We start from the raw sequence: 110,379 nt of genomic DNA, 5'->3' as shown, positions 1-110,379 counted from the left end.
ACAGTGAACCAAGATCGCACCACTGCACTCCAGCCTGGGAGACTTTCTCAAAAAACAAACAGAAAAATGCACTAAGTACAATAGTAGTGGCCAGGCAAAGTGGCTCACTCCTGGAGTCTCAACACTTTGAAAGGAGGTGAGAATACTATGCAGCCATAAAAAAGGATGAGTTCGTGTCCTTTGTAGGGACATGGATGCAGCTGGAAGCCATCATTCTCAGCAAACTATCGCAGGAACAGAAAACCAAACACTGCGTGTTCTCACTCATAGGTGGGAATTGAATAATGAGATCACCTGGACACGGGAAGGGGAACATCACACACCAGGGCCTATTGTGGGGAGGGGGGAGGGGAAGAGATGGCATTGGGAGTTATACCTGATGTAAATGATGAGTTGATGGGTGCTGACGAGTTGATGGGTGCAGCACACGAACATGGCACATGTATACATATGTAACAAACCTGCACGTTGTGCACATGCACCCTAGAACTTGAAGTATAATAAAAAAAAAGTAGCTGAAAGGATTACTTGAGCCCAGGAGTTCGAGACCTGCCTGGACAAGATAGCAAGCCCCACTCTCTATGAAAAACTTAAAAATTAAAAAATGCAGTGAGCCAAGATCATGCCACTGCATTCTAGCCTGGGCAACAGAGCAAAACTCCATATAAAAAAAAAAAAAAAGGGTGGGGGGTGGGAGGGAAGGAAGGAAGGAATTAGCAAACAAATTCCAACCCATGATATGAAAACAGTAAGGCCGGGCGCGGTGGCTCAAGCCTGTAATCCCAGCACTTTGGGAGGCCGAGACGGGCGGATCACGAGGTCAGGAGATCAAGACCATCCTGGGTAACACAGTGAAACCCTGTCTCTACTAAAAATACAAAAACTTAGCCGGGCGAGGTGGCAGGCGCCCGTAGTCCCAGCTACTCGGGAGGCTGAGGCAGGAGAATGGCGTGAACCCGGGAGGCGGAGCTTGCAGTGAGCTGAGATCCGGCCACTGCACTCCAGCCTGGGTGACAGAGCGAGACTCCGTCTCAAAAAAAAAAAAAAAAAAAAGAAAACAGTAAACCCAGTGGCATTTACTCCAGGAATGTAAGGTTGGCTCTGGCTCATTTGTATCTTTGTATCTGTGCATTCACCATTATAGATGATGCCTGGAGTTTGCTCACAGGGATGCTCAAGACCCTTTCAGACATTTTTTTTCCTAAACTTATTTATTTATTATGAATGACAGAGTCTCGCTCTCTTACCCAGGCTGGAGTGCAGTGGCATGATCTCGACTCACTGCAACCTCCAGTTCCTGGGTTTAAGCGATTCTCCTGCCTCAGCCTCCCAAGTAGCTGGGAATACAGGTGTGCACCACCACACACAGCTAATTTTTGTATTTTTAGTAGATTCAGGGTTTCGCCATGTTGGCCAGGCTGTTCTCAAACTCCTGAGACCACCTGATTCAGCCTGATTCAGCCTCCCAAAGTGCTGGGATTACAGGAATGAGCCACAGCACCCGGCCAGGGATACATTTTAAAAACCTAGTTGACTGGCCGGGCGCGGTGGCTCAAGCCTGTAATCCCAGCACTTTGGGAGGCCGAGATGGGCGGATCGCGAGATCAGGAGATCGAGACCATCCTGGCTAACACGGTGAAACCCCGTCTCTACTAAGAAATACAAAAAATAGCTGGGTGAGGTGGCAGCGCCTGTAGTCCCAGCTACTCGGGAGGCTGAGGCCGGAGAATGGCGTGAACCCGGGAGGCGGAGCTTGCAGTGAGCTCAGATCCGGCCACTGCACTCCAGCCTGGGCTACAGAGTGAGACTCCGTCTCAAAAAAAAAAAAACAAAAAAAAAAAACCTAGTTGACAGCCTAAACTTAGGCTGTTCTATGCCCAGTGGGTCCCTTACCTGGGAAACTTGTTTATACTGACAGATGACTTAGCTGCTCTTTTTTTTTTTTTTCTTTGTATGGAGTCTCCCTCTCTCACCCAGACTGGAGTACAGTGGCACGATCTTGGCTCACTGCAACCTCCACCTCCTGGGTTCAAGCAATTCTCCTGCCTCTGCCTCCCCAAGTTCCTGGGACTACAGGCACGCACCACCACTCCCAGCTAATATTTGTGTATTTTTAGTAGAGATGAGGTTTCATCAACAGGCCAGGCTGGTCTCAAACTCTTGACCTCAGGTGATCTGCCTGCCTTGGCCTCCCAAAATGCTGGGATTACAGGCAGAGCCACCATGCCCAGCGACCCAGCTGCCTTTGTCTAATCTGTTCGGTTTATGCCTGCCTTATCATTGCTCTGGCACTGGAAACGTGACCTTGTGTTCCCACCAGCTCCCCGGGGAAATCTCAGCCAGGGGCAGCCCCTGGTTCATCAGATGGTAGGCGCAAATTCAAAACACCACCACAGTAGGACATAATTTCAAAGATTTATTGCTTACAGGTCCTGAGAAAGGAGGGCAAAATGAGTTGGAAGGACAGTCCTCCATCCGTGGGTCACTCAAGGCAGAGATGAGAGGCAGAGAGGAGAGAGGATGTGGCAGCTAGCTGTATACATAAGGGAGTAGGGCGTAGGTCACTTTAAATTTAGGAGCAAATCCCTGGATAGTCAGTTTAAAGGAAGCAGGAGGAAAACAGTATCCTGGGCAGGAAAGATGTTTCTAGATTCTTATCTTTAGCCACAGGCTTGAGCTGATTGGGTGTGGTGTTCTTTTTTGGTTTTTTGTTTTTTTTTTCAGAGATAGTGTCTTGCCATGTCACCCAGACTGGAGTGCAGTGGTGCAATCATATTATAATACCCAACCTTGTAATAACATGAATAGACTCTCCCTTAGATACTTCACCTTGTTTTAATATGAGTAGACTCTCCCTTAGCTGAGAAAACCGGAGGGACTCCATTTGGCTTCTTTATTTACAAGACATCAAGGGCTCCTCACCCACCCTCTTCCTCAAAGACTTAACTTGTGCAAGCTGACTCTCAACATATGAAAGGGTGGAATTAACTGATAAGGTACCAAGGCAAGCAATGTCCGCAGTTCCCAGGAATTCGCTTGAGAGATAGCACCGTAAAGCCCCCGCGTTTGTGTCCAGCGGATAACACCCAGAGACCCCACGCCTGTCACCTTGTGAAGAATTTAAAGGCCCTGCACCTGGAACTGTTTGTTTTCCTGTAACCATTTGTCTCTTTAACTTTTTGGTCCGTTATACTTCTGTAAGACTGCTGCAGCTAGAATCCCCCTCCCCTCTCTAAACCAAAGTATAAAAGAATGTCTAGCCCCTTCTTTGGGGCCGAGAGAATTTCGTGCGTTAGCCATCTCTCGATCACCGGTTAATAAAGGACTCCTGAATTTGTCTCAAAGTGTGGCGTTTTCTCTGTAACTTACTCGGTCACAATATTTGGAGGCCGCAGCGAGATATTTGCCACTGGGTGAGGGCCAGGCTCGCTCCGGGCTACCCTGGATGGATGGACGGCTTATGGCGGGGGCGCCACCTGGAAAGTTCCAGGTCCCCATAGGCGACCGTCTTCCGGAGGAGAACAGATCGAATACCGGTGTGTGCCCACAAAATTCAACTTCTGAGTCCTCAGCTTTTGGTCCCGGGAAGGTAAGTCAGATCTGACTTTGGTTTGGTGAGAGGGAAGTGGTCCTGACAAGGGTGTCTGTCTCTTTGACTCTGCCCACATTCCAGGACGCTGGAGGACAGAGCCTTGGTTTCTGGCAGGCCGGCCTCTCCGTTAAGACTAGTCTGTCACTCTCTCCCCCTCTTTTTTTCTTTCTGTCTGCCTCCCATTTTTTTCTCTATCTCTTCTCTTTCTCTTGTTCAGGTCTCCCGGAGACCTCTGTTTAGAACGGGAATAAGAAAAATTGTTGGGCCGGGCGCGGTGGCTCAAGCCTGTAATCCCAGCACTTTGGGAGGCCGAGACGGGTGGATCACGAGGTCAGGAGATCGAGACCATCCTGGCTAACACGGTGAAACCCCGTCTCTACTAAAAAATACAAAAAAAATCTAGCCGGGCGAGGTGGCGGGCGCCTGTAGTCCCAGCTACTCGGGAGGCTGAGGCAGGAGAATGGTGTAAACCCGGGAGGCGGAGCTTGCAGTGAGCTGAGATCCAGCCACTGCACTCCAGCCTGGGAGACAGAGCGAAACTCCGCCTCAAAAAAAAAAAAAAAAAAAAAAAAAGAAAAATTGTTGTAAACTCTGTGTGACTGTGTGCATGAATGGAGAGTTCAAGGGCTTGTGCTTGAATCTCCGGTTTGTAGCTCCACGGTGAAAGCTATGGAGTTCGAGTGGGCCCTCGCCTGCAGTTCAGTGGAGACCTCATAAGGCTTAAGGCAGCATCGGGCATAGCTTGATCTGAGCCGGGGGTTTATACCGGCCTGTCAATGCTAAGAGGAGCCTAAGTCCCCTTAGGGGGAGCAGCCAGGCGGGCATCTGACTGATCCCATCGTGTCTGCCCACCCCCAACTCTGAAAAAGTTGCCATAATTGTTTATACACCCTAGAGTCTATTGCTTGTTTTTTTGGGGGTTTTGTTTTTGTTTTTGTTTTTGTTTTTTTTGAGATGGAGTCTTGCTCTGTTGCCCAGGCTGGAGTGCAGTGGCCGGATCTCAGCTCACTGCAAGCTCCGCCTCCCGGGTTTACGCCATTCTCCTGCCTCAGCCTCCCGAGTAGCTGGGATTACAGGCGCCCGCCACCTCGCCCGGCTAGTTTTTTGTATTTTTTAGTAGAGACGGGGTTTCACCGTGTTAGCCAGGATGGTCTCGATCTCCTGACCTCGTGATCCGCCCGTCTCGGCCTCCCAAAGTGCTGGGATTATAGGCTTGAGCCACCGCGCCCGGCCTTTTTTTTTTTTTTTTTTTTTTTTTGTCTATTGTCCAGTTTGGCGTTTATTGTCCTGTTAGTGTTTGCCAAAGTTTCGTATGTCAGGTAGTGGACACTGCCTAAGGCGTCTGGGCAAGGACTTCTTGAAGGTCCTCAGTGCTGATTTTCTATCACAGGAAGTTAAATTTATCATCAGTTTTTTGGGATGGCCATCCCAGTCCTGCGTTTTCTGTCAGAAACAAATCAGGTGTTGTTATGGGAATGAGTGTGGGAAACTTTCACCCGTTTAGGATTCCTGGCACCATAAAAGTTGCTGGCATTTAGATTGTCAAACCCCAGGTCCAAGTGACTGGACCACCTACCTCCACATTAGACCAGTGGTGGATTCAAAATAGCCACCCTGCAGACCTCGTTGCTCACCTCTTCTGTCATCCTGTAACTTTTCCCATGCCCTTAAATAGGGCACCGTGCAGAGAAACCTATGCCCGTACTGCTTTACTCCGTCTGGACTCTTACTCTATTCCTCTGTGGCTACTCTCCTACCTTAGGAAAGATCCAAGTGACCCCTTTCCTGCTCATCCCCACCCTTTACCCCGTACGTCTCGTTTTCCTGTGTCGCAGCAAGTACAGCATCTCCAAGACTTGGCTCTGCGCTCCCTCCTCAAACTCTTAAAACAAAAGGCTGAGTTTGAACTATTTGCCTTTGAGTGGTAGAGACACCAAAGATATTTAGGCTATAAGTCAAAAGGCAGAGGGAAATCACATAGGTCCCACTGGCCTCGGACCTGCCTCTTCGTCCTCTCCCTAAACCTCAAAGCTTAAAATGACAGAACTCATGTGGCAGGAAGCACTGGCTATAGCTGTTTTCCTGCTTCTTTTGGCCATACTATTTCTGTTCTTCCAGTACTACAGCCCCCCAGGTCATGAATTTCTCTGTCCGTGCTGGGTTTAATATCTCTGCTCAAACCTTGTTCAACTGCCTCTAGAATGTGAAACTCTTCTTCCCGGCCTTACAAAGATCGGAGCCCCCTCCAATGTATGTTACAAAATTTCCCTCTAGGCTTCTTAGAGGATTATGGGGTCTGCCTTAAAACAGGAAAACTCTGAACACTCTGCGAAGTAGAATAGCCAACGTTTAGAGCCCGGTGGCCCCCAGAAGGGTCACTGAACCTCGCAATTGTTCAGGCTGTGTGGCGGGTTGTTGCTGGAACTCCCGGTCACCCCAATCAGTTTCCGTACATTGATCAGTGGCCGAGTTGGTCAGGAGCCCTCCTCCCTGGCTCCGCTCATGCGCCATTCATAATTCTACCTCCAAGGTCCTTTTGAGCCAGACCTCACTTGTGCCTGGACCCTCAGCCGGCTCTACTCCTCCTGTACTGCCTCCTTCTGAAGAAGAGGAGAGTCTCCCTCACCCAGTTCCACTGCCTTATCCCTCCTGCTCCCTTAGAATCTTCTCTTGTCTTCTCGACTACGTCCCCTGTGGGCTCTCCGCCTACTGCGTCTGAGGCAGGAGGAGGTAGCCCCCTCCAGCACTGAGAGGCACAGTTCCCTCCGGGTGATGAGCGCTCAGCCCCATTCTTGGTTTATGTCCCCTTTTCTACTTCTGACCCGTATAACTGGAAAGCTCATAATCCCCCCTTTTCTGAAAAGCCCCAGGTCTTGACCTCACTGATGGAGTCTGTGCTCCGGACCCATCGGCCCACCTGGGATGACTGTCAACAGCTCCTTTTAACCCTTTTCACCTCTGAAGAGAGGGAATGTCTCCGAAGGGAGGCCAGAAAGCATTTACTCACATCAGCCGATAGGCTGGAAGAGCAAGCCAGAGACCTTGAGGAGGTATTTCCCTCTACCCGGCCTAATTGGGACCCAAACTCCTCGGGTAGGAAGAGAGTTTTAAACGATTTTCCACCAGTATCTCCTTGCAAGTATCAAGGGAGCCGCTCGGAAACCCATACACTTAGGTCTAAGACGACTGAAGTTGTCCAGGGACCTGATGAGTCACCGAGAGCGTTTTTAGAACGCCTCCAGGAGGCCTATCGGACTCACACCCCTTTTGACCCTGCAGCTCCCGAAAATAGCCATGCTCTTAATTTGGCATTTGTGGCTCAGGCAGCCCTTGATATTAAAAGAAAGCTACAAACACTGGAAAGATTTGCTAGGATGAATATCAGTCAACTTTTAGAAATAGCCCAAAAAGTTTTTGACAATCGAGAGTTTGAGAAGCAAAAACAGGCAGCTCAGGCAACTGAAAAGGCCACTGATAAACATCCAAAAGACAAGGGAAAATCTTAGTGGCAGCCATCTAGGATGCCAAGAAGGGAAGACCCCCATCACAGAGGAATGGCCAGGGAACCCTGGGTCCCCACTAAAAAGGCAAGAAAGGTGAACGGGCTCCCCTGGAGAAAAACCAATGTGCTTATTGCAGACTGGGCACTGGAAAAAGGAATGCCCATTACAGCCAGAGGAAAAATCAGCAAAGAAAAAAGTCCTCACCCTCCCTGCAACAGAGGAGTCTGATGACTGACGGGACCAGGGCTCCCTCTCTCTTGGCCCCTGGAAGTCCATGGTGACCACTACAGCGGGGAGCCAGCCCGTACGCTTCCTAGTAGATACCGGGGCAGAGCACTCGGTACTGCAGACACCCTTAGGCAGTGTCTCTAATAAAAGAGTGACTGTACAAGGGGCTACTGGAACTATTCAGGAATATCCTGTCACACACTCATGAGAAGTGAGTTTGGGCTCACCTTACACTGGGAAGCACAGCGCCCCCCACTGCTCAACTTCTGCTAACTACCCCTCTGTCGGAGGAACATTTTTTAGTTTCACCATCACAACCACTGGAGAATAACACTAATCCTCTCCTATTGGACTTACAGACACTCTTTCCCTGAGTTTAGGCTGCGTCAAACCCCCCAGGACTGGCTAAGCACCATCTGCCAGTGGTTGTAGAACTCCTGGCCACTGCCTTGCCAGTCCAGGTAAAGCAATATCCTATGAATCAGTGGGCTAGGCAGGGATCGATCCCCATATTCAGTGACTGTTACCAGCTGGCATACTCACACCATGTCAGTCCACCTGGAATACTCCATTTTTGCCGATCCAGAAACCCGGAACAAATGATTACAAATGATTACTGGCTGGTACAGGACTTAAGGGAGGTTAACAAGTGAACAGTTACCATCCATCCAACTGTCCCTAACCCTTATACTCTACTCAGCCTGCTCCCACCAGAACATACAGTACACACTGTCCTTGACCTAAAGGATGCCTTCTTTGCTATTCCTCTGGCCCCCAAGAGCCAACCAATCTTTGGTTTTGAATGGACAGATCCTGGCTTGGGAGATACCACCCAACTGACCTGGACTTGTTTGCCTCAAGGGTTTAAAAATTCCCCCACCCTCTTTTGGGAAGCCCTTCAGCAGGGTCCTATACCATTCCAAGCCAGTCACCCTGTCACCCTAACCACACACTTCTTCACTAAAAGGATGATTTTTTTTTTTTTTTTTTTGAGATGGAGTCTCGCTCTGTCGCCCAGGCTGGAGTGCAGTGGCCGGATCTGGGTTCACTGCAAGCTCCGCCTCCCGGGTCCACGCCATTCTCCTGCCTCAGCCTCCCGAGTAGCTGGGACTACAGGCGCCCGCCACCTCGCCCGGCTAGTTTTTTTGTATTTTTTTTGTAGAGACGGGGCTTCACCATGTTCGCCAGGATAGTCTCGATCTCCTGACCTTGTGATCCGCCCATCTCGGCCTCCCAAAGTGCTGGGATTACAGGCTTGAGCCAACGTGCCTGGCCATGGATGATTTTTTTTTTTTTTTTTGAGACGGAGTCTCGCTCTGCCACCCAGGCTGGAGTGCAGTGGTCGGATCTCAGCTCACTGCAAGCTCCGCCTCCGGGTTCACGCCATTCTCCTGCCTCGGCCTCCCAAGTAGCTGGGACTACAGGCGCCTGCCACCACGCCTGGCTAATTTTTTTTTTTTTTGTATTTTAGTAGAGACGGGGTTTCACTGTGTTAGCCAGGATGGTCTCGATCTCCTGACCTCGTGATCCGCCCATCTCGGCCTCCCAAAGTGCTGGGATTACAGGCTTGAGCCACCGCGCCCGGCCATGGATGATCTTTTATTAGCTACTGAAACTACTGACAACTGCTTGCAACATACTAGGGACCTACTTTACCTCCTTCAGGAGCTCGGGTATCGGGTCTCCGCCAAGAAGGCCCAGCTTTGTCTTCCCAGAGTGTCCTACCTAGGGTACGAGGTAAACCAAGGAAAAAGGGCACTCACCAGTGCCCGGAAGGAAGCCATCCTGTGAATCCCGACTCCCGCCACCAAGAGACAGGTACGTGAGTTCCTGGGGGCCATGGGATACTGTCGCCTGTGGGTATCGGGGTTTGCGGAGATTGCCAAGCCCCTGTATACTGCTACAGGAAGGAGTGGCCTGCTAATTTAGGCTGACACAGAGCAACAGGCTTTCCAAAACCTGAAAAAGGCATTAGCTGAAGCCCCTGCTCTAGTCCTCCCAAATATGTCAAAGCCATTCCACCTTTTTGCCCATGAAAACCAGGGAGTTGCTAAAGGGATACACTCATTCAGACCTTGGGGCCATGGCGATGCCCAGTGGCCTATTTGACCAAGAGACTAGACCCTGTGGGCTCCGGGTGCCCCAGGTGCCTGCCAGCAGTAGCAGCCACAGCAAGCCTAGTTCAGGAGGCTGATAAACTGGCTTTAGGTCAAAACCTAACCCTTACAGCTCCTCATGCCATACAGACTTTGCTGCGAAGTGCTTCTGGCATATGGATGTCAAATGCTCCCATTTACAGTATCAGAGTTTATTATTGGATCAGCCTCGTTTAACTTTCTCTCCCACAAGGTGTTTAAATCCAGCACCTTTACTCCCAGACCCAGACTTCACCACACCTGTCCATGACTGCCAGGAACTGTTAGAGACCACCGAAACTGCCGACCTGATCTCCAAGATGTGCCTTTAAAGGAAGCGGATGCCACCGTGTTTACAGACGGTAGCAGCTTCCTTGAGCAGGGAGTTTGAAAGCCTGGTGCGGCCATCACTGTGGAGATGGATATTCTGTGGGCCCAAGCTCTACCAGCTGGCACCCCAGCTCAGAGAGCTGAGTTGGTTGCCCTCACACAGGCTCTCCGATGGGGCGAGGACACACGTACTAACATTTACACTGACAGTAGGTATGCCTTCGCTACTGTGCATGTACACGGAGCCATCTATCAAGAGCGTGGGCTACTCACCTCAGCAGGAAAGACTACCAAAAACAAAGAAATTCTAGCCCTGCTTGAAGCCAGATGGCTCCCTCTGCAGGTGGTTGTAATTCACTGCAAAGGACACGTTGCCCGTGGTAACCAGAGGGCCGACTCTGTAGCCCAGGAGGCAGTATGGCTTCCAGTCGCGCCTCTAACCTTACTGCTTGCGATGTCCTTTCCACAGCCAGACTTGCCAGATCATCCAGTATACTCAGCAGAGGAAGTAAAACTGGCTTCGGATCTCCAGGTCAGTAAAAATCAGGAAGGTTGGTGGATTCTTCCTGACTCCTGAGCTCTCAGGGAAACCTTAATTGGTTGCCTACACTCTACCACCCATTTAGGAGGAGTAAAACGGGCCCAGCTCCTAAGGGGCCATTTCAAGATCCCCCACCTTCAGAGCTTAGTGAACCAAGTAGCTCTCCGGTGTACGGCTTGTGCTCAGGTAAACGCCAAGCAAGGTCCTAAATCCAGCTCAAGCCACCGCCTCCGAGGAGAAAGGTGGGAAATTGACTTTACAGAAATAAAACCACACTGGGCTAGGTACAAATACTTTCTGGTACTAGTAGACACTTTTTCTGGATAGACTGAGGCATTTACCACCAAAAATGAGACTGCCACCATGGTAGTTAAGTTTTTACTCAATGAAATCATCCCTTGACATAGGCTGCCTGCTGCCATAGGGTCTGATAATGGACCAGCCTTCACATCATCCATAGCTCAGTCAGTCAGTAAGGCATTAAACATTCAATGGAAGCTCCATTGTGCCTATCGACCCCAGGGCTCTAGGCAGGTAGAACGCATGAACCGCACCCTAAAAAGTACTCTTACAAAATTGATCTTAGAGACCAGTGAGAACTGGGTAAGACTCCTTTCTTCAGCCCTTCTTTTTTTTTTTTTTTTTTTTTTGAGACGGAGTCTCACGCTGTTGCCCAGGCTGGAGTGCAGTGGCGCGATCTCGGCTCACTGCAAGCTCCGCCTCCCGGGTTCCCGCCATTCTCCTGCCTCAGCCTCCTGAGTAGCTGGGACTACAGGCGCCCGCCACCGCGCCCGGCTAATTTTTTGTATTTTTAGTAGAGACGGGGTTTCACTGTGGTCTCGATCTCCTGACCTTGTGATCCGCCCGCCTCGGCCTCCCAAAGTGCTGGGATTACAGGCTTGAGCCACCGCGCCCGGCCATTTTTTTTTTTTTTTTTTTTGTGACGGAGTCTCGCGCTGTAGCCCAGGCTGGAGTGCAGTGGCCAGATCTCAGCTCACTGCAAGCTCCGCCTCCCGGGTTTGCGCCATTCTCCTGCCTCAGCCTCCCGAGTAGCTGGGACTACAGGCGCCCGCCACCTCGCCCGGCTATTTTTTTATATTTTTTAGTAGAGACGGGGTTTCACCGGGTTAGCCAGGATGGTCTCAATCTCCTGACCTCGTGATCCGCCTGTCTTGGCCTCCCAAAGTGCTGGGATTACAGGCTTGAGCCACCGCGCCTGACTCTTCAGCCCTTCTTAGAGTAAGATGCACTCCTTACCGGGCTAGGTTTTCACCTTTTGAAATCATGTAAGGGATGGCGCCGCCTACCTTGTCTAAGCTAAGGGATACCCAGTTAGCAGAAATATCACAAGTTAATTTATTACAGTACCTGCAGTCTCTCCAACGAGTAATAGATATCATCCAGCCACGTATCCGGGGAGCTCATCCCAATCCAGTTCCTGACTAGAAAGGGCCCTGCCACTTGTTCCAGCTAGGTGACCTGGTGTTTGTTAAAAAGTTCCAGAAAGAAGGACTCACTCCTGCTTGGAAAGGACCTCATACTGTCATCCTCACCACACCGACGGCTCTGAAGGTGGACGGCATTCCTGCTTAGATTCATCACTCCCGCATCAAAAGGCCAACAAAGCCCAGCAGGAAACATAGGTCCCCAAGCCTGGGCCAGGCCCCTTAAAACTGCACCTAAGTCAAGTGAAGCCATTAGATTAATCTTTTTATTTACCTCTCTTGTTTGTTTCCACCTGTTATGCGCTTGATGCCTTCCTATTTCTTTCTCCTCACTTCTTTCATGACAGGACGTGTGCTTGCAAGCACTACTTGGAAGACAGGAACCTCCAAGGAAGTCTCTTTTGCACTCAATTTGTGTGCTTGTTCCCAGAACCTGCCCATACCCAAGAGGGACAACGCAATCTGTCGGTCACGGGAGCAGGGAACATCGACCTTGCTGCAGGATTTAGACACTCCGGGAGCCAGACTGTATGTGGGAGCTCCAAAGGTGAAGAAAAAGGACTCCAAAATGTTGACTTTTACTATGTCCTGGAAATCACCCTGACTCTAGCTGTCGAGATACTTACCAGTTTTTCTGCCCTGACTGGCCATGTGTAACTCTAGCCACTTACTCTGGGGGATCAACGTGATCTTCGACTCTTTCCATAGCTCGTGCTTCCCGTCCTAGACTGTGTACTGGAAAAAAATGTAATCCTCTTACTATAACCGTCATAACCCTAATTTAGCTCAATGGTATTATGGCATGTCATGAGGATTAAGGCTTTATATCCCAGGATTTGATGTTGGAACTATATTCATCATCCAGAAGAAAATCTTGGTCTCATGGAGCCCTCCTAAGCCAATTAGGCCTTTAACTGATCTAGGCGACCCTTTGTTGCAAAAACACCCAGACAAGCTCGATTTAACTGTTCTACCGCCATTCCTAGTTCCTAAACCCCAGCTACAACGACAACATCTCCAACCCAGCCTGATGTCCATTCTAGGCGGGGTACATCACCTCCTTAATCTCGCCCAGCCTAAACTAGCTCAAGATTGTTGATTGTTGGCTATGTTTAAAGGCCAAGCCCCCTTATTATGTGGGATTAGGAGTAGAAGCCATGCTTAAAAGTGACCCTCTTTCTTGTTGTGCACGACCTCGTATCCTCACACTAGGAGATGTGTCTGGGAATGCTTCTTGTCTAATTAGCATCCGATATAACTTACCTGCTTCTCCCTTTCAGGCTACTTGTAATCAGTCCCTACTTACTTCCTTAAGCACCTCAGTCTCCTACCAGGCACCTAACAATACCTGTCTAGCCTGCACTTCAGGTCTCACTCACTGCATCAATAGGACTGAACCAGGACCTCTCCTGTGCCTGTTAGTTCACGTGCTTCCCCAGGTATACGTGTACAGTAGGCCAGAAGGACAACTTCTCATCGCTTCCCCTGAATTACATCCCAAATTTCGCTGAGCCACCCCACTCCTTGCACCCCTCCTGGCCGGCCTTAACGTAGCCAGATCAGCCATCCTTTCTGAGCAGCGACCCACAGGTAGAAGAAGCCTGTGGATACTCTCTTGCTGTTTGCTACCTCCCCCACTGGTAACCTGTCAAAGCACATCCCAAATAAAGCTTGTGTGCTACTGCCGCCTTGTGGTCACATCTTTTTCCTCACTCAGCCAAGAAATCACTTGAACACCCTAAATGTGTGTATGGTTTTATTCTTTACATTTAGATCCCTAGTCTGTTTGGAGTTTATTCTTGTATATGCTGTGAAGTATGGATTTAATTTCATCTTTTCTCAGATGGCTAACAAGCTATCTTAGACCTTTCATTACAAATGGCATTTTTTGCCCGATTTATCTGAAATGCCACTTTTTTTTTTTTTTCAGACGGAGTTTCACTCTTGTTGCCCTGGCTGGAGTGCAATGGCAAGCTCTCCGCTCACCACAACCTCTGCCTCCTGGGTTCAAGCTATTCTCCTGCCTCAGCCTCCCAAGTACCTGGGATTATAGGCATGTGCCACCATGCCCGGATAATTTTGTATGTTTAGTAGAGATGGGGTTTCTCCATGTTGGTCAGGCTGGTCTCTAGCTCATGACCTCAGGTGATCCACCTGCTTCTGCCTCCAAACGTGCTGGAATTGTAGGTGTCAGCCAACACACCCGGCCTTTTTTTTTTTTTTTTTTTTTGAGATGGAGTCTCGCTCTGTCGCCCAGCTGGAGTGCAGTGGTGCAATCTAGGCTCACTGCAACCTCTGCCTCCCAGGTTTGAGTGATTCTCTTGCCTCAGCCTCTCGAGTAGCTGGGCTTACAGGCGCACACCACAACGCTTGGCTAAATTTTTTTTTTTTAGACGGATACTCACTCTATCGTCAGGCTGGAGTGCAGGGGAGCAATCTCCTGCAACCTCCCCCTCCCGGGCTCAAGCGATTCTCTTGCCTCAGCCTCCTGAGTAACTGGGATTACAAGTGCCCACCACCATGCCCAGCTAATTTTTGTATTTTTAGTAGAGACGAGGTTTCACCAAGTTGGCCAGGATGGTCTTGATGTCTTGACCGTGATCCACCTGCCTCGGCCTCCTAAAGTGCTGGGATTACAGGTGTGAGCCACCACGCCCGGCCACGCTTGGCTAAATTTTTTTGTATTTTATTTTATTTTTTATTTTATTTTTTTTTTTTTGAGACAGAGTCTCGCTCTGTCGCCCAGGCTGGAGTGCAGTGGCCGGATCTCAGCTCACTGCAAGCTCCGCCTCCCGGGTTAACGCCATTCTCCTGCCTCAGCCTCCCAAGTAGCTGGGACTACAGGCGCCCGCCACCTCGCCCGGCTAGTTTTTTGTATTTTTTTTTTTTAGTAGAGACGGGGTTTCACCATGTTAGCCAGGATAGTCTCGATCTCCTGACCTTGTGATCCGCCCGTCTCGGCCTCCCAAAGTGCTGGGATTACAGGCTTGAGCCACGGCGCCCGGCCAATTTTTTTGTATTTTAAATAGAGATGGCGTTTCACCATGTTGGGCAGGGCTGGATTTGAACTCCTGACCTCAAGTGATCCTCCTGCCCTGGTCTCCCAAACTGCTAGGATTACAAGCATGAGCCACCGCGCCTGGCAAAATACATTTATGAACCAAATTTCTACATGTTCTTGGGTCTGTTTTTAGATATTTTATTAGTCTGTTTCTGCTTCATGTGCTAGTACCACATAGTTTTAATTATAGAGGCTTCATAGTATGTTTTAATTAATTAATTAATTTTTTAGATGGAGTCTCACTCTGTCAGCCAGGCTGGAGTTCAGTGGCACAATCTTGGCTCACTGCAACCTTCGTCTCCCAGGCTCAAGCAACTCTTCTGCCTCAGCCTCCCAAGTAGCTGGGATTACAAGCATGTGCCACCACGTCTGGCTAATTTTTGTACTTCTAGTAGAGATGGGGTTTCACCATATTAGCCAGGCTGGTCTTGAACTCTTGACCTCAGGTAATTTGCCCACCTTGGCCTCCCAAATTGCTGGGATTACAGGCGTGAGCCACCATGGCCGGCCTTTATTTTTATTTTAAAATAATTTAATTATTTGCCTTGCATGAAAACTGTCAATAGTATGTTTTATCTGCTGCTCATCATTGCTTTTGTTTTTGTTTTCTTGGTTATTATTAGATGTTTGTTCCTCCACATAAAATTTAGTATCAATGTACTTAACTCCAGAAAAAACTTTTCATATTTTTATTGGGATTTTTTTTTTTTTTTTTTTTTTTTTTTTTGAGACGGAGTCTCGCTCTGTCGCCCAGGCTGGAGTGCAGTGGCCGGATCTCAGCTCACTGCAAGCTCCGCCTCCCGGGTCCACGCCATTCTCCTGCCTCAGCCTCCCGAGTAGCTGGGACTACAGGCGCCTGCCACCTCGCCCGGCTAGTTTTTTTTTTTTTTTTGTATTTTTTAGTAGAGACGGGGTTTCACCAGGTTAGCCAGGATGGTCTCGATCTCCTGACCTCGTGATCCGCCCGTCTCGGCCTCCCAAAGTGCTGGGATTACAGGCTTGAGCCACCGCGCCCGGCTTTTATTGGGATTATGTTACATTTCTGAATAATCTTGGGGAGAATGTCTGGTATCAGTGCTATTTTACAGCGTGGGAAATGTGATCCTGGCCCATGTGGTAAGATCAGAAAAATAATAGAAACACATATTTTTGGCCAGGGCAGTGGCTCACACCTGTAATCCTAGCACTTTGGGAGGATGAGGCGGGTGGATCACAAGGTCAGGAGTTTGAGACCAGGCTGGCCAATATGGTAAAACCATGTCTCTATTAAAAATGCAAAAATTAGCTGGGCGTGGTGGCGCGTGCCTGTAGTCCCAGCTACTCAGGAGGCTGAGGCAGAATAATGGCTTGAACCCAGGAGGCAGAGTTTGCAGTGAGCAAAGATCGCACCACTGCACTCTAGTCTGGGCGACAGAGCGAAACTATGTCTCCAAAAAAAAAAAAAAAGAAATAACATTTTAAAATTTTATTTTATGTATATATAGAGAGAGATGGGGTTTTGCTGTGTAGCCCAGGCTTGTCTTAAACTCCTGGCCTTAAACCATCCTCCCACCTTGGCCTCCCAAAGTCCTAGGATTACAGGCATGAGCCACCATGCCCAGCCAGAAATACATATTTGATGAAGATAAAAAAAAATCAGGAGTTATAGAAAATATTATTATATTGAAAACGTGGTTGGGCGTGGTGGCTTATGCCTATAATCCCAGCACTTTGGGAGGCTGAGGTGGTCAGATATTTTAGGTCAGGAGTTTGAGATCAGCCTGGCCAACGTGATGAAATTGTTCTCTACTAAAAATACAAAAATTAGCTGGGCATGGTGACAGGCACCTGTGATCCCAGCTACTGCAGAGGCTGAGGCAGGAGAATCGCTTGAATCTGGGAGGCGGAGGTTGCAGTGAGCTGAGATCAGGCCACTGCACTCCATCCTGGCCAGATCCAGTGAGATCTGTCGCAAGCAAGCAAGCAGCAAGAAACAAAACACAATGCAATCAGCAGGTTTTAAAAAATAAAGAATGAAGAAATAAAGGCCTACAGAAAGCCTGACTGAATGGAAGAGATAGACCATGCCATTCACTGACAGGTTTATCAATATGGAAGAATCATGGAAAGGCTCTAGGAACATGAGGAGAGACATACAAACAAGCTTTATATTTATATCTAAAAACTAAAGTAGAGGTTCCTCTTCAAAGACATTCCTTCCCATTTAATTAGAAATAAATAGTAACTTCTCTTAGAAGCAAAATTTATTCAAAGACCTGTGCTAACATTCTCAAATATCTGCTAGCCGTTATAAAGATATCAATGTACTTTACGTTCTTAGTTCCCACAATTTAGTCTAAATATTTGCCCTGGCATGCTTATACTGATCCAAACAAGCATTAGGTCATAGCCTGTTCCTTTTCCTTATTTGAAGGTGTTTTGACCCTTCTCAGCATTCCACAAGTTACTTCCTCCTTCCTTTGTTCTCGTCTACCTTTGCCTCTTTTAAAAAGTGACAAGTTGCTAGGCAATCAGGACAAATATAGAATGTGAGGTCCCGTTCCAGCCAACGGAAACCGAATACAGCAGTAGGGTGGAAGCATCAGGTTATAAACGACCCTGTCTCCTTTGTTTGGTGTACTCTCGTGGCAAAACTGCTGGTGAGTGTACCCTTTCTGTAGGAACTAAAAACGTCCTTGCTGAGTAAATTAAATTAATGTTCAAGTGCTATTTCTTCATGGCACCGAGGAACAAGCATTTCAAACATATATATATATGTATACACACACACCATATATATGTATGCACATATACATACATAAATAGAGACAGGGTCTTGCTACTTTGCCCAGGCTGGTCTCAAACTCTTGGACTTGTAGAAAATGAAATAGCGGTTCCTCTTCAAAGGGACTTTCCTCCCAGTCTGAAAATAAATAGTAATCCCTCTTAGAAGCCAAATTTTCTGAAAGATCTGTGGTAATATTCTTAAATTCTACCAGCTGTAATAAAGAAATCAATATACTCTGTGTTCTTAGCTCCCACATCTTAGCCTAGATATTTGCCCGGGCATGCCTGAACTGGTCCGAGCAAGCATTAGGTCATGGCCTATTCCTTTATTTAGAAGTGTTTTTGCCTCTTTCAACAGTCCACAAGTTATTTCCTCTCTTCCTTTGTTCTCCTCTGCCTTTGCCTCTTGTGGGAAGTTCTAAGTAGCTAGCCAATCCAGTCATGTATAGAAGGTGAGGTCCTGTTCTGGCCAATGGAAGATGGACACAGCAGTAGAGTGGACACGTCAAGTTTAAATAACCCTGTCTCTTTTGTTAGTGTGTGCTCTGGTGGCAAAACTGCTAGCCAGTGGCACCCATTCTGCAGAAAGTAAACTAGCCTTGCTGAGATCCTTTGTCTCAGTGTTGATTTTGCCAAACTAAGCACCAGTTCCCAGCAGACTCAAGCTGTGTACCTGCCTTAGTCTCCCAAAGTGCAGGAATTACAGGCGTGAGCCACTGCGCTCTCCCGAGAAAAGCTTTAGAGGAGCATCCCCTGGGATGCGTCCAATCCCTCATCCCCGCCCTTCCAGCCGGACCAGCCGCCTGCACAGCCTGCTAGGCCCGGTCCCACCTCTAAACCGCCCCCGAGTACGGGCCCCATCCCTCGCCCACAGTTCCGTCCGGAGGCCCGGTTTTAACCTCAATGTTTTCTCTGGATCTATTTCTGCATCCTCCTCCCTGTGCTAACCCCAGGCCTTCTCCGCACCCACCCGGGAGGAAACCAGAATTTCTGTGTTTGAAACTCGAGCCCACGAGCCCCGCCCGGCCAGAGGCTCGAAGCGGAAGTGACGTCAGCGCACCCCCGCCATCTTTTCCGGCGCTGGCTCCTCTCGGTCAGTGGGGTTTCGCCTTTATGGTGGCGGAGTCAGCCGCGGCTGTGGTGAGTTCCGCCTGCTTGGCGGTTCCGTAGATAGCAGGGGGCGGCAAAGGAATGATTGCGCGCCGTCGCGCAGGAGCCTCCCGCATCCAGTTCACTTCGCTCGCTTCTCCAGGGACTATCGGTCCTCCCTGCGCAGCCAGTTCCGAGAAGGCTGCACACTCAGCTCACTGCAACCTCTGCAACCTCTGCCTCCTGGGTCAAGCAGTTCTCCTGCCTCAGCCTTCCGAGTACCTGGGATTACAGGCAAGTGCCACCACGCCCGGCTACCTTTTGTATCTTTAGTAGAGACGGTTTTGCCATGTTGGCCAGGCTGGTCTTGAACTCCTGACCTTAGGTGATCTGTCTGCCACGGTCCCCCAAAGTGCTGGGATTATAGGTGTGAGCCACCGCACCCGGCCAACTTTTGAAAATTTTAAATTCTGTTCTTCAGTTATCTTAGGTACATAGTGAAGTTAATAACACACATGGCTGGTGACTACTGAATTGTTCTGTGCAGGTCTGAACTGTCTTCTGGTCATATTGAGGGGTAACAGCATCCACAGGAGATTAGGCTCTAGGGACAAATATCAGACCAATTACTAGGGTTGTTTGAATGTAGGTTTTTTCAGTATTAAATAGAGGTAATGGGCCAGGCATGGTGGCTCATGCTTATTATCCCAGCACTTTGGGAAGCCAAGTCAGGAGGATTGTTTGAGCCCAGGAGTTTGAGACCAGCCTGGGCAACCTGGTGAAACCCTGTCTCTACTAAAAATACAAAATAGCCGGACCCAGTGGTGTGCACCTGTAGTCCCAGCTACTTGGGGGGCTGAAGTAGAAGAATCACTTAAGGCCAGGAGTTCGAGACCAGCCTGGCCAACATGGCGAAACCCCATCTCTACTAAAAACGCAAAAATTAGCCAGGCATCCTGGTGCATACCTGTAATCCCAACTACTCAGGAGGCTGAGGCTTGATAATCGCTTGAACCTGGGAGGCAGAGGTTGCAGTAAGTCGAGATGGCGCCACTGCACTCCAGCCTGGGCAACAGAGTGAGACTTTGTCTCAAAATAATAATAATAATAATAATAATAAGGAGTGACGATGCCTACCTGTGGTCCCAGCTATTCAGGAGGCTGAGGTGGGAGGATCACTTGAGCCCCAGAGGTTTAGGCTACAGAGAGTCGTGTTGGTGCCATTGCACTTCAACCTGGGCAACAGAGTAAGACCCTGTTTCAATAGAGAGAGAGAGAGAGAGAGAGAGAGAGAGAGAGAGAGGATAGATGTAATGATAGCTATTGGGAAGGATGGTTGTAATTAAGTTAGCATGTATATATAAAGCTACTAGAGCTACTTCTGGCATATCAGTCCTCAGTAAATGTCAGTTACTGTCATTAATACTTTTGTTATTGAGTGACGATACTGAGTGAGCAATTTTTGGTGGCCTTCACATCTGTCACCTGCAGAGGCAAAGTTCAGGCATAATGTTTGATGACTGATGTTTCATGCTTGTTGTTTGATGATTGATATGAACAGGACCGCAAATAACCCTGTACAAAGAGAAATGGAGATTGCCTCTATCCACCTAGATTCATAAGCTGCCCTGAGGTGATCTTGGCATCAAGGAAGGGATGCACATCGCACTATCAGCTTCAGAGAATGGCAACCATTGATTTGTCCCATGGTAAGTCCTTGTTGATGCTCTTTTTCAGAGATTCTGCTTTAGGTCACCCTGCACACCACAAGAGTCCAGTGAGCTGGGCCTGAGCAGGCATGCAGCTGATTCTTTTAGGAGGAATTGAAGTGAACCACAACAGAATGCTGTTTGTTTGTTTGTTTGTTTGTTTTTGAGACAGAATCTTGTTCCGTCACCCAGGCTGGAGTGCAGTGGTGCAATCTTAGCTCACTGCAACCTCCGCCTCCCGGGTTCAAGTGATTGTCTTGCCTCAGCCTCCCAAGTAGCTGGGACCACAAGCACATACCTCCAGGCCTGGCTAATTTTTGTTTGTTTGTTTTTGTTTTTGAGACGGATTCTCACTCTGTCTCCCAGGCTGGAGTGCAGTACTGTGATCTCGACTCATTGCAACCTCTGCCTCCTGGGTTCAAGCAATTATCTGCCTCAGCCTCCCATAATTTTTGTATTTTTAGTAGAGACGGGGTATCATCATATGGGCCAGTCTGGTGTCAAATTCCTGACCTCAAGTTATTTGCCCGCCTTGGCCTCCCAGAATGTTGGGATTACAGCCATGAGCCACTGTGCCCAGCCAGGATGCTGTTTTAGAATTCAGCCCTGGTTTGTGTGCCTTAGGAAATGCTACATAAGCTTCATGAGTATTACTACTATGGGCAGATAGAGAGTCACATTTTTCAGGGTGTAAGTTTCCTTGTAAAATGAAACTATTACCCTTTACCCAACAGGCAGCTCGGCCCACATCTGCTTTTCTGGGTCTAGCTGACACAGGACTACTATGGCATTTCATGGCAGTGTTGTGTGTGTACAGTTTTCTCGAGTGTGCAGGAGCATATGGGAATTTCAAGCTAGGATGGAGTGACTTCTAGGCATGAGAATGTGGTTAGGATGGGCAGCTCTGGCTTCTCATTGCCTTCTTACTTTTCCACTAGGGTTTTTTTCCAGGGAACCAGTCTGCCCTTTTGAAGAAAAGACAAAGGCAGAAAGGATGGTGGAGGACTACCTGGCAAATTCTTATCAGGTAAACAGACAATGTACTGTTATACAAAATGACATACTTACATCCAATAGGTAGACACATTTCCTTCTAGACAGACTCATCTCCAGAGTTTTCTTAGAGCAAATGAAGCCTTACTCAAGGACTGAGTCCCCAGATGAATTTCCGCAGGGAATGAAGTCTCCTATATGTAAAGTGTTAAGTTGAAAGTCATCTCAATATCTCAGTAATTACTAATTAAGCTTGACTTTCTTGGTGCTAACTGCATGTTTCTTATATTGCTGGGTTCTGTGACAGATGATAAGAGAGAGGAAAGTGTCCTTTTATCAAATAATTTATTTACTCATCAGCATTTATCAGTTATCTGCAGTGTGCTCAGGAGTGTGCTACATAGAGACCAATGGGACAGGAAGAGCTCCTAACCTGGTTGTGCTGAGATAAAGTGTAAGCAGTTTGCAGTGGCTCATGCCTGTAATTCCAGCTACTCTAAAGGCTGGGGTGGGAGGAACACTTCAGCCCAGGAGATTGAAGCTGCAGTAAGCAGCAGTTGTGCCTGGGTGACACAGTGGGACCCTGTCTTTATATATAAATAAATAAACAGATTGAATAGATAGATAGATAGATAGATGCTAGATAGATAAAAATTCATGTTTAGGAAGGAAGTACTGTTCTAATAAAAATAAAATTTAAAATTTAAAAACGCAAATATTAAAAAGTTAAAAATAAATAGATCAGGAAAAAAAGATTAAAAAAAAAATTTTAAAGTGCTGTTTAAGGCATATGCCTGTTGGAGGTCACCTTTGAGTGTTTAGACACAAGAGCTCCTGAGACATTAAACCCTGGAGTAGATCATGGGAGACCTGAGAACCACGTATAAGTGAGTTTAAGGTTCCCCTTCCTCATTCTCCAGTGAGCATTGGTGGAAGTGTTCATTGGCTCAAACCAGCATGTGTATGATAACATAGGATTCAGTGACGTTTGATGATGTGGCTGTGGACTTCACCCCGGAGGAGTGGGCTTTACTGGACACAACTGAGAAATATCTTTACAGAGATGTGATGCTGGAGAACTACATGAACCTGGCCTCCGTGGGTAAGAGTAACATCACTTTGCTTGGTATGGTGGCCTGCACCTATAGTCCCAGATACTTGGGAGGCTGAGGTGGGAGAATCGTTGGAGCCTGGGAGTTTGATACTAGCATGGGCAGCATTGTGAGACCTTGTCTCTTAAAAAAAAAATTCTAGGCCGGACGCAGTGGCTCACGCCTGTAATCCCAACACTTTGGGAGGCTGAGGTGGGCGGATCAAGAGGTCAGGAGATGGAGACCATCCTGGCTAACACTGTGAAACCCCATCTCTACTAAAAAAAAAAAAAAAAAAAAATTAGGTGGGCGTAGTGGCAGGTGCCTGTAGTCCCAGCTACTCAGGAAGCTGAGGCAGGAGAATGGCATGAATCCAGGAGGCAGAGCTTGCAGTGAGCCGAGATCACGCCACTGCACTCCAGCCTGGGCGACAGAGCGAGACTCCATCTCAAAAAAAAAAAAAAAAATCCTAAAAATGAAGACTAGGCCAGTGATGGTGGCTTACGCCTATAATCCCAGCACTTCGGGAGGCCAAGGCGGGCAGATCACATGTGGCCAGGAATTTGAGACCAGCCTGGCCAACATAGTGAAACCCCATCTCTACTAAAAATACAAAAATTAGGCAGACTTGTTGGCGGGCACCTGTAATCTCAGCTACTTGGGAGGCTGAGACAGGAGAATTGCTTGAACCAGGAGGCAGAAGTTGCAGTAAGCCGAGATTTCACCACTGCACTCCAGCCGGAGTGACACAGTGATACTTTGTCTAAAAAAATTAATTAATTAAAAATAAACACTAGCATCATTTCTTGTAGCCTGTTACAGAGCAGATGTATGTTACATGTTTGCTTGTCAATTCTGAATACAGTGGGGAATAACAGAGACAGTCCCAAGTAACAGTCCCTGCTGTAGTATGGGGGTTTTTTTGTTGTTGTTTATTTATTTATTTATTTTAAATTTAATTTTATTTATTTATTTTTAGTATGTTTTAATTTACGGTGGTAATCCTGGAAACATCATCAACAGCATCAGCTTTGTGCTGTAAGAAATACACATCTTCCGGCCGGGCGCGGTGGCTCAAGCCTGTAATCCCAGCACTTTGGGAGGCCGAGACGGGTGGATCACGAGGTCAGGAGATCGAGACCATCCTGGCTGACACAGTGAAACCCCGTCTCTACTAAAAAATACAAAAAAACTAGCCGGGCGAGGTGGCGGGCGCCTGTAGTCCCAGCTACTCGGGAGGCTGAAGCAGGAGAATGGCGTGAACCCGGGAGGCGGAGCTTGCAGTGAGCCAAGATCACACCACTGCACTCCAGCCTGGGCGGCAGAGCGAGACTCTGTCTCAAAAAAAAAAAAAAGAAATATACATCTTCCTTCCTATTCTTTTTTTTTTTTTTTGAGACGAAGTCTCGCTCTTGTGCCCCAGGCTGGAGTGCAATGGCACGATCTCAGCTCACTGCAACCTCCAACTCACAAGTTCAAGCGATTCTCCTGCCTCAGCCTCCTGAGTAGCTGGGATTACAGGTGACTACCACCATGCCCGGCTAATTTTTGTATTTTTAGTAGAGACGGGGTTTCACCATGTTGGCCAGGCTGGTCTCGAACTCCTGACCTCCGGTGATCCACCCACCTTGGCCTCCCAAAGTGCTGGAATTACATGCGTGAGCCACGGCATCCAGCCTTCTTCCCCTATTTGATTTAGTAAATGGGAAACTCCAGGGTTGGGGCCCAGTCATCTGTGTTTTCAGAATCAATGAAGATGAATCATATACTATCATGTTTGAGATCCAGTGGCAGAGTTGTTTACCCATGAGAGCAAGCATCTTTTTGTTATACTTACTTTATTTCTGCTTTTTTTTTTTTTTTTTGAGACAGAATCTCACTCCGTCGCCCAGGCTGGAGTGTAATGGTGCCACTTTGGCTCACTGCAACGTCAGCCTCCCAAGTAGCTGGGATGAGACACACATGCTACCATGCCCAGTTAATTTTTTTAATTTTTATTTTTTGTATTTTTAGTAGAGATGGGGTTTTGCCATGTTGGCCAGCCCAGTCTTGAATTCCTGACCTCAGGTGATCCACCCGCCTCGGCCTCCCAGAATGCTGGGATTACAGGTGTGAGCCACTGCACCCGGCCTACTTACTTTATTTATTTATTTTAAATTTTTTTGGTGACAGGGTCTTGCTCTGTCACCCAGGCTGGAGTGCAGTGGTGCAATCTCTGCTCACTGCAACCTCCGCCCTCCCAGGTTCAAGCAATTCTCCTGCCTCAGCCTCCTGAGTAGCTGGGATTACAGGCAAGTGCCACTGTGCCCAGCTAATTTTTGTATTTTTAGTAGAGAAGGGGTTTTACCATGTTGGCCAGGCTGGTCTTAAACTCCTGACCTCGGGCTGGGCACGGTGGCTCAAGCCTGTAATCCCAGCACTTTGGGAGGCCGAGATGGGTGGATCACGAGGTCAGGAGATCGAGACCATCCTGGCTAACACGGTGAAACCCCGTCTCTACTAAGAAATACAAAAAATAGCCGGGTGAGGTGGCAGCGCCTGTAGTCCCGGCTACTCGGGAGGCTGAGGCCGGAGAATGGCGTGAACCCGGGAGGCGGAGCTTGCAGTGAGCTGAAATCCGGCCACTGGGCTACAGAGCGAGACTCCGTCTCAAAAAAAAAAAAAAAAAAAAAACTCCTGACCTCAAGTGATCCACCCACCTCAGCCTCCCAAAGTGTTAGGATTGGGTGGTGGTGGCACACACCTGTAGTCCCAGCTAGTCAAGAGGCTGAGGCAGGAGAATCGCTTCAAAATGGCAGACAGAGAGGTTGCATTGAGCCAACATTGTGCCACTGCACTCCAGCATGGGTGACAGAATGAGACTCCCTCTCAAAAAAAAAAAAAAAAGAGATTTTTAAAGATGCACTTTGCCTCAGAAGATTTAAGCTATTTTTCTCAGAGTTTTGGATATCTTTGACTTTTATTTTCCGTCTTGTCAAACATTCCTATGATCTAATTAAACTACCTGTTCTGTGTCTTTATTAACTTTATCATTTTGATATATGCTCTTTATCTAGATCTTTCGTACTTTCCTTTCCTGAAGATCTTCTTCTCTTCCTGTTTTCCATCAGTTTTAATTTTCTTTTCTTTTCTGAAGTCTCCCTGTGTTGCCCAGGCTGGAGTGCAATGGCACGATCTCGGCTCACTGCAACCTCTGCCTCCCAGGTTCAAGCGATTCTCCTGCCTCAGCCTCATGAGTAGCTGGGATTACAGGCATGCACCACCATGTGCGGCTAATTTTGTATTTTTAGTAGAGATGGGGTTTCTCCATGTTGGTCAGGCTGGTCTTGAACTCCTGATCTCAAGTTATCCACCTGCCTCAGCCTCCCAAAATGCTGGGATTACAGGTGTGAGCCACCACCATTCCTGGCAGTTTTAATTTTCACAGAAGTAGTTTGTAATAAACTATCTAAACACATCAGTTGTGTAATAAACCCCACATCATTATAGCCTAATTTTTGACATACCAAAATCCTCAAGATTCTCTGGCTTTTATTTTAGTGCTGTGTTTAATTTGAAAACAAGTAAAAATGACTCATGTTAAACTAACATTTCTTCTCTAAAGGCTTACATTTCTTTTTCTGCTTAACTTCAGAATGGGAAATACAACCTAGAATCAAACGGTCATCATTTCAGCAGGGTTTTTTGAAGAATCAAATATTCAGTGGGATACAAATGGTAAGATTCATGAGGGATATTTCTTAATTTCCTCTCTTAGAAAAGATGGAGAATTCCATTCTAGAATATCAGCACAGTCAGAGGTGTGGCTTACATCTGTAATCCCAGCTACTTGGGAGGCTTAAGTGGGAGGATCATTTGAGCCCAAGAGTTCAAGGCCAGCCTAGGCAGTACAGCAAGATCCCATCTCTGATTTTAAAGAGAGGGTGAATGTGGTGGCTCACAGCTGTAATCCCAACATTTTGGGAGATTGAGGTGGGTGGATCACTTGAGGTCAGGAGTTTGAGACCAGGCTGGCCAACATGGTGATACTCCGTCTCTACTGAAAATACAAAATTAGCTGAGTGTGGTGGTGGGCACCTGTCGTACCAGTTACTTAGGAGGCTGAGGCAGGAGAATGGCATGAACACAGAGGGAGAGGTTGCAATGAACTGAGATTGCACCACTGCATTCCAGCCTGGGCGACTGAGTGAGACTGTCTCAGAAATAAAGAAAGAAAAACTAAGTCTGTAGTCCCATCACTTTGGGAGGCCTAGGCAGGTGGATCACTTGAGGTTGGCACTTCGAGACCAGCCTGGCCAACGTAGTGAAACTCTTATCTCTACTAAAAATACAAAGGTAGCCAGACATGGTAGCAGACACCGATAATCCCAGTTACCTGGGAGGCTGCGGCAGAATTGCTTAAACCCAGGAGGTGGAGTTTGCAGTGAAAAAGAAACAGCACAAATGAGAGATACTTGAGAGAAGTAGAGAAGTAGCCTGCACCGTTGAGGGAGCAGGGTCTCTGGAGAGAGTCTGAATGTGGTGAATTTTGTGATGTTCCACACCTGTATAACTTGTCACTTCAAAATACCCACAAGTACACATTCCCACATACGTAACTAGACATTGAGGATTTAAACAGTTTCATGAAAATCTACACTATTTGGTTGGGTGCAATGGCTGACACCTATAATCCCAGCACTTTGGGAAGCTGAGGCAGGTGAATCGCTTGAGCCTAGGAGTTCAAGACTAGCCTGGACAACAGAGACCCTGTCTCTACAAGGAATAAAAAATTAGCCGGGTGTGTTGGCATGCACCTGTAATCCAAGCTCCTCGGGGGACTGAGGTAGAATGATGGTTTCAGCCTGGGAGATTAAGGCCGCAGTGAGCTGTGATTGTGCCATGGTACCCAGCCTGGGTGACAGAGTAAGATCTTGTCTCAAACCACCCCCCACAATAAAAAAAGAACTACAGTTTTTTTTGTTTGTTTGTTTTTTAACAATTAGAGCCAGTGGCATAGAATTCTAGCCAAAGTTCCCATCATTCAATCTGGAAGAAATCAGGAAGTCAGGAAATAAAAACAAGGAAGAAAAATTGTAAAAATTACAATTATCAAAGTAGACAGACATGGTAACTCATGGCTATAATCCCAGCACCTTGGGAGGCTGAGGCAGGGGGGGTTTGTGAAGAGTTTGAGATCAGCCTAGGCTACATAGCAGGACCCTGTCTTTATACTGATAAATTGAGGCTGGGTGCGGTGGCTCATGCCTGTAATCCCAGCAATTTGGGAGGTCGAGGCGGGCAGATCACGAGGTCAGGAGTTCAAGACCAGCCTGGCCAACGTGGTGAAACCCGGTCTCTACTAAAAATACCAAAACTAGCTGGGTGTGGCTACACGTGCCTGTAATCCCAGCTACTCACGAGGCTGAGGCACGACAATCACTTGAGCCCAGGAGGTGGAGGTTACAGTGAGCCGAAATCTCGCCACTTGCACTCCAGCCAAAGCGAGACTCCATCTCAAAAATAAATAAACTGAGGTGGGGCATGGTGGCCACGCCTGTAATCTCAGCACTTTGGGAGGCCGAGGCAGGCAGATCACCTGAGCTCAGGAGTTTGAGACCAGCCTGGGTAACTTGGCAAAACCCTGTCTCTACAAAACAGAAAAATTAGCCAGGTGCAGTGGTGGGCACCTGTATTCCTAGCTACTTGGGAGGCTGAGACAGGAGAATCACTTGAGCATGGGAGGTGGAGGTTGCAGTTTGCTGAGAGTGTGCCACTGCACTCCGGACTGGGAGATAGAACAAGACTTTCTCTCAAAAAAAAAAAAAAGTAAATAAACATTAAGAAGTAAAATAATAATTGTCATTAAAATAATGTTTCTGTGTTCAGATGGGTGAAATCTCTTTATATGTCTGAAAATGTTTTAAAACCTTTATCCCGTCATCAACAGACAAGAGGCTACAGTGGATGGAAACTCTGTGACTGTAAGAATTGTGGAGAGGTCTTCAGTGAACAGTTTTGCCTTAAGACACACATGAGAGCTCACAATGGAGGGAACACTTCTGAGGGTAATTGTTACGGAAAAGACGTCCTCAGTGTGCACAAGGAAGCCTCTATTGGACAGGAACTTTCCAAATTTAATCCATGTGGAAAAGTCTTCACTCTAACTCCAGGCCTTGCTGTACATCTTGAAGTTCTCAATGCAAGACAACCATACAAATGTAAGGAATGTGGAAAAGGCTTTAAGTATTTTGCGAGCCTTGATAATCACATGGGAATCCACACTGATGAGAAACTCTGTGAATTTCAGGAATGTGAGAGAGCCATCACACCTTCCTCACATCTAAAGCAATGTGTAGCAGTTCATACTGGAAAGAAATCCAAAAAGACTAAGAAATATGGGAAATCCTTCACTAATTTTTCTCAACTTTATGCACATGTGAAAACTCATAAAGGAGAGAAGTCCTTTGAATGCAAAGAATGTGGAAGATCCTTTAGAAATTCCTCATGCCTTAATGATCACATTCAAATTCACACTGGAATAAAACCACACAAGTGTACATACTGTGGGAAAGCCTTCACTAGATCAACTCAACTTACTGAACATGTAAGAACTCACACTGGAATAAAACCCTATGAATGTAAGGAATGTGGCCAAGCCTTCGCTCAGTACTCGGGCCTTTCTATACACATACGAAGTCACAGTGGAAAGAAACCCTATCAGTGTAAGGAATGTGGGAAAGCCTTCACTACATCCACAAGCCTTATTCAACATATAAGAATTCACACAGGAGAGAAGCCTTATGAATGTGTTGAATGTGGGAAGACCTTCATTACTTCTTCCCGTCGTAGTAAACATTTGAAAACTCACAGTGGAGAAAAGCCCTTTGTATGCAAGATATGTGGGAAAGCATTTCTGTATTCCTCACGCCTTAATGTTCACCTGCGAACTCATACCGGAGAGAAACCCTTCGTATGTAAAGAATGTGGGAAAGCATTTGCTGTTTCCTCACGCCTAAGTAGACATGAAAGAATTCACACTGGGGAGAAACCCCATGAATGTAAGAGTATGAGTGTTACTATTTAGCCCATCAGTTGCCATCTTTAATTATTGGCAATGACACCAAAGATTATCAGATTTGTCCTAAATGCCTTGCGGAGGTTGTAATGGCTCATGGATTGGCTTTGGATGCCATCCTGAAGGTCTGAAATTAAACCTACAGGTTCTGAATACAGCTTCATGGTTGCCTAAGTCTGGGCATCTGTGAAGAAGGGTCATGGATGGTGAGGTCGGTACTGAAGCCTGCCTCACCTTGGTGACTAGATTCCTAAGATCATAGCGTTGACAAGTTCTGTATGAGATACATCATGCAGATTGATCCCAGCCCCTGTTGATTAGTGGCTGCCAGTGTGGCACATTTATGTCAAAATTTACCAGAAACCAAGATGATGTAGGACCCCAGAGGTGGGTTGTTAAGAGATGCTCCTCCAAGGGTCTCTTCTATTTCCCAGATCCTGCAGAGCATGGCAGGAATGAAACCATCCTTAACTGCCAGTGCACTTTCACAGCTGATTATTTCTGTGTCCCCTTGTAAAATCTAAGAAGTGTGACAGCCTTGCCTGTTCTACCTTGTATGTCTATTTTAGGTGGCACAATGTAGGTGGCAGTGGCTCTTCTAGTATAATCCAGTCTCTCTCCTCACTCCTCTTTTTTTTTTTTTTTTTTTTGAGATGGAGTCTCGCTCTGCCGCCCAGGCTGGAGTGCAGTGGCCGGATCTCAGCTCACTGCAAGCTCCGCCTCCCGGGTTCACGCCATTCTCCTGCCTCAGCCTCCCGAGTAGTTGGGACTACAGGCGCCCGCCACCGTGCCCGGCTAGTTTTTTGTATTTTTTAGTAGAGACGGGGTTTCACCGTGTTAGCCAGGATGGTCTCGATCTCCTGACCTCGTGATCCGCCCGTCTCGGCCTCCCAAAGTGCTGGGATTACAGGCTTGAGCCACCGCGCCCGGCCCTCACTCCTCTTAAGATGGCTGATATAGTCCATGAATCCCACTCATGATCTCTTTATCAAATGATTGTTCAGCCACACTTTCAGGATTCTCTTCAGCACAAGTTTTCTAATTTTTGCAGTATGGATAGGTTGAGAATTTTCCAAATCTCCAGGTTCTGGATCCTTTTTCCTTAACAGTTGCTTCTGCAATTCAAGTCTCCTCTTTGGATTTCCCTGTAAGCAGTCAGGAAGAATGAAGCTTCCAGTGTCTTTTAACACTTTAATTACAGATGTTGGTGATAAATACCTAATTTTATCTCTCTCAAGCTCTACCTTGCACAAAATGCTAGAATACAGTTCTGCCAAGTTCTTCACCGCTTCATATCAAGGGTTGTCTGATTTCCCAATAGCATGTTCCTCATTCCCCAATGACACCTCACCAGAATCACCCTTGCCAACCTTATTTCCAGCTTGCACATCACAATTTTTTCCAGGCACTACTCATTTGTCACTTTTTTTTTTTTTTTTTTTTGAGACGGAGTCTCGCTCTGTGCCCCAGGCTGGAGTGCAGTGGTGCGATCTCAGCTCACTGCAAGCTCCGCCCCCTGGGTTCATGCCATTCTCCTGCCTCAGCCTCTGGAGTAGCTGGGACTACAGGCACCTGCCACCACACCCGGCTAATTTTCTTGTATTTTTAGTAGAGACGGGGTTTCACCGTGTTAGCCAGGATGGTCTCCATCTCCTGACCTTGTGATCCGCCCGCCTCGGCCTCCCTCAGTGCTGGGATTACAGGCTTGAGCCACCGCGCCCGGCCTTATTTGTCACTTTCAAAGCTGCTTCACATTTTTAGTTTTGTTGTTTCTTTGTTTTTAATCTGCCTTAATGAGCTCAGGCCACCATAACAAAATACCACAGACCAAATGGCTTGCAAATTCATTTAATTGTAAATAAATCAGGTTAAAAACATTATATTCTGCCGGGCGCGGTGGCTCAAGCCTGTAATCCCAGCACTTTGGGAGGCTGAGACGGTGGATCACGAGGTCAGGAGGTCGAGACCATCCTGGCTAACACGGTGAAACCCCATCTCTACTAAAAAATACAAAAAAAAAACTAGCTGGGCGAGGTGGCAGGAGTCTGTAGTCCCAGCTACTCGGGAGGCTGAGGCAGGAGAATGGCGTAAACCCAGGAGGCGGAGCTTGCAGTGAGCTGAGATCTGGCCACAGCACTCCAGCCTGGGTGACAGAGCAAGACTCCATCTGAAAAAAAAAAAAAAAAAAAAAAAAAGCATTATATTCTCACATTTCTCAAGGCTGGAAGTCAGAGATCAGAGTGCCAGCATGGTCAGCTTCTGGTGAGAGCTCCCTTCCTGGTATGTAAATGCCCACTTCCTCATGTCTTCACAGGACGGAAACCAGCAAATAGGTCTCTCTCTTTCTCCTCTCTCCCCACCATCTCTCTCTCTCCCCCTCCCTCCCCCCCACCCATCTCTTAACATCATTTCGTGATACTTCCTAAAGACTCTATTTTCACATACAGTCACATTGGGATTTGAAGCTTCAACATACGAATTTTCGGGGTTATCATTCAGTCCAAAGTACTTGGTATGATTCTTTTCCGTTTCCACATAGACAATCACATAATCTGTAAATAACGACTCTTGGCCGGGCGCGGTGGCTCAAGCCTGTAATCCCAGCACTTTGGGAGGCCGAGACGGGCGGATCACGAGGTCAGGAGATCGAGACCATCCTGGCTAACCCGGTGAAACCCCGTCTCTACTAAAAAATACAAAAAACTAGCCGGGCGAGGTGGCGGGCGCCTGTAGTCCCAGCTACTCGGGAGGCTGAGGCCGGAGAATGGCGTGAACCCGGGAGGCGGAGCTTGCAGTGAGCTGAGATCCGGCCACTGCACTCTAGCCTGGGCTACAGAGCGAGACTCCGTCTCAAAAAAAAAAAAATTAAAAAAAAAAAAACACGACTCTTATTTTTCCACTTTAGTCATTAGGTTATACATATATATATTTTTCCTTGCTTTACTGGACTCATTTCAACCTCCAGCACAACACCAACTAAAAGTAGTAATACCAGCATAATTGTGTGCAGTTCTGCTGAGATATGTGCTCTATTTTATTGGCTTGGCTGTAGGTTTTTATCCTATTTTTTGAAGAGGCTCTTACAGGAAAAGTTTCTTTTTATATCCAGTTTTTACATGATGAATGATTTCCCAATATTTCATAATTTGTGACGCTGAATTCCTCTTGAATTTATTAACTGCTTCCTGTGCATCCTCTATGATGATCATGTTTATTTACTAATACTCAAGTACCTAGAACTGTACCTGGTCCATGATGGTACGTAATAAATACTTCAATGAAATGATGTGGTGATGCATGCCTGTAGTTCTAGCTACTTGGGAGGATGGCCTGAACCCAGGGGTTCTAGACCAGCTTAGGCAACATAGCAAGACCACATCTCAAAAAAAAAAAAAAAAAAAAAAAAAGCAAACAAAACAAAAAAACTTGAACAAGTGAATGCATGGAAGGACTTGTTTCTAAAATAAATGCGGTCAGGTTGGGTGTGGTGGCTCATACCTGTAATCCCAGCACTTAGGGAGGCAGGGATGGGTGGATCACTTGAGGTCAGGAGTTGGAGACCAGCCTGGCCAACATGGTGAAACCCCATCTCTACTAAAAATACAGAAATTAGCTGGGTGTGGTTGTGTGTACCTGTAATTCCAGCTACTCGCGAGGCTGAAGCAGGAGAATCGCTTGAACCTGGGAGGTGGAGGTTGCATTGAGTGTAGATTGCACCACTACACTCCAGCCTTGTTGACAGAGTGAGACTCCATCAAAAGTAAAATAAATGTGGCTTTTTTTTTTTTTTTTTTTTTTGAGACGGAGTCTCGCTCTGTAGCCCGGGCTGGAGTGCAGTGGCCGGATCTCAGCTCACTGCAAGCTCCACCTCCCAGGTTTACGCCATTCTCCTGCCTCAGCCTCCTGAGTAGCTGGGACTACAGGCGCCCGCCACCTCGCCTGGCTAGTTTTTTGTATTTTTTAGTAGAGACGGGGTTTCACGGTGTTCGCCAGGATGGTCTCGATCTCCTGACCTCGTGATCCACCCGTCTCGGCCTCCCAAAGTGCTGGGCTTTTGTATTTATTTCTAGTTTCTAGTATTTATTTCTAGTGTTACATCAACCTTGCATTCCTGGATAAGCTCAACTGAGACATAATGGATCATTTTAAAAGACTTTGATTTTTTTTTTTGTATTTTTTAGTAGAGACGGCGTTTCACCGTGTTAGCCAGGATGGTCTCGATCTCCTGACCTCGTGATCCGCCCGTCTCGGCCTCCCAAAGTGCTGGGATTACAGGCGTGAGCCACCACGCCCGGCTTTTGTTTTATTTTGTTTTGAGACGGAGTCTGGCTCTGTGCCCAGGCTGGAGTGCAGTGGCGTGATCTCAGCTCGCCGCAACCTCCACCTCCCAGGTTCAAGTGATTCTCCTGCCTCAGCCTCTGAGGAGCTGGAACTACAGGCACGCACCACCACACCCAACTAATTTTTGTATTTTTGGTAGAGGCAGGGTTTCACCATTTTGGCCAGGATGGTTTCGATCTCTTGACCTCGTGATCTGCCCTCCTCCGTCTCCCAAAGTGCTGGGATTACGGGTGTGAGCCACCATGCCCGGCCCTGAATGATATTTATATGTAGATTATGACTGTCATGTACTGTACTGGGGCATGTTCCTACTTTTTCTAAATTCTTAATTTATCTCTATGCTATAAGATTCTAGACTGGGAATAGTGGCTCAGGCCTGTAATCCCAGCACTTTGGAAAGCTTAGGCAAAAAGATCACTTGCGCCCAGGAGTTCAAGACTACCCTGGGCAACATGTTGAGATCATATCTCTATTTAAAAATACTACAGGCTGGGCACACCGGCTCACGCCTGTAATCCCAGCACTTTGGGAGTTGGAGTGGGCTGATCAAGAGGTCAGGGGTTCGAGACCAGCCTGGCCAACATGGTGAAACCGCATCTCTACTAAGAATACAAAAATTAGCCAGGCATGGTGGCACGCACCTGTAATACAGCTACTTGGGAGGCTGAGGAAGAAGAATTGCCTGAGCCCAAGAGGCGGAGGTTGCAGTGAGTTGAGATTGTGCCATTACACTCCAGCTCCGGGCGACACAGCAAGGTTCCATCTCAGAAAAAAAACTACAAAATATTTTTAAAAATAATAAAAGTGGCCGGGCGCGGTGGCTCAAGCCTGTAATCCCAGCACTTTGGGAGGCCGAGACAGGCGGATCACGAGGTCAGGAGATCAAGACCATCCTGGCTAACACGGTGAAACCCCGTCTCTACTAAAAAATACAAAAAAACTAGCTGGGCGACGTGGCTGGCGCCTGTAGTCCCAGCTACTCGGGAGGCTGAGGCAGGAGAATGGCGTAAACCCAGGAGGCGGAGCTTGCAGTGAGCTGAGATCCGGCCACTGCACTCTAGCCTGGGCGGCAGAGCGAGACTCCGTCTCAAAAATAATAATAATAATAATAATAATAATAATAATAATAATAAAAGTTACTTATTCTGGCTGATCATGGTGCTCACACACATATTCCCAGCACTTTGGGAGGCTGAGTCAGGAGGATTGCTTGAGGCCAGGAGTTCAAGCAGCCTGGGCAACACAGTGAGACCCCCATCTCTACAATAAAAGAGTAATCAGGCCAGGTGTGGTGGCTCACGCCTGTAATCCCAGCACTTTTGGAGGCTGAGGCGGGTGGATCACCTGAGGTCAGGAGTTTGAGACTAGCCTGGCCAACATGGTGAAACCCCATCTCTACTAAAAATACAAAAAATTAACTGGGCATGGTGGCTGGTGCCTGGCCCAGCTACTCCAGAGGCTGAGACAGGAAAATTGCTTGAACCCAGGAGGTGAAGGTTGCAGTGAGCCGAGGTCGTGCCACTGTGCTCCAGCCTGGGCAACAGAGCAATACTGCATCTCAAAAAACAAACAAACAAAAAGGCCTGGCGCAGTGGCTCATGCCTGTAATCCCACTTTGGGAGGCGGAGGCGGGCAGATCACGAGGTCAAGTTGAGACCATCCTGGCCAACATGGTGAAACTCCGTCTCTACTAAAAAATACAAAAATCAGCTAGGCCTGGTGGCGCACACCTGTAATCCCAGCTACTCGGGAGGCTGAGGCTGGAGAATCACTTGAACATGGAAGGCAGAGGTTGAGGTGAGCCAATATTGTGCCACTGCACTCCAGCCTGGGCAACAGATCAAGACTCTGTCTCAAAAAAAAAAAAAAAAAAAACAAAATTACCAAATTACCCAGTCTCTGATATTTCTTCATAGTAACATGAAAATGGACTAAATAAGTCAGAGGTTAGAGTTTCGAGACCTACGAGGCATTTATTTCAGTGATTCTTAAAAGCGCCCTTCAACAGAACCCCCACTTGTCTCAGATTTCTTCCACTGGCTCCTGGACCTGGTTGGATGGACTGACAGAAGGGTGTTCCTGAAGCCCCCAGAATGACTCTCCCCACCTGAAAGTAGGGACTCAGCGCTATCCAGAGTTGCAGAGGGCCAGGGAATTGACTGGTGTCTGGCGAGGCTGCCATCGATCCCCCACTGCATTCTCTAGTCCATCAGAGCAGAGGGTTGCATCTGTCCTCCACTCAGGCTGCAGTTTTACCCTTGAGAACAGGAGAATGTTCCCCTTTGGGGGAGGATGTGTCTGAAAGGGTCTTGAGCATCGTTGTGGGCAAACTCCAGACATCATCCGTAATGGTGAATGCACTAATACAAAGATACAAATCAGCCAGAGCCAACCTTACATTCCTGCAGTAAATGCCACTGGGTTTACTACTTTCTTATCATGGGGTTGGAATTTATTTGCTAATTTATTTCCCTCCCTCCCTCCTTTCCTCCCTCCCTCCTTTCCTTCCTTCCTTCCTTCCTTTCTTCTCTTTCTCTCTCTCTATCTCTCTCTCTCTCCCCTCCACTCCCCTCCCCTCCCCTCCCCTCTCCTCCTGCTCTATCACCTAGGCTGGGTGCAGTGCTGCAGACACAGCTCACTGTAGCCCTGACCTCCTGGGCTCAAGCAATCTTCCCACCTCAGCCTCCTGAGTAGCTGGGAGTACAGGGATGCTCTACCACACCCAGCTAATTTTTAATTTTTTTGTAGAGGTGGTCACTTGCTATGTTGGCCAGGCTGCTCTCAAACTCCTGGGCTCAAGCAATCCTGCCTCACCCTCTCAAAGTGCTAAGATTCCAGGCGTGAGCCACTTCACCGAGCCACTATTATACTTAGTGCATTTGTTTTGTTGTTGTTGTTGTTTATTTATTTATTTTTTTTGGTGTTTGGTTTTTTTTGTTTTTGTTTTTGTTTTTGTTTTTGTTTTGAGATGGAGTCTCGCTCTGTTGCCAGGCTGGAATACAGTGGTGCGGTCTTGGCTCACTGCAACCTCTGCATCCCGGGTTCAAGCGATTCTCCTGCCTCAGCCTCCTGAGTAGCTGGGACTACAGGCGCTTGACACCACTCCCAACTAATTTTTGTATTTTTGGTAGAGACAGTGTTTCATCATGTTGGCCAGGATGGTCTCAATCTCTTGACCTCATGATCAGCCTGCCTCAGCCTCTCAAAGTGCTGGGATTACAGGCGTGAGCCACCATGCCCAGCCTACTTAGTGCGTTTGTAGCAATATTCACTACTGATAAGATTATGCAGTTTTTAATGATTGTACTGTTTTTATCAGTGATAAAAACAAGATATACATATTTCTTGTACTGGCATCATTAAAAGCTTTAGCAAGATTTGCTTCATTTTTAATACTCTGAAAGGATTTATGGAGAATTAGTACCAACTGGATCTTGAAAATTTCATGTAATATAAAAATGTCTGGCTGGGCATGGTGGCTCATGCTTGTAATCTCAGCACTTTGGGAGGCCGAGAAGAGAGGATCACTCTAGCTCAGGAGTTTGAGAACAGCCTGGGCAATGGAGTGAGATACCATCTCTACTAAAAAAAAAAAAAAACAGGCCGGGCGCGGTGGCTCAAGCCTGTAATCCCAGCACTTTGGGAGGCCGAGACGGGCGGATCACGAGGTCAGGAGATCGAGACCATCCTGGCTAACACGGTGAAACCCCGTCTCTACTAAAAAAAAAAAATACAAAAAACTAGCCGGGCGAGGTGGCGGACGCCTGTAGTCCCAGCTACTTGGGAAGCTGAGGCAGGAGAATGGCATAAACCCGGGAGACGGAGCTTGCAGAGAGCTGAGATCTGGCCATGCACTCCAGCCTGGGCGACAGAGCGAGACTCCATCTCAAAAAAAAAAAAAAAAACGAGTTTAGCTGCTGTGTTCCTTCCATCCCAACTACTTAGTACACTGAGGCAGGGGGTTTACTTGAGGCCAGGCATTCAAGGCAATAGTGTACAACTATTACATACCACTTTTTTTTTTTTTTTTTTTTTTTAGTTGATCTCACTCTGTCATCCAGGCTGGAGTGCAGTGACATGATCTTGGCTCACTGGACCCTTCATCTCCCCAGTTCAAGTGATTCTCCTGCCTCAGCCTCCCGAGTAGCTGGGATTACAGGCATGTGCCATCTTGCCCAGCTAATTTATTTCATTTTATTTATTTAACTTTTTTTTTTCTTTTTTTTTTTGATACAGAATCTCACTCTGTCATCCATGCTGGAGTGCAATGGTGCGATCTTGGCTCACTGCAACCTCCTCCTCCTGAGTTCAAGCAATTCTCCTGCCTCAGCCTCCTGAGTAGCTCGGATAACAGGCGTGTGCCACCAAGTCCAGATAATATTTGTATTTTTAGTAGAGACAGGGTTTCACCATGTTGGTCAGGCTGGTCTCAAATTCCTGACCTCGTGATCCCCCCACCTCGGCCCCCAAACTGCTGGGAGTATTGCAAGTGTGAACCACTGCACCCGGCCTTCGACCAGCTAATTTTTTTTTTTTTTTTTTTTTTTTGAGATGGAGTCTGGCTCTGTCGCCCAGGCTGGAGTGCAGTGGCCGGATCTCAGCTCACTGCAAGCTCCGCCTCCCGGGTTCACGCCATTCTCCTGCCTCAGCCTCCTGAGTAGCTGGGACTACAGGCGCCCGCCACCTCGCCCAGCTAGTTTTTTGTATTTTTTAGTAGAGACGGGGTTTCACCATGTTAGCCAGGATGGTCTCGATCTCCTGACCTAGCGATCTGCCCGTCTCGGCCTCAGGATTACAGGCGTGAGCCACCGTGCCTGGCCCAACCAGCTAATTTTTGTATTTTTAGTAGAGATGGGGTATTGCCATGTTGACCAAGCAGGTCTCAAACTCTTTACTTCAGGTAATCTGCCCGCCTTGGCCTCCCAAAATGCTAGGATTACAGGCATGAGCTACTGAGCCCCACCTTACATATCAATTCTAAAAAGAGTTATAATTCTAATACTTTGAGTTTTTTTTTCTTCCTTTTTTTGGGGGGACAGGGTCTCACCCTGTCACCCATGCTGGAGTGCGGTGACACAATCATGGCTCACTACAGCCTTGAACTCGTGAGCTTGGGTGATCCTCCCTGCTCAGGCTCCCCGGTAGTTGGAACTGCAGGCATGCACGACCACACCGGGTAATTTTTGGTACTTTTTGTAGAGGCAGAGTTTCAGCCTGTTGCCTAAGCATCATAGCAAGACCCTGTCCCCACTAAAAATTTTTAAAACCTGTCCAGACATGGTGGTGCGCACCTGTAGTCCCAGCTACTTGAGATGCTGAGGCAGAAGGATTGCTTGAGCCCAGGAGTTCAAGTCTACAATGAGCTATGATTGAATCACTGACGCCAGGCTGGGCAACAGAGCAAGACCCTGCCTCAAAAAAAAAAAAAAAAAAAGGTGTTACATGTCAATTTTATGTGCTTTTTATCACAGTAAAAGGAAATAATAAAACAGAAGTTACTGGCCGGGCACAGTGGCTCATGCCTGTAATCCCAGCACTTTGGGAGGCCTAGATGGGTGGATCACTTGAGGCCAGGAATTCGAGATCAGCCTGGCCAATATGGCGAAAACCTTGTCACTACTAAAAATACAAAAGTTAGCTGGGGCTGGTGGCATGCACCTATAATCTCAGCTACTCGGCCGACTGAGGCATGAGAATTACTTGAACCCGGGAGGTGGAGGCTTCGGTGAGCAGAGATTGTGCCACTGCACTCCAGCCTGGCCAATAGAGCAAAACTCTGTCTCAAAACAAAACAACAAAAAAAGCCCAGAAGTTACTTGGGTCAGTTCTTGTTTGTTTTTTCCTTTCCATTGTGATCTGTCTTGAGCCCCTACCTATATTAAGGATCCAGTAGCAGAGTGACTAGCAATGCTGCCCTAACAAGAAATGAAGGGGAGCCAGATGTGGGTGTTTACAGGGAGCCTTTCTTTCAAGTGATATATTTTGTTTTATTTGTTTGTTTATTTTTATTTTTATTTATTTATTTATTTATTTGAGATGGAGTCTTGCTCTGTCGCCCAGATCGGAGTGCGGTGGCACGATCTCCGCTCACTGCAACCTCCTTCTCCCGGGTTCAAGCGATTCTTCTGCCTCAGCCTTCCGAGCAACTGGGATTATAAGCACGTGCCAACGCCCAGCTCATTTTTGTATATTTAGTAGAGACAAAGTTTCACCATGTTGATCAGGCTGCTCTCGATCTCCTGACCTCGTGATCCGCCTGCCTCAGCTTCCCAAAGTGCTGGGATTACAGGCGTGAGTCACCGCGCCCGGCCTTCTATTTATTTTATTTTATTTTATTTTGGAGACAGAGTCTCGCTCTGTTGCCCAGGTTGGAGTGCAGTGGCACAATATCGGCTCACTGCAACCTCCGCCTCCAGGGTTTAAACAATTCTCCTGCCTCAGCCTCCCAAGTAGCTGGGATTACAGGCACACCCACTACACCTGGCTAATTTTTTTTTTTTTTTTTGGTATTTTAGTAGAGACAGGGTTTTACCGTATTGCCCAGGCTGGTCTTGAACTTCTGAGCTCAGGCAGTCCGCCTGCCTTGGCCTCCCAAAGTGCTAGGATTACAGGTCTAAGCCACTGCACTCGGCATTATTTCTATTCTATTCTATTCTATTTTTGAGATGGGAGTCTGGCTCTGTCACCCTGGCTGGAGTGTAATGGCTCGATCTCGGCTGACTGCAACCTCCACCTCCTGGGTTCAAGTGATTCTCCTGCCTCAGCCTCCCGAGTAGCTGGGACCTCAGGCATGCACCACCACACTCGGCTAATTTTGTATTTTTAGTAGAGACAGGGTTTCGTCATGTTGGTCAGGCTGGTCTCAAACTCCTGACCTCAGGTGATCTGCCTGCCTCAGCCTCCCAAAGTGCTGGGATTTCAGGTGTGAGTTACCACCCCTGGCCTAAGGGATACATTTTTTTAAGTTAATTAAGTTATTTATTGATGAATGACAGAGTCTCCCTCTGTCATCCAGGCTGGAGTGCAGTGGCATGATCTCAGCTCACTGCAACCTGCAACTCCAGAGCTCAAGCGATTCTCCTGCCTTAGCCTCTCGAGTAGCTTGGATTACATGCATCCGCTACCATGCTGGGCTAATTTTTGTATTTTTAGTAGAGATGGGGTGTTGCCGTGTTGGCCAGGCTGGTCTGGAACTCCTTAGCTCAAGTGATCTGCCTGCTTTGGCCTCCCAAAGTGCTGGGATTACAGGTGTGAGCTGTTGCGCCCGGTCAGGGATACATTTTAAAGCCCTGGTTGACAGCCTAAACCTGGGCTATTCTATAACCAGGAGGTCCTTCACCTGGGAAACTTGTTTATACTGATAGATGACCTAGGCTGCCCCCCCCTTTTTTTTTTTTTAAGATGGAATCTCCCTGTGTCACCCAGGCTGGAGTGCAGTGGGGCAATCTTGGCTTACTGCAACCTCCACCTCCTGGGTTCAAGCAATTCTCCTGCCTCAGCCTCCCCGAATGGCTGGGATTACAGGCACATGCCACCAAGCCCAGCTAATATTTTTGGTATTTTTAGTAGAGACAAGGTTTTACTATGTTGCCAGGCTGGTCTCGAACTCTTGACCTCAGGTGATCCGCTCACCTCGGCCTCCCAAAATGCTGGGATTCCAGGAGTGAGTCACTGTGCCCAGCAACATAACCGCTCTTGTCTGACCTGTGTTCAGTTTATGCCTGCCTGATCATCACTCTGACACTGGAAACCTGACCTTGTGTTCCCACCAGCTCCCTGGGGAAATCTCAACCAGGGGCAGCCCCTGGTTCTTCAGATGATAGGTGCAAATTCAAAACACCACTACAATAGGACATAATTTCTTTTTTTTTTTTTTGAGATGGAGTCTCGCTCTGTCGCCCAGGCTGGAGTGCAGTGGCGCGATCTCGGCTCACTGCAAGCTCCGCCTCCCGGGTTCCCGCCATTCTCCTGCCTCAGCCTCCTGAGTAGCGGGGACTACAGGCGCCCGCCACCGCGCCCGGCTAATTTTTTGTATTTTTAGTAGAGACGGGGTTTCACTGTGGTCTCGATCTCCTGACCTTGTGATCCGCCCGCCTCGGCCTCCCAAAGTGCTGGGATTACAGGCTTGAGCCACCGCGCCCGGCCAATAGGACATAATTTCAAAGATTTATTGCTTACACGTCCTGGGAAGGGAGGGCAAAATGAGTTGGGAGGACAGTCCTCCATCCATGGGTCACACTAGGCAGGGATGAGAGGCAGAAAAGGAGGGAGGGTGTGGCAGCTAGCTGTATACATAAAGGAATAGTGCGTAGGTCACTTTAAATTTAGGAGCAAATCCCTGGATAGTCAGTTTAAAGGAAGCAGGAGGAAAACAGTCTCCTGGGCAGGAAAGATGTTTCTAGATTCTTTCTACATTCTTATCTCTAGCCACAGGCTTGAGCTGATTGGGTGTGGTGTTCTATTTCTTTTTGAGATGGAGTCTCCCTCAGTCACCCAGTCTGGAGTGCGGTGGCACGATCTTGTATCACCGCAACCTCTGCCTCTTGGGTTTGAGCGATTCTCCCGTCTCAGCCTCCTGAGTAGCTGGGAATACAGGCACTCACCACCATACCCAGCTCATTTTTGTTTTTTAGTAGAGATGGGGTTTCACCATATTGGCTAGGCTGGTGTCGAACTCCTGACCTCGTGATCCACCCGCCTCAGCCTCCCAAAGTGCTGGGATTTAAAGGCCCGAGCCACCTTGCCCGGCCTTTTTGTTGATTTATAAAAATATTGAATATGTAAAGAAATAAAGGGCCAAGCACACTGGCTCATGCCTGTAATCCCAACAATGTAGGAGGCCAAGGCTGGGCGCTGTGGCTCATGTCTGTAATCTGAGCACTTTGGGAGACCTCAGCAGGTGGATCGCAAGGTCAGGAGATCAAGAGCATTCTGGCCAACATGGTGAAACCCCGTCTCTACTGAAAATACAAAAATTCACTGGGTGTGGTGGCTGGCACCTGTAGTCCCAGCTACTCGGGCGGCTGAGGCATGAGAATCACTTGAAGCCAGGAGGCGGAGGTTGCAGTGAGCCAAGATCGATCCACTGCACTCCAGCCTGGCAACGGAGGGAGACTCCGTCTCAAAAAAAAAAAAAAAAAAAAAAAAGTGAGAGGCCAACGACGGAGAATTGCTTTAGAGTTGTTGAATATGAATTCGAAATTTCTCTTCAAAGAGTTACTATGTCAGTATGCTCAATTCTTTGCCTTCTACTTTTAAACTTAACTTCCTCGCAAAGCAACCTTTTCCACCCTGACTCATTCTCCACCTTGAGTCATTACCTACTCCACCCTGACTCATTCTACTCATTCAGATTACCTACTCCACCCTGACTTGTTCATTCTTATTCATTTCATAACCATTTTTTTCCCGCCAAACCACTCACCCCATCAATCTCTTTAAATTAGTCAATCGGAATTAGTTTAGCCTGTGCGGTCTAACCCTAGCCAATAGGGGAAGGACACAGCAGTAGGGACCACTTGCATCAGGAATAAGAACCTCTTTCCTTCCCTTGTGCAGGGGTGCACCCACCATTGTTCCATCTGTGAGAGCACACCCTTCTATAGAAGTACCTTACCTTGCTGAGAATTAAAAAGAAAATTTTATATTCGAGTGCTATTTCTTTTGCAGCACCGAAACTTTATATGTAACAATTTGGGGGCTTGTCTGGGATTACATTCCCCTCTGGGGGTGGTCTCTGTTTCTCTCTCGTGAGGAAGCGCGCACCCCGCCCTTTGTGGCGGCCTCAAGTGGGAAAAATCAGAACCCACCCAGTGCGAGGAATAACTCGAGCTCTCAGCAACGCAGAAAAAAACACACAAAAAAACTGGCCAGCAACCTAGCTTAAAGGATCCTCACATACTGTGGCAATGACTCTGTGCACAGACCAAGGAAGGAAAAGCCGCAGGAGCCGGTAAAGTATTTCCTTGGTAGTCCGGACCAAGGTAAGAAAGCCGCAGGGGCCGGGGTGGGGTGGGGGCGGTGAAGTACTTCTTGGTTGGGGTGACTAAGAGGTTAAAAAGAGGCAAGATGGCTGGGCGCGGTGGCTCAAGCCTGTAATCCCAGCACTTTGGGAGGCCGAGATGGGCGGATCACGAGGTCAGGAGATCGAGACCATCCTGGCTAACACGGTGAAACCCTGTCTCTACTAAAAAATACAAAAAAATTAGCCAGGGGAGAGGTGGCGGGCGCCTGTAGTCCCAGCTACTCGGGAGGCTGAGGCAGGAGAATGGCATAAACCCGGGAGGCGGAGCTTGCAGTGGGCTGAGAGTCAGCCACTGCACTCCAGCCTGGGCGACAGAGCGAGACTCCGTCTCAAAAAAAAAAAAAAAAAAAAAAAAAAGAGGCGAGACATCCCCATTGGTGGGGGGATTGAAGCTCACACAAACCTCCAGTAGTAGAAAAGGTGAGAAATTTCCAGAGGGGAAATTGAACCTCACCCCAAAAGGCAAGAAATTTCCAGTGAAAATTGAGCCTCACCCCAAAAGGTGAGAAATTTCCAGTAAGGGAAATTGAACCTTGAACCTTACCCCAAACCCATCAAGATGGGAAATACCCCAAGCAAGACAGGGAACAAGGGGGATAAAGATGGTAACAAAGATATTCCCCCGATAGCACCCTAGGTCTTATGCTGAAACACTGGAAGGATAATGAAAGGACTAAACATAGGAAAAAGCAACACATGATAAAATATTGCTGTTGTGTTTGGATTCAGGGACCCATCCTCAATCCCTCAATCTTCTGGCCACAGTTTGAATCGAATGAGGATGTAATGTGTCAGCTTCTAATCCGATATGTTAATAATAAAAGTCCAGTGTCTCAAGAAGAATTCGGCTATGCCCTTTGTTGGAGGCAAGGATCTGCCCTCCTTTTTCCCTTAAATAGGGAAGAACCCAATCTGGCACTTCAGAATGACAAGTCAGAGGAGCCAGCTCTCATGCCTAAAGACTCCAGCACATGGGATCCCCTAGACTATCTTCCCCCATTCAGTGTCCCCAGTCTTTCCCCTTAGACAGCCACTGTCACCTCAGACCCCGTTCCAGATTCCCTCTCTGCTCACGTTATTCCTCCTCCTTATAACCCTGACTCGGGAATTACCATCCCATCAGCCTGTTCCCCACCCCAACCTAAATACCCCTCTCTAAAAGGACTCCAGCATGAGGTAGAACAATGTAAAAAAGATATTCAGAATTTCCCACTTCCTTCCATACCTAAGAGGTCAGCCCCGACCCTCTTCCCTTTGAAAGAGATACCACAAGGAGTGGGGGCCGTTGGCTTTGTAAATGCTCCCGTAACCAGTTGAGAAGTCCAGAATTTTAAAAAGGAGCTTAAACCGCTACTAGATAAACCGCTACTAGATGACCCTTTGGTGGCAGACCAAATTGACCAATTCTTAGGAACTCAACTGAGTTGAGTTAATGTCCATCTTGGGCATCCTCTTTTGAGTTGAGTTAACTCAATACACTTGGGTTGAGTTAATGTCCATCTTGGGCATCCTCTTTTCAGGGGAAGAAAGGAGTATGATTTGTAGGGCTGCTATGGTAGTTAGGGAACGTGAGCACCCTCCCGGTAAAAATGTTCCTACTGTGGAGCAGAAATTCCTCACCCGAGACCCCCGGTGGGACAATAACAACGCAGATCACCGGGAAAATATGCAGGACCTAAGGGAGATGATAATAAAAGGAATGCAGGAATCAACACCCCAAACCCGAAATCTTTCTAAAGCTCTTGATACACAACAGGAAAAGGATGAAGGGCCTATGAGATTCCTAGACAGACTGAGGGAGCAAATGAGGCAATATGCAGGCCTCAATTTGGATGATCCCCTTGGGCAAAGAATGTTGAAACTCCAATTTGTCACTACAAGTTGGCCAGACAACTTTTCAAAAAAGTTACAAAAAGAGACAATTAGGAAGACTGTCCTCTAAGTGAGCTTCTTAGGGAAGCTCAGAAAGTATACGTGAAACGGGACGAAGGAAAATAGAAACAAAAGACAAAACTCATGTTTTCCACCTTCCAACAGATGGCTCCAAACCCAGTTACTTCTAGACAGAGTTTCCAGGGAGACAGAAAGTATAAAGGGTCTGAACCCTCGTTTAAAGGACCCCAGCCTCCATCTAGAGAGGACCAAGGTCCTCATCTACCAGGCCCCCTAATGAGTATGGGGGAGGAGGGTTAAAGAATCCCAGAACTAAGAGGGAAGAAGGACAAGATAGGTGCTATAGATGTGGAAGAACAGGCCACTTCAAGAGAGGATGTCCTAGGCCGGGCGCGGTGGCTCAAGCCTGTAATCCCAGCACTTTGGGAGGCCGAGACGGGCGGATCACTAGGTCAGGAGATCGAGACCATCCTGGCTAACAGGGTGAAACTCCGTCTCTACTAAAAAATACAAAAAGCTAGCCGGGCGACGTGGCAGGCGCCTGTAGTCCCAGCTACTCGGGAGGCTGAGGCAGGAGAATGGCGTAAACCCGGGAGGCGGAGCTTGCAGTGAGCTGAGATCCGGCCACTGCACTCCAGCCCGGGGACAGAGTGAGACTCCGTCTCAAAAAAAAAAAAAAAAAAAAAAAAAAAAAAGAGGATGTCCTGAACTAAGAAAGGAGAAAGAAGCCCTTCCACTCATTACTCTCAAGGAAGAATAGGGGGGTCAGGGGCCCTGTCTCTTTTGTCTTGAGTCCCAGCAGGAGCCCTTGATACATTTGGAGGTGGGACCTAAACATGAGCTTACCGCCTTTTTAGTCGATTCAAGGGCTGCTCGATCCTCTGTTTCCCCCCGTCTCATGTTGTCTCCTCCTCAGAGGAACTTTTAGTCTCCAGGGTAAAAGGGGAAGGATTTAGAGCAAAAATTTTACAAAGCACAGAAGATACCAGGATCGCTCAGCTTATATTCAGTTCTTGTTAATCCCTGAAGCAGGAACTAATTTACTGGGGAGGGATTTAATGTTCAAGTTGGCCATAGGTCTACAAGTCAGCCGAAGAGGATTCCTCACCTCATTAAATCTACTCACCACTGCAGATGAAAATTATATGAATCCTAATGTCTGGTCCAAAGAAGAAAACTGAGGGAAACTCCAGGTCCTTCCAATCCACATCAAGCTAAAAACCCCAGGAGAAGTAGTAAGAAGGAAGCAATACCCTATTCCCCTAGAAGGTAGGATAAGGTTGAAACCTCTAATCAAAGGCCTTATTAAGGATGGGCTTCTCCAGCCCTGTATTTCCCCTTGTAACACCCCCGTACTGCCAGTCAAGAAATCAGATGTCGGCCGGGCGCGGTGGCTCACGCCTGTAATCCCAGCACTTTGGGAGGCTGAGGCGGGTGGATCACGAGGTCAGGAGATCGAGACCATCCTGGCTAACACGGTGAAACCCCATCTCTACCGAAAATACAAAAAATTAGCTGGGCGCGGTGGCAGGCGCCTGTAGTCCCAGGTACTCGGGAGGCTGAGGCAGGAGAATGGCGTGAACCCGGGAGGCAGAGCTTGCAGTGAGCCGAGATCGCACCACTGCACTCCAGCCTGGGCGACAGAGCAAGACTCTGTCTCAAAAAAAAAAAAAAAAAAAAAAAAAAAATCAGATGTCATATCGGCTAGTACAGGACCTTAGAGCTATCAACCAAATAGTCCAGACTACCCACCCCGTTGTCCCCAAACCTTACACCATTCATGATTATATGAAGATTTCATACAATCATCAATTGTTTACTGTAATAGATTTGAAGGATGCTTTTTCGGCGTGTCCCCTGGCTGGAGATAGCTGAGATATGTTTGCTTTTGAATGGGAAGATCCCCACTCAGGGCGGAAACAACAATATCGATGGACAGTCTTGCCCCAAGGGTTCACAGACTCCCCTAATCTTTTTGATCAAATTTTAGAACAAGCATAGAAAAAGTTGTCATCCCAGAACAAATATGCCTTCTTCAGTACATTGACCACATCCTTGTATCTGGTGAAGATATATTGAAGGTAACTGACTTCTCTACACATATTCTTTTTTTTTTTTTTTTTTTTTGAGACGGAGTCTCAGTCTGTCGCCCAGGCTGGAGTGCAGTGGCCGGATCTCAGCTCACTGCAAGCTCCGCCTCCCAGGTTGACGCCATTCTCCTGCCTCAGCCTCCTGAGTAGCTGGGACTATAGGCGCCCGCCACCTCGCCCGGCTAGTTTTTTGTATTTTTTAGTAGAGACGGGGTTTCACTGGGTTATCCAGGATGGTCTCGATCTCCTGACCTCGTGATCCGCCGGTCTCGGCCTCCCAAAGTGCTGGGATTACAGGCTTGAGCCACCGCACCCGGCCATCTACACATATTCTTAATCATCTGTAGTTTGAGGGACTACGAGTCTCAAAAAGAAGACTTCAGTGTGCAGAGCCCGAAGTTAAATATTTAGGCCACTTAATAAGTGCAGGCAAGCGAGGAATAGGGCCTGAACGAATTGAGGGAATCATGTGCCTACCCTTGCCTCAAACTAAACAAGGACTCAGGAAATGTTTAGGGTTAGTCGGATACTGCCGCTTATGGATTGACTCGTATGCACTGCACAATAAACTGTTATATGAGAAACTTGCTCAGGAGAAGCCTAACTGTCTCCTGTGGACATCTGAGGAAGTTGATCAAGTCGAGAAGCTGAAGGAAAGGCTCATAACTGCCCCTGTTTTAGCCTTACCCTCCCTAGAAAAGCCATTCCGCCTTTTTGTTAATGTGGACAGAGGGATAGCTCTAGGAGTGCTGACTCAAGAACATGCAGACCGCCAGCAGCCTGTATGTAGCCTTCCTATCAAAGGTCTCAGACCCAGTCACTTGTGGACGGCCTCGATGCATCCAGTCCATCGTGGCTACAGCAATACTAGTCAAGGAACACAGAAAGTTAACCTTTGGAAGAAAACTGACAGTAAGCACGCCTCACCAAGTTAGAACTATCTTAACCACAGAGCAGGGAGATGGCTTACTGACTCAAGAATCTTAAAGTGGCCGGGCGCGGTGGCTCAAGCCTGTAATCCCAGCACTTTGGGAGGCCGAGATGGGCGGATCACAAGGTCAGGAGATCGAGACCATCCTGGCTAACATGGTGAAACCCTGTCTCTACTAAAAATACAAAAAACTAGCCGGGCGAGGTGGCGGGCGCCTGTAGTCCCAGCTACTCGGGAGGCTGAGGCAGGAGAATGGCGTCAACCCGGGAAGCGGAGCTTGCAGTGAGCTGAGATCCAGCCGCTGCACTCCAGCCTGGGCGACAGAGCGAGACTCCGTCTCAAAAAAAAAAAAAAAAAAAAAAAAAGAATCTTAAAGTATGAGGCCATTCTGTTGGAAAAGGATGATTTATGGCCGGGTGTGGTGGCTCATGCCTGTAATCGCAGCACTTTGGGAGGCCGAGGCGGGTGGATCACAAGGTCAATAGATCAAGACCATCCTGGCCAACATGGTGAAACCCCATCTCTACTAAAAATACAAAAATTAGCTGGGCGTGGTGGCACACACCTATAGTCCCAGGTACTTGGGAGGCTGAAGGAGAAGGATCGCTTGAACCTAGGAGTTGGAGGTTGCAGTGAGACGAGATGGCACCACTGCACTCCAGCCTGGTGACAGAGCGAGACTCCAAAAAAAAAAAAAAAAGGATGATTTAACATTGACCACTGATAATTCACTCAACCCAGCAGGTTTCCTAACAGGGAATTGAAATCTAAGGAGGAAACACACAAGTTTAGATTTAATTGATTACCATACAAAGGTTCAACCAGATCTAGGAGAAACCCCCTTCTGGACTGTACAGCACTTATTCATAGGTGGTTCCTCCTGTGTGCTTGAGGGAAAAAGACACAATGGGTATTCAGTGATTGATGGAGAAACTCTCATAGAAATAGAGTCAGAAAAATTGCCCAACAGTTGGTCTGCTCAAACGTGTGAGCTGTTTGCACTCAGCCAAGCCTTAAAGTCCTTACAGGACCAGGAGGGAACCATCTCTACCGATTCTAAGTACACTTTGAAGTGGCTCATACATTTGGAAAAATTTGAACTGAACAAGGTCTCATTAATAGTAAAGGTCAAGACCTTGTTCACAAGGAGTTGATCACCCAAGTATTGAATCATATTAAGTTGCAGGAAGAAATAGCTATTGTCTATGTTCCCGGACACCAGAAAAGCCTCTTTTGAAAGTCGAGGAAATAACCTAGCAGATCAGGTGGCCGAGCAGGCTGCTGTGTCTTCTGAAATGCATTATTTTTCACTTAACTCCCTACCTCCCTCCTCCTACCATAATCCCCATTTTCTCTTCCACCATAAAAGAGAAACTAATAAAAATAGACGCTAAAGAGAATTCAGAAGGAAAGTGGATGCAATTAGACCAGAGAGAAATGTTGTCTAAACCCCTTACGAGGGAAATCTTATCCCAACTACATCAGGGGACCCATTGGGGGCCCCAGGCTACGTGTGACGCAGTTTATGGTTGTATGGGAATTTGTACCCTGGCCAGTTTGCAGATAGTTGCTTAGTATGTAAGAAAACTGATAAACAAACTATAAAAAGATTACCTCTCGGGGGAAGGAGTCCGGGCTTAAGGTCATCCCAAAGTATCCAAGTTGATTACACAGAAATGCCTCCAATAAATAGGTCATCCAAAATATTTACTAGTGATAGTAGACCACCTCACTCACTGGGTCGAAGCTGTCCCCTTTTCAAATGCAACAGCTAGTAATGTAGTTAAGGCCCTAATTGAAAATATAGCACCCAGGTTTGGACTAATAGAAAATATTGACTCAGACAATGGAACTCATTTCACTGCACACATTATTAAAAAGCTATCCCAAATATTAGACATGAAATGGGAACACCATACTCACTGGCACCCACCCTCATCAGGGAGAGTAGAAAGAATGAATCAGACTCTAAAGAACCACTTAACCAAATTAGTCTTAGAGACTCGATTGCCATGGACCAAGTGTCTTCCTATCGCCCTGCTGATAATTCGAACTGCACCACGGAAAGACGTTGGCCTTTCTCCTTATGAGATGCTTTACGGGTTACCTTATTTGCACTCCACTGCTGATTTTCCTACCTTTGAAACAAAAGATCAATTCCTTAAAAATTATATACTTGGTCTATCTTCTATTTTTCTCTTCTCTTAAAACTAAAGTTCTATTAGCACAGGCGCTGCCCTTGGAGTTCCTGGTGTAACATCAGCCTGGGGATCACATCCTCACCAAGAGCTGGAAAGAGGAGAAGCTTGAGCCAGCCTGGGAATGTCGTTATTCGGTGCTCCTCACTACTGGAACCTCAGTCCGGACAGCAGAGAGAGGATGGACTCATCACACTGGAGTCAAGAAAGCGCTGCCGCCTCCAGAGTGGTGGGCCGTAGTCCCAGGGGAAAACCCCACCAAACTAAAGCTAAGAAGAATTTAATTCTCCTTCATCTATTCTATTACTCTTTCTTCTTTCCTCGCTCTGCTGCTGACCATCTAGTTATTAACATAACCAAGTCAATTTCACCTCAAACTGTTGCGTTTAATGCTTGCCTTGTTATACCCTGTGGGGATTTGTCAAGTCAAAGACAGCTCTCTAATTCAGAAAAGTACCTCTGTCCATCCTGGCTCTCCTCAGACTGGGCATTAGTGAATTAGGACCATTTAATCCGGGGAGATTTCGATAAACACCCCAGTGGCAACCAGGAGTCTTGCCACCCCACCCCCCTATGTGGAGCTTTTATGCCGTAGTTGGTCCAACGTTCTGTGGACCACCAAAGAGCAAGGATGGACTGCCCCAACCAGTTTGTGTAATTTCCTAAAACCGTACATTCATTTTACTAAAGGGACAGTGCCTCACCCCCCCGGCCCCACTGTCAGCTAAACCAGTGCAACCATATACAGGTTATTATTTCGAGCCACCAAAGTTCTCCCCCTTTTCTAAGCCAGTTCCCTTCTCTAAGTCAGTTTTATGGTATAGGGGCTGAAGTTTCAAGGTCAGACCCTATTGGATTCTTTGAAATGCGTTTATTTGATCCCCCCCCACCTGCACCCGCCTCTAAGCTGTTTTCCAAAACCTCTCACAATGGAACCATTGTTCCTCCTTCATCTAACAAGGCCAAGATAGTGATGGTAGAAGTTAAAGACTTAAACTTTGGCAATCGAGACAGGATATCAAGATGTAAATGCCTGGTTGGAAGGGATCAAATATTCCATCCGCATGTTAAACAAAAGCAATTGTTATGCTGGTGCGCACGGCAGGCCAGAGGCCCAGACTGTCCCCTTTCCACTAGGGTGGTCCTCCAATAGACCGGGCATGGGCTGCATGGTAGCTCTTTCCAGGATTCTACAGCCTAGGGTAACAAGTCGTGCCAAGCTCTCTCTCTGCTATATCCCGAAGGTCACCACCATGCGGGTCAGCCCCCGAGGGCCATCCAGCTTCCATCTCCCAACGTTAAGTTCACTTCGTGTCTCTTATGACAGGGAGGAAACTTAGTGTTCCTTGGCGACCTGAAGGGGTACAGTGAGCTTAAGAACTTTCAAGAGCTTATCAATCAGTCAGCCCTTGTTCATCCCCGAGTGGATGTGTGGTGGTATTGTGGTGGACCTTTACTGGACAGTCTGCCCAATAACTGGAGTGGCACTTGTGCTTTAGTCCAATTGGTTATCCCTTTCACCCTGGCATTTCATCAACCAGAGGAAGGAAAGATAAGACATCGTAAAGTAAGAGAGGCCCCTTATAGGTCTTTGGTCTTTTTTTTTTTTTTTTTTTTTGAGACGGAGTCTCGCTCTGTTGCCCAGGCTGGAGTGCAGTGGCGCAATCTCCACTCACTGCAAGCTTCACCTCCCGGGTTTACTGCCATTCTCCTGCCTCAGCCTCCCGAGTAGCTGGGACTACTACAGCCTCCCAAGTAGCTGGTGTCCACCACCACGCCTAGCTAATTTTTTGTATTTTTAGTAGAGACAGGGTTTCAGCATGTTAGCCAGGATGGTCTCGATCTCCTGACCTCATGATCAGCCCACCTTGGCCTCCCAAAGTGCTGGGATTACAGGCCTGAGCCACTGCGCCCGGCCCCTTACAGGTCTTTCGATTCTTGGGGCTATTTAGATGCAACTGGAGTCCCACGGGGAATATCAGATCAATTAAAACCAGAAATCAAATAGCTGCAGGATTTGAGTCAATATTTTGGTAGGTGACAGTTAATAAAAATGTAGATTGGATTAAAAAGAAAATTAGCTGGGCGAGGTGGTGGGCGCCTGTAGTCCCAGCTACTCAGGAGGCTGAGGCAGGAGAAGGGCATGAACCAAGGAGGCAGAGCTTGCAGTGAGCCAAGATGGAGCCACTGGACTCCGGCCTGGGTGACAGAGCGAGACTCCGTCTCAAAAAATAAATAAATAAGGCCGGGCGCGGTGGCTCAAGGCTGTAATCCCAGCACTTTGGGAGGCTGAGACGGGCAGATCACGAGGTCAAGAGATCGAGACCATCCTGGCTAACACGGTGAAACCCCATCTCTACCGAAAATACAAAAAATTAGCTGGGCGCGGTGGCGGGCGCCTGTAGTCCCAGCTACTTGGGAGGCTGAGGCAGGAGAATGGCGTAAACCCGGGAGGCAGAGCTTGCAGTGAGCTGAGATCCGGCCACTGCCCTCCAGCCTGGGCGACAGAGCGAGACTTCGTCTCAAAAAAAAAATAAATAAAAATAAAAATAAAGCAAATAAATAAATAAATAAAAAATAAAAGTGTAGATTGGATAAACTACATCTATTACAACCAACAGTGATTTATTAACTACACTGGAGATGCTGTTAAAGGAATAGCTGAGCAATTGGGGGCTACTAGCCAGATGGTTTGGGAAAATAGGATAGCCTTAGACATGATATTAGCAGAAAGAGGAGGAGTTTGCCTCATGATTAAAACTAAATATTGCGGCCAGGCACAGTGGCTGAAGCCTGTAATTCCAGCACTTTGGGAGGCTGAGGCGGGCAGATCACGAGGTCAGGAGATCAAGACCATCCTGGCTAACACGGTGAAACCCCGTCTCTACTAAAAATACAAATAAAATAAAATAAAATAAAAATTAGCCGGGGGTGGTGGCGGGCGCCTGCAGTCCCAGCTACTCGGGAGGCTGAGGCAGGAGAATGGCGTGAACCGGGAGGCAGAGCTTGCAGTGAGCCGAGATCGCGCCAGTGCACTCCAGCCTGGGCGACAGAGCAAGACTCCATCTCAAAAACAAACAAACAAACGAAAACTCAAAGTTGCACCTTCATCCCAAACGACACCGCCCCTAATGAAGTATAACAAAGGCATTGCAAGGTCTGACTGCTCTATCCAATGAGTTGGCCAGCATCTCAGGGGTAAATGACCCTTTTACAGAATATGGTTCTGTAAATGGAAAAATGGTTCTGTAAATGGAAAGGAATAATAGCCTAAATTCTTACCTCCCTCATAGCTGTAATGGGGGTACTTATTTTTGTCAAGTGAGGTGTCACACCATGCATCCGTACGTTGGTGCAGAGGTTCATAGAAACAGCACTTACTAAAACTTCCTTTAACTATCCTCCACCTTATCCAGAGAAGCTTCTTCTTTCGGAAAATCAAGCAGAACAACTAAGTCAAGACATGTTAAATAAATTTGAAGAGAAAGTCGTTAAAAAAAAAAAAAAAAAAAAGCAAGAGGAGGAAGTTGTTGAATATAAATTCAAAATTTCTCTTCAAAGAATTAATATGTCAGTAAACATCATGAAAATCTCAAGGGGATTCCTTGAGGCTAGGACTTCAAGACCAGCCTGGGCATATGGTGAGATCTGGTCTTTGCAAAAAAAATTTTTTTAATTCAGCCAAGGATGGTGGTGGCATGCACCTGTAATCCCTGCTACCTGGGAGGCTGAGGTGGGAGGATTACCTGAGCCCAGTAAGTTGAGGGCCGCAGTAAGCCATGATCACATCACTGCATTCCAGCCTAGACAACAGAGTGAGACCCTGTCTCAAAAACAAAAACAAACAAACAAAAACGATTAAACAGAATTACTATGTGATCCAGATATTTCACTTTGGCATATATATCCAAAACTGTTGAGAGTCATTTCAAGTGTGCCTGCTTTGTAGTCTCTGAAATTATGTCCAATATCTGATAGCCATAGATAAGATAATTTCAGGGCTATGAAAACCCCATACCCCTGCTGTCCTTCAGAGCTTTTTTTTTTTTTTTTTTTTGGATACAGGGTCTTGCTCTGTCACCCAGGCTGGAGTGCAGTGACACAATCTCGGCTCACTGCAGCCTCCACCTCCTGGGTTCAAGTGATTCTCCTGCCTCACCCTCCCAAGCAGCTGGGATTATAGGCACCTGCCACCATACCCAAGTAATTTTTGTATTTTTAGTAGAGACGGAGTTTCACCATGTTGGCCAGACTTATCCTTCAGAGCTTTTTAACTGGAAGATATGCTGCCAGTCTGGTGAGTATCGTCATTTAGTCATTATAAGCCCCCTCTTTGATTCCCCTTCTCCTCTGGGAGTCTCTCTTCCTTTCCATCCTTTCTAAGGAGCGACCCACAGGTAGAAGAAGCCTGTGGATACTCTCTTGCTGTTTGCTACCTCCCCCACTGGTAACCTGTCAAAGCACATCCCAAATAAAGCTTGTGTGCTACTGCCGCCTTGTGGTCACATCTTTTTCCTCACTCAGCCAAGAAATCACTTGAACACCCTAAATGCATGTATGGTTTTATTCTTTACATTTAGATCCCTAGTCCATTTGGAGTTTATTCTTGTATATGCTGTGAAGTATGGATTTAATTTCATCTTTTCTCAGATAGCTAAGCAGCTATCTTAGACCTTTCATTACAAATGGCATTTTTTGTCCCATTTATCTGAAATGCCATTTTTTTTTTTTTTTTCAGATGGAATTTCGCTCTTATTGCCCTGGCTGGAGTGCAATGGCACGATCTCCACTCACCGCAGTCTCCGCCTCCTGGGTTCAAGCTATTCTCCTGCCTCAGCCTCCCGAGTACCTGGGATTATAGGCATGTGCCACCATGTCTGGCTAATTTTGTATTTTTAGTAGAGACAGGGCTTCTCCATGTTGGTCAGGCTGGTCTCTAGCTTGTGACCTCAGGTGATCCACCCACCTCTGCCTCCAAAAGTGCTGGAATTACAGGTGTCAGCCAACACACTCGGCCTTTTTTTTTTTTTTTTGAGATGGAGTCTCGCTCTGTTGCCCAGGCTCTAGTGCAATGGCGCAATCTAGGCTCACTGCAACCTCTGCCTCCCAGGTTTGAGCAATTCTCTTGCCTCAGCCTCTGGAGTACCTGGGCTTACAGGCGCCCACCACAATGCTTGGCTAAATTTTTTTTTTTTTTTTTGAGATGGATTCTTGCTGTATCGCCAGGCTGGAGTGCAGGGGAGCGATCTCCTGCAACCTCTGCCTCCCGGGTTCAAGCGATTCTCCTACCTCAGCCTCCTGAGTAGCTGGATTACAGGCGCCCGCCACCACACCCCGCTAATTTTTGTATTTTTAGTAGAGACGGGGTTTCACCAAGTTGGCCAGGATGGTCTCAATCTCTTTACCTTGTGATCCGCCTGCCTCGGCCTGGGATTACAGACATGAGCCCCCATGCCCGGCCACGCTTGGCTAAATTTTTTTTGTATTTTAAATAGAGACAGGGTTTCACCATGTTGGGCAGGCTGGGTTTGAACTCCTGACCTCAAGTGATCCTCCTGCCTTGGTCTCCCAAATTGCTAGGTTTACAGGCATGAGCCACTGCACTTGGCAAAATACATTTATGAACCAAATTTCTACGTGTTCTTGGGTCTACTTTTAGATATTAGTTTGTTTCTGCTTCATGTGCTAGTACCACATAGTTTTAATTATAGAGGCTTTATAGTATGTCTTATTTTAATATAATTTAATTATTTGCCTTGTGTGAAAACTGTCAATAGCATGTTTTTTTTTTTTTTCTTTTTTTTTTTTTTTTTTTTTTGAGACGGAGTCTCGCTCTGTCGCCCAGGCTGGAGTGCAGTGGCCAGATCTCAGCTCACTGCAAGCTCCGCCTCCCGGGTTCCCGCCATTCTCCTGCCTCAGCCTCCCGAGTAGCTGGGACCACAGGCGCCGCCACCTCGCCCGGCTAATTTTTTGTGTTTTTAGTAGAGACGGGGTTTCGCCGTGTTAGCCAGGATGGTCTCGATCTCCTGACCTTGTGATCCGCCCGTCTCGGCCTCCCAAAGTGCTGGGATTACAGGCTTGAGCCACCGCGCCCGGCCAATAGCATGTTTTAACGTCTGCTGCTCATCATTGCTTTTGTTTTTCTTTTCTTGGTTATTATCAGATGTTTGTTCTTCCACATAAACTTTAGTATCAATGTACCTAACTCCAGAAAACTTTTAATGTTTTTATTGGGATTACATTTCTGAATAAACCTGGGGAGAATGTCTGGTGTCAATGCTATTTTATAATGTAGGAAATGTGGTCCTGGCCCATGTGGTAAGGTCAGAAAAATAATAGAAATACTTGTTTTTGGCCAGGCGTGGTGGCTCACACCTGTAATCCCAGCACTTTGGGAGGCCAAGGCAGGCGGATCACTAGCTCAGGAGATCAAGATCATCCTGGCTAACATGGGGAAGCCCCGTCTCTACTAAATATACAAAAAATTAGCTGGGTGTGGTGGTGGGCACCTGTAATCCCAGCTACTCGGGAGACTGAGGCAGAAGAATTGCTTGAACTTGGGAGGCGGAGCTTGCAGTGAGCCCAGGTCGCGCCACTGTACTCCAGCCTGGGTGACAGAGTGAGACTCCATCTCAAATAAATACATAAATAAAGAATGAAGAAATAAAGGCCTATAGAAAGCATGACTGAATAGAAGAGGTAGACCATGCCATGGACTGGCAGGTTTATCAATATGGAAGAATTGTGGAAAGGCTCTAGGAACATGAGGAGATATATACAAAAAAGCTATACACACACACACACACACACACACACATATTTTTTAATAGAGAATGGTGTAGGGTCCAGTCCCACAGGGTTGGTGGGTTTTTCTCCCCGTGTGCGGAGACTAGAGATTGTAGAAACAAAGACACAAGACAAAGAGATAAAAGAAAAGACAGCTGGGCCCGGGGGACCTCTACCACCAAGAGGCGGAGACCAGTAGTGGCCCCGAATGCCAGGCTGTGCTGATATTTATTGGATACAAGACAAAGGGGCAGGGTAAGGGGTGTGAGCCATCTCCAATGATAGGTAAGGTCACGTGGGTCATATGTCCACTGGACAGGGGGCCTTCCCTGCCTGGCAGCCGAGGCAGAGAGAGAGGGAGTGAGAGAGACAGCTTACACCATTATTTCTGCATATCAGACTTTTAGTACCTTCATCAATTTTGCTACTATTATCTAAAAGGCAGAGCCAGGTGTACAGGATGGAACATGAAAGCGGACTAGGAGAGTGACCACTGAAGCACAGCATCACAGGGAGACAGGCCTCCGGATAACTGTGGGTGGGCCTGACTGATGTTAGACCCTCCACAAGAGGTGGAGGAGTAGAGTCTTCTCGAAATTCCCCAGGGGAAAGGGAGACCTCCTTTCCTGGTCTGCTAAGTAGCGGGTGTTTTCCTTGACACTAACGCTACCGCTAGACCACGGTCTGCTTGGCAACGGGCATCTTCCCAGATGCTGGCGTTACCACTAGACCAAGGAGCCCTCTGGTGGCCCTGCCCGGGCATGACAGAGGGCTCACACTCCTGTCTTTTGGTCACTTCTCACTATGTCCCCTCAGCCCCTATCTCTGTATGGCCTGGTTTCTCCTAGGTTATGATTATAGAGCGAGGATTATAATAATTTTGGAATAAAGAGTAATTGCTACAAACTAATGATTAATTATATTCGTATATAATCATATCTATGATCTATATCTAGTATAACTATTCTTATTTTATATATTTTATTATACCGGAACAGCTCATGCCTTGGTCTCTTGCCTTAGCACCTGGGTGGCTTGCCATCCATAGAAAGGATGTTGCTATTTTGCCCACGCTGGTCTTGAACTCTTGGACTCAAGCTATGCACGTGCGTTAGTCTCCCAAAGTGTTGGAATTACAGGTATTAGCCACTGCGGGCAACAGGGAAAAGCTCTGCAGGAGCATCCCCTGGGGTGCGTCCCATCCCCCATCCCCGCCCTTCCAGTGAGTCTGGCCACCTGAACGGATGGCTAGGCCTGGTCCCACCTCTAAATCGCCCCCGAGTATGGGCCCCACCCCTCGCCCACAGTTCCTTCCAGAGGCCCCGTTCTAACCTCACCTTTTGCTCTGGATCTGTTTCTGCATCCCACTCCCTGAGCCAGCCCCGGGCCTATCCGCACCCACCCGGGAGGAAACTAGAATTTCTATGTTGGGCTGGGTCCTACGTGGCTGAAACTCGAACCCAGGAGCCCCGCCCGGGCCCAGGCTCCGAGCGGAAGTGACGTCAGCGCGCCATCGCCATCTTTTCCGGCGCTGGCTCCGCATGGTCAGTGCCATTTCGCCTTTATCGTGGTGGAGTCCACCGTGGCTGTGGTGAGTTCTGCCTGCTTGGGGATCCCTGAGATAGTAGCGGGGGTGGCAAAGGAACGATTGGGCGCGGTCGCCCAGGAGCCTCTGGAATCCGCCTCGTTTTACTGTCTTCTCCAGGGGCTGTCGGTCCTCCGGGCGCGGCCAGTTGCGAGAGGCCGCAGGCTCAGTCGGTCCGGGTCAGGAGCCAGGTCGGGAAGTGTGTTTGTCCCGCCTCCGCGCGGTGTTTTGTGGAGTGCTTTCAACCGCTGTGCTCCCCTCTTCAAAAGCTTGGAAAGCAACCTTTGTGAATTTTTTTTCTTTCCGAAAGTAAAAGGATTTCTGCGTTCCAGTCAGATTGGCTGCGGCCCCGCATCCCCCCGCCTCAGGAACCTGGCGATTCCGGCGTGTTTCTGGTGAGCACCGGCAGAAAATTGGTTTCAAGAGGGCTCTGACTTCCATTTCTTTGCTAAAAAATGTATCGTCTGAGAATCTGGCATTGTCTTGGTGTCCTTTACTTATTTTTGACTCATTACTTTCGGATGGAAAAAAATATAGTCGTTTAGGGCGTGCCTATTTCTGCATGTAAATATGAACACGTGTAGACTGTAAGCCTTTAGTTTCTTATTTTTATTTTCTTGGACTTAATTTTTTGTTGTTACCAGCTACAATCCTTTCTACAAAAGAAAGGCAGGCCAGGCGTGCTGGTTCACGCCTGTAATCCCAGCACTTTGGGAGGTGGAGGCGGGCAGATCACCTGAGGTCAGGAGTTCGAGACCAGCCTGGCCAACATGATGAAACCCTGTATTTTCAGTAAAAAATACAAAAATTAGCCAGGCGTGGTGGCAGGCCCCTGTAATTCCAGCTCCTCGGGAGGCTGAGGCAGGAGAATTGCTTGAACCTGAGAGGCCGAGGTTGCAGTGAGCCGAGATCTGCCACTGCACTCCAGCCTGGGCGACAAAAGCGAAACTCCATCTCAAAAGAAAGAAAGAAAGGCAGTAATACACAGCTATTTTCTTCATCTGAAGTTCCTAGGCCTGTACTTCTCCCACAGAGCCTTAAAACAGGGCCCACAGGAAGAAAGGATGGAGGCTTTTGTTTTTTCTGAGACGGAGTCTTGCTCTCCCGCCCGGGCTGGAGTGCAGTGGAGCGATCTCAGCTCACTGCAACCTCCACCTCCTGGGTTCAAGCGATTCTGTTGCCTCAGCCTCCCGAGTAGCGGGGACTACCATGCCCAGCTATTTTTTTTTTTTTTTTTGTATTTTTAGTAGAAATGGGGTTTCACCATGCTGGCCAGTCTGGTCTCGAACTCCTGACCTTGTGATCCACCCGACAGCCTCCAAAGAGCTGGAATTACAGGAGTGAGCCTCTGCTCCTGGCCACCAGGATGGAGGCTTTATTATGCTGATTCTAGAATTATTTATTAAAATCAGAATATTATTCTAGTATTAGTGTAATAAAGTTTCTAGTATCTATTGAATTTATTAGCATGTTTGGACTAAGTGTAGTTTTTACATGTTTTTTTCTGAAAAATTTGATTCTAAGGAAAACTTGAACATCTAACACACCCAGTCTGGATTTTCTTTCTTTTTTTTTTTTTTTTTTTTTGAGACAGAGCCTCACTCTGCCACTCAGGCTGGAGTGCAGAGGTGCGATCTTAGCTCACTGCAACCTCTGCTTCCGAGGTTCAAGTAATTCTGCCTCCCAAGTGTTAGGCATGTCCATGTGAAGAGACCACCAAACAGGCTTTATGTGAGCAATAAAACTTTTAATCACCTGCGTGCAGGGGCACTGAGTTTGAAAAAGGAGTCAGCAAAGGGAGGTAGGGGTGGGGCGGCCTTTTTTTTTTTTTTTTTTTTTTTTTTTTTTTTTTTTGAGACGGCTTGCTCTGTCGCCCAGGCTGGAGTGCAGTGGCGCGACACTGCAAGCTCACTGCAAGCTCCACCTCCGGGTTCACGCCATTCTCCCGCCTCAGCCTCCGAGTAGCTGGGACTACAGGCGCCCGCCACCACGCCCGGCTAGTTTTTTGTATTTTTAGTAGAGATGGGGTTTCACCATGTTAGCCAGGATGGTCTCTATCTCCTGACCTCGTGATCCACCCGCCTGGGCCTCCCAAAGTGCTGGGATTACAGGCTTGAGCCACCGCGCCCGGCCAAGGGTGGGGCAGTCTTATAGGATTTGGGTAGGTAGTGGAAAATTACAGTTAAAGGGGGTTGTTCTCTTTACAGAGATCCCCGAAGGGGCGGGGAATCACAAACTGCTCAGTGGGGAGCTCCTGAGATTCATTCTCCAGGAGAAGAATGTTACAAGATCAATTGATCAGTTAGGGTGGGGCAGGAACAAATCACAATGGCGGAATGTCCTCAGTTAAGGCGGGAACTGGCTGTTTTCGCTTCTTGTGGTTCTTAGTTACTTCAGGCCATCTGGATGTATACGTGCAGGTCACAGGGGATATGATGGCTTATCTTGGGCTCAGAGGCCTGACACCTAATAGCTGGGACACAGGCACATGCCGCCACACCCAGCTAATTTTTTTTTGTATTTTAGTAGAGACGAGGTTTCACTAAAACCTGGCCAGGCTGGTCTCGAAATCCTGAACCAAGGCAATTCATCTGCCTCAGCCTCCCAAAGTGCTGGGATTGCAGGTGTGAGCCACTGTGCCCAAACACTTTTTTAGCAGTGTGCTTGTTTTCTTTCTCCTCGGTAAATACGTCTTATGGTGAACAATTTGAGTGTAAATTGAGCATAATTGCACACTTGATGCTTGACCTTTAAATACTTGATAAAGCGTCTCCTAAAAAAAAGGCATTGTCATTCTGAAACCACAATACTAGTATTTCACTTAAATAAAAAATGTTATCTAATGTCTACTTTGCTTAATAACTAAAATTCTCTGCATTGATTCAATGTATGCTCTTGAATATTTTTTGGTCTAAGATCCATTCAAAGTGTATCCATTTTTACATTGCAAATTGTTAATGTTTTCAGTGTCTTTTTATCTAAAACAGTTATTGTATATTATATTGACTTTCAGAGAGTCACACTGTGGGGTATGATGAGATTTCAAATAATCTCATCAATCTTTTATTCTTTAATTCATAGTACCCCCTACTCTTCTCCTTTTTTCTCTTTTTTGCCTTTGTTAGATGCCCAGGCACACCACAGTACCAAGCGTTATCAGTACCAGCTCACATGCCTTTCCTCATTTGGAAAGAGGACTAACTTCCTAGCTCGTTACAGACATCCCTTCTCCTTCCTCTCCACTTTTCTTTTGCGTGCCCACCCTATCTAAAAAAAAAATCAAATGTTTAGCCAACCGGGATTAGTTTAGATTGTACAACCCAACCCCGGCCAATGGGGAAAGGGTACAGGGGCAGGACTTGCATCTGGAATAAAGGCTCTCGTGCCCCTTTGTTCAGGTGTGCTCTCAGGGCGACTGGCCAAGGAGGCACCCCTCTGTGCAGAAGTAAAATTGCTTTGCTAATAATTCTTTGTTCGAGTGTTCAACTTCCTTAGGATTTTGAGTGTTATTCCTAACAACACTCATTCTTTTAGAAAGTCATACAATCAGATACTTCTGATTGGATTCTCATGGTGTGTGTAAATATTCCTTTATTTCATGCGATTTCCTACAAACTTGGAATTGGGTCCAGAGGAGAAGCTGACAACCATTGTTTGATAAGGTCTGACAGTATGTACTTCATGCTTTGGGAACCATAAAGTCTCAAATTACTCAGTTCTGCCTTAGTTACTTCATGTCCCGTGATTAGTTGTTCATTCTCTATCATGTGCTAATGGCAAACCACAACCTGTTTCTCAAAAGGAAAACAGTTAATCTGCACAAGAGGGCATGGATTGACTCTGGAATACCAGAGGGCTGTACTCTACATCTTCTGTTGGTACATGCCAGAGCATTCCAATAAATAGGATGCTGTTTAACATGTACACTTTGAGTATCATTGGGTCTGCTTAATCAGGCGGACCAAGTGCTTGGGAAGCTTGCACTGCAGCCTGAAATTGCTCTTGTCTACAGTTGGAACTACTAGAATCCTTACAGGCGAGTCTGTGGGGCGTTAAACAAGCATATGCAAATGTATATATTGCCTCCAAAATTCAAGAGGTCTACGGATGATAGTTCTATTGATAGTTCTATTTTTAGTTTTTTGAGAAACCTCCATCCTGAGTTTTTTTGTTTTTTTTTTTTGTTTTTGAGACAGAGTCTTGCTGGATCACCCAGGCTGGAGTGCAATGGCATAGTCATGGCTCATTGCTCCTTTTTAGTGGTAGGCGGTATTAGGTGAAATAACCTGGAGTGACATCTTGCAGGGATGTTTTTACATGATCCAGACAAGGGAATATTTTTACCCACAGACATGGGGGCCCCAGAATCTCCAACCTCCTATTTTACAATTGAAAAAAAGTTTTTGATTCATAATAGATGTACATATTTTCTGAGTACATGTGATAATTTGATACATTTATATTATCAAATCAGGATAAGTAGGATATCTGTCACCTTAAATATTTATCTTTATTGCAGGAACATCAAATTATTCTCTTAACTGTTTTGAAATGTACAGGAGATGAGTGTTAAACGTAGTCACCTTACTGATCTATTGAACACCAGGTCTAATTTCTTCTACCTGTGTATTTTACCCATGACTCAACCTCTCTCTCTCTCTTTTTTTTTTTTTGGAGACAGTCTCACTGTTGTCCAAGCTGGAATGCAGTGGCATGATCTCAGCTCACTGCAACCTCCGCCTCCTAGGTTTAAGTGATTCTGCTGCCTGGAACTACAGGCGCATGCCACCATGCCCAGCTAATTTTTGTATTTTCAGTAGAGACGGAGTTTCACCATGTTGGCCAGGCTGGTCTCGAACTCCTGACCTCAAGTGATTCACCTGCCTCGGGCTCCTAAAGTGCTGGGATTACAGGCATGATCCACTGTGCCTGACAGGTTTTGTGTGTGCATGTGTGTGCAGACAGGTCTTGCTGTGTTGCCCAGGCTGATCTCGAACTTGTGGGCTCAAGTGATCCTCCCACCGCAGCCTCAAGTTTTGGGATTACAGGCATGAGCCACCACACCTGAATATTGTTCTCTATAGTGGCTGTACTAATTTACATTCCCATCAACTGCATAAAAGGATTATCTTTTCACCACATCCTCATCAGTACTTGTTATTCCCTGTCTTTATAAAAGCCATTCTGTGAGGTGAGATGACTTCTCATTGTGGTTATGTGTGATTTGTATTTCTCTGATGTTTAGCCATGTTGAGCATTTTTTCGTACACTTGTTGGCCATTTGTGTGTCTTTTTTATGAGAAACAACTCTTCTAACCTTTTGCCGATTTTTTGATCGGATTTTTTTTTTTTTTTTTTGCTATCAAGTTGAGTTCCTTATATATTTTGATTACTAATCTTTGTCAGGTGAATAGTTTGTGAATATTTTCTCCCATACTGTAGATTGTCTCTTCACTTTGTTGGTTGTTTCTTTTGCTGTGGAGAAGTTTTTAGTTTGATGTAATCTCATATGTTTATTTTTTCTCCTGTTGCTTGTGCTATTGAGGTCTTACCTAAGAAATCTTTACCCAGACCGATGTCCTGGATTGTTTCCCCAGTTTCTTCCTCTAGTAGCATTATGGTTTCAGGTGTTGCATATCTTTAATCTGTTTTGACTTTGTTTATGCTGAGAGATGGCATCTAGTTCATTCTACATATGGTTATTCAGTTTTCCCAGCAGCATTTATTGAAAAGACTGCTATTTTCCCATTGTATGCTTTTGGTGCCTTTGTTGAAAAAGAGCTGTCTATAAATGTGTAGATTTATATTTAGGTTCTCTGTTTTCTTCCATAGATCTTATGTGTTTGTTTGTTTTTGAGACGGAGGAGTGCAGTGGTGAGATCTCGGCTCACCGCAACCTCTGCCTCCCGGGTTCACGCCATTCTCCTGCCTCAGCCTCCCGAGTAGCTGGGATTACAGGCGCCCGCCACCTTGCCTGGCTAATTTTTTTTTTTTTTTGTATTTTTAGTAGAGACAGGATTTCACTGTGTTAGCTAGGATGGTCTCGATCTCCTGACCTTGTGATCCGCCCATCTCGGCCTCCCAAAGTGCTGGGATTACAGGCTTGAGCCACCGCGCCCGGCCTATGTGTTTGTTTTTATGTCAGTACCATACTGATTGGGTTATGGTAGCTTTGTATTATATTTTGAGGTCAAGCAGTTGGATGCTTCCAGCTTTTTTTTTTTTCTTCTTTTTTTTTTTTTTTGAGACTGAGTCCTCTGTCTCCCAGGCTGAAGTGCAGTGGTACGATCTCGGCTCACTGCAACCTCTGCCTCCCAGTTCAAGTAATTCTCCTGTCTCAGCCTACCTAGTAGCTGGAACTACAGGCACGCACCACCACCCTGGCTAATTTTTGTATTTTTAGTAGAGACAGGGTTTCATCATGTTGGCCAGGCTGGTCTTGAACTCCTGACCTCATGATCCACCTGCCTCAGCCTCCCAAAGTGCTGGGATTACAGGCGTGAGCCACCGCACCCGGTCACTCCAGCTTTGTTTTTTTGGTCAGTATTTCTTTGGCTGTTTAAGGTTTTTTGTGATTGCATATAAATTTTAGGATTTTTTTTTTCTATTTTTGTGATGAATTTCATTGGTATTTTGAGAAGGGTTGCTCTGAATTGTAAATTGGTTTGAGTAGTATTGTCATTTTAACAATATTCTTCTAATCCATGAGCATGGAATATCTTCCAGTTTTTTTCTGTGTCCTCTACAGTTTGTTTCATCAGTGTTTAGAGTTTTCCTTGCATAGCTCCTTCACATTTTTGGTTACTTTTATTTCTTCTTCTTTGTTTTTCTTTTTTGAGACGGAGTCTTCTTGCTCTGTCGCTCAGGCTGAAGTACATGACTCTTGGCTCACCACAAGAGTCTTGGCTCACCACAACCTCCGCCTCCCGGGTTCAAGCGATTCTTCTGCCTCAGCTTCCCGAGTAGTGGGGACTACAGGCACACACGCCTCCATGCCCGGATAACTTTTGTATTTTTTTTTTGAAACGGAGTCTCGCTTTGTTGCCCAGGCTGGAGTGCAGTGGTGCAGTCTCTCCTCACTTCAAGCTTCGCCTCCCGGGTTCATGCATTCTCCTGCCTCAGCCTCCTGAGTAGGTGGGACTATAGGCGCCTGCCACCATGCCCGGCTAATTTTTTTGTATTTTTAGTCGAGATGGGGTTTCACCATGTTAGCCAGGATGGTCTTGATCTCCTGACCTCGTGATCTGCCTGCCTTGGCCTCCCAAAGTATTGGGATTACAGGCGTGAGCCACTTGTGTTTTTTTTTTTTTTTTTTTTTTTTAGTAGAGACGGAGTTTCACCATATTGGCCAAGCTGGTCTCAAACTCCTGAACTGACTTCAGGTAATCCACCCGCCTCAGCCTCCCAAAGTGCTGGAATTACAGGTGTGAGCCACCGCACCCGGCCTAGCCTGTAGTTTTGTTGTTGTGCTTTTGCCTGGTTTTGCTATCAGAATAATGCTCACTTTGTAGACCAAGTTCGGAAATACTCTCTTCTCTTCAATATTTTTTGCCGAGTTTGAGTAGTAGTATTCTTTAAGTTTTCGGTAGGATTTAGCAGTGAAGCCATCAGGTCTTGGGCTTTTCTTTCATGGGATTCATTTTGTTATGGCTTCAATCTTGTTATTGGTGTGTTGGGGTTTTCTATTTCTTCATGGTTCGATCTTGGTAGTTGTATGCGCCCAAGAATTTGTCCATTTCAGGCCGGGCGCGGTGGCTCACGCTTGTAATCCCAGCACTTTGGGAGGCCGAGGCAGGTGGATCACCTGAGGTCGGGAGTTCAAGACCAGCCTGACCAACATGGAGAAACCCCGTCTTTACTAAAAATACAAAATTAGCCGGGGTGGTGGCACATGCCTGTAATCCCAGCTACTCGGGAGGCTGAGGCAGGAGAATCACTTGAACCCTGGAGGCAGAGGTTGCGGTGAGCCGAGATCACGCCATTGCACTCCAGCCTGGGCAAAAAGAGTGAAACTCTGTCTCAAAAAAAAAAAAAGAATTTGTCTATTTCTTCCAGGCTTTTCAGTTTGTTGGCATATAGTTTTTCACAATAGTTTCTTTTTTTTTTTTTTTTTTGAGACGGAGTCTCGCTCTGTCGCCCAGGCTGGAGTGCAGTGGCGCGATCTCGGCTCACTGCAAGCTCCGCCTCCCGGGTTCACGCCATTCTCCTGCCTCAGCCTCCCGAGTAGCTGGGACTACAGGCGCCCACAACTGCGCCCGGCTAATTTTTGTATTTTTAGTAGAGACGGGGTTTCACCGTGGTCTCGATCTCCTGACCTTGTGATCCGCCCGCCTCGGCCTCCCAAAGTGCTGGGATTACAGGCGTGAGCCACCGCGCCCGGCCACAATAGTTTCTAATGATTGGTTGTATTTATGTGGTTTCTGTTCTGTTTTCTTTTTCATTTTTTATTTTATTTGGGTCATTTTTTCCCCTCAGTCTAGCCAAAGGTTGGTTGATTTTGTTTATCTTTTCAAGTAATCAACTTTATGTTTTATTGATAGTCTGTATTTTTTTTATTCTCAATTTTGTTTATTTGGCTATGGTCTTTATCCTTTTGATCTAATTGTGAGTCTGGTTTGTTTTTGCTTTTCTAGTATCTTAGGGGGTATCATCCGGTTATTTTAAATCTTTCTACTTTTTGTATGTACGTGTTTATTGCTGTAAAATACTCCCTTAGTACTGTTTTTATCCCATAGATTTTGGTATGTTGTATTTTCACTTTCATTTGTTTTTGGAAATGTTGTAATTTCCAAATTTCTGTGTGCTTTTGTCCCATGGATTTTGATATGTCAACATACCAAAACAATGTTCCGTTGTTTTTTTTTTTTTTTTTTGAAGAGGCAGGGTCTCCTTATGTTGCCCAGGCTGGTCTCAGTCCTGGGTGCAAGCAGTCTTCCTGTGTCGGCCTCCCAAAGTGCTGGGATTATAGGCATGAGCCACCATTTTGAGACTGTGAATCAAGGTTCCTCTTGTTAGTGATTTCTAGTTTTATTCCTTTGTGGTCAGAAAAAATGATATGATTTCTACATTTTTGAATTTGTTGAGACTTTTTCTGTGGCCTAAGATATGGTCTATTCTGGAGAATATTCCATATGCTGAGAAAAGGAATAAATCTTCTGTAGCAGTAGGATAAAATGTCCTGTTCTAGTTAGGCCTTTCTGGTTTAGTGTATTGCTTAACTTCTTCTGTGTTTCTTTGTTGATTTTCTAACTGGATGATCTGTCCATCACTGAGAGTGGGGTGTTAAAATCCCCTACTATTACTGTATCGCAGTATCTCCCTTTAGATTTATTAATATTTGCTTTATATACGTGGGTGCTCCAGTGTTGGGTGCATAAATATTGACAGTTTTTATATCCTCTTGCTGAATTGACCCCTTTATCATTATATAGCGACTTTCTTTTTTTTTTTGTATTTTTGAGACAGAGTCTTGCTCTGTCTCCCAGGCTGGAGTGCAGTGGTGTGATCTCAGCTCACTGCAACCGCCGCCTCCTGAGTTCAAGCGATTCTTCTGCCTCAGCCTCTTGAGTAGCTGGTATTACAGGCATGCGCCACCACACCCGGCTAATTTTTGTAATTTTAGTAGAGACGGGGTTTCACCATGTTGGCCAGGCTGGTCTTGAACTTCTGACATCGTGATATGCCTACCTCGGTGTCCCCAAAGTGCTGGGATTACAGGCGTGAGCCACAATGACCAGCTACAGTGACCGTCTTTATCTGTTTTTGTTTGTTTGAGATGAAGTCTTGCTCTTTCACCCGGTCTGGAGTGCAGTGGCGCGATATCGGCTCACTGCAACCTCCGCTTCCTGGGTTCAAGCGATTCTCCTGCCTCAGCCTCCTGAGTAGCTGCGACTAAGGCATGTGCCACCATACCAGGCTAATTTTTTAAAAAATTTTTAGTAGAGATGGGGTTTCACCATATTGGCCACACTGGTCTCTAACTTGTGACCTCAGGTGATCCGCCCACCTAGGCCTCCCAAAGTGTTGGGATTTCAGGTGTGAGACAGTACACCAGCCTGAATACTGTATTCTTAGATGTCAATTTTTTTTTTCTTCCAGCACTTTGAAAATTTCATCCCATAGGCAGGCAAGGTGGCCGATGCCTGTAATTCCAGCACTTTGTGAGGCTGAGGCAGGTGGATTGCTTGAACTCAGGACTTTGAGACCAGCCTGGGCAACTTGGTTGTAGAAAGTAAAGTAGAGGTTTTTCTTTAAAGACTTTTTTTTTTTTTTCCGTCTAATGAGGAATAAATAACTTTTTTTAGAAGCAAAATTTATTCAAAGACCTGTGTTAACATTCTTAAATCTGCTAGCTGTAATAAAGAAATCATGTACTTTATGTTCTTCGCTCCCACAGTTTAGCCTAAATATTTGCCCTGGCATGCTTATACTGGTCCAGGCAAGCATTGGTCATAGCCTGTTCCTCTTCGTTATTCGAAGGGGTTTTTACCCTTCTCAGCATTCCACAAGTTACTTCTTCCTTTGGTCTCCTGTGCCTTTGCCTCTTTTAAAAAGTTCTAAGTTGCTAGCCAGTCAGAACAAATACAAAATGTGAGGTCCCTTTCCAGCCAGTGGAAACTGGACACAGCAGTAGGGTGGATGTGTCAGGTTGTAAATGACCCTGTCTCCTTTGCTCGGTGTACTCTCATGGCAAAACTACTGGGGAGTGTACCCTTTCTGCAGAAAATATAAAAATGGCCTTGCTAAATAAATTAAATTTGTGTTCACGTGCTATTTCTTTCCGCACCGGGAAACAAGCATTTCAAACATGGTGAAACCCCGTCTCTACAAAAAAATAGAAAAATTAGCCAGGCATGGTGGTGCACGTTTGTAGTACCAGTTACTTGGGAGGCTGATGAGTATGGCTTGAGCCTGGGAGATAAAGGCTGCATTGAGCCATGTTTGTGCCATGGTACTCCATTCTGGGCAATGGAGTGAGACCGTCTCACAAAAAAAGAAAGAAAGAAAATGTCATCCTACTCCCTTCTGGCCTGTGTGGTTTCCATTGAGAAATCCTGTTGCCAGACCAATTAGAGTCCTTTATATGTTATTTGCTTCTTTTACTGCTTTTAAGATCCTTTCTTTATCCTTGACCTTCGAGAGGCTGATTATTATATACTTTGTAGTAGTCATATTTGGGTTGAATCTGTGTGGTGTCGTCTTACCTTCCTGTACCTGGATATTTATATTTTTCTCAATTTTTGGAATCTGGTTATTTCTTTAATCAGCTTCCAAAGCTTACCCTTGCACTTGATGCATTCTCTCTTGAACACCAGTGATTCCTAGGTTTGGTCTTTCAAGGTAATTTTCTGTATCTTGCAGACAATCTTAGTTCCTTTTCATTCTTCTCCTCTGGCTATATTTTCAAATAGCCTTTCTTCAAGCTCAGTGAATCTTTCCTCTGATCCATTTTGCTGTTGAGAGCCTCTGCTGTGAATTTTTGAGTTGAGTATTTCTCAGTTATAAGATTTCTCTTGTTAATATATTCTAAAGTTTTTTTCTGATACATTTCTGAGTTGCTCTTCTGTGTTATCTTGGAGATCACTGTATTTCCTTAAAAGTGCTATTTTGAATTCTTAGGGAGCTCACGTATTGTCATTTCATTAGGTTCAGTCACTGGTAATTTTTTTGTCCATTTTGGGAGATCATGGTTCCCATTTGCTGTTTCTTGTGGATGTACATCTGTGTCTGCATTGCAGGATTATTTATTACAGTCTTTGTCTGGCTCGTAGTTTTTTATTGGATATGTTTTCTTTACCTGTTTGTTTTTTGTTTGTTTTGTTTTTGTTTTTGCTTTTTGGTTTGTTTTTGTTTTTGGAGACACGGTCTCTGTCACCCAGGCTGGAGTGCAGTGGTGTGATCATGGCTTGCTTACTGCAGCCTCTGCCTCCTAGGCTGAAGCAGTCCTCTCTCGAGTAGGTGAGGTGCACACCACACCTGGCTACTTTTTGTACTTTTTAGTAGAGATGGGTTTTCATCCTGTTGTCCAGGCTGGTCTTGAACTCCTGAGCTTAAGCGATCTGCCTGTCTCAGCCTCCCAAAGTGATTTTCTTTCTTTAAAATTTCCCTAGGTCACTGCCTCCTTTTCAGCACTAGATGGAATCTTAAACCCACGTTTGCCTCTGCTCTAGCAAACTGTCAAGAATACTGGTCCATCCAGAATGAGGGAGTCCTAAAGGGCATATTCCAGCACTGTGGGCAGGCTGGCTGTGTGTTAATGCCCAGGTGACCTGTGTAGCATACCCCTACAGTATGGTGCTCCTGAACAGCCACTCTGATTTGACTTTCTCCTTTGGCCGAGATATAAAACAGAGTTTCCAGGGCTGGGGATGGTAGTCTTGCCTCCCCTCTTTGTCCCTGGATGTCCTCAGGGATGTTTCTCCCTTCAGACACTTGTGTGATGCTTCCTGTGGGTTGAGACAGGGAGGGACTGATCTTTTACCAGGGAACTCGGGATGGTGGAGAAGGCGGTTGTCCACCTTGATCTCATTTTTTTTCCAGTGTAGAAACTGTGAATTGGTAGAAATTTTCCACGTTCTTGGAAATTTGATTCTCTTAACGTCTCCTTGGAGTTTTTTCACTTCTTTGTAGCCCCAGAAACTGCCTAATTTTTATATTTGAGATCAGGGACATTGCTGGTGATAATTTTCCCAATGTGGATTTGGTTTTGGTTTTCTGTAAGGGGATTGAAACCAGTTTGCTTCTGTACTACCATTTTGGAACCATAAATGCTGCATGCTTCTAATAAAGCTGTCTAAGGTATTTTCAGGCAGGGCACAATGGTTCATGCCTGTAATCCTATACACTGGGAGGCTGACGTGGGAGAATTGTTTGAGACTAGCCTGGGCAACATAGTGAAACCTCAGGTCTATAGTAAAAAAAAAAAATAAAATAAAATAAAAAAATAAAATAATTAAAAAAAAATTAGCCAGGTGTGGTAGTATGTGCCTGTAGTCCCACATACTTGAGAGGCTGAGGCAGGAGGATTGCTTGAGCCCAGGAATATGAGGTTGCAGTGAGCTATGATCGCACCACTCTAATCCAGCCTGGGTGACAGAGTAAGATCCTGTCTCTCATTTTTAAAAATGTGTTTTTACTTCCTATTCATTGGATATGATCAGTATAGTGGTGTCAACATAGTGTACCAGTGTGGTGTTTCATGGAATGTCATTTTCTCTAGGGACTAAGTTATGACAGAGACCTGGAGAACTGACACATGCTAGGGGCAATGCTGTGAAGATACACTGTTGGGCCTGCCAGGTGAAAGGTAACTGAGTCTTGTTTTTTCAAATTGGTATGGAGAAGAGACATTAGCTATGTCAGTGCCTGCATACCAAGTGACAGAAATTATGGTTTTTTTTTTTTTTTTTTTTTTTTTTTGAGACGAAGTCTCGCTGTGTCTCCCAGGCTGGAGTGCAGTGGCGTGATCTCGGCTCACTGCAAGCTCCGCCTCCCGGGTTCACGCCATTCTCCCGCCTCAGCCTCCCAAGTAGCTGAGACTACAGGCGCCCGCCACCACGCCCGGCTAGTTTTTTTTTGTATTTTTAGTAGAGACGGGGTTTCACCATGTTAGCCAGGATAGTCTCGATCTCCTGACCTCGTGATCCACCCGCCTCGGCCTCCCAAAGTGCTGGGATTACAGGCTTGAGCCACCGCGCCCGGCCAGAAATTATGTTGATTTATCTAGTAAAGACATTACTTTTTGAAAAATGGCTACGTTCATGATTTATGAATGATTTTGGTGTGGTAATTGAGTGAGGGGTTATGATTCTCCACTGGGATAAGTCTAGTTTTTGGCTATTGTAGTTTAGACGTTTTTACATGGATAGAGCAGTATTCAAGTGCAGAGATTGGCACACTGTGGCCCATGGGCCATGTCTGTCCCTCCGCGTGTTTTTTATACATAAAGTTTAATCAGAACATAACCGTGTTCGTTTGTTTACATTTTCTATGGTGTTTTCCATGCTACAACAGTAGAGTTGAGTAGCTGCAACAGAGACCATGTGGCCCCTAATTCCTAACATATATTTTGTGGCTCCTTAGAGTAGGATTTGTTAACTGCTTATCTGTTTCATTTCTGGGGACACCACGATCAGTTAGCCACCACCACAGACCTCTGTAGGTCAGGGCATTCTGATTACTGGTACGTTTCCACTGTCCTTGATAGTTGATTTTCTCACCTTGTCTTTGGTGACTAAATACTGCCCTCTTGATTTCTGCTATTCTGGGTCCCCCTTTCATCTCGATTGAAAGCAGGGAACTTGGCCGGGCGCGGTGGCTCACGCCTGAAATCCCAGCACTTCGGGAGACCTAGGTGGGCAGATCACCTGAGACCAGGAGTTCGAGACCATCCTGGCCAACATGGTTAAACCCTGTCTCTACTGAAAATACAAAAAAAAAATAAAATTAGCTGAGTGTGGTGGCAGGCGCCTGTAATCCCAGCTACTTGGGAAGCTTAGGCAGAAGAAACACTTGAACCCAGGAGGCAGAGGTTGCAGTGAGCCTGGACTGCGTCATTGCATTCCAACCTGGGCAACAAAAGCAAAACTCCGTCTCAAAACAAAACAAAACAAAACACAACAGGGAACTTATCTCACTGATGGTATTCTTCGCAGTCATACCTGTCCTATGAAGGAGAATACCAACAGGGCTTTTCAAGGATTACGATACTCCTCCCACTACTCTCAATAACCTTTGTGAAGAGAGTGTCTTCTGCTCTGTCAACAAAGGGTGGGGGAGTGGGCTATACAGATGACACATAGTAAATCCAGTGCAACACTCCTGTCTCTCTAGGATTCTCTTCTTCACATTATGCCAGGGAGGCTCCGGCATATGAACCTCATTAATTATAACAATTTCAGGGCCGGGCGTGGTGGCTCAAGCCTGTAATCCCAGCACTTTGGGAGGCCGAGACGGGCGGATCACGAGGTCAGGAGATCGAGACCATCCTGGCTAACACGGTGAAACCCCGTCTCTACTAAAAAATACAAAAAAAACTAGCCGGGCGAGGTGGCGGGCGCCTGTAGTCCCAGCTACTGGGGAGGCTGAGGCAGGAGAATGGCGTGGACCCGGGAGGCGGAGCTTGCAGTGAGCTGAGATCTGGCCACTGCACTCCAGCCTGGGTGACAGAGTGAGACTCCGTCTCAAAAAAAAAAAAAAAAACAAAAAAAAACCACACACAAAAATTTCAGCCCTGAGAACATAAGAAATAGCTTTATTTCAGGGGTGTCCTAAAGAAGCTCTCTGATTTTTTTTTTTTTTGGACAGAATCTTGATCTGTTGCCCAGCCTGGAGTGCAGTGGCACGATCTCAGCTCACTGCAGACTCTGCTTCCTGAGTAAAAGCGATTCTCCTGCCTCAGCCTCCTGAGTGGTTGAGACTACAGGCACGTGCCACCACGCCTGGCTAATTTTTGTATTGCTTGAACCAGGGCGGGCAGTGGCAGAGGTTGCAGTGAGCTAAGATTGTGCCACTACACTCCAGCCTGGGTGACAGAGCAAAAATCTGTCTCAAAAAAAAAAAAAAAAAGAGAGAGAGAGAGAGATGTAATACTACCCATGATATTAAAAAAGCTACAAAAGACACAATATTCAAACTATTGACAATGTTATTTAAAAAAAAAAAATCTCGGCAAGGCACAGTGACTCACGCCTGTAATCCCAACACTTTGGGAGGCTGAAGTGGGCGGATCACCTGAGGTCAGGAGTTCAAGACCAGCCTGGCCAACGCGGTGAAATCCTGTCTCTATAAAAATACAAAAAAAATTAGCCAGACCTGATGGTGGGTGCCTGTAATCCCAGCTGCTCGGGAGGCTGAGGCAGGAGAATCACTTGAACCTGGGAGGTGGAGGTTGCAGTGAGCTGAGACCGTGCCATTGTACTCCAGCCTGGGTGACAGAGTGATACTCTGTCTCAGAAAAAAAACCAAAAAACAAAATAATGATCTCTCTTTGCACTTGCATTATTTCCTATTTGGATACACGTTTTAATGGTTTTTATTTAATTTCTTTTGAGACAGAGTCTCACTTTGTCGCCTAGGCTGGGAGTACAGTGACGCAATCATGACTCACTGCAGCCTCAACCTCCCTGGGCTCAGGTGATTCTCCCACCTCAGTCTCCCAAAATTCTGGGATTGCGGACATGAGCCACTGCGCCCAGTCTCTAATGGTTTTAAATGTGTATTTAAGTTTGAATAGTGAGTATTTGGTCAGAGATAACCAGTCTCCTCAGGGCACAAAAAGATGAGATATATGAAATTTGAGCTCTTTTAAAGTAGTTTCACTACTCTCTTTAGGAATATAGTTATTTTTTCTTGGTTACGTTTGTCGTTTCCTTCATAAGCCTCTTCCATTGGTGTATCTTTCTCTCTGTACAGGACCTGTTCAAACTCAGTCTGTCTCTTGACTGGAGGAGGAGGAGGAAAAGTTGAGCACATTGCCAACTGGAGTTCTCCAAGGTGAGTGTGAAGAACATTCCTAGTCAATGATAAGTTCAGTATGTTTGGAAGCATAATGAAGATATATTTAAAAGATGTACTTTGTCACAGAACATGGGACCATTGGACTTGGAAGTTTTAGGGTATCTTCAACTTTCCATATTTCTCTTTTTCGTCTAACCCAGACTTTCATGTGATTTTGCAAATGATCTGCTCTTATATCTTTTTGCTTATGACTTTAACGTGTGCTCTTTATCCAGATCATTTCTACTTTCCTTCCCTCATAATACTATTTCTGTTCATTATCTCATTTAATTTCTATAGAATAAATTGTTTAAAAAGTTACTAAATTGCCGGGCGTGGTGGCTCATGCCTGTAATCCCAGCACTTTGGGAGGCTGAGGCGGGTGGATCTTTTGAGGTCAGGAGTTTGAGACCAGCCTGGCCAACATGGAGAAACCCCATCTCTACTAAAATTACAAAATTAGCCGAATGTGGTAGCGCATGCCTATAATCCCAGCTACTTGGGAGGCTGAGGCAGGAGAATCGCTCGAACCCAGGAGGCGGAGGTTGCAGTGAGCCGAGATCTCTCTACTGCACTCCAGCACTCCAGTCCGGGTGACAGAGCGAGACTCTGTCTCCAAAAAAAAAAAGAAGAAATTACTAGGTTTAGACCCCAAGTCCTTATGATTGCCAAATATTAGTCATGGATAAACTGTTCAAATCTATGTTTGTTTAATTTTTTTGAGTGTGCTGAATATGAAAAACACAAATGAGCTTTATAATTCTGACTTATTTAACCTACCGTTTTGTTCTCAGATCCTATTTTTTTTCTTTTTTTCTGTTTTACTTCAGAATGGCAAGTTAAAACCAAAGTGTCAGCACTTCAACAACATTTTTGTTTTGGCTTAAAACATCAAACGGCATACAAATGGTAAGATTAAGATTTCTTATTTACCACACTCAAAAAAGATTGGGAATACAGTTATAAAAAATCAGCACAAATGAGAGATATTTGAGAGAGGTAACGTTTACTCAAGCAGGAGGAATGTCTCTAGAGCAAGGGTCCCCACCGGCACTGTTTCTATTAGAGTTAGGAACTGGGCTGCACAGCGGGAGGTGAGCGGCAGGTGAACAAAACTTCATCTGTACATATAGCCATTCCCCATCGCTCGTATTACTGCCTGTCTTATTACTCTGCCTGTCACATCAGTAGCAGCATTCGATTCTCATAGAAGCGCAAACCTTACTGTGAAGCACCCATGTGAGGGTTCTAGATTGTATGCTCCTTATGAGCCTGATGATCTGTCACTGTCTCCCATCACCTAGATGGGACTGTCTAGTTGCAGGAAAACAAGCTCAGGTCTCCTGCTGATCCTACTCTATGGTGAGTTGTATAATTATTTCATTATATATTACAATGTAATAGTAATAGAAATACAGTCACAGTAACTGTAATGTTCTTGAATCATGCTGAAACCATCCCTGTCCCACCCCCATTCCACCCGTTTGTGGAAAAATTGTCATCTACGAAATTGGTCCCTGCTACCAAAAAGGTTGGGGACCTCTGCTGTAGAGGGATACTCTAAATATAATGAATTTGGGGATACCCTAATTCTATCTTAAAACTTAGTGCTTCAGCATTCTCACAAGTACAGATTATCACATATGTAGCTAGATAGATAATAAAAACAATTTCATGAAAATATATAGGAATTATTTCAGGGTTCTTAGAGCAAATGGCACAGGGTTCTTGCAGGTTTTCTTCATTCAACTTGTAAAAAATCCATGGGGCAGCAAGTGTATTCATGTAATGAAAATGGCAAAAATTATAATGTGTCTGATTTCAGATGGGTAAAATCTATTGATAAGTCTGAAAAATCCTTTAATCATCATTCATTCCTTTATTAACAGGCAGAAATCCACAATGGAGAGGAACTCTGTGACTTTATGGAAAATGGAGAACTCTTCAGTGAACACTCATGCCTTAATGCACACATGGGAACTGAAAATACAGGGGACACTTATGACTGTGATGAGTATGGAGAAAACTTTCCCATGTTACACAACAGTGCCCCTACTGGAGAGACGCTTTCTGTGTTGAATCAGTGCAGAAAAGCCTTCAGCCTGCCACCAAATGTTCACCAGAGGACGTGGATAGGAGACAAATCCTTTGAATACAGTGACTGTGAGGAAGCCTTTGTTGATCAGTCACATCTTCAGGCAAATAGGATAACTCACAATGGAGAAACACTCTATGAACAGAAGCAATGTGGGAGAGCTTTTACTTACTCCACAAGCCATGCTGTGTCTGTTAAAGTGCGTACTGTAGAAAAACCCTACGAATGTAAGGAATGTGGAAAATTCTTTAGATATTCTTCATATCTTAATAGTCACATGCGAACCCATACTGGGGAGAAACCCTATGAATGTAAGGAATGTGGGAAATGCTTCACTGTTTCTTCACACCTAGTTGAACATGTAAGAATTCATACTGGAGAGAAACCTTATCAGTGTAAGGAATGTGGAAGAGCCTTCGCTGGGCGCTCAGGCCTTACTAAACATGTACGAATACACACTGGAGAGAAGCCCTATGAATGTAACGAATGTGGGAAAGCCTACAATAGGTTTTATCTACTAACTGAACATTTTAAAACTCACACAGAGGAGAAGCCCTTTGAATGTAAGGTATGTGGAAAATCCTTCAGAAGCTCTTCATGCCTTAAGAATCACTTTAGAATTCACACTGGAATAAAACCCTATAAATGTAAGGAGTGTGGGAAAGCATTCACTGTTTCCTCAAGCTTACATAATCATGTAAAAATCCATACTGGAGAGAAGCCCTATGAATGTAAGGACTGTGGGAAAGCCTTTGCTACATCTTCACAACTCATCGAACATATAAGAACTCACACTGGAGAGAAACCGTATATATGTAAGGAATGTGGGAAAACCTTCCGTGCTTCTTCACACCTACAGAAACATGTTAGAATTCACACTGGAGAGAAACCCTATATATGTAACGAATGTGGGAAAGCCTACAATAGATTTTATTTACTTACTAAACATTTAAAAACACACTGAAGAAAAACTCTGAATGTAAGGAATGTGGAAATCTTAGGAATTTCTCATACCATAATTACCACATTTGAATTCATACTGAGGAGAAATCTTATTGGTACAAAGAATGTGGGGAGGCCTTCAGTTATCCCCATTCATTTTGAAGAAGACATGAAAGAACTCATACTCTCTGTGTCCCCCATAAATTTTAGGAATGTTAGGGCGCCATTGGATATTTTTTTTTTTTTTTTTTTTTTTGAGACAGAGTTTTGCTCTTGTGATCACCCAGGCTGGAATGCAGTGGCATGATCCCAGCTCACTGCAACCTCTGCCTCCTGGGTTCAGGCAATTCTCCTGCCTCAGCTTGAATATAACTTGGATTATAGGCGCCCTCCACCACGCCCAGCTAATTTTTGTATTTTATTAGTAGAGACGGAGTTGGCCATGGCTGGTCTTGAACTCCTGACTTCAGGTGATCCGCCGTAACCTCCCAGAGTGCTGAACCACTGCACCCGGCCTTTTTTTTTTTTTTTTTTTTTTTTTAAAGTTGTTGTTAATACACATTCTTCTCAAGAGATTGGATTGTGATCACAATCCAACATTTGAGAACTCACCCTGGGGCCATACAATATAGGAAACACAGAAAGCCCTCGTTATTTCCTTAGGCCTTTCTAAGTATGTAAGATGTTGCAATGGAGAGAAACACTATTGATACAAGATACAGGCATGCCCTATAGATATTGCGAGTTTGATTCCAGACTACCACTATAAAGCGAGTATCACAATAACGAATCATACAAATGTTTTGGTTTCCCAGTGCATATAAGTTAGGTTTACATCATATGGTAGTCTCTTGTGTGCAGTTGTGTTATGTCTTAAGTACTTTACTTTAAAATACTTTATTGCCAAAAAGTGCTAATGATCATGTGAGATTTTGGCCAGTTGTAATCTTCTTGCTTGTGGTAGGTCTTGCCTCAGTGTTGATGGCTGTTGGTCAGGGTGGCTGTGGCACTTTCTTAAAATAAGACAGCAGTGAAGATTGCTGCACTGATTGACTCTTCATTACATGAAAAACTTCTCTGTATCCTGCGATGCTGTTTGATAACATTTTACGCATAGTGAAACTTCTTTTAGAATTGGACTCAATCTCTCAAACTTCGCCACTGCTTGATCAACTAAGTTGATGTAATATTCTAAGTCTGTTGTCGTTTCAACAGTGTTCACAGCATCTTCACTAGGAGTAGATTTCATTTCAGGAAACCACTTTCTTTGCTCATCTATACAAAGCAACCTCTCATCTGTTCAAGTTTTTTCATGAGATTGAAACAATTCTGTCACATCTTGAGGCTCCATTTCTAATTCTAGTTCTCTTTTTTCCATCACATCCACAGTTACTTTTTCCACTGAAGACTTGAACCCCTCAGAGTCACCTATGAAGGTTGGAATCAACCTCTTCCAAACTCTGGTTAATGTTGGGTTTTATTTTTTTTTTATTAAAAAAATTTTTTTAGAGACAAGGTCTTGCTGTGTTGTTTGTGCTGGAGTACAAGTGGGTATTCACTAGCACGATGAGAGCACACGGTAGCCTTGAACTCCTGGCCTCGAGCAATCCTCCTGCCTATGCCTCCTGAGTAGCCAAGACTCCAGGCACACACCACCACCACACCTGCCTTAATGTTGGTATTTTGGCCTCCTTCCATGAATCATAAATGTTGTTAATGGCATCTAGAATGGTGAACCCTTTTTGCAAGGTCTGCAATTTAATTTATCCAGATCCGTCAAAAGAAGCATTATTAGTGGCTGCTCTAGCCTTACGAAATGTATTTCTTAAATAAGACTTGAAAGTCAGAATTATTCCTTAATCCATGGGCTGCAGTTAGCAGGCATGAAAACGTTAATCTTTTCTATACCTCCATAAGAGCTCTTGGTTACTAGGTGCATTATCAGTGGTAATATTTTGAAAGGAATCTCTGAACAGTATGTTTTACAGTGGGCTTAAAATATTCAGTAAACCATGCTGTAAATAGATGTAAATAGACACCACAAGGAGAGTAGATGTAGCATAATTCTTAACTGGCTCTTGGATTTTTAGAATGGTAATTGAACATTGGCATTCATTTAAAGTCACCAGCTGCATTGGCCTCTGACAAGAAAGCCAGCGCAGACTGGGAAAAGTGGCTTACACCTGCAATTCCAGTGCTTTGGGAGGCTCAGGTTGGAGGATCACTTGCGGTCAAGAGTTCAAGCCCAACCAGCACAACAGAGCGTGACCCTGTATCTACAAAGTAAAGAGTCAGCCCGTCCTTTGAAGCTTTGAAGTCAGATATGGCTTACCTAGAGCTATGAAAGTCCTAGACGGCATCTCCTGAAGTAAGGCTGTTTTGTCTCTGTTAAAATTCTAGTAGAGCTACCTCTGCCAGTGATCTAGATATTCTGGAAATGCTTGCTGCAGCTTCCACATTAGCAATTGCTACTTCACTTTGTACTTTTGTTCTAGAAATGACTTGTTAAACCTCACAAACTGATCTTTGCCAGTTTCCAGCATTTCTTCTGCAGCTAATTCACCTCTCAGCCTTCATAGAATTACAGTTAGGGCCTTGCTCTGGATTAGGTTTTGGCTTAAGGGAATGTTGTGGCTGGTCTGATCTATCCAGACCACTAAAACTTATTCCATGTTAGTTAGTGGTGAGGCTGTTTTCCTTTCTTTTTTTTTTTTTTTTTTGAGACGGAGTCTCACGCTGTTGCCCAGGCTGGAGTGCAGTGGCGCGATCTCGGCTCACTGCAAGCTCCGCCTCCTGGGTTCACGCCATTCTCCTGCCTCAGCCTCCTGAGTAGCTGGGACTACAGGCGCCCGCCACCGCGCCCGGCTAATTTTTTGTATTTTTAGTAGAGACGGGGTTTCACTGTGGTCTCGATCTCCTGACCTTGTGATCCGCCCGCCTCGGCCTCCCAAAGTGCTGGGATTACAGGCTTGAGCCACCGCGCCCGGCTTGTTTTCCTTTCTTATTTGTGTTTTCACTGGAGTAGCACTTTTAGTTTCCTTCAAGAACTTTGCATTCACAACTTGGCTAACTGGCACAGGAGGCCTAGATTTTGGCCTATTCCAGTGGTGTGTTTTTGTTTTTTTTTTTTTTTTTTTTAAAGAGACATAGTCTCGCTTTTGTCCAGGCTGGAGTGTAGTGCAGTTACAGCCCATTGCAGCCTCAAACTCATGGGTTCAAGTGATCTTCCTGTCTTCTGAGTAGCTAAGACCGCAGGTGTGTACCACCATGGCCAGCTAATTTTTTGTTTTTATTTTATTTTTTTATTTTTATTTTTTTTTTTGAGACGGAGTCTTGCTCTGTCGCCCAGGCTGGAGTGCAGTGGCCGGATCTCAGCTCACTGCAAGCTCTGCCTCCCGAGTTTATGCCTCAGCCTCCGGAGTAGCTGGGACTACAGGTGCCTGCCACCTCGCCCGGCTAGTTTTTTGTATTTTTTAGTAGAGACGGTGTTTCACCGGGTTAGCCAGGATGGTCTTAATCTCCTGACCTCGTGATCCGCCCGTCTCGGCCTCCCAAAGTGCTGGGATTACAGGCTTGAGCCACCGCGCCCGGCTTGTTTTTATTTTTTTAAAGAGGCAGGACTTTACTGTTTACCAGTCTGATCTTGAACTCAAAACCTCAAGTGATGCTCCCCTATCTGCCTCCCAACACGCTAGGATTACAGGTGTGAGCCTCTGCACCTGGCCCTTATCTTGGCTTTTGACATGACTTTCTCACTAAGGTTAATCATTTCCAGCTTTTGATCTAAAGTGAGAAATGTGCAACTTCTTTCACTTGAACAGTTAAAGGCCATTGTTGGGTAATTAATTGGCCTAATTTCAATATTGTTGTGCCTCAGGGAATTAGGAGGCCTGGGAAGGGAGGGGGGAGTGGCCAGTTGGAGGAGTGAGAGCATAGCATTTATTAAGTTTGCTGTCTTCTAGGTTGTGGTTTGTGGTACCACAAAACAATTACAATAGGAACATCAAAGATCACAGAGCAGCCGGGCACGGTGGCTCACACCTGTAATCCCAGCGCTTTGGGAGGCTGAGGCAGGTAAGTCACGAGGTCAGGAGTTCAAGATCAGCCTGGCCAACATGGTGAAACCCTGTCTCTACTAAAAATACAAAAAATTAGCCAGGCGTGGTGGCAGGCACCTGTAGTCCTGGCTACTCGGGAGGCTGAGGCAGGAGAATCGCTTGAATCCGGGGGGTGGAGGTTAGAGTGAGCTGAGATCGCACCACCACACTCCAGCCCAGGCGACAGAGTGAGACTCCGTCTCAAAAAAAAATAAATAAAAAAAAAATAAAATCACAGAGCACCACGATAAGTATAATAATAAGGAAAATGTTTGAAATATTGTCAGAATTACCAGGATGTGAGAGACAAAGTGAGCACATGCTGTTGGAAAAAATGGTGTTACAGATTTATTCAACATGACATTGCCACAGGACTTCTACTTGTGAAAAATATCTGTAAAGTGTGCTGAAGCAAAGTGAAGTAGCATGAGGTATGTCTAGTTATTGCTGTAGTGGTTTCCAAATGGTGGTTTTCTTTTTTTTCTTTTTTTCTTCTTTTTGTTGGTCTGCAATGGGGTCTTGCTCTGTTGCTTAGGGTGTGGAGTGCAGGGGCACGATCATGGCTCCCTATAGCCTTGACTTCCTGGGCTCAAGTGATCCTCCCACCTCAGTCTCCTGAGTACCTGGGACCACAGGCACATGCTAACACACCCAGTTAATTTTTTTACTTGTAGAGCCAAGGTCTTACTATGTTGCCCAGACTGGTCTCAAACTCTTGGGCTCAAGCAGTCCTCCTGCCTCAGCCTCCCAAAGTGCCGGGATTACAGGTGTGAGCCACTGCACCCAGCCCAAAAAGTGATTTTCTAATTCCATAGTTTCTTCTACATTTCTTAACTGGAATTTTGTAAGGAAGAGTTATCCTTATTCATTTATTTACCCATTTACTTGTAGGAGCATGTATCATAAATTCTTACTCTATGGGGTATAGTTAGCTACTGTAAATTTGATGCAGATATTTTTCCAGATTCAATAAGTAGGATCCCCATCAAGCTATCTTCTGAATCTAAAAATGTATTCTCCTAATTTCGTGGGTATATAATTATTTTCTGGGCAACAGTCTGTTCATGGTACATTTGTCTCCACCCTAGAATCAGAAAAATCTAGTTTCTTTTAATGGAGAATACTATTTAGAAGCTGCAGTCTCTGTGTGGGGTGGTGTTCCTAGGTAATAGTGCCCTGGCTTTTAGGTCCTGTCTGCTGGAGGATGTGGGAAACATACATAATTATCTATATGTATCCACACACATTGATACCTATATTTCTATATTAAAAATGTGACCACATGCCAACACTTTTAATTCCACTGCAACACTACTGGGTTATTTCTTGCCTTCCAAATTCCCTTCTCTGTAGCTATCTTTCATCACTTGCAAAAAATAGCGCTTGCTCAATCCTAGATTAAAATATAAGCTACTCTCAGAATTGATAACTCACACCACTGTTTTTAAAAATCTGCTAACCAGAATTCAGTTTTTATTCACAGCTCTTATCTTTAGCTCAGGGCATAATGTAAAAGTACTAGGTTTAAAACTTACTTGGTCAGCAGCAGTCCACTTCTAGGTACATGTCCAAAGGAACTGAAGAAAGCATCTCAATGTGTAAATGCCTGCCTGTGTTCATTGCAGCATTATTCAGAAGAGCGAAGAGGTGGAAGCAAAGTAAATGTCCATTGACAGATGAATTGGTTAACAAAATACATACAATGCAATATCATTTAGCCTTAACAAAATTCTGCCATATGCTACAACATGGATGTGACTTGAGGACATTATGCTAAGTGAAACCAGTTGCAAAAGGACAAATACCACCCAATTCCACTTACATGGGGTATCTAATGTCAAACTCAGAAGCAACAAAGTACTGCGGTATTTGCCACAAGCTGGTGGAGGAGAAAATAAGTTGTTCGATGGGTATTGAGTGTCAGCCATGCAAGATGGAAAAGCTTTTTGAGATTTGTTGTATAAAAATATGCATATAGTTAATAATGTTCGGTACACACAAAGTATGTGAAAGGGTAAATTTTATGTGTTTTTATCATAATAAAAATTGTAATAAAAGAAAAGTTACTTGGGTCAATTTTGTGTTTTTTCCCCCTTTTCATTGTTGAATTTTTATCCATTTGATAGTTCATTTCAGTAATTCCTGTTCATTTTCCATTTTGTGTCACACTGTTATCCTTGTTGATTTTTTAAAAATTAAGGCCGGGCGGCCGGGCACGGTGGCTCAAGCCTGTAATCCCAGCACTTTGGGAGGCCGAGACGGGCGGATCACGAGGTCAGGAGATCGAGACCATCCTGGCTAACACAATGAAACCCCGTCTCTACTAAAAATACAAAAAAATTAGCCGGGCGAGGTGGCGGGCGCCTGTAGTCCCAGCTACTCGGGAGGCTGAGGCAGGAGAATGGCGTCAACCCGGGAGGCGGAGCTTGCAGTGAGCCGAGATAGCGCCACTGCACTCCAGCCTGGGCGACAGAGCGAGACTCCGTCTCAAAAAAATAAAATAAAATAAAATAAAAAAATTAAGGCCGGGCGCGGTGGCTCATGCCTGTAATCCCAGCACTTTGGAAGGCCGAGGCGGGCGGATCACAAGGTCAGCAGATCGAGACCATGGTGAAACCCCGTCTCTACTAAAAATAGAAAAAATTAGCCAGGCGCAGTGGCAGGCGCCTGTAGTCCCAGCTACTCGGGAGGCTGAGGCCGGAGAATGGCGTGAACCCGGGAGGCAGAGCTTGCAGTGAGCCGAGATTGCGCCACTGCACTCCAGCCTGGGCGACAGAGCGAGACTCCATCTCAAAAAAAAAAAAAAAAAAAAAATTAGATATATAAAACAGGCCAGGCATGGTGGCTTACGCTTGTAATGCCAGTACTTTGGGAGGCTGAGGTGGGTGGGTCACCTGAGACTGGGAGTTGGAGACCAACCTGGCCAACATGGTGAAATCCTGTCTACCGTAAATTATTGTCCTGTATACCGTAAAAAATTAGCCAGGCGGCTGGGTGCTGTGGCTCATGCCTGTTATCCCAGCACTTTGGGAGGCTGAGGCAGGCAGATCACAAGGCCAGGAGTTCAAGACAAGCCTGGCCAGTATAGCGAAATCTCGTCTCTACTAAAAATACAAAAATTAGCTGGGCATGGTGGCAGCTAATGAGGAGGCTGAGGCAGGAGAATCACTTGAAACCGGGAGGCGGAGGTTGTAGTGAGTTGAGATGGTGCCACTGCACTCGAGCCTGGGTGACAGACTCTGTCTCAAAAAAAAGGCCGCGCGTAGTGGCTAATGCCTGTAATCCCAACACTTTAGGAGGCCTAGGCGGGCAGATCTCGAGGTCAGGAGGTCAAGACCAGCCTGGCCAACATAGTGAAACCCTGTGTCCACTAAAAATACAAAAATTAGCCAGGCATGGTGGTGGGTGTCTGTAGCCCCTGTTACTGGGGAGGCTGATGCAGGAGAATTGCTGAACCCCAGAGGTGGAGGTTGCAATGAGTCAAGATTGCGCCACTGCACTCCGGCCTAAGTGACAGCGCAAGACTGTCTCAAAGAAAAAAAGAAAACGTCATGGCACCCATCTGTAATTCCAGCTACTTGGGAGGCTGAGGCAGAAGAATCGCTTGAACCCAGGAGGTGGAGGTTGCAGTAAGCCTGTGAGAGAGAGAGACTGTCTCAAGAAAATTAAGTAAATAAATATGTGAAACAATAGTATGTTTTGGCTGGGCGCGGTGGCTCATGCCTGTAATCCTAGCACTTTGGGAGGCTGAGGTGGGCGGATTGCCTGAGCTCAGGAGTTTGAGACCAGCCTGAGCAACACGGTGAAACCCCCGTCTCTACTAAATACAAAAATTAACCGAGTGTGGCAGCATACACCTGTAATCCCAGCTACTCATCAGGCTGAGACGAGAATCATTTGAACCCGGGAGGCGGAGGTTGCATTAAGCCGAGATCACGCCACTGCACTCTAGCCTGGGCAACAGAGCAAGACTTCGTCTCAAAAAAAAAAAAAAAATAGTATGTTTTATTTCATACTGACTTAACTTTTTTTTTTTTTTGGAGTCAGGATTTTGCTGTTTACCTAGACTGGAGTGCAGTGGCCTGATTGTACCTCACTGCAGCCTTATGCTCCTGAGCTCAAGCACTCCTCCCACTTTAGTGTCTCAAGAGACTGGGAATACAGGCATGCACCACCAGGTGCAGGCAGTTTTAAAATTGTTTACCTTTTTATTTTTTTTTAGACAGGGTCTTGCTCTGTCACCTAGATTGGAGTGCAGTGGCGCAGTCAGCTTCCTGCAGCCTCACACCTCTGAGATCAAGCAATCCTCCCTCAGCCTCCTGAGTAGGTAGGACTACCAGCATGCACAACCAGGCCTGGCTAATTTTATTAAATTTTTGTAGATGGGATGTGGCTATGTTGCCCAGGCTGGCCTCAAACTCCTGGTCTTAAGGGATCCTCCCACCCTGGCCTCCTAAAGTGCTGGTATAACAGGCATTAGCCACCATGCCCACCTAATTGCATATTTTAAACATTAGAACTAAACATAAAAGTTTTTCTTGGCTTATCCTTTCCACTCTGTTCTCATCTCACTGTTGTTTTCAACCTGTTCCTATACATCCCCTATAGGTAATGAACCTTGTTTTCTGAATAATCCTGTGTTTTCTTTTAGCAAAAATGAACACGTGTATATACATTTGTTATTGCCCATTCAAAAAAAGGTTTCAGCTGGGCGCGGTGGCTCATGCCTGTAATCCCAGCACTTTGGGAGGCCGAGGCTGGCAGATCACGAGGTCAGGAGATCGAGACCATCCTGGGTAACACGGTGAAACCCCGTGTCTACTAAAACTACAAAAAATTAGCCAGGCGTGGTGGTGGGCGCCTGTAGTCCCAGCTACTCGGGAGGCTGAGGCAGGAGAATGGTGCGAACCTAGGAGGCAGAGCTTGCAGTGAGCCGAGATCGCTCCACTGCACTCCAGCCTGGGTGACACAGCGAGACTCCGTCTCCAAAAAAAAATTAAAAAATAAAAAAAAAGAAAGTTTCATACTATACTCTTGCAGTTTCTATTTTTGCCTACAGTGTATCTTGGTAACCACTCCATATAAATTCATAGATATATCTTCCGTTTTCACCTTCATTTTATAGCTGCATAATACCCCTTTTGTGGATGTACTATGTAATATTCAGCTGCTTTACTACATGTCATCAATTAGAGAATTCAAATTTGCAATTACTAACGGGTACAGTTGGTATTCTTGAGCATGTGTATTTTTGTGTATTTAGACATTTATGTTCAGGACAAATTCCCAGAATTAGGATTGCTGGATTAAATAGGTAGCGTGTTAGATATTGCCAAATTCTCTGTGCTAGGCAGCCTCCAAATTGGCCCTCAGTCTCTGCTTCCTGGTATTTGAGGACTACCCTTGTGTAATCCTCTCATATTGTACCCTGATTGATGTGTGTAACCACCAGAATATGGCAGAAGTTCTGGTAAGCCAGTTCTGAAATTAGGTTATGAGAGCCCCCATATACCTGGAGCCCAAGTATTAAAAACAATTTTAGGCCGGGCGCGGTGGCTCAAGCCTGTAATCCCAGCACTTTGGGAGGCCGAGACGGGTGGATCACGAGGTCAGGAGATCGAGACCATCCTGGCTAACACGGTGAAACCCCGTCTCTACTAAAAAATACAAAAAACTAGCCGGGCGAGGCGGCGGGTGCCTGTAGTCCCAGCTACTCGGGAGGCTGAGGCAGAATGGCGTAAACCCGGGAGGCGGAGCTTGCAGTGAGCTGAGATCCGGCCACTGCACTCCAGCCTGGGCGACAGAGCGAGACTCCGTCTCCAAAAAAAAACCAAACAAACAAACAAAAAAACAATTTTAAAAAAGAGCAACTCATGCTTCCTGATGTCAAAAGTTACTCTAAAACTACAGAAATCAGGCTGGGCATAGTGGCTCATGCCTGTAATGCCAGCACTTTGGGAGGCCAAGGAGGGCAGATGAACATGTGTTCATAAAAAAATGAACACAATTTTTTTCTTAGTTCACATGACAAGTAAATCTTTGATAAATTAATTGGTTTTAAAGTTGTTGATAAAATTAGATCTCTTCAAAATTGTCAGCATATATATTTTTGTCTGGGTTACCTGTCTGACAGTGTTATGTCTGTCTCTATTAGATATTTTAAGTTCATGAAGCTAAATCCAGTCTGAAACAATGATCTTTGTGCAGTTCTTTTGTAAGTGAGATTTACTTAATATTTTTGATTTAATAACAACAGCTATATCTTCTGGGTTATTGACAGAATAACCATGTATTTCGTGTAAGGTTTGAACTTTGGTAAACAATATTAACAGGATATAAAATTGATTAGTAGGCCGGGTGCGGTGGCTCAAGCCTGTAATCCCAGCACTTTGGGAGGCTGAGACGGGCGGATCACGAGGTCAGGAGATTGAGACCATCCTGGCTAACACGGTGAAACCCCGTCTCTACTAAAAAATACAAAAAAAAGAAAAACTAGCTGAGCGTGGTGGTGGGCGCCTGTAGTCCCAGCTACTCAGGAGGCTGAGGCAGGAGAATGGTGTAAAATCCGGGAGGCGGAGCTTGCAGTGAGCTGAGATCCGGCCACTGCACTCCAGCCTGGGCGACAGAGCGAGACTCTGTCCCAAAAAAAAAAAAATTGGTTAGTAAAAAATAATTTAAAACAACGACTAGCTGTGTCAAATCTTAATTTTAATAAGTAATCTAGGTATAATTATTAAAAATTAAAGTAGGTAACTGGAAATGGATTAAATGTTTATAAATAAACTTCTTGTAATTTAAAATCTTAAAGTTAAATTAAATAATACTCATTAATTACCTGGGTCATATCTAGATAAGATATAAAGCAAACAAATTACTGAATAAATATAAGTTCATTCTTGGCTTCTTAAAATTTCTTTCTCTACAAAAAAAAAAATTTCTTTCTTTTTTTTTGAGACGGACTTTCACTCGTCACCCAGCTGGAGTGCAATGGCATAGTCTCGGCTCACTGCAACCTCGACCTCCCAGGTTTAAGCAATTCTGCCTCAGCCTCCCAAGTAGCTGGGATTACAGGTGCCCAGAACCACGACAGGCTAATTTTTGTATTATTAGTAGAGATGGAGTTTCACTATGTTGGCCAGGCCGGTCTTGAATTGCTGACCTCAAGTGATCCACCTGTCTTCGCCTCCCAATGTGCTGGGATTACAGGCATGAGCCACTGCACCCAGCTGGCTTCTTAAAATGTCTAAAAAGACTAGATATATTTTGGTCTATTACTCAAAATACAAATTTAGGAAAAAGCAATTTTTGTGCAAGAATCTTATGTGGTAAATTTTTGTCCTAACGTAAAATGATTGGTTGTACCAATATAAAAAGAGAAAACTGTAAGACTAAGACTGAAAGTTTAAGAAAATGGTTAAATGTCTTAACAATTTGAATAGGATTTATGAAAGATAGGCCTTACAGACAGTTTAATGTATGATTGTGTTGGCTAGGATTGAAAAGAAATTGTACATAGGTTTTTTTTTTTCCTAAAAATTAAACAGTGGGCCGGGCGTGGTGGCTCACGCCTGTAATCCCAGCACTTTGGGAGGCCGAGACGGGTGGATCACGAGGTCAGGAGATCGAGACCATCCTGGCTAACACAGTGAAACCCCATCTCTACTAAAAAATACAAAAAACTAGCCGGGCGAGGTGGCGGGCGCCTGTAGTCCCAGCTACTCCGGAGGCTGAGGCAGGAGAATGGCGTGAACCCGGGAGGCGGAGCTTGCAGTGAGCCGAGATCCGGCCACTGCACTCCAGCCTGGGCGACAGAGCGAGACTCCGTCTCAAAAAAAAAAAAAAAAAAAAAAAAAAAAAAAATTAAACAGTGGTGTTGGGTGCACTGATACAGGACCAGAGTCTGGTCCTCTATATTGAAAACAAAGGTTTTTTTTTTGACATATTTATCTGTGCTTAAAAAAAATAAATTTGCAAGACGTTTTGTTTGTTCTAAAATCTGTTAGTAGCCATCTTCTAAGCTCTAGTTTCTATTTCTGCCACATTTTTTCCTGAGATTGATTTAATTTCTGTAGTTTTCAGGTTTTAAATACTATCCTTATCATTTAAAACAGTAATTTTATTTATCGAGGTGGAATTTCATACGGTTAAAAAAATTTGTAGAGATGATGATATGGTTTGGATATGTGTCCCTACCCAAATCTCATGTTCAACTGTAATTCCCAATGTTAGAGGTAGGGGCTGGTGGGAGGTGACTTGATCATGGGGGGTGGATTTCTCATGGGTCATTTAGCACTACCTGCCTCGGTACTGTCCTCGTGATAGATAGTGAGTTCTTGTCACTCGATTTGGTCATTTAAAGGTGTGTAGCACTTCCCCCTCTCTCCTGCTCCTGCTTTGGCCACGTGACATGCCTGCTCCTCAGCCTTCTGCTATGATTGTAAGTTTCCTGAGGCCTCCCCAGAAGCCGAGCTCATGCCAGCAACCTGCTTCCTGTCCAGCCTGCAGAACTGTGAGCCGATTAAACCTTTTTTCTTTATAAATTACCCACTGTTAGTTATTTCTTTATAACAATGCGATAACAGACTAATACAGATGGCATCTTGCTATGTTGCCCAGTCTGGTCTCAGACTCCTGGCCTTAAGTTATTCTCCTGCCTCAGCCTTCAGAAGTGCTGAGATTACAGGAATGAGCCACCATAAACAGAACCAGCCAATTGGTTGAGGTAGAGTTTTGGTTTTCAGATTTCTCATTCATATCTCAGAGGATCAACTTTTCTTGCATCTCAATGTACGACATTTGCAGGTCATACATCATTGCCTTCTTTTTTTTCACATTGAGAAGTCCTGGGATGGTGACTGTCTCCAACTTTTTTGTCTGCTCCTGTAAGTTTTTCTTTGGTTCTAAATTGGTTATTATGGCCTGACACTGAAATATTTATCATGAAGGCCTAGAAGAGCAATGTATTTCTTCTGTGTAACTTGATTGTGTATTCTTGGCTTTTCTTGATGTATCTAAATTGTTACACGCATAACCTTGGACATATTGCTAACTAAATTCAAGCACGCTTTTCATCAGGTTCAACTTCCAGGTTATTTTTATTTTTATTTTATTTTTTGAGATGGATTCTCACTCTCTCACCCAGGCTGGACTTCAGTGGCACAATCTCAGCTCACTGCAACCTCTGCCTCCTGGGTTCAAGTGATTCTCCTGCCTCAGCCTCCTGAGTAGCTGGGTTTACAGGTGCATGCCACCCACTGCAGCTAATTTTTGTATTTTTAGTAGAGAAGGGGTTTCACGATGTTGGCCAGGCTTGTCTAAAACTCCTGACCTCAAGTGATCCACCCACCTCGGCCACCCAAGTGCTGGGATTACAGGCGTGAGCCACCGTGCCTGGCCAACTTCCAGGTTATCTAAATGAGCTTCACATAAGGAGAAATAATCACACTGTAGAAGGTTTTTCTTTGCCTTTTTGGTAGCTGGTCTAAGAAAGGTTTTACAAGAAATTATCGAGATAATCTCCTGTGTTGCCTTTATTAAGTTTTTTATCACTTAAAAAAAAAACACACACACACACACAAATCTGGTTGGGCATGGTGTTTCATGCCTGAATCCCAGCAGTTTGAGAGGCCAAGGTGGGAGGATCGCTTGAGTTCAGGAGTTCGATACCAGCCTGGGCAACATGATGAAAGCCCATCTCTACAAAACACACACACACACACACACAAAATTAGCTGGGTGTGGTAACATGTGCCTGTAGTCTCAACTACTCAGGTGGCTGAGGTGGGAAGATCACTTAGGCCTGGGAGATCAAGGCTGCAGTGAGCTTTTGTGCTGCTGCACTCCAGCCTTGGCAACTGAGTGAGATGCTGTCCCCCATCTACCCCAAAATAAATAAAAAGAAACAACAAAAAACTCTGGGCTTTAAAAGAATTCATTTTTTCCCAGTAACTCTCTATATTCCCGTTAATGACTTTTGATTATTGCTGTATTTACATAGATTACTAACAAGTGACCTGTTATCTTATTTTAATCAAATGTTTTGAGCCTTTTAACATCTTTGACAAACTTCCCCAAATGCAAATTCTTTTTATTTTATTTTATTTATTATTTTTTTGAGACAGAGTCTCTCTCTGTCACCCAGGCTGGAGTGCAATGGCACGATCTTGGCTCACTGCAATCTTTTTTTTTTTTTTGAGACGGAGTCTAGCTCTGTTGCCCAGGCTGGAGTGCAGTGGCCGGATCTCAGCTCACTGCAAGCCCCGCCTCCCGGGTTCACGCCATTCTCCTGCCTCAGCCTCCCGAGTAGCTGGGAGTACAGGCTCCCACCACCTCGCCCGGCTAATTTTTTTTGTATTTTAGTAGAGACGGGGTTTCACCGTGTTAGCCAGGATGGTCTCGATCTCCTGAACTCGTGATCCGCCCGTCTCGGCCTCCCAAAGTGCTGGGATTACAGGCTTGAGCCACCGCGCCCGGCTGGCTCACTGCAATCTTTGCTTCCTGGGTTCAAGTGATTCTCCTGCCTCAGCCTCCTGAGTAGCTAGGATTACAGGTGTGCACTATGACGCCTGGCTAAGTTTTGTATTATTGGTAGAGGTGGGGTTTCACCATGTTGGCCAGTTTGGTCTCGAACTCCCAACCTCAGTTGATCCTCCTGCCTTGGCCTCCCAAAGTGCTGGGATTACAGGTGTGAGCCACCACGCCTGGCCTTCTTTTTTCTTTTTTTGAGATGGAGTCATATGCTGTTGCCGAGGCTGGAGTGCAATGCCATGATCTCAGCTCACTGCAACCTCTGCCTTCCAGATTCAAGCAATTCTCCTACCTCAGCCTCCCAAATAGCTGGGATTACAGACACCCACCATCATGCCTAACTAATTTTTGTATTTTTTGTAGAGATGGGGTTTCATCATGTTGGTCAGGCTGGTCTTGAACTCCTGACCTCAGGTGATCCATCTGCCTTGGCCTCCCAAAGTGCTGGGATTACAGGCATGAGCCACCATGTCTGGTCTGTTTTTATGACTTTTATTCAAAAGATTGTTCTTTGCTCAAATATTTTGTTTTTTTGGAATTAAGAAACTGTTTTATTTTAACTTACCTCTAATATACATCTGTTTGATAAAGTATACTTTTGTGAGCCAAGGTCTCGCTCCGTCACTCAGGCTGGAGTGTAGTCATGCTGCTGTAGGACAGGCAAGCTTCAAATTGGGACTTAGGCCATGAGGGTTTTTGGCTTTGGCCAGGAAATAATTCAGGGTGAGCTGATGATAGAAGAAAGAGGCTTTATCAAAGAAGCAGTGTTACAGCCCTGGTGGTGTTACAGCTTTGTGACTGCTCTTATGGGGAACCTCATAGGCAGTGTGTTGAGAGTAGCAGCTCAAGAGTAGCAGCTCAGGGCAGTTTTGCAGTCATATTTATACCTACTTTTAATTACATGTAGATTAAGGGTCAGTTTATGCAGAAATTTCTAGGAAAAGGGTGGTAACTTTGGTCATCGGGTCGTTGCCATGGAAAGGGGTGGTAACTCCGGGTGTTGCCATGACAATGGTAAACTGACATGGCTCACTGGTGGGTGTTTCTTATGGAAAGCTGCTTCTGCCCCATCCCTGTTTTAGCTAGTCCTCAATTTTGTCCAGGTCTGAGCCCCACCTCTGGAGTTAAATTCTGCCTCCTACCTCAGTGTGATCACTGCTCACTGCAGCTTCAGCCTGCTGGGCTCAGGCAATCCTCCTACCTCAGCTTCCTGAGCAGCTGGAACTACAGATGTGCGTCACTGTGCCTGGCTAATGTTTAATGCCTGCCCCAGCTGCCTGGCTTCTCCCTGCTGTCCACACCTCCTCCTATCTTGGAGCAAAGTCAGGCCAAGTCGGCTCGCCATGAACAGCGGGACAGACATGAGAGAGTCCCGGGGCAAAGGGGTAGGTCCCTGGTAAGGTTTCTCCTTCTGGCCAGGGAAGGCCTGAAGGCTGGTTGCCGGGCCACCAGTTTCACGAACTGGAGTGGTAACTGGTGCCTTTTCCAGGCCTGCCCATGGCCACCCATGGGCAAATTGGCATGTACTTCCTGCCCTCTGAGGCTCACAAAGTCTCCCTGGTTCAGCTAGAGCTGAGCAGACAGTGCCACTAGCAGAAGAGAGGAGGCTAGTGTCTCTGCTGAGACCCTCAGAGACCCGCAGAGACCACCGAAAAACTTGCCTGAGGAGAAGAGCTACCCTCTCCAGCGCCTCCTCTCTGCTGAGAACTGAACACTCGAGGGACAACCTGCCTGCCCACAGAGGGGAGCTACTCACTATGGGTCTCCTCTGAGCTGTTCTTTTTTTTTTTCTTGAGACAGAGTTTCGCTCTTGTTGCCCATCCTGGAGTGCAATGGCACAATCTCAGCTCACTACAACCTCCGCCTCCTGGGTTCAAGTGATTCTCCTGCCTCAGCCTCCCAAATAGCTGGTCTGAGGATCTGAGGATCCGAGGTTGTAGGTGGAGCTCCTCACGGAGTGAGGGTGAGGACAGGGGGCCGGTCTCCTGAGGGAGTCTCCCGTCCTGGGTTTTGGAACCAAATGTTACACGCATCCGTGTGTAGAGATCGCCACAGGCTTTGTGTGAGCGACAAGGCTGTTTATTCACTTGGGTGTAAGTGGGCTGAGTCTGAGAAAGGAGTCAGCAAAGGGAGATAGGGGTGGGGCAATTTTACAGGATTTAGGTAGGTAAGGGAAAGTTACAGTCAAAGGTGGTTATTTTTTGCAGGCAGGGGCGGGGGTCACAAGGTGCTGGGTGGGGAACTCCTGAGACTCATTGCCCAGGAGAAGAATGTCACAAGGTCAAGAGATCAGTTGGGGTGGGGCAGGAACAAATCACAATGGTGGAACATCATCAGTTAAGGCAGGAACTGACTGTTTCACTTCTTTTAGGGTTCTTCAGTTGCTCCTGGCCATCTGGATGTATACGTGCAGGTCACAGGGGTTATGATGGCTTAGCTTGTGCCCAGAAGCCTGACAAGGAGCTCAAGACCAACCTGGCCAGCATGGCAAAACCCTGTCTCTACTAAAAATACAAAAATTAGCAGGGTGTGGTGGTGAGACGTGCCTGTAATCCCAGCTACTTGGGAGGCTGAGGCAGGAGAATCGCTTGAACCTGAGAGGCAGAGGTTGCAGTGAGCTGAAATGGCACCACTGAACTCCAGCCTTGGTGACAAAGTGAGACTTTGTCTCAAAAAAAAAAAAAAAAAGGAAAGCAAAGACGTTTTAAAGCAAGGCAAAAAACCCAGAAATTATTTTTAAAATCAGTTCTTTTGGCTGCATAGAAAATGTGTTTTACAGGCCGGGCGCGGTGGCTCAAGCCTGTAATCCCAGCACTTTGGGAGGCCGAGATGGGCGGATCACGAGGTCAGGAGATCGAGACCATCCTGGCTAACACAGTGAAACCCCGTCTCTACTAAAAATACAAAAACTTAGCCGGGCGAGGTGGCAGGCGCCTGTAGTCCCAGCTACTCGGGAGGCTGAGGCAGGAGAATGGCGTGAACCCGGGAGGCAGAGCTTGCAGTGAGCTGAGATCCGGCCACTGCACTCCAGCCTGGGTGACAGAGCGAGCCTCCGTCTCAAAAAAAAAAAAAAAAAAAAAAAGAAAATGTGTTTTACATCAAATGTTGAAATAGTAACACAGCAAAATACGTACTTATGTATTTTCTAGATGCATAACACATAGGCTCCTTCCCCTACGGCCCGCCCCAATGTGGCCTCGCCGGCAGGCCTGGCTGTAACTTCAACCTTTTCCTCTGGGCCTGGCCCCACCTTCCTCGCCGCCCCCGAGAGTGGGCTCCGCCGCTTGCCCGTAGCCCGGCCCACAGGCCTGGCTCTAACCTCGACCTTGTCCTCTGGGCCCACTTCTGCCTGCAGCCCCCGCGCTGAGCCCACCCTAACGTCCTCCGCAGCCAAGCAGGAGAAAACTAGAATTTTTCTGCCTCGAGGAGGTCTTAACGTGGCAGAAACTCTAGTCCAAAACCCCGCCCTGCCCGTGGCGGAGAGCTGAAATGACGTCAGCGGGGCGCCCTTCTTTCTGTGACGTCAGCTGTGAGCGCCTGAGAGCCTTTTTGCCTTTCAGAGTTAGGGCCTCTCTGTCGTTGATGAGTTCCGCGGAGATGAAGTGGTTTAGGGGTAAAGGACCGGTTTGGCCCGGACCTTAGAGAGGCCCGGCCCACTCCTCTCGCGTCCGTAGGGGCCGCTGGCGTCCGCTTGGACCGTCGCTCCCCGGGAGGAGTCGGGCGTCTAGTTGCGGTGTCCGCAGGGTGTTTTCATCTGTGCTCCCCTCTCCAAAGGCCTCCAAAGCAGCGTTTGTGAATTTTTTTTCCAGCGGGAAAATAATTTCCGCCTTTTGCATCCACGTTGGCTCCGTCCCCAGGGTCCTTCCGGTTCAGGGACCTGGCGATTTCTGAGTTCGGTAAGCACTGGGTGAAAGTTGGTTCTAGGGGGCCTTTTCTGTCTTTTCTTATACAAACGAATATTTCATCTGTAAGTTTGGTTTCGTCTTTGTGCGTTGTATTTTATTTTTGACTATTACTTTCATGGCGAAAGATAAAGATACTAGGTTTATAGGGTGTGCATATTTGTGTATGTGAATACTAACGTTTGTAGACCGCCAAGTCTTTGTGCTAAAGAATACTAAAAATAATAACTTATTCTCTTCGAATGGAGTTCCTAGGCCCGTGCATCCCAAGAGAGCTTCACAATGAGACCTCCAGAAGGAAAGGATGAAGGCTTTATTATTTTAGTGTCACAATCATCAAATTTACAGTTAACTAGGTGGTTGGATTAAGGAGTTCAAAACCAGGCTGGCCAAAATGGTGAAATCCCGTCTCTACTAAAAATCCAAAAAAAAAAAAAAAAAAAAAAAAAAATTAGCTTGGTGTGGTGGTGGGGTCTTGTAATCCCAGCTACTTGGGAGGCTTAAGGCAGGAGAATCACTTGAACCCAGGAGGCGGAGGTTGCAGTGAGCCGAGATCATGCCACTGCACTCCAGCCTGGGTGACAGAGTGAGACTGTTTCAAAAAAACAAACAAAAAAACAAAGGATGTGTGTATTTTAAGCTACATTGATTATATATCAATGAAAAAAAAAAAAGTTGGCTGGGTACAGTGGCTCACACCTGTGATCCCAGCACTTTGAGAGGCTGAGGCAGGAAGATCTCTTGAGCCCAGGAGTTTAAGATCAGCCTGGGCAACACAGCAAGACTCCATCTCTCCAAAAAAAAAAAAAAAGAAAGAAAGAAAGTAAAATATTCTATACAGATGCCACCAAACTGAATATTTGTGGGCTTAGTCAGCCCTAGGACCCCCAGTTTGAGACCCCTGGGAGTAGGTGTGATCCATACCGGGAGTCCAGAACTGTGGTTTTTGTGACTTTAGAGTTTTAGTCTTATTGGTAGAATGAGGCCTGTAGAGTTTTTGTGAATTTGGTTCATGGATAATTAACTGTGGAACGTTCACTGTTTATCATTATTTGACTCTCATTCTGTAGGTCATTGTTTGAGCCACTGTTTCATGTTTAATGATTGTCATTAATTTTTTTTTTTTTTTTTTTTTGAGATGGAGTCTTGCTCTGTCACCCACCTAGGCTGGAGTGCAGTGGCGCGATCTCGGCTTACTGCAACTTCCACTTCCCAGGTTTGAGCGATTCTCCTGCCTCAGCCTCCTAAGTAGCTGGGATTACAGGTGCACGCCACCATGCCTGGCTAATTTTTGTATTTTTAGTAGAGACGGGGTTTCTACTGTGTTGGTCAGGCTGGTCTTGAACTCCTGACCTCATGATCCGCTGGCCTCGGCCTCCCAAAGTGCTGGGGTTACAGGTGTGAGCCACCCTGCCTGGCCACGTAAAACCAAACTTCGGTGGAAAAAAATTAACCAGATAAATACTGTGAAAAGGTCTTCTCTTTGAAGACCCATATAACAGACCAGTGTTAGGCACAGAGCGGTTTGGCGTTGCCTCTCTGACAGTATGACCTGGGAGTGCAGGTTTGTTTGATTTGAGTGTTTCCAATCAAGGCCCTATTGAGGCTACCCAATACTTAAAAGTGTATTGTGAGGTTTTTTTTTTTGTTTTTTTTGTTTTTTTTTTTTTGAGACGGAGTCTCGCTCTGTCGCCCAGGCTGGAGTGCAGTGGCCGGATCTCAGCTCACTGCAAGCTCCGCCTCCCGGGTTCACGCCATTCTCCTGCCTGAGCCTCCGGAGTAGCTGGGACTACAGGCGCCCGCCACCTCGCCCGGCTAGTTTTTTGGATTTTTTTTTTAGTAGAGACTGGGTTTCACCGTGTTAACCAGGATGGTCTTGATCTCCTGACCTCGTGATCCGCCCATCTCGGCCTCCCAAAGTGCTGGGATTACAGGCTTGAGCCACCGCGCCGGGCCTTTTTTTTTTTTTTTTTTTTTTTAATGTGTGTGTGCAAAACTTGTACTTGCATTCAGGTTCTGGTTTACCGCTTCAATGTTTTTTTTTTTACTTATTTTTATTTTTATTTCTTTAGAGATAGGGTCTTGCTATGTTGTCGAGGCTGGTCTCAAACTTCTGGGCTGAAGCAATCCTCCCACCCTAGCCTCCCAAAATGCTGGGATTACAGGCATGAGCTACTGCCCCAGCCAATGTATATGTTTTGATGACTGATGATGAAGTATTGCTTGTTGATTATTGATTAATACCAACAGGAATCCCAGTAACCCTGTTTAAAGAGGAATGGAGATTGCCACTGTCCATTTAGATTAATGAGGTGTCCTGAAGTGATGTTGGCATCAATGAAAGGAGGGTTCTGGCACATTCTCATCTCACAGGATGGCAGCTGTTGATTTGTCCCATGGTAAGCCCTGTTGCTCTATTTTGGATATCCTGCCCTAGGTTCTCTCTGCACAATATAGGGGCTAGTGGTTTGGGCTGCTGGTCATGTTGCTAATTCGTTTGGGAGGTGCTGAGCGGGGCCGGAACATGCTCTTTTGTGAGTTAGCCCTTGCCTGGCTATGAGTTTTGGAAAGAGTACTGCATAATCTCCTGCATGAATTTTAATCAGCATGCTAGAGTCACATGCTCTGGGTGTATGTTTTCTTATGGGTGAAATGACACCGTTGTACTTTTCCTGACGGGCAGCACGGCTTATCGTCACCTTTAGGACTGCTCCGGCATTGTATGGCAGTAGGTTGTATGTTTGTGTTTTCTTTCTTTCTTTCTTTTTTCTGATACAAAGTCTCACTCTTTTGCCCAGGCTGGAGTGCAGTGGTATGTTCATAGTTCACCACAGCCTCAAACTCCTGGGCTCGAGCAATCCTTCCACCTCCGCCTCCCAAGTATCTGGGACTACAGGCACATGCCACCGTGCCTGACTGATTAAAAATTATTTTTGTAGAGATGAGGGGGTCTATGTTCACTATGTTGCCCAGGGTGGTCTTGAACTCCTAGGCTTAGCAATCTTCCTGCCTCAGCCTCCCCAGGGAGGTGAGACTGCAGGTGTGCATTACCACGCCGGGCTCGTTGTAAAATGTTTTTGTAGATACAGAGTCTCACTGTGTTGCCCAGGCTGATTTCAAACTCCTCGCCTCAAGCAGTCCTCCCACCTCAACCTCCCAGAGCACTAGGATTACAGATGTGAGCCACTGCAACTGGCCTCATGTGTGTTTTCCTGATTTTGCAGGAATATATGGGAATTTCATACTAGGAGGTAATGACCTCTAGGTAGGTGGATGTGGGGATTATGGTCAGCTCGGGGTTCTCATGCCTTTCGTTTTCTTACAGGACATTATCTTTCTGGGGACCCAGTTTGCCTTCATGAAGAAAAGACACCAGCAGGAAGGATAGCGTCTGACTGCCTAACAGGTTGTTATCAGGTAAAAAGCAGCTGTGTCCTTATACGCAGTGACATACTTGCATCCACCAGGTAGACACATTTCCCTCTAGACAGACTTGTCTCCGGGCTTCTTTGTTTTTTTTTTTTTTGAGACGGAGTCTTGCTCTTTTGCCCAGGCTGGAGTGCAGTGGCGCGATCTCGGCTCACTGCAAGCTCCGCCTCCCGGGTTCACGCCATTCTCTGGCCTCAGCCTCCCAAGTAGCTGGGACTACAGGCGCCCACCATGGCACCCGGCTAATTTTTTGTATTTTTAGTAGAGACGGGGTTTCACCATGGTCTCGATCTCTTGACCTCGTGATCCGCCTGCCTCAGCCTCCCAAAGTGCTGGGATTACAGGAGTGAGCCACCATGCCCGGCGTCTCCACGCTTCTTAAAGCAAATAAAGAGTCATTCAAGGACTGAATCCCCATTTGGATTTACCCAAAGAATGGGGCCTCCCATATAGGAAGGTGTTAACTTGCAAATCATCCCAGGCCGGGCATGGTGGCTTACACCCATAATCCCAGTACTTTAGGAGTCTGAGGCGGGCAGATTGCTTGAGTACAGGAGTTCAAGACCAGCCTGAGCAACATAGTGAGACCCTGTCTCTACAAAAAATTTAAAAATTAGCTGGGCAAAGTGGTGCATGACTGGACTCCCAGCTACTTGGGTGGCTGAAGTGGGAGGATCACTTGAGCCCTGGAAGTTGAGGCTGCAGTGAGCTGTGATTGCAGCACTGCACTCTAGCCTGGACAACAGAGCGAGACTCTGTCTCAAAAAAATAAAAAAAAATAAAGTGTCCTTTCCTCAAGTTGTTTATCAGCATTGATCAGATGTCTGGAATATGCTGAGCAATGTGCTCAAATAGATGGAAATAAGATGAGATCTCGGCCAGGCACGGTGGCTCATGCCTGTAATCCCAGCACTTTGGGAGGCCAAAGGGGGCAGATCATGAGGTCAGGAGTTCGAGACCAGCCTAGCCAGTATGGTGGAACCCCATGTCTACTAAAAATACAAAAAATTAGCCGGAAATGGTGGCATGTGCCTGTAATTTCGGCTACTTGGGAGGCTGAGGCAGGAGAATTACTTGAACCCAGGAGGCGGAGGTTGCAGTGAGCTGAGATCGCACCACTGTACTCCAGCCTGGGTGACAGAGTGAGACTCCATTTCAGGAAAAAAAAAAAAAAAAAAAAAGAGAGATCTTCCTAGTCTGGCTGTGCTGAGATAAATTCATATTCAAGGCATGCCATTAATGAGCTATGAGTGGAGGAGATGACAGTGAGTATGTTTAGGGAGTGAGGAGTTTCTAGGACCCTAAACCCTGGGGCTGGTCATTGCAGCCCTTGGAATCCTGCGTAGGCATTGGGTCCCCCTTCCTCATTCTCCAATTAAATGCTGATGGACTTGTTACTTGGCTCCAACCAGCGTTGTGTGTGATGCTTTAGGATTCAGTGACCTTCGACGATGTGGCTGTGGACTTTACCCAGGAGGAGTGGACTTTACTGGACCCAACTCAGAGAAGCCTCTACAGTGACGTGATGCTGGAGAACTACAAGAACCTGGCCACAGTGGGTAAGACTGGCCTCATCCCTTGCAGCCTCCTATGGAACTGATATGTACTTACTGTTTTGCAGCATTGGCAATGTCAACTCCGAATACAAAGAGAAATAATAGAGACATAGTCCCTGTCCTAAATAGATTTTAATCTACTGTGACCATTCTCAAAATGTGGTCCAAGATTAATAGCAACACCATCTGCCTGTTAGAAATGTACATTTTCCTTCTGCACCCAGAAACCTGAAGTTGGAGTCCAATCATCTGTATTTGAAAAGTTGTCTTAATCCCAGGACTTTGGGAGGCCGAGATGGGCGGATCACGAGGTCAGGAGATCGAGACCATCCTGGCTAACACAGTGAAACCCCGTCTCTACTAAAAAATACAAAAAAACTAGCCAGGCGAGGTGGCGGGTGCCTGTAGTCCCAGCTACTCAGGAGGCTGAGGCAGGAGAATGGCGTAAACCCGGGAGGCGGAGCTTGCAGTGAGCCGAGATCCAGCCACTGCACTCCAGCCTGGGCAACAGAGCGAGACTCCATCTCAAAAAAAAAAAAAAGAAAAGTTCTCTGGATGACTCTGATGCATAATAATGTTTTCGAAAACGCTGGGGTAGTTGTTTCCCCAGAAGAACGAAGATCTCTGTTATACTTCCTTATTTCGTATTTGTTGTTGTTGTCGTTCTTGTTGTTTTGAGACAGTTACTCTGTCATGCAGGCTGGAGTGCATTGACATGATCTCGGCTCACTGCAACCTCTGCCTCCTGGGTTTAAGCAATTTTTGTGCCTCAGCCTCCCGAACAGCTGGGAATAGCTGGGATTACCGGCATGCGCCACCACACCTGGCTAATTTTTTTTTTATTTTTGTATTTTTAGAAGAGATGGGGTTTCATCATGTTGGCCAGGCTGGTCTCGAACTCCTGACCTCAAGTGATCCTCCTGCCTCAGTCTCCCAAAGTGCTGGAATTACAGGCATGAGCCACCACACCTGGCCATTATTTTGTGTTTGATCAAAAGTCTTAGTGCTTTTTAAATGTGTACATAAGCCTGGATTTCGGTTTTAGGGGACAGAAGTAACCAGACTGTTTGGGGCACAGTCAGAGTTGTTATTTGCATTTTTAGCCCTTTTGAAATAGCTTCACCACTGTCATTAGGTCTGTAGTTCCTGAATCATAGAAAGGTTTGTAATCTCTTGTATGAGCCTCTTCCATTAATGTATTTCTCTGTGCTCAGGAGGTCAGATCATCAAACCCAGTCTGATCTCTTGGTTGGAACAAGAAGAGTCAAGGACAGTTCGGGGAGGAGTTCTCCAAGGTGAGTGTTCATGAAGAACAACTCTGGTTGATGAGAAGTTCAGTCCGTTTGGAAGCATAATTAGGAAACTTTTTAACATGTACTTTCTCCATGCAGGTTTAGATAAAGTTAGGAAATATTTAACTTCCCACACGCTTTTACTTACAGAACAGTCCCCCCTTGTCTGTGATTTCACTTTTCACAGTTTCAGTTATCTGCATTCAACCATGCTCCAAAAATATTAAATGGAAAACTTGGCTAGGCATGGTGCCCCACACCTATAATCCCCACACATTGGGAGGCCTAGGTGGGTGAAATCATTGAGCACAGGAGTTCAAGACCAGCCTGGGCAACATACCGAGACCCTTGTTTCCACAAAAAATACAAAAATTAGCCGGAGGTGGTGGGATGCACCTGCTGTCCCAGCAACTCAGGAGACTGAGCTGTGAGGATTGATTGAGACTGGGAGGTCATGGCTGTGGTGAGATGTGATTGCACCACTGTACTCCAGCCTGGGTGACAGAGTGAGACCCCCGCCACTGACCCCCACTCTGTAAAAAAAAAAAAAAAAAAAAAAAATTCTAGAAATAAAACAATTCGGCCGGGCGCGGTGGCTCAAGCCTGTAATCCCAGCACTTTGGGAGGCCGAGACGGGCGGATCACTAGGTCAGGAGATCAAGACCATCCTGGCGAACACGGTGAAACCCCGTCTCTACTAAAAAATACAAAAAACTAGCCGGGCGAGGCGGCGGGCACCTGTAGTCCCAGCTACTCGGGAGGCTGAGGCAGGAGAATGGCGTAAACCCGGGGGGCGGAGCTTGCAGTGAGCTGAGATCCGGCCACTGCACTCCAGCCCGGGCGACAGAGCCAGACTCCGTCTCAAAAAAAAAAAAAAAAAAAAAAAGAAATAAAACAATTCATAAGTTTTAAATTTCTCATCGTTCTCAGTAGCATGATGAAATCTTATGTCATCCTGCCTGAGATGTGAATCATCCATTTGTCCAATATATCTGTGCTGTGTACACCACCTGTCAGTCACGTAGTGGTCATCTCAGTTACCAGATCGAAGAATCACAGTATGTACAGGGTTCAGAACTAGCCATGATTCAGGCATCCACCTGGGGTCTTAGAACATTTCTTTGTTTAGATATACGCTCTTTTTTCAGAAATTTCCTACTTTTATTTCCTGATACTCTCTATTCACTATCAGTTTTAATTTTCATAGCATCAATTTGAAATAAACGATTGAAAAGTTTTACCACATGTCCTTGTCTTGGCCAGTTTTACCCCCTTTGGATCGTTTACATCAAAACCAAATTTTTAATGTAGCCCAGATCCCCAAATGTCTTTCTGCTTTTTCTTGCCATGTTTAATTTGAAACAAATAGAAACAAGTCATATTGTTTTCAACTCTTTCCATTTCATTCTGCAAATCCTTTCATTTGTTCTTATTGTGGTTCACTCGTTGCCAAGGCTGGATTGCAGTGGTGTGATCTCAGCTCCTTGCAACCTCTGCCTCCCAGATTCAAGAGATTCTTCAGCCTCAGCCCCGTGAGTAGCTGGGATTACAGGTGCTCACCACCACGCCCAGCTAACTTCTGTATTTTTAGTAGAGATAGGGTTTCGCCATGTTGGCCAGGCTGGTCTCAAACTCCTGACCTCAAGTGATCCACCTGCCTTAGCCTCCCAAAGTGCTGGGATTACAGGCGTGAGCCACAGCGCCTAGCCTGAGTCCTTTTCTTTGTCTGTCTGTTTTATTTCAGGATGGGAAATGCAACTTGAAACCCAATGGTCTACACTTCAGCAGGACTCTTTGACGGGTCAGACATCCATTGGGATGCAATTGGTAAGATTTGCAAGGGATATTTTTTATCTTCCACCCTCAGAGAAAATCAGGAATTCTATTATGGGAAGTCAGCAAAAATAAGAGATATTTGAGAGAAGTTGCATACACACAAGAGGAAGCAAAGAATCTGGGGATGCTCCAAATGTATTGTGAAACTTGTTTCTTCAGAGCTTTTACACATTCCCACATATGTAACTAGGCATTGAGTTTTGTTTTGGTGTTTTTTTGAAACGAAGTATTGCTCTGTCACCCAGCCTGGAGTGCAGTGGTGCAATCATGTCTTGACCTCCTGGGCTCAAGCGATCCTCCTACCTCAGCCTCCCTTAGTAGCTGGGACTACAGGCATGTACCACCACACCCAGCTAATTCTTTAAAATTTTTGTGGAGACAGGGTCTCGCTGTGTTGCCCAGGCTAGTCTCGAACTCCTGTGCTCAAGTGATCCTCCGCCTCAGTTTACAGAAGCGCTGGAATTACAGGCGTGAGCCACCACATCTGGCTTAGGCTATGAATTGTTTTTGTTTTTTTTTGTCGAGACGAGGTCTTGCTGTGTCACCCAGGCTGGAGTGCAGTGGCACAAACATGGCTCACTGAAGCCTTGACCTCTTGGCTCAAGTGATCCTCCCACCTCAGCCTCCTACGTGGTTGGGACTACAGGAATGCACTACTATGCCCAGCTAATTTTTTTTTTTTTTTTTTGAGATGGAGTCTTGCTCTGTCACCCAGGCTGGAGTGCAGTGGCACGATCTCGGCTCACTGCAAACTCGCTTCCTGAGTTCATGCCATTCTCCTGCCTCAGCCTCCCGAGTAGCTGGGACTACAGGCGCCCACCACCACGCCTGGCTAATTTTTTTGTATTTTTAGTGGAGATGGGGTTTTGCCATGTTAGCCAGGATGGTCTCGATCTCCTGACCTTGTGATCCACCCGCCTTGGCCTCCCAAAGTGCTAGGATTACAGGTGTGAGCCACCGCGCCCAACCCAGCTAATTTTTTGATATTTTTTGTAGAGATGGAGTTTCGCCATGTTGCCCAGGCTGATCTCTAACTCCTGGATTCAAATGATCCACCCACCTTTGCCTCCCAAAATGCTGAGATTACAAATGTGAGCTACTGCACCCATCTAGACACTGAATTTCAAAAACAATTTCTTGGAATTCTACAGAAATATGTTTTCATTATTATTATTATTATCTTGAGATGGCGTCTCACTTTGTTGCCCAGGCTGGAGTGCAGTGGCACGATCTCGGCTCACTGCAACCTCTGCCTCCCAGGTTCAAGCGATTCTTGTGCTCAGCCTCCCAAGTAGCTGGGATTACAGGCATGTGCCACCAAGCCCGAAAATAAATTTTTGTATTTTTAGTAGAGACAGGGTTTCACCATGTTGGCCAAACTGGTCTTGAACTCCTGACCTCAGGTGATCTGCCCCGACTTGGGCTCCCAGCGTGCTGGGATTTACAGGCGTGAGCCACCACACCTAGCCAAGATTAAAGTAGATGGCACAACATTCTAGAATAAGAGTTAAGTTGTACCACTTAAAATAAATCTACAGGGCAGGACCTGAATGAGAGTAATAAAAATGGCATCAATTATAATCAACATTATAATGTTTGTAGGTTCAGATGGGTACGTCTGTTAATATGTTTGAGAAAAATCCTTAAATCATCATCATCCCTTCAACAGGAAGGAAAACACAATGGAGGGGAACTCTGTGACTGTGAGCAATGTGGAGAAGTCTTCAGTGAACACTCTTGCCTTAAGATGCACATGAGAACTCAAAGTACAGGGAGCACTCGTGACTGTAATCAGTATGGAAAAGATTTCCTTACGCTGCATGAGAAAACCTCTACTGGTGAGAAGTTTAATCAGAGTGAAAAAATCTTCAGCCTGACACCAAATATTGTATACCAGAGAACTAGCACACAAGAAAAGTCATTTGGATGTAGTCACTGTGGAAAATCCTTCATTAACGATTCATACCTTCAGGCACATATGAGAACTCACAATGGAGAAAAACTCTATGAATGGAGGGATTATGGGCCAGGTTTTATTGACTCCACAAGCCTTTCTGTGCTTATAGAAACCCTCAATGCAAAAAAGCCCTACAAATGTAAGGAATGTGGAAAAGGCTATAGATACCCAGCCTACCTCAGTATTCACATGCGAACCCACACTGGGGAGAAACCATATGAATGTAAGGAATGTGGGAAAGCCTTCAATTATTCCAATTCATTTCAGATACATGGAAGAACTCACACTGGAGAGAAACCCTATGTATGTAAGGAATGTGGGAAAGCCTTCACTCAGTACTCGGGCCTTAGTATGCATGTACGATCTCACAGTGGAGACAAGCCCTACGAATGTAAGGAATGTGGGAAATCCTTCCTTACATCCTCACGCCTTATTCAACATATAAGAACTCACACTGGAGAGAAACCTTTTGTATGTGTTGAATGTGGGAAAGCCTTTGCAGTTTCCTCAAATCTTAGTGGACATTTGAGAACTCACACTGAAGAGAAGGCCTGTGAGTGTAAGATATGCGGGAAGGTATTTGGATATCCCTCATGTCTTAATAATCACATGCGAACGCACAGTGCCCAGAAACCATACACCTGTAAGGAATGTGGGAAGGCTTTTAACTATTCCACCCACCTTAAAATTCACATGAGAATCCACACTGGAGAAAAACCCTACGAGTGTAAACAGTGTGGAAAGGCCTTCAGCCATTCCAGTTCATTTCAAATACATGGAAGGACTCACACTGGAGAGAAGCCCTATGAATGTAAGGAGTGTGGGAAAGCCTTCACGTGTTCCAGTTCTTTTAGAATTCATGAAAAAACTCACACAGAAGAGAAACCCTATAAATGTCAGCAGTGCGGGAAAGCTTATAGTCATCCCCGTTCACTTCGAAGACATGAACAAATTCACTAGTGAGAAACTCTGTCCATGTAATACATGTGGGAAAGCTCTCATTTGTTTCAGTTCACTTCAAAGACATGAATGAACTCACTCTGGAGAGAAGAAAGTCTACGAAAATTATTTAATTCCTGTAATGCCAGCACTCTGGGAGGCTGAGGTAGGCGGATCACTTGAGGTCAGGAGTTTGAGGCCAACCTGGCGAAACCCTGGCTCTACTAAAAATACAAAAAATTTAGCCAGGCATGGTGGTGGGTGCCTGTAATCCCAGCTACTTGGGAGGCTGAGGCAAGAGAATCGCTTGAACCCAGGAAGCAGAGGTTGCAGTGAGGAGAGATCGTGCCACTGCACTCCAGTCTGGGCGATGAGACTCCGTCTCAAAAAAAAAAAAAAAAAAAAAATTATTTGATTAAATTGAGTCTGTTAGGGTACATCCCTAATCCAGTATGACTGGTGTCCCTATATGAAGAGAAAGACACAACTGGGATGACAAATAGAGAAGATGATGTGAAGTCATCAGATGATAGCCATCTGCAAGCCAGAGGGCCAGGACAGATCCTTCTATCAAGACCACCAACCCTGCTGGCACCTTCATCTTGGGCTTCCAGAACTTTGAGCAAATAAACTTCTCTTGTGCGAGCCACCCAGTCTGTGGTGGTTTGTTGTGGCGGCTCTAGCAAGTGAATACAGTAAGCAATAAGCAAAAACGTTTATAGATTGTCCAAAAGCCTTAATATTCACATGCAAAGCCATGCTGGAGAGAAACTATATGAATGTAAGACATGGGAAAGCCTTCATTGAGTCTTCAGTCCTTTCTACATACCGGAGGAATTACGTAGGAGAGAAATTGTATGAATGTAAGGTGCATGAAAAGCCTGTGAATGTTCACTGTATTTGTATTTTAATATTCACATGCAAGTTGTCTGGATATAGACCGTATGAAAATAGAGGGGAAAAAAGGAAAGAAAGTTTCTTTTACTGTGAAAGTAAGGAATGTGACCCAATACACCATATTGGAACTTGGAGTGGACCGAAACCCCATTAGGATTGTGGAAAAGCTTACGTTAATGTTTTCTACCTTCTAGAAGGTGTAAGAAGTCAAACTGGAGAGAAGCCTTCTACCTGTAATGCATGTAGGAAGCCTTACATTAATTCCACAGAAATTTTTTTTTACACATCTAAAATTACCTCAAAACCCTGGGAAGGTAAGGAATGTGGTATATCCTTTAAATATTTCACATGCCATAATATTTACCTGAATTCTCATAATACTGTACTGTTTCTTGAGTAGTGTTAGTACCTTATACTATCAAAATAATCCTAAATCCTCCCTCAGACCTTCCTTCATTACTGTATTTCACTTATATGCATATACACACACACAAAATTAGCATATGTAATCTAATACATTGTAGCTGTTTTTCAGAAGTTACCTGTTAGATCAATTAAGAATTAGAAAAATAAACATTTTTATTTTACTTCACTTCTATGCTCAAAGTTGGATGTAATTCTTATACTTGATCCTCAAAACTTAAAGCATTTTCCCCCTCAGGCTTCTATGAACATTTTTGTTATCTTTGATATTCTGTTATTTTTAAATGATATGCCTAGGTATAGGTTTTTGGTGCTTGTCCTGCTTGGTGTTTGCTTAGCCTCCTGGATTTGTGTTTTGGCGTCAGTTAATTTTGAGAAATTCTGTCATTATTGTTTCCAATGTTTCTTTCCCTTTTTGTTGTTTCCATCTGATATTTCCTTTATATGTAGGATACAACTTTTTTAGGTATTCCACAGTTCTTATATCTTGTTTTTTTATTCTTCTCTTTGCTTTTCAGTTGTGGATGTTTCTACTGATATATTCTCAAGCTCTTTAGTTGTTTTCTGGCCAATAATAAGCCTACCAAAGACATTCTTCATTT

At 45.9% G+C, this 110,379-nt stretch overlaps 3 protein-coding genes and 2 long non-coding RNA genes across 47 annotated transcripts; 4 read left to right on the top strand and 1 right to left on the bottom strand.

Moving 5' to 3' along the window:
• Window positions 1–10,174: 10,174 nt before the first annotated feature.
• On the top strand, window positions 10,175–13,460 carry LOC135968405 (uncharacterized). Of its 3 annotated transcripts, none has more exons than XR_010583159.1 (2): window positions 10,175–10,320; window positions 12,205–13,460. It is a non-coding gene; the product is annotated as an uncharacterized lncRNA (long non-coding RNA). The 3 variants fall into 3 exon arrangements; XR_010583157.1 differs by having other exon boundaries at window positions 12,122–13,460; XR_010583158.1 differs by having other exon boundaries at window positions 10,415–13,460.
• A 5,210-nt stretch (window positions 13,461–18,670) lies between these two features.
• LOC102125186 (uncharacterized) lies at window positions 18,671–29,697 on the top strand. Of its 17 annotated transcripts, none has more exons than XM_015440160.3 (6): window positions 18,671–18,741; window positions 20,305–20,399; window positions 21,338–21,426; window positions 22,368–22,494; window positions 26,118–26,200; window positions 28,413–29,697. In XM_015440160.3, exons 2-6 carry the CDS (start codon window positions 20,375–20,377, stop codon window positions 29,547–29,549), a joined length of 1,461 nt encoding a protein of 486 aa, XP_015295646.3. In that variant the 5' UTR covers window positions 18,671–18,741; window positions 20,305–20,374; the 3' UTR covers window positions 29,550–29,697. The 17 variants fall into 17 exon arrangements, with proteins under 17 accessions (XP_015295646.3, XP_045235240.2, XP_073881868.1 ...); XM_045379305.2 differs by having other exon boundaries at window positions 20,252–20,399; XM_074025767.1 differs by having other exon boundaries at window positions 20,252–20,399; window positions 22,313–22,494.
• A 431-nt stretch (window positions 29,698–30,128) lies between these two features.
• On the bottom strand, window positions 30,129–31,024 carry LOC135968614 (uncharacterized). Its single transcript, XR_010583534.2, has 2 exons — window positions 30,478–31,024; window positions 30,129–30,160 (listed from the first exon to the last, which is right to left on the bottom strand). It is a non-coding gene; the product is annotated as an uncharacterized lncRNA (long non-coding RNA).
• Window positions 31,025–59,315: 28,291 nt separating this feature from the next.
• Window positions 59,316–81,173, top strand: ZNF121 (zinc finger protein 121). 20 transcript variants are annotated; one of them, XM_065535616.2, is made up of 7 exons: window positions 59,354–59,394; window positions 59,509–59,579; window positions 59,699–59,783; window positions 72,608–72,694; window positions 75,802–75,882; window positions 76,716–76,794; window positions 77,775–81,173. In XM_065535616.2, the coding sequence occupies exons 6-7, from the start codon at window positions 76,792–76,794 to the stop codon at window positions 78,942–78,944; spliced, it is 1,173 nt and encodes a 390-aa protein (XP_065391688.1). In that variant the 5' UTR covers window positions 59,354–59,394; window positions 59,509–59,579; window positions 59,699–59,783; window positions 72,608–72,694; window positions 75,802–75,882; window positions 76,716–76,791; the 3' UTR covers window positions 78,945–81,173. The 20 variants fall into 20 exon arrangements, 18 of the variants coding, with proteins under 18 accessions (XP_065391688.1, XP_073881859.1, XP_073881861.1 ...); XM_074025758.1 differs by adding an exon at window positions 77,190–77,247 and having other exon boundaries at window positions 59,509–59,783; XM_074025760.1 differs by adding an exon at window positions 77,190–77,247 and having other exon boundaries at window positions 59,509–59,783; window positions 76,680–76,794.
• Window positions 81,174–97,085: 15,912 nt separating this feature from the next.
• LOC102123889 (zinc finger protein 426) lies at window positions 97,086–109,946 on the top strand. 6 transcript variants are annotated; one of them, XM_005587895.5, is made up of 7 exons: window positions 97,086–97,442; window positions 99,699–99,847; window positions 100,774–100,865; window positions 102,310–102,436; window positions 103,648–103,728; window positions 105,470–105,552; window positions 107,231–109,946. In XM_005587895.5, exons 2-7 carry the CDS (start codon window positions 99,823–99,825, stop codon window positions 108,476–108,478), a joined length of 1,656 nt encoding a protein of 551 aa, XP_005587952.1. In that variant the 5' UTR covers window positions 97,086–97,442; window positions 99,699–99,822; the 3' UTR covers window positions 108,479–109,946. The 6 variants fall into 5 exon arrangements, with proteins under 6 accessions (XP_005587952.1, XP_073881854.1, XP_065391686.1 ...); XM_074025753.1 differs by having other exon boundaries at window positions 102,290–102,436; XM_065535614.2 differs by lacking the exon at window positions 105,470–105,552.
• The last annotated feature ends 433 nt before the right edge of the window (window positions 109,947–110,379 follow it).

The sequence above is a fragment of the Macaca fascicularis genome, chromosome 19 (assembly GCF_037993035.2).
Source record: "Macaca fascicularis isolate 582-1 chromosome 19, T2T-MFA8v1.1".
Classification (NCBI taxonomy): domain Eukaryota; kingdom Metazoa; phylum Chordata; class Mammalia; order Primates; family Cercopithecidae; genus Macaca; species Macaca fascicularis.
Note: the sequence above shows the minus strand (reverse complement) of the source record. Positions and strands in the feature narration are given on the sequence as shown.

Coding starts and splice junctions, on each gene's coding strand:
- LOC102123889 (XM_005587895.5), top strand. CDS start 99,823: ATGGCAGCTGTTGATTTGTCCCATG. Junction 102,437..103,647: donor CAAGAACCTGGCCACAGTGG/GTAAGACTGGCC, acceptor CTCTGTGCTCAG/GAGGTCAGATCATCAAACCC. Junction 105,553..107,230: donor CATCCATTGGGATGCAATTG/GTAAGATTTGCA, acceptor TCCCTTCAACAG/GAAGGAAAACACAATGGAGG.
- LOC102125186 (XM_015440160.3), top strand. CDS start 20,375: ATGGCAACCATTGATTTGTCCCATG. Junction 20,400..21,337: donor AACCATTGATTTGTCCCATG/GTAAGTCCTTGT, acceptor CTTTTCCACTAG/GGTTTTTTTCCAGGGAACCA. Junction 21,427..22,367: donor ACCTGGCAAATTCTTATCAG/GTAAACAGACAA, acceptor ATGATAACATAG/GATTCAGTGACGTTTGATGA.